At 51.1% G+C, this 104,013-nt stretch overlaps 7 protein-coding genes and 1 long non-coding RNA gene across 11 annotated transcripts; 5 read left to right on the forward strand and 3 right to left on the reverse strand.

The window, feature by feature from the left end:
- The first annotated feature begins 21,451 nt into the window (after positions 1 to 21,451).
- Positions 21,452 to 43,215, forward strand: Ctdsp2 (CTD small phosphatase 2). Of its 2 annotated transcripts, XM_087902072.1 has the most exons (8): positions 21,457 to 21,819; positions 34,086 to 34,231; positions 35,766 to 35,804; positions 36,173 to 36,274; positions 36,953 to 37,009; positions 39,079 to 39,171; positions 39,273 to 39,458; positions 39,600 to 43,215. In XM_087902072.1, exons 1-8 carry the CDS (start codon positions 21,756 to 21,758, stop codon positions 39,723 to 39,725), a joined length of 813 nt encoding a protein of 270 aa, XP_087758198.1. In that variant the 5' UTR covers positions 21,457 to 21,755; the 3' UTR covers positions 39,726 to 43,215. The 2 variants fall into 2 exon arrangements, with proteins under 2 accessions (XP_087758199.1, XP_087758198.1); XM_087902073.1 differs by lacking the exon at positions 35,766 to 35,804 and having other exon boundaries at positions 21,452 to 21,819.
- Positions 43,216 to 43,362: 147 nt separating this feature from the next.
- On the forward strand, positions 43,363 to 64,923 carry Avil (advillin). Of its 2 annotated transcripts, XM_087902070.1 has the most exons (20): positions 43,363 to 44,279; positions 46,618 to 46,700; positions 48,059 to 48,133; positions 49,228 to 49,424; positions 50,490 to 50,598; positions 50,677 to 50,787; positions 51,060 to 51,262; positions 51,699 to 51,777; positions 51,899 to 51,997; positions 52,894 to 53,047; positions 53,146 to 53,246; positions 53,663 to 53,800; positions 53,884 to 54,042; positions 54,674 to 54,853; positions 57,201 to 57,346; positions 57,823 to 57,967; positions 60,302 to 60,490; positions 60,989 to 61,057; positions 62,532 to 62,657; positions 64,380 to 64,923. In XM_087902070.1, exons 2-20 carry the CDS (start codon positions 46,635 to 46,637, stop codon positions 64,491 to 64,493), a joined length of 2,460 nt encoding a protein of 819 aa, XP_087758196.1. In that variant the 5' UTR covers positions 43,363 to 44,279; positions 46,618 to 46,634; the 3' UTR covers positions 64,494 to 64,923. The 2 variants fall into 2 exon arrangements, with proteins under 2 accessions (XP_087758196.1, XP_087758197.1); XM_087902071.1 differs by lacking the exon at positions 46,618 to 46,700.
- Positions 64,924 to 66,718: 1,795 nt separating this feature from the next.
- Positions 66,719 to 75,242, reverse strand: Tsfm (Ts translation elongation factor, mitochondrial). The gene is made up of 6 exons (XM_048418108.3): positions 75,109 to 75,242; positions 74,743 to 74,913; positions 73,750 to 73,878; positions 72,652 to 72,774; positions 70,107 to 70,194; positions 66,719 to 67,201 (listed from the first exon to the last, which is right to left on the reverse strand). Exons 1-6 carry the CDS (start codon positions 75,160 to 75,162, stop codon positions 66,795 to 66,797), a joined length of 972 nt encoding a protein of 323 aa, XP_048274065.1. The 5' UTR covers positions 75,163 to 75,242; the 3' UTR covers positions 66,719 to 66,794.
- Positions 72,846 to 75,411, forward strand: LOC125389563 (uncharacterized). The gene is made up of 3 exons (XR_007228490.3): positions 72,846 to 73,106; positions 73,383 to 73,473; positions 74,638 to 75,411. It is a non-coding gene; the product is annotated as an uncharacterized LOC125389563 (long non-coding RNA).
- Positions 75,410 to 84,877, reverse strand: Eef1akmt3 (EEF1A lysine methyltransferase 3). The gene is made up of 3 exons (XM_048418113.3): positions 84,405 to 84,877; positions 84,170 to 84,281; positions 75,410 to 77,545 (listed from the first exon to the last, which is right to left on the reverse strand). Exons 1-3 carry the CDS (start codon positions 84,783 to 84,785, stop codon positions 77,136 to 77,138), a joined length of 903 nt encoding a protein of 300 aa, XP_048274070.3. The 5' UTR covers positions 84,786 to 84,877; the 3' UTR covers positions 75,410 to 77,135.
- Positions 84,878 to 85,108: 231 nt separating this feature from the next.
- Positions 85,109 to 89,020, forward strand: Mettl1 (methyltransferase 1, tRNA methylguanosine). Of its 2 annotated transcripts, none has more exons than XM_048418114.3 (6): positions 85,109 to 85,266; positions 86,103 to 86,266; positions 87,493 to 87,677; positions 87,781 to 87,894; positions 88,106 to 88,207; positions 88,576 to 89,020. In XM_048418114.3, the coding sequence occupies exons 1-6, from the start codon at positions 85,178 to 85,180 to the stop codon at positions 88,729 to 88,731; spliced, it is 810 nt and encodes a 269-aa protein (XP_048274071.1). In that variant the 5' UTR covers positions 85,109 to 85,177; the 3' UTR covers positions 88,732 to 89,020. The 2 variants fall into 2 exon arrangements, with proteins under 2 accessions (XP_048274071.1, XP_048274072.1); XM_048418115.3 differs by having other exon boundaries at positions 87,823 to 87,894.
- Positions 89,021 to 91,261: 2,241 nt separating this feature from the next.
- Positions 91,262 to 95,981, forward strand: Cyp27b1 (cytochrome P450 family 27 subfamily B member 1). The gene is made up of 9 exons (XM_048418800.3): positions 91,262 to 91,508; positions 92,094 to 92,284; positions 92,717 to 92,919; positions 93,011 to 93,211; positions 93,320 to 93,492; positions 93,689 to 93,855; positions 94,039 to 94,117; positions 94,497 to 94,694; positions 94,989 to 95,981. The coding sequence occupies exons 1-9, from the start codon at positions 91,314 to 91,316 to the stop codon at positions 95,100 to 95,102; spliced, it is 1,521 nt and encodes a 506-aa protein (XP_048274757.2). The 5' UTR covers positions 91,262 to 91,313; the 3' UTR covers positions 95,103 to 95,981.
- A 2,739-nt stretch (positions 95,982 to 98,720) lies between these two features.
- On the reverse strand, positions 98,721 to 102,632 carry Marchf9 (membrane associated ring-CH-type finger 9). The gene is made up of 4 exons (XM_048418375.3): positions 101,699 to 102,632; positions 100,524 to 100,679; positions 99,819 to 100,011; positions 98,721 to 99,581 (listed from the first exon to the last, which is right to left on the reverse strand). The coding sequence occupies exons 1-4, from the start codon at positions 102,053 to 102,055 to the stop codon at positions 99,247 to 99,249; spliced, it is 1,041 nt and encodes a 346-aa protein (XP_048274332.2). The 5' UTR covers positions 102,056 to 102,632; the 3' UTR covers positions 98,721 to 99,246.
- Between the last annotated feature and the right edge of the window lie 1,381 nt (positions 102,633 to 104,013).

Consider the following 104,013-nt stretch of genomic DNA (forward strand, 5'->3'; position numbering starts at 1 on the left):
ATTGTGTGTGTGTGGAAGCCAGATGACGACATGCATGCCACTGTCAGAGGTGTGCACACACACACACACATGCCACTGTCAGAGGTGTGCACACACACACACGCATGCCACTGTCAGAGGTGTGCACACACACACACACACGCCACTGTCAGAGGTGCACGCGTGTGCATGCTCACACACATACACACACACTGAGTGAAAACTGAACTCAGGTTCTCAAGTTTTCCAGACAAGCACTTACCAACTGAACTATCTCCCTAGCCCCTCAGGGACAATTATTTATAAATGTTAACTTTTAAAAATTTCATTTTTTTATGTATGAGTGTTTTGTCTGTGTGTGTATCTGTGCACCACACATCCTGTGCATGCCTGGTGCCTCCAGAGGCCAGAAAAGAGCATAGGACCCCTTGAACTGGAATTACAAAACCACCATATGAATGCTTGAAATCGAACCCAGGTCCTTTGGAAGGGCAGCCAATGCTCTTAACCTCTGAGCCACCTCTCCATGGCTTCATTAAAACAGTATCTCTCCACTGAAACTAGAACTTACTGACTTGGCTGGATTGGCTAACCAGAGTTTCGGGGATCCCCAGTCTCTTCCTCCAAGGAGTGGGATTATAGGCACACAGCAGGGTCTCCAACTTTTCACATAGGTGCTGGAGACCTGAACTCACCTCCACCGCTGCCCAGCACTTGCTCACTGAGCCCTCCCACTCAGCCCCTTAGTGGATGTTTATAAACGTCAAGGAGATCCTCCCTAGGATCCTCCAAGGGGGTCATTATTACAACTGAAGAAACTGAGGTTTGGTAATTTGACAGAACCCGCTCAGTCTTTCTTTCTTGCTTGCTTGCTTTCTTTCTTTTTTCCTTTTTTTTTTCTTTTTTTCTTTTCTTTCTTTTTTTTTTTTTTGAGACAGGGTATTTCTCTGTGTAGCTTTGGAATTTGGAGACTGTCCTAGAATTCTAGAACTTGCTCTGTATACCAGGCTGGTCTCTAACTTCAATTCTCTAACAGACACTATAATTTCATACATGCCAGGTGCCTCGCACATCACAGCGACCTAAACAATGGGTTTGCTATTGCTCTCGCTTTCAGGAGAGAACGCCGAAGTCCCGGGCCCTGCAGCTGGTGACCTCACCCCCAGGTGACTCTGACCGCGGAGCCCATGCTTTGCCCCACTGCCCTGCACAACCTTTCTTGTGAAGGGCATCGGCCTGCCTGCACCCATAGGTGGAGCGGCATCAGGAGATGGGAACCAGCAAGCCAGCTTTCCTCACTGGCGTACAGGAGAGAGCTCTCAACAGGTCCAGGGCGGCCTACCCCTTACTGCCATGCGGTCCAACCAAACTCAACGTCTGTCCCCCACACACAGAGGCCATGCGGGGTAGCATGTTCTCTCAGGAAGCTCCTTTTCCTGCAACACTGCAACAAGCATCCAGGCGTCCACTCAAAGGGAAGACAGAGGCAACACTCCTCGTGAGCCACGGTTCCTCACTAGAGCCATGGGGACAATTGGAGAGAAAAACGGGGACATTTTCCCCCACTGGGATATCTTGTGTGTTCTGCACTGGCCGCGGCGTTCCGAACCTTCATCTAAAGGCTCTAAAATTTCAAATAAAACAGGTACAATGAAAGCAGCAGCAGCGGCAGCAGGATAAATAGCCGCAGTGATCCGCCGCGGCCCTGCGAGCTTTTATTCATAGCTTTAGAACTCCGAAGGCTTCTAGTAGCAGCTGCAGGCACAAAGCTTCACACTTTAATTCTAAGGCTTCCAGAAATAGGTCTGTCAGGCCCAAAATATCTCCGCATTCCATTACTCTTTACTGTGCCTTACCAACATGCCTTCGTTACCAGCTGGGGGTAGGGGGATCCTCTAGACCCCCCACCCCAGGAGCAGGCAGGAGCTGTTGCTTGGGAAGGAGGACAGGGGGTTGAGATAGGAGGCCTGGGGGGGGGGGGTGCAGACTGCTCACAGTGAGGCCATGAAAGCTGGAGGGTGTTGTCATTCGCAGCCGCGGAAAAGGCTGATGTCACCGAGAGTCGTGCTGAAGGCAAGAGGCATAGGAAGAAGGGACAGCACTGCCGGGGTGGGCCACGAGGGCAGTTGCCACATGAAGAATGAGGCCTAAGGACTCGCTGGGGAAAGGGTGCCAAGGCCTAGTGCCTAGCAGCGAGTAGGAGTCAATCAAAGGCAAACGAGGCCACAGAACCCCAGGAAATCACAGGGACAAAGCTGGAGGAGGTGCCCGCTCCTGGTTTGGAAGTTTGGAACCTGAAGCGATCTGCACCTGCGTGTTTATAACAGAACAACCGACACTGGGTCAGGCCCAGATAATTCAGTGGGCGCTGTGTTCTTCTCCTTACACCGCGCGTCCCTCGGGTACAAAGGGAAGGGAAGGGGCTGGCTCATCCCAGGCCTGCGCCTGCTGCCTGGCTCTATGAAAGGGCGTGACAGATGGGCCGATGCTGGCCACCACCCAGTCACGCTTCGCAAGCTGATTGGTTTTCAAAGGAGGACAGGGTTTGTGAATGGGGCCAGCTTGTTGCTTGCCGCCTTCAAATGGATGCTGCTGGTCGTGTGGCCCGCCAGGCTCCCTTGTGAATGGATAGCAACCGTGGGTGGCAAGGAAACCAGAGGTGACGCTCCCCTCTCTTCCCCTCCTCTATCAGGCTGAAGCTAAGGTGAAGCTGGGGCTGGAGTCCTGGTGGCCCTCCTCCTGGCTGGCGGCTGACCCTTCTCTTGGCTGGTGGCCTTCAGTCTTCCTTTGCTCTGCCTTGGCTCAGCATCTGCTAGGATTAAGTTCTGATGAGTGTAAATTTTAAAACGTAAAACAAGATGGGAGTTTCTTCCTCTGTCAGAAGGTTACCCGTACACAGCTAGTCCACTAGCTCTCACCGCCGTGAGCACCTAGGCTGCTTGCTGCTCTGCCATTCCCAGTTCCCAGCATCACCCCTCTTGATCCAACAAGGCTGCTCAAGCTCCGACATCATATCCACACTCCAGGCATCCACACGAGAAGGCCATGGGACAAAACTGTCTAGGTTCCATACCAGCCACTGAGATTTCCCCCAGAGCTTCCGTGTAAGGCAAGGCTGAAAGACGGTAGCCTGATTCCAGCGCCACACCCCGCTGAAGGAAGGTATGGAAATTCAATGTTGATTCCCTGGGGGGGTGGGAGGGGGACAAACAATTTTCCATGGTTTTCTTCCATTCTTCCACCTCCTCCAAGTGTCTTTTGCTCCAGATGATCATTTCCAGGATCTAACAAGCATAGCTAAGGAATACGCAAGGGGTGGGCACACTGCCCCGCTATGAAATAAGCACTTGTCCATCATAAATGTTTTGGGTTCCCCTTATGAGGGTTCCCCTTCTGAAATTAAATCCTTCCTGTGCCCAAGCATGACTTGGTCCTTCAGCAAAGCCCTGGAGGCCCTGGGGACCTGGACCTCCGACACCATTGCCCCTGCTTCTGCCGCTGCCATGAGCTGTAAACGGTCTTCATCCCTCGCTCAGCAGGCGTGGCTTTTACCAGCAGCCGTGATGCGGGTGGGCTGGTTTGTTAGCCTGTGTGTAGGGTACAGTCTCAGGCCCTTTGCAGCCCCCGACGGTATTCAGCAAAGAGCTGGACTTTCTGTGGAGGGGAGTTAGTAGACTTCCTCTCTTGGTCTCTTCCTGGCTCCCAAGCCACCCACACAGGTGTTTGCCAGTACTTGGACCCCTCCCGTATCAAACAACAGCCCCTCCGGGTGAGATTTCAGAGTTCTAGCAGGTCTAAAATGGCATTCTGGGCCTGCTCACCTCTGCGACCCTCAGAGTTCCCACAGAAATCCCATGATCTTCGCTGTTTACACCCAGGTGACAGAAGGATACTGAATTCTGCTCTGGCTTCTGCATCTGAGCTGATCTAATGCCTTCTCCTGATTCCCCCAGACCACACTGTGCTGCCTTCATCTTCAACCCCAGTGGCTCTCAGAGGCCCTTCCCTCCATGCACCATCCCACCCCCACCAGGATCTCAGGAACTACAGGCAAGTCTCCTTCACCACCCTGGCTGGGACCGACCCCCATGAGACGTGAAGGCAGAGTCCAGCCAGCCGAGTCCCTCCACAGCTCACTTCCACACCCACTCAAGACGCTTTTCTGGGTGGTGGCGAAAGACAATGCCACCCATTCCGCCTCTCCTTTGGTCTCTTTTCTCTGCCAGGCAAGCAGAACTTTGGAACCACGAAACTCCTTTCATCGCACCCACCCCAATCCCTTCTCTAAGCACAACCCCCTACAGTCCCTGAGGTCTGTCCCCCATGCCCAGCCCTACTGCTTTGGCCCAGGTCTCACGGTTGTTTCTCACTTAGATTTTTATGCAGATGCCCACCAGCTGCCCCCAGTCCCCAGTCACAACCCACAGGGCTTCCCCAAAGGGCCAAGCTAAGAATTGCAGGCTTCCGGCTGCTGCTGACCATTGTTTTCCTAAAGGTAGGACTGCCACTCTTCTCGGCACGGTCCTGCTTCCCCCATGCCGCTCTCAGAGACCCTTGCACCTTTGTACCTGCTGGTGGTGCTGCCAGGAGTGCCTTTCTCTCCCCTCTCCAACATCCACCCTTCAAGTTCAAGGCCGGCATGACTTCATCTGAGAAGCTGTCCCTGTGGTCCCTCACTGTCCCAGCATCAGGCTTTGTCTGTGGGCTGCCTGCCACACACACGCTTTTACTACATACCTGTGTTCACTCCAATAGGGCCCATCCCACAAGGCACACAATTATTCATTCTTGTCACTTGTCACTCTATGACAGGAGCTCCTGGGGAGCAGGGACCCTAGCTGCGCCTCTTTGCGACTGACTGAACTGTCTTTCATTCATCTGTAGTTGGAAGGCTAACTCACTTGGGAGGGCCTGGGCTCAGAAGATGCTCCTAAGACTGAGAAAAGGAGGGGTGAGGCTAAGAAGGGGTGGATGGGGGCTTGCCCCTCGTGAAGGCCAAGGACTGGGAGTCAAGTGACGACGCCCTGCGGATGAGCCAGGTCCAGCGGCAATGCTGGTGAGCTCGAATGGCGACTCTATCCTCCCAGGTGTGTATATATTTGGAGGGAAGGGACAGGGAGGCCTTGGGAATCTGGATCTGTACCAGGTGCTCTCAGAGCCAGTCACCCTTAATAGCACCGGTAGGAAATCCTGGGCTCAAGGTGTTTCCTAGGCCTCGGGACAGGGAGCTCAGTCTGTGCCAAGCATTCCACTTCCTGCCACGTCCCTGGGGACAAGGCCCCCACACAAGGAGAGTGGATTACATTACACAGTGAAAGGCTTACCTCCCTGAAGCAATGGTATCTCTGAAGGGACACACACGGGCACAGATGGGCAAATGTGAAATCCAAATAAAATCTGCAGTCTGGCTAGGAGTGTGGGAGCTATGTCAAGTTTCTCCATTTTGACAAATGTACCAGGGCTGGCTAGTGATGTTAACTTTGAGGAAACTGGCTTACAAGTTTGCATAAATTCCATATACTACCTTTGCTACAAAATCTACATTTTGTTCGTTAAAAGGAGAGGTTTGAATATAGTTTTGTTGGCAGAGTTCTTGTTAGCACATACAGAGCCCCGTGTTTGGTTCTTAGCACCACAGAAGTCCAGCGCGGCAATGCAGGCCTGTAATCCTAGCGCACAGACTGGAGGTGGTGGAGGTGGAGGATTGCCCTCACCTGCAGGGCAAGTTTGAGACCAAAGCATCTCAAAATAGCAATAACGTAATTAATCAATCATCTTATAAAAAAAAAAAAGACTTCAGGAACTGGAGAGGGTTGAGAGCACTGATTGTTCTTTCAGAGGACCCAGGTTTGGTTCCCAGTACCCACCCAGAGGCTCACAGTTGTGGATTAACACCAGTTCTGGGGGATCTGATGCCCTCTTCAGGTCTCCTGGGCACTGCATCATGTAGTGCATAGAGATGCATGCAAGCAAAACACACAGACACGTAAAAATAAAAAATATTTAAAAGAGTCCTGACAAACCCATCAGTGGTGGTGCGCATCTTTAATCCCAGCACTTGGGAGGCAGAGGCAGGGGGGTCTCTGTGAGGCCAGTCTGGTCTACAGAGTGAGTTCTAGGGCAGTCAGTGCTGATACACAGAGAAACCCTGTCTTGAAGAAAAAAAAAAAACTAAGCAAATAAATAATCAAATTAAACGTCACTGGGCAGTGGTGGCTCACATTTTTAACCCCAGCATTCAAAAGACAGAGGCAGGCCAATCTTTAAGTTCAAGACCAGCCAGGTCTCTAGAGTGAGTTCCAGGACAGCCAGCATTTCACAGAGAAACGCTGTCTCAAAACACCAAAATAAATAAATAAACAAATAAATACATAAATGGAAGGTCAAGAACAAAAATTTTATAGACCTAATTCTTTTCTTTTCAAAATATTTATTTTTATTTTATATGCCTGCATGTTTGCCTTCATGTATATATGTATATCACATGCATGCCGGTGCGGAAGGAGGCCAGGAGAGGGTGTCAGATCCCCTGGGACCGGAGTTATCAATAATTGTGAACCACCATGCAGGTGCTGAGAACCAAATCCAGGTCTTCTGTAAGAGCAGAAAGCTGTCTTATCCTCAGCGCCATCTCTCCAGCCCCATGGACTGAATTCTTAGGAATCTGAAGATCACTTCATAATCAATCATTCATTCTCTCAATAACTATTACCTAGCCCCCACCAGGTACCAAGCATTGTTTTAGGAGCCTTGAATACAGCGGCGAACCAGCCAAATGGTACCAACGTTAGCGGTTTATCTCACCCTATTCCACCCCAAAGACTCCACAGCCTGGCTCCTGGAGCTGAAAAAGGGGCGGGAGGCTTGATGAGGCTCCAGAGCTTGAACAGAGTGCACCTCTGAGTTCCCAGGGGTCTGTGCATCAGAGGGGGCTCATTTATAAAGAAAGCCAAGCAACTAAAAACCAACACTCTTCCAGAGATAGGCTGATGTTCTGTGAAAGTGAGTGCGTGCTCAAAGGACAACAGGGTTGTAGTCATGTGATTGGAGCTAACTTTTAGATTCAGATCAAGGACCGGGCTGGCAGCCCCTTCTGGCGTCACTACAAATCTTTTTCTGTTGACTGTCAAAGAGGACTAAAGGCAAAAACTGAGACAAATAAACAATCTGAGCTCACCCGGCACCCCAGTATGGGCTGACTTTAGCCTGGTCGCCAACTTAGAACAACTCCACGGTCAAGGTCAGGGTCAGACCCACACACCAACTGGTCAGGGCAGCCACCCTGCCAAAGCCACAGGAAGGAGAGGATGTCGTCATCCGTCCTCACTCCCCCCTATAGCCCCCCCCTCCCAAAACACACAGATACTGTGTGTCGCAGCAGGCAGGTTTTGGCTGGGGAGAATTGGCAACTGATACCAAGGCGCCCAAAACCAAGCATCCTGAGAGAGGCCCAGCACAAGGCTCCCCTGGCCTCCGCTTAGCGCCTTGGGAGGGAAAGTTGCTCAACCGTGAGGAATGCAGAGTCAAAGCTGAAACCAGAGGAAGCTGGGGAGATGACAACTGGGCCTCGGAGGGGACTACTCCGAGGGGCAGCGGGCTGCAGACCTGTCAGCTAATGGCAGCTCTTTGTGGGGAGGGGGGCAAGGGGCACACGCAGCATAAGATGCACACACAGCTTGTTGCTGCCACTAGAGCAGGACTTGGCTTGACCCGAACCCCAGGCAGGACTCCCTCCCACTGACAAGTCCAGTGCAGCAGAGATTTCTCTGGCACCTAGAGTGCTCTGAACACAGTAGGTGCACAATAAACCTTTCCCGTGACCTAATGGTTCTCAGCCTCGTGTACGGAAAGGGTTTGATCTCCGGGCTCCTAGCAACTCTGAAATTATGGGATGCTGCGATTAAATTCATGTGTAAGGCTGTGGTTTTGCTTTTAGTTTTTCAGGGACATTTTTAGTGCTACCCTTTATGATGTGCCAGGAGTGAATTTGACACCAGATGGCTTTTTTTTTTTAAATAAGAAAGAAGACAAAGGGAGGAGAAGACTATTTTCCAACTGGCAGCGCTGACAGCATTTTGGAAGAAAATCCAGAGATGCAAAGAGGAGCTGTTCTAGCCTGGTTCTTCCTCTTCCTGCACGCTGCTTCCTTGGTCTTCACCAGAAAAAGGATGGCTCATGCTGGCTTTTTATGGATGAGGTCCAGAGAACTCCACCCTAGCCATGTCCTCTGTCAGAGGGTGGCCTCTCAGCACAGGGTCATGGACTGCAGCTACAGGCAGGATTCTGGCTAAAGGCTGACTCTGCCGTTCATTGCAACAACCGACACCTGGCAAATTAAAGGCTGGAGCTCTCCTTCTGGGGAACATTCAAGAAAACCAGCCAAGGCGGCATATCTCTCCTGAAATTCCTCCCTCTCGTGGCAGGGAGCAGGGGTTGGTCCTCGCTCAATAGGGCCCCAAGCTCAGTTATTCATGTGTTGAAGCCCGGAGAAGGGAAATTCCTGGAATAAGCAATTTGGCAGTGTGCATGATGGATAGACAGAGGGTGGCAGCCGACATTCTGCTCTGGTTCCATCAGATCCTGGCTCCACCACTTGCTAGTTTGTTTGAGGAAGGTAAGAGATTTTTTTGCCTCTATGTGCCTGTCTTAGCCGGGGCTCCTATCACTGTGAGGAAGCATCACAGCCGAAGCAGGCTGGGAAGGAAAGGGTTGGTTTTGCTTACACTTCCACATGACTTCACTGAAGGACGTCAGGGCAGGAACCTGGAAGCAAGAGCTGATGCTGAGGCTGTGGATCTGCTCGCTGGCTTGTTGGCGGCTTCAGAGGGTTAGTCCATGGCTATCACGGTGTGATGACAGACAGGCAGGCAACGGTGCTGGAACAGCAGCTCAGAGCTCACATCTTGGCAGCACAGAAACTGTGGACTAGGCCTGGTAGGGGCTTTTGAAACCTCAAAGCCTAACCCCCAGTGAAGTACCTCCTCCAGCAAGGCCACATTCTTCCTAAACATACAATCCACCAACTGGGCACCAAACATTCAAATATATGAACCTATAGGGTCCATCCTCATCCAAACCACCCCAGTTCCTTAGCTGCCTCAACTATAAACGGAAACACCCCACCACAGAAAACTGGTGTGTGAATTGAGTGAGAGAGAACAAGTGTCGGTGGTGGGCCCAGCACAAGAGAAGCATTCTTCCTACGTGGTCAGCTACAGGAACATCCAAAATCTGGACCTTGTACTGGGAAGATCCTCAAACTGTTTGATTCTGATGAAGCCCACTAGGACACTATCACCTGTGAGAAAGAGTCTAGCCTAGTTGACTGGTCCCTCCACATCCCTAGGAGACAGGCGGGAAGACACAGGATGATCAGAAATTACATGCCAGATCGCCACGCCACCAAAGGGATCTGGCAGAAGGAAGGAATTGTGGGTGAGGAAGGAAGGGCTGTTGGCAGTTGGCTAGAAGGTTGAATCAACGCAGTAGACAGTAGACAAACACCAGACGCAACGTGTGACTGCTACCCACAGTCTACAGCTCTGCATAGGGTTTGTGTGCCCTTGAACAGATGTAGCTAGGATAACCTTGAACTGCTGACTCTCCTGCCTCCACCTCTTCAATGTTAGGGTTACAGGTGTACACCACCACACAGGGGTGACAAACAGTTTTCCGTTCGAGATGTGGTGTCATAGGATCTTGACTAGAAGGTTCGTGTGTGTGTGTGTGTGTGTGTGTGTGTGTTAGCATATGGAAGCCAGAGGTCAACACTTGCAGAGGTCAGTCCTCTATTTCTACCATGTGGGTCATGGGGCTGGAACTCACCTTCAGCCACGGAGCCATCTCATAGACTCTAGAAAACTCCTTGAAGCTAACTATTGGCTTTCTGTCATGGTGTCTGCACCACACAAACACCAGCAGAAACAGCTCAGGAAGAAACTGTAGCCGTCTCTGACAGCCCCATGGCATTCTTCTCTGACTCTGCCTCCTTTCTCCCAGCATGCCATTTAATTTTCCCCACCTACCTAAGTTCTGCCCTATCAACAAGCCAGGACAGTTTCTTTATTCATTAACCAATGAAAGCAACACACATAGACAGAAGGACCTCCCACACCAATGAAGTCCTGGGTTTCATTTTAAACACTGAATAAAACTGGATGTGGTGGCGTGTACCCATAATCCCAGCACTCAGCGAGCATAGGCAAAAGGAGCTGAGTCACCCTAAAATACACTGAAGAGTTGAGGCGAGCCAAGGCTACCCTGTTTCAAAAACAAGCTTGCATAGCAATTATACTTTAACATGTGGGAATCAGGATGATCATGTGTTCAAGACCAGCCTGGGCTACATAGCAAAACTCTATCTGAAATACAACAGAATGAGAAGAGAAGGAAGAAAGGAGAAGGAATAAATAAACACAAGCCACCTCCTAAAGTCGCCTTCCATCATCTTACCGTTATTTTCATGATGCGCTCACCATTGCAACCAGACTGAGTGTCCCTCCTCCGTCTGTTCATCGCTGTATCCTAGCCTATTTCAGAGTGTCCGCCTAGCAGTGTTTGCTTATTGAATGACACTGCCTCCTCCCTGGGTTAGCCCTCTCCTCTCTGACATGTTCAGACCACTCTCTTCCGGGTGGGGTGAGGCTCAAACATGGGGACTTCCTGAAGATCTGTTTAGAGAGTAGTTAGAGCGTCAGGAAATCCAGTCACAGCCAGCATAACCAGGGGGCCTCCTGGGTCCCTGCTCCCAGTCAGTATTCATAGGGGAGATAGGACAATCTGTTGGAGATGTGGAACCGGAGAAAAAGGAGTGGGACCGAAAACTGAAAGCGAGCATCCTGAACCACATCAGGTCCTAGGCACTGAAAGCGAGCATCCTGAACCACATCAGGTCCTAGGCACACACACAAGCCTGTTGTTCACATCCCTGCTCTAGGACTCTGAGCAAGGGTGTGTGTGTGTGTGTGTGTGTGTGTGTGTGTGTGTGTGTGTGTTTCAGGGTGAAACCCAGAGCCTTGAGCCTGTTGGGTAGGGCTCTACCATTGATCCCTGAGCTGGTGGATGACTTATAACTTGTAAGTAAGGGGAAGATGCTGACAGGTCTTCTGGGAAAAGCAAACTGTGCCAGAGAAAAGTGGGGCTTCCCAGGGAGAGTTCCCAAGCACTGGGCTGCTGGGCTGTGAACCTGCATGGATAGCTTCCACCTGGCTCGAGGTCTCCTCTAGGAGGTTAATGGGCAGCAAAGAGGTAGCAGGCTGCTGAGGAAAGTCATTTACGTGATAGAAATCAGAGAAACAGGAAACATGAAATCAAAGGAAAGAGGGACAATGACCAAAGGGGGAGTGGGGTGGGGGAGAGAGAGAGAGGGAGAGAGAGAGAGAGAGAGAGAGAGAGAGAGAGAGAGAGGAATGTAGCTAAAGAACATGAAACCGTTTTTTAAAAAGAAGAAAGAAAAATCTAACCAGTATGAAAACACGCAATAAGATTTAAAAGAAAAGAAAAAGGGTTCAAACAATACACTGAGTCAACAGATTGGGATAGTACATAGAAAATGTGTCCCAGGGAAGAGGACAAAGACACGGTTAACAAAAGAGAAAAAGAAAATTAGAGAATCCGTCTAAGAAAGCAGGATTCAAATAATAGAAGTTACAGAAAGAATGGGCAAAGCAGGGTATGGGGTACCTGTTCTCCAGCGCTGAGGAGGTGGAGGCAGGGTCTGGAGGCAGTGTCATCTGTGGTGCATGGAGAGTTCAGGAGACCCTCTTTCTTTCTTTCTTTCTTTCTTTCTCTCTCTCTCTCTCTCTCTCTCTCTCTAACAGGGTCTCTGTACATAACTCTAGCTGTCCTAGAACTTGAAGAGATCTCCCTGCCTCTGCCTCCTGAGTGCTGGAATTAAAGGTGTGTGCCACCATGTCCAACCTGAGACCCTGTTTTGAAAAAGAAAAGAACAGAGTGCCAATAAGACAGCTCCAAGAGAAAGAGTACATGTTGCCAAGCCCAGAGACAATAAATTTAAAAAAAATATGAAATTTAAAAGTAAAGGAACGAACAGAGAAAAACAGTAATGGGAGACATTTAAATAAATAAGAAATTCTTGGGACTGAGGAGCATAAACTGTGGCATAGAGGGTCTTCCACATCAGCGTGGGCCAGGAGGGAGTTTCTGTTAGGTAGGTGTGGGCTTTGGGCCAGAGTTGCTTTAATAAGCTGCATTAGGGGCAGGGTTTGGAGAAGGAATACTGCAGCTCACATGTGAGGATCAGAGACTCTCCTGCAGCCATGTGGGTCCTAGGATCAACATAGGTCATCAAACTTGGTAGTGAGTACTTCTACCTGTTGAGCTGTCTCCAGGCCTAGAATCTATTTCTGGCATGTTCCCACAGGACGTCTTGATGCTGTGGGCCTGAAGAGCACGGTTTGAGCATGGTTTAGATGGAAAAGAGCCTCCAAATGTCAAGACAGGTGAATGAAAAACTGGGCTGTGTCAGCAGCCTTCCAATATATTATAGCTGAAAGACAAAAATTCCAGCTAGGGACGGCGGTCACACCTTTAGTCTCAGCACTCGGGAGGCAGAGGCAGGTGGAGCTCTGTGAGTTCGAGCCCAGCCTGGTCTACAGAGCAAGTTCCAAAACAGTCAGGGCGACATAAAGAAACTGTCTCAAAAAAACAAAATAAATAACTAAGTAAAAGGAGGGATATTGATGAATTCAAAGTCTCAAAACTAAGGAAATAACAAGAACTTCTCAACTGTCAGAAACTGAAACATAAAGGAACAATGTCTTCAAAATTCTGAAGGAAAGTAATTTTCAACTTAAAATTCCTTACCCAGCCAAAACTATCAATCAATCAAGTACAAGAATGGAATTTTAAATATGCAAAAATAATATTTAAATATTTAAAATATGCAGAAGTCTTATTAAAAATTGTTACCTTTTAGGTAATCTTTCTCAGGGAGCTACTGGAGGATAGGCTTCATTAAGACAAGAGAGTAAAACAAGCAAGAAGAAAGCACTGAGTTCGAGAAAGAGAAGAAGAGACGTGAGTTTGGGAGGTAGCTCCCTGCAGAGAGCACCTGCCTAGTCTGTGTGAGGCCTATGTTTCATTCACAGCAGGAGGGAAAGAAAGTCGGGCTGTTGTAGGAGGCCGCTTGTTTGTTCCCAGCTGCTCAGCCCCGAAATAACCACACAGAAACCATATTATTTGCAATAGTGTCTCATGCTTTTAATCCCAGCACTTGGGAGGCAGAGGTAGACAGATCTCAGTAAGTTCCAGGCCAGCCTGGTCTACGAAGTGAGTTCCAGGACAGCTAGGGTTACACAGGGAAACCCTGTCTCAAAAAGCCTACAAGTGTACCATAGGCCTACTAAACACGTATAGAATGAAATTGCCAGGATGGAGTATCCCAGGACACGTGTCTGTGAGGGGAGGAAAACATGATAGAATTCCGACAGCTTTGGCCATATACGAAACTGACTGAGGGCATTCTTTGCAGAGTTGTTGAAGGGTGTGGGAAGACAGGGCCAGATAGTCAAAGAAACCAAGCAAATACAAAATGAGACAGCTGACAAAAAAAATAAATAAATAAAATTAAAACAGTTGTAATACAAAGGGGATGTGCACACAGCAAGCAACAAAAAGTCACAATAGAAAAGGAAATGTAAGCAGAAACTTGCATGGGGAACCAGCAATATTTACAAAGTTGATGAAGCAGTTCCAGTGGAAAAGCCAGCAGAGAAGCAAAACCCCTCTACCAAAACAAGGAGGGAACAGAAACAGGGAGGAGACAGCAGAAGAAAGGGCCAGGAAACGAAAGGGGTGGTCCCCAGGGACTCGGATCAGCGTTAGGAGAAAAGCCAGGGGGATTTCAGATCCTGTCGGAAGCCTTTTGGCACGGTTTGATTTTTAAGCCGTGAGCACGCTATTTTGATAAGATAAATATTAATTTTGTAAAGCCGCCACAGCGCTGAAATCACAGCCTCCCTGCCACATGCCTGCAGACAGAACTCAGTGGAGCTGGGACGACAGGACTCCTCAGCTTAACTCCTCTTTCTCCAGTGTAATTTTCCCATCTCCTCCTGTTCCAGTGGTGGTCATCAGCCAGCGGCAGAACTGTTTAAGTTCCCATGACCCTGGGCTTCTTAACCTGTTTCTCTTGTCTTCCCCAATCCACTCTCTCTCCAGCTGACGGACTCTGGCTTCTCTTTCACGCCTCAGGTAAAGTTCCTTCCTAACCATCGCCTTTTCCCCAGTCTCCTCTTCCTTCCCAGCCTCCAGCTGTAGCCTTTACCACACAACACAGTAACCGCGGTTTACACCTAGCACAGGACTCCGAGTATGGAAGGGCCTAGTGCACTGTGGAGTCCTGGATGAACGCATGTGTCATTTTTACTAAGGGCGCAATAAACATTCGAATGAGTGAATTAATGACTCACGAAGAAGTCACTCCCCTCTCATCATGAATATGAGAATCCTGATCTCCGTTCTGAGACCCACCGTGTCTGTCCCTCCTTCCCACAAGATCATACTTCCGAGGCAGGTTGGAGGTAGGGTATGGTCAACTCCCCAAGCCATTCCTGTCTAGCCTCGACCCTGAGAGGAAGCCAGGACCCCTTCCTGTGATCAGGGTCAATTCCAGGCCAGGGTTTTTCTAAGTTTACACTACATTCGAGTTACTTGCTTGGGAGCCTCTGCCCATTTTGGAAGGAAATCGATCAATCCTCTCAGAGTCCCTGGTCCCAAAAGACAGTTTTCAGAAACTTCAACCAGACTTAACAGAGGGTACCCATTTAGACTTTGCTTGACAAGGATAGATCATGGCCTTCGCCACGCGGCTGGTTTTATCCAATTTTCTCACTTCTCTGTCCATTTTGCAGGCCAGGGGCCTAGATTCCAGTCCCTCCGGTAGGTGGGCCCTCCTGACTCCCACCATGGTCCTGGATTGGGAAAGGTAGGCAGACCCCGAAAACAGACAGCAGGCTCAAGGAGGGTAAAAACCCCAATTTGTTCCCTTGACACGCCAGGGGCCACCAAAGCTGACCCTGGTAGGTCGGGAGGTCGAGGGAGGTAGGACGGATCAGAATCGGCGTCGCCGCCGTGTGGCGTCAAGGCCGCCTGCCAGGTCAGGGGCGTCCTGCCTTCCCACCCCCATTGTACCACGTGACCTCAAAGAGCCGCTGGGGCTTTGGAATGCAGCGACCAGAGCTGTGTTCCCAGAGAGGCCAGCGAGCAGCAGGGAGGGAGAGAGGGAGGGAGAGGCGCGCCTGTTTGGAAGGGAGGGGGATGGGGCGCAGAAGGGGCCCCTTCTATTCTTTCCCCCACTGGGCAAGCCGAGAGCAGCTAAGTAGAGAGAGGTTTGGTCTGGTCCAGGGAACCTGTAAATACTGGACTCCGGGAAACTTGATATGCATCTGTGGCTTCCTTATTTAGGATCAGGCTGGGTCCCCATTGCTGGGTCTCCCAGGACCTGGGAGGGGAAGAGGAGCCTTTGCTTCCAGATGGGTGCAGATCAGCTGAGGGGAGTTGGGTTCAGACCCCAAAATAGTTCAGCATTTAGTTCACATACTCCCTCCGCCCCCATACTGAATGAAGTGTCAGGGTGGCCGGTCGGCCCTGCCCTGGCTTTTGCGGCCTACGTGCCCTTTCTGAAAGCTTGGACCAAGCCTCAGCTGGCTTGAGTCTAAATACAGAAATTCCATGTAGGCCTAATTCTGGGGCCACTGGCATCTGCCTAGGTGGCCGGCAGGGTATTGGCATGCTCAGCTCTGGGGCGCTGAGTTTTTCTTGTCCAGGGTGGTGGGAAAGCAGCCTCCGTGCCAGTCTGAGAGGGGAGCATAGAAAACAAGACAATCTTTGAGCTTAGGCCGCTGCAGGCCAGTACCTAACTCACACACGGACCTGGGAGGATTTGAAGAGGAGCTGGATTTGAACCTCATCTACCATAAAGCGGCACCACGAAGCGAGGAGGGCCTCCAGGCAGGCAGAAAATCCCGAGCTAAAATATGGAGGCACAAGGTGTCCCAGGTCCCTGATGCTTCCTCACAGTGGCACAGAATGTAAGAAAGGGAAGGGGTGAGGTAGGGAAGCCACATGGGGGAAGGGGGGGGGCGCTTGTGTGCCCAGCCCAGCCTTTGGGCTTCATCCCAGAAGCCTTGGGTGAACTGCCTCGTCATTCCATGTAGACCGCATCAGACTCGCACCTGGGAGAGCAGGATGGATTTGGATTCTGGGCTTGGGAGTGAAAACGACCGATGAGGCACCTGCTGCCAGCCTCCCCTAACAACAGCAGTGTGAATGGAAAGGGAGGAGCCATCGGTGTTCAGGACTCATAGGAGGTGGATGTGAACGGGAGGGCTTGCTGGGAACGGTGACTTGCTGATGAACAGGTTGATGAAGTGGTTTTATTAGTGGTGTTTCAGGCCCCCACACCTCACCTTCCTTCCTTCTTTTCTGTTTTGGTTTTTGAGATAGGGTTTCTCTGAGGCTTTGGAGTCTGTCCTGGACGTTGCTCTGTAGGCCAGGCTGGCCTTGAACTCACAGAGATCTACCTGCCTCTGCCTCCCAAGTGCTGGGATTAAAAGGCAAGGCAGGCCCAGCTTTACCGGTTTCCTTTTTGAATCTTCACAACCAGCCTTGAGGGAGGCTGTTATCTTTCCTGAAAGAGGAAGGAGTGGGAAGACCTGGTGTGGCTGGGTAACAGGCCTCCAGCACTGTGCAGAAATATCCTTCAGAATCAGAAGGCCCTGGGCACTTCCCAGTCTGCACTGCAGGAAAGCTATGCTCCCTGCACCAGCTCCCCCCCAGCCCCGTGTCTGGGGGTCCCCACCTCAGTCACTGTCTCTGGTCTCCCTCCCACAGGACCACACCGGGCTGTGCACCCCTGGTGTTGAGAACAATCGGATGACAACCAAACGAAGCAAAAACAACAGCAAACTCCTGTGGACTGTTTCTGTTGCTAAAATAACAACAATGGTCAGTCCTGGTGAGGCACTAGGAGGCAGAGGCAGGTGAATCTTTGTGAATCTGAGGTTGGCCAGGGCTACACAGAGAGACCCTGTCTCCAAAAAGAACCAATAAATAAATAAGCAAAGTAATGATGAAAAACGGGACTAAGGCATAGATCAGTGGGTGAAGTGCTTGCCTTGTATGTCCTGGGTGTGAGCCCCAGCGACGCAGAAACTGCAAGCTGGCACGCACACATCTGGAACCCCAGGATCTGGAAGATGGAGATGGATCAGGGTCATCCATGGCCAGAGAGATGGTAAAGGACCTTCTGTGCGTATGAAGCCCTGAGCTCCTATTTCCAGCACTTGTGTAGACATCAGATGAGGTGGTGCACTGGCAGGGAGAAAGGGAGGAGAGCGCACCGGGTGCTACCCTAGCCCAACTGATTTGCTCCATATTCAATATAAGAACCCCGTCTCAGAAAATGTGATTGATTGAGAAAGACACCTGGGATCGGCTTTCTGGCCTCCACATGCACACATACAACGTGCACACACTCACAGGAACACACATGCACACACACACATACACACACATGCGCACATGCAAGAAGTTCAAGATCTTGAGCTACCCTTGTGAGTTTGAGGACAACCTGGGATACATAAGATCCTGTCTCGAGAAAAAAATTAATAATTTTTTAATATAGCATTTCTGGGCTGGGCTGGACTCAGTGGTTAAGGGTACTTGGCTGCTCTTCCAGAGGTCCTGAGTTCAACTTCCAGCTCACGATCCAGTGCCCTCCTATGGTGTTCAGGCATACGTACAAAGCACTTGTATACATAAATAAGTCTTTAAAATAAGTAAAACATTTCAGTGACTTCAGAGGGGGCCATGGAAGGTCTCTCTTGGCCTTCCCGCTTGCTTTTTTATAGAAGAGCATCATAAGTCTGCAGGTCCAGAGGAAGTTCTTCCACTTCCAGTTCTGCTTCCTTTGGTTCAGGCTTGGCCCAGGAACACCCATAGGATCTCAATCACCGGAGGAGACAAGGCAGCTGCTCCACTTAAGTCCTGTCCATCCTGTGTCCTGTCTCCCCTTGCTCCCCCCATCCCCCCGCATCTACCCACCCATCCCTCTGTTCCAGTACTGGGGGAAGTGCTGCTGTTTCCAATCAGCTTCTCAACAACATGCTGGTTACAGAGTCAGAGACAGAGAAAGGAGCAGGCAGGTGACCGGGAGAGAGTCAGGCCCCCTCTTGTGAGGGTACTTGGGCCTACAGAGCCCAGGTTTCACTTGGTACTTTGTTTTGGGGGGTGGGGAGAGTGTTTTGCCTGTATGTGTGCCTATACACCACTTGCACGCAGAGCCCTAGAGACCAGCAGAAGAGGCCATTGGAGGACCTGGAACTGGAGTTATGGATGGTTATGAACCCTCACGTGTGCTAGGAATCAAATCCTGGTCCTCTGCGAGAACAAGTGCTCTTATCGCCAAGCCGTCCCACCAGCCCCCACTCTTGAACTAAGTTAAAGTTACATCCTGGGTATCTGGTCCAGGATTTGTAGGCAGGAGATGATTTGTAAAGTTAGAAGAACCACTTGCCTCCCACCTCCCGGACCACGTTAACTGAGAAAAGGACCTATTACCGAAACCCCGGAGGAATTTCTGGGATGGAAATCTATGAATAGAAGGGTACCCAGAGTTTCTCTGTCCAAGTCTGGGGGTCCCAGTGACGCTAGCATGACCTTTCTAGACTCCATGGGCAGGAGTCCCCACAGGCCTCTCAGGGACCTTCCCCATCCACCTCCTCCCTTCCTGCTGTGTTCACACTGTCCGGGCCTTTCTTTTCACTAGTTACACAGGAACTTTCCTTGACTTCGGAGCAAGGAAAGCTTGGGGCCCTCTCCTCTGCATCTTTCCAAGAAGCCCAGAGCTCAATACATAGAGGACATGGATCACAGTCTTAAAGAGGTCACCTTTGGATCACCACCTTCAAAGAGGAAATAGAAGACACGAATGGAGACAGAGACGTACTTGTAATCTCATTACTCAGGGGCCTGAGGTAGGATGAGCAATGTAGGTTCAAGGCCAACATGGGCTAACATGGTAACACCCTCCTTTAAGAAACAAAACCCAAAGCAATGGAAGACAGCACATGCAATGGAAATATCAGACTGTACACATTCCAAGGACGAGGAGTCTCATGAAGCATTGTTCAACATTGTCTCACAATATGAAATGTACTTCCAGCTGTGAGTCGCTGTGCCCCTGGATACATGGAGTCAACACACGTGGGGCAAACGAGCCTCTTGTTCTGTCAGGTTATACACAAGACACAAGAGAGCCCATGAGAAACCTACAACTCCCAATCTCAAGGGAGGCAGTTCCGACTTAAGGTGTGTGGAAGGACTCATGACACCCCTGCCTCAGTTTCCCTGGTGCTGAGACTACTGGTGTATGCCACCCTGCCCCTACTGCTGCTGCTGCTTCATAAGCTATGAGACCTGAATCAATTAACCTTTCCAGACCATGTTTCTTCTTCATACGATGAACACATCCATTCTGCTAACCTTGAAATGAAAGATCAAATGAGGCAGACAATACCTATGGAAGTACTTTGTAAATATAAGAGGGGAGAGACTGTATCTATGAATGAGGAAATGAACACGGGAGGTTTCACCCAGCAGAACAGGAAAGCAGGTCTCCTCAGAACTCAGCCCTGCCTGTACTGATCGCTTCACTGAACTACCTTATAAGAGGGCTGGGCCAAAGTCTACCAAGGCCCCTTAGCAGCCCATTAAGATGAGCTTTACCAACCCTATTGTTTTCATGGTGGGAGGCAAATCTGTCAGAACTCCTCCGCCAGCTTCTTTCCCGTTATGAATTAGGATCTACCCGAACCCAGACGTTTAGAGTTACATAAGCATCATTCAGAGCTTCTCTAACAGTCGCTTTCATTTTGGAAAAAACAGCATTTTCATTAAAATAGTGTTATGTAAAAAAGTATTGTGTGTGTGTGTGTGTGTGTGTGTTTGTGTAGGAACAGGCAAGCATGCGCACTCTTAAGGAACACAAGTATATACATATCATGACGACATCACCTTGTAGGTTTTGATCTACTTGGATAAGATTAGAAGAGACAAATGTCAGGCTATGACAAGTAGAGTGGGGGGCCATACCTGCTGCCCCTCGTCTCCCGCGTAATAAGGTCTTGGCCTTCCTTAGCAGGGCATTCCACTCAACTTCATTTTGAAGTCATCCACTACAGTTTGACTGCTTTAACAAGTCTCATCAGCACCGACCTGGGCAAATCTCTTTCTCCCAAGGCAACTTATGGAGGACAGATCACCAAAAAACACTTGAAATGGGGCAACAAGATGGCTCAGACTGTAAGAGCGTTTCCCATGAAAGTGTTCATGACCTGAGTTTGATCCCCAGAGTTTTGATCCTTCCAGAGTGGAAGGACAGAAAAGACTCTGGAAAAATGTCCCCAGATCTCCTCCAGTGCAGTGGGACGCACACACAACACACAGTAATTTTTAAAATAACCTGACATGGAGTTGGAACCGCTACTTTGGAGCTGCTGCTCCCAGAAGACTAATGGAACCCCTTCCCGTGAAACCTTGAGCAGTTGGAGAGTTCAAGCCCGGGCTGAGGAAGGGCTGTCTGCGTCCACTAGGTACCTCCGTCCTCCTCAAAATGAGGATGGAACTATGGGATGGTGATGGGGACTTGGGCTAGGAGGATGGGATGCCTGATTTGGGAGTGGCTGGCACCTAAGGGGTCATTTTAGTGTGGAGGTCACCCAGTCCAGAGGTCAATTCCATTTCTTACACTCTGGGGTCCGAGTTCCGTCCCCCCTTCACACTCCTTTCCAGATTTATTAGCGATAGTCTTATATAAGGCGCTGGGTTCCAAGCAGGAAATGCCGTAATTGACTCGAACCCAGGATTGGCTTCTCCATTTGCCCAGGTTTCGTAGAGTAGAACCATTGAGCCTTCGCGAGTAAGGTACAGAAGCACAAACACCTGGGCCCCAAACAGGGACACCGAATCTTTGGAGTGGCATTTTAAGTAGTTGGGAAGGGGGTGTGGCCGAGAGGACTAGGAGGCGGCAGCCCAGCAAACGGGGAGTGGCCCGGGGGCGTGGCCGTGGCGACTGGAATGTTGTTGGGTCCTTGCACCGCATAGTAAGGAGGGGCCACGCCCCCTTTCTGCAAGAGGACCAATCGGAGTACCGGAGCGGTTTCAAGTCTCCCCCGCCAGCCTTGCCCGCCCGCCACCCCACCCCCCTCGGGGATTCGCTTTTTCCGTAACAAAATAGCAAACCTCTGCCAGGTCCGCAGCCCCTGCCGCTCGCTGGTGGAGGGTCCCGGGGCCTAGGACGCTGGCCCGGAGCGGAACGCGCCGGCAGGCCGTGGAGACGCCGGTTCAAGAGCGGGGAGGAGCGCGGGGGTGGGCGCTGCAGCCGCGGGTTGTTTATCTGGAGTACGGAGGGGAGGGGGGAGCCTGGAAACCGCCCCGTGTCCCATTTCCTCCTCTTGTTTTCGCTCCGGATTCTCCATGTTGGACCCAAACTGAGGAGACCGGAGCTGCCACGGGGGATCGGGGCTGGGGACACCGGGGAGCCGCTGCCTGGGCTGTCTGTCCTCTGTGCAGGCCTCCTCCCTTCCCGGCCCGGGGAGGAAACGCGAGGGGGGGATGTGAGCAGCTGTGGGAGTCGGAGTCTCGGGAGCCGGAGCCCGACGGGCCCCCGCCCAGGCCCCCCAGCCCGCCCGCGCGCCCGGCCGCCCGCCCGCGCGTCCTCCCGCCCAGCCAGCCCGGGCCCGCGGGATTGTTAGATGGAACACGGCTCCATCATCACCCAGGCGCGGAGAGAAGACGCCCTGGTGCTCACCAAGCAAGGTAGGGGCGCAACTTCCCAAAACTTTGCGTCGCCCCCGTGGCGAGGAGAGGCGGGAGAATCCGGCGGGACCCGGGGTCAGCCAGCCCCGGCGCACCCGTCGGCACTCCGACCCCCGTGGGGGGGCTCGAGCGAGGCCCGGGCTGCCAGCGCCCAGCGGGAGGGTGTCATCCGCGCAGCTGTCACCCGTCGGGCCACCCCTCCCCCCCGGGGACAGAGACTCCGGGGGCGCGCGGCGTGCCAGGCCACCCGCGCCGCCCCCACCCGAGCCGCGGCTCTGGAGTGGTCACTTTTCTTCTCCCCTCACCGCGGCGCGCCCGTCCGTCCGGGGGGCCGCGGGGAGGGGACGGGGTGGGGGTGGGGGTCCCGAGCTGGAACGCCGCCGCCAGCCGAGTTCTCACGCAGGCCCGCGAGCCCGGGCTGCCGGGGCGGTCGGCCGTGGCGGCGCGCGGGGACTCGGGGCGAAGTTCACCGGGCCGAGGCGGGGGCGGCGGTGGGGGAGGGGTCGGGCCGCGGTCACCGCTGGGCGCGGGACTCGGGCGATTCGGCGGAGCCCACGAGCCCGACTCGAGGCCCGGCCGGAGCCCCTCCCTGCCCGGTGCGCTCCCCCGGGGCCGCCGCTGCACGCAAACACAGAGCCGCGTTTGTTTAGCCCGGGAGCGGTGTCCGTGGTTACATAATTCGCCGGATGGCATCGGACCCGGCGTGTTTCTGAATCGCGCAGCAAAAAAGTGCGAGTTGTCTGTGGGCAGGGGCTTGCGACCCCCGCCTTTATGGGGGCTGAGAGGTGGGAGGGTCGAATTTGAGAAGACAGGGGTGTCGCAGGCCCACTCTGGGGTGTGCTTGGGGGACTGGAGCGAAGGCCTCGGCCTCCCGCGGGGGCGGGGAGGAGGTTGGGGCCGGGAAGATGGAATCGCTGGGTTTGATCACAGTGGGGTCCCCTGAAACTCTTACCCTTCCCCTCCGTTCATCTGAGAATTGTGTCCAAAATAGCTGGTAGAAATTTCCGCCGAGTGTAAGGTCTAGCGTTGTTGCCTTTTTTTTTTTTTTTTTAAATCCTACTGAACTCCCAGGACTGCGGTCACTTGGCTCCTTGGCTGAGTGAGAGCACGCTCTTGGGACCAAATCCCAAGCGCTGCTATCCTTTCTCTGTACTCTAATGGAGGCATAAAAAGCCCGTGCCACAGTTCAGTAGACTGAGGCCTAGACCCTGGAAGGCTGCCAGCTGTGGGGCCTGGGTGCAGGACCTCATCCCCCTATTGATTAATATTAATCAGCAGGTCACTTTTCCTTGGAGTTCACTTTTCCAAGGATTCTACCTAACTTGCCTAGCCTAGGGGCAAAGCCGCCGCCGTGGTATCCCAGCCTCTCTGGAATTCCTCAGTAGGATGGGGGAAGGGGAGCAGTTCGTCTTTCTCGGCCCTCTACAGCAGCGGCGAGTGCTGAGGAGGGGTGAAGCCCTGCTTGCTCAGATCTTCGCCCCAGGAAGACCCCCTCCTCCTTGCCAGGGTCCCTGTTCTGGACTGCATCGCTGACCCAGCTGTGTGATCCAGGCAGCAACTTTAGCTCTTCTGCTGGCCTGTGTGCGGTGCTGAGGACTGCAAAGGGAGGCTGCCTGTGTTTATTTATAATTGACTGCCAGAGTCTTCCAGCCCCTTTCACAACCTCACCCCAGGAAAAGGACCCAAGCTTCAGGCAGAGGTGAAGCAATCAGGATGGACAAGGACATAAGAGGAGGGGGGGTCGTGGGAAACCAGGAGAGCCTGAGTGTGTTTCCTTCCCACCCACGGTCCTCATCCTTCCCGCAGGGTCTCCTGGGGGTGGCAGGACCACAGCAGGGTAGACGGGAATCTGGACCGTGCCTTGGCGCAGAGCTGAGCAGCTGAGTTCCTGACTGTGTCAGGTTGCTGGCTTGGTTGATTTTCTTGGAGTTGTGTTTTTGTTTTCTTTCTGTCTTTTTTTTCTTTTTTTGTGTATGTGGTTTGTCCTTCAAACTTCTCCCTGGAGGAATCTGAATCCTCAAGCCAACAGCTTGCTTCTTGGTCGTCGTCGTCCCCCCCCCCCCTTGTAAATTTAATTGCATGGGGGGCATGCTTTCTTTTGGACTGCTTGGGCACCGACAACCAGCCAACTAGCTCAGTTGCACATCATTTACAAACAGAACCTGTATCTTAAAACGCACAGCAGCGGGAGGGAGCAAATCTTCTCTCAAGGAGTTCTGCCCCTCCCCTCTCTCACCACCTCCCCTACCCAGCCAGCCCTCATCTACCTTTGGAAGAGCGAGGGAGCACTGTGGAACAGTTTATTAAGGAGTTGATTTCAGAAAGAAGCAAGCTGCCTCTGGCTCAAGGGGCCTCTCAGTGAAGTTGTTTACCACTGCCGATTTTTTCCTTTTTTGCATTCTGTTCTCTGAGCTTAAAGACTGCCTGGTGTGTGCTGATGATTCAAAAGTAATTACAGTAGGGGAAGTGGAACAAAGTTGCTGAAGTCATTGATGATAAAAGCATCAAAATTGGATCATCTTTCCAGGCAGATGGGAGAAATGGCTCCCTGATACAGCAAGGAGCTGGTTGTGTATGACATCAAAAATATAAGTATCCGTTTGGCAAGAATGGGCACTTACTACAGCATCGTGTGAGGATGTCACCCAGATGCTGGGAGATTGTGCCCAGTTTTGGGCTTAGATGGGGGAAAGCAAAGGAAACAAGGCTCCACCCTGTCATAGGCCAATGTGAGATAGGGGTAAGGCCTCCTCAGTTCAGCAACATATGGGGGGGTCCAGAAACGACTTGTTAAGGGACGATCCTGTGCCCACTCTCGGAAGAGTGACCTAAGCTTTGGATTGCTGTGCTCACATCTGGAACTGGGCGGGGTCTGGAAGCTAGTTACACTGAGGGTTCTTCTCCAAGACTGCTATCCCTAAAAAGCAGAATGATGGAAAGTTTTTCTTAAATTTATTTTACGTGTATGAGTGTTTGGCCTGCGTGTATGTCTGTATGTGTGGGTGCCTAGTGCCCACAAAGGTCAGAAGATGGCGTCCCATCCCCTGCATCTAGAGTTAGGTGGTTGTGAGCCCTGTGTGTGTGCTGGGAATTGAACCCAGGTCCTCTGAAAGAGCAGCTAGTGCTTTAAACCTCTGAGCCATCTCTCCAGCCCCATGGTGACAAGTTTTTCTTCGTGCTCTCCACAGAAGGGGGAAAGTCTTCCTTTTCCCGTAAGAGGCCTGCAGATGCAGCTAAGCTTTTACCAGGAAAAGCTTTGAAACGTGTTTTGTCAGCATCTGTGTTGGGTAAGGTCTTCCTCAGCCAGTCTACAAGGATGGGATGTGACAGCGGTCCTGGTCGTGGAGGCACTCCTGGATCATCTTTGGATTTCCACTATCCTGGAATCTGGTTGAGGCCTTTTAAGCTAGTGTTTGTTTGCATGGTAAGAACCCAGGTAGTGCTTCTCCTAGGCAACAGAGTTTGTAAATGTGCTGGGCCTGCGGTTTGCCAGCTGACTTAGAGAGGTTTAAACTAAGCAAGACTTCAGAGTCTAGGTGAGAAGTCCCTGGGGGAGCGGAGAGATGGCTGAGAGGTTAAGAGCATGGGCTGCTCTTCCAGAGGACCTGAGTCCAATTCCCAGCAGCCACAGGGTGACTCACAACCATCTGTAATGAGATCTGGTGCCCTCTCCTGGTGTGCAGACAGAACACTATACATAGTAAATGAATCTTAGAAAAGAAAAGGGCCCTGAGGATAGAGAGGCAATGTGTGGGTAGGCCTGTGTCCTTCACATGCATCTAGAGAAGGTGGAGCAGTTAAACGAGGTGACAGCTGACTCTCTGGGAGGCCTTCCCAGTCAGTCCTTAGTGCATTTTATTGAAGGAAATAGTAGCTGGGCAGTGGGTGGCACATGCCTTTAATCCCAGCACTTGGGAGGCAGAGACAAGGGGGCCTCTGTGAGTTTGAGGACAGCCAGGATTGTTACAAGGAAAAACCCTACCTTGGGGGGAAAAAAAAAGGAGTGGGGGGGAGTAACTAGACAGACAAATTTCTAACAAGATTTGGTGCTCTCAACCTTTCTGTGGAGACTTAATAGAAATGTTTGTATGGGAAAGAGAGACAGTGTGTAAGTGTGTGCATCAGACAGCATCTCCTCCTTTACTCTTCCCTTATTTCTGTCTTGGGATGTTTGATTCTTGGATTGCTGAGGAAGTGAGACCAAGGGTTGTGTAGGGAAGTTAGTTGTTGGTGGTTATTGTTTCCTAAATGCGGCTTGACTGTTGTCTGCCCTCCTGCTTTATCCCCAAAGACGCACTGTATAAACAGTACCCAGTGTCTGGGTTTTCTGCTAAAGAAGGGTCTGAGGGGACATTGATGCGGAGGGCCTTGGCCTCTTGGAAGGGTTAGCCTCTGAGCCTTCCACAGACTTTTTGTAGACTGCTTCTTTGCCTGTGTGACTTGGTGGGGTGGGAGCTGGAATCTTGTGCCTCCTGAAGAGTCTCTAAACCATGGAAGAAGTTTGGCTTCTTAGAGATGGAACTACCAATAGCTGCCACTGTCTTCACTTGCCTTGGGAGTTAATGAGCTCCGCGAGATTCAGATTTCTTGTAGATACACTCATATAAATACACACACACACATACATACATATATAATTTGTTTTATGTGCATTGGTGTGAGGGTGTCAGATCTATTGGAACTTGAATTATAGACAGTTGTGAGCTGCCATGTGGTTGCTGGGAATTGAACCTGGTCCTCTGAAAGAGCAGCCAGTGCTCTTAACCACTGATAACCGCTGAGCCATCTTTTACATACTCTTAATAACAATGAGGAAGATAGGTTTTATTACGAGTACAGGGTCTCTCTCACTCTGTAGCTGTGACTGTCTTGGAACTTGCTTTGTAGGCCATGCTGGCTGGCCTTGAACTCACAGAGATCCACCTACCTCTGCCTCCTGAGTGTTGGGATTAAAGGTGTGCCATACCACTGCCAGACAAGTAGATATTCTTAATCTTGGCCTTTATGACTTTGGCCTGAGCGTAGGACACATTGAGAGAGCATTAAACTGCTTTTATCGTATCTTAAGCTGGCCGGCTCTGAGGTGCCTAGAAATGACTGAGAAAAGGTGTGGTTGGGGCTCTGATTATGTTTCTCTCACATGTTCATCACTGAAAGCTAGTTCCCAGCTGTGATGTAGATGAACATGCAACAGGCAGATGTTAGGAAGAAACCAGTAGACATCAAGGGGGAGACAAAGTAGAACGGGCTCCCGTCAGAGTATCCAGCCCTTCCGGCCAGAGTGAGCCTTCATGAGACCTTCTCCTGCAGTGTGGCTCCTGTGGACACCACAGCCTCTCTCTGGGCAGGAGTGGGTGTTCTCTTTTTATTGGTTAGTTTTCCTACCAATTAGCCTTGAACCTGATCTGAGTGGACTTGACATTTCCTTTCCCTTCTAGTGGTTCTTCTCATCCACATACCCCACTTTGTTTTGTTGTAGTGTTGAGACTGAGCCCATAAACTCCTGCCTGTGCTGGGGTCAGAGGGAGGCTGGCCACCTTGTCCGGCCTCTTAGAGAATTTGCTCTTACCCACCTGCACTGTTGCCAGGGAGCAAACATGGCTCCAGCTCAATGAGAAATAGACGTGTGTCTATGGGAAGGGACAGTGCGTCCACCTCTTATTTGCTCAGCAGCAGAAGGAGGCCCCTCCTCCCTAGTGACTGAGGGGAAGAGGGGTACTGCGAACTCAGACCTCTTGACTGGGGTTTGGTTTGGTTTTGTAATAAAACAAGTGACCTTTGAGGCAAACCAGACTCAAGTCCAACTCCTCCCAGACCTGAGGGTCTGAACCCATGGGGTCTGATGTGGAGAGGGCTGCTGGGGTTTTGGCTGAACTGACTTCTAATCCTGGAAGGGGTTTAGAATTCTCTGGCGCTCAGCCAGGGACATGCACGTCAGAGTCTCCTATGACACTTACTAAAAATACAGCCCTCCACCCCCAACACACACACCTGGGACCCACTGACTCAGAGCACAGCAGGTGGGCCAGGCATGTGTGTTCCAAATGCTCCCCCTGATCTTGACAGGTGTCCTGGGAGAAGAGCCAGGAAGCTCAGCAGAGAAGCCAACTGCCTGCTCAGCCCTGAGCAGATTCCCCTCAGGGTCCAGATTCACTCAGGAAGCCTGCGGTTCTTCTGGGAACTGGAGGAGTTTTCTGTGTGAATGGGCAGAGCAATTGTCCTTGCTTACTCAGGAATAGCCACAGCCAGTATTTACAGAGCACTCGCGTGGGTCTGGTGCTCTGACTAGGGTTTTGTCTCAGCAACCTTAGGAGATAGAAGTGATTCCCACTTGCCAGATGGAGGCGGAGTCTGCTGAGGGCTGAAGAGTCTTGCTTGGCCTGGCCTGTGGAAGCCACCCTTGCCCAGGCCCTGCAAGGGCCCTCTTGCTGGTGGTGGTGCTGTTACGCCGAGCTCTGAAGTCACTTCCCAGAGTGCTCTGCAGGGAGACTTTCCCTATTGGCCTGCAGATGAACCCAGAGCTACAGAGAACTGCTCAGGAATACAAAAGTGTGTTCTTGTTGGCTGGGTCTCATAGGGGAAACAGGGGCGAGTGGGGAGGAACAGGGGTCCTGAAAGTGGGCAGAAAGCCACTGTGGAGGCCCGAACCGAAAAGGGAACAGGTTGGCCAGCCTGTGAGGCAGAGACACGCAGACAAATCAGCTTTGTGGAGTTCCAGGAAAGGCCATTTCCCAGACCTGTCCCTGTCCCACTCGTTCTGCTGTGTAGCCTCTGAAATAAATCTCAGTGGTGTCATACTGTGAACCTTCTAAGACTGAGGCCCAAGACTGGCAGTGCTCTGATCTTAATGCCTGGGATTTTATGCCAGCGCGTTCAGAAGCCCTTAAAATTCTCTCTCTTTGATTTAGTGGTCCTCTTGCCATTTTACAGATGGAAAAAACTGAGGCTCCTGGCCACATGCAGTACTTGTGCCAAAGCCAGAATTAACTTATTTTAATTTTTACTGGTGGAGATTTAATCCACTGAACTTCACCCCTGCTCTCAGAGCCAGTAGCACCTTAGGTAGCCATTCTTCTGCTCACTGATCCAAGGGTCTGCTAGTTCCGTCCTGTGCCTCCTTGTCCTGGTTCTGCTTGCTCTCCTGCTATGTTTGACAACCTAAGGCAACAAAGGAAGCCTGAGAAGAGACTGGTTCTTCTTGGTTCTCCCCAAAGCCCTTGGGGCAGAGACCCAAGACCAGCACTGAACTGCCACCAAGGTAATGTTTGTGTCCTGCTTGTCAGGTTTCTCTTAGCCCACCCCGCGAGCCTATTGTCCTCCTCAGGAATGGGAGAGCTAATGCAGCTGCCTGCCATCCACTGCCATGTAGTACCCGGCAGTGTCCCTCTGCTCTAGCTGGCACAGTGTGCAGCAAGGTAGGCCCTAGCTCTTGACAATTTTTTGAATGGCATTTCAGATTTGTCCCTGCTGGCCCAGAACCTGCTATTTTGCGCCCCCCCCCCCAGCACACCTTTAAACTTTTTTTTTTTTAATATTGAAGCTGCCTATATTTCTTGCCAATAATTCAATTGGAGGCACCTTCTGAAATCAAGGTGCCTGGGAATCCTTGTTCCCAAAACTAAGATCTTCCTGAGGGAAGGTCCCTGAAATTGAGATCAGAGACCCCGAGAGGTCTGAGGGTGACTTGACTGTGAGGCTTGGTAGCATCAGACTGACCCCGCCCTAAGAGCGCTAGGCCCAGGCAGGCTTTTGAACTACCTGGGCTGCCTCAGGTACATACACAGGAAAGAAAGAGGAGCAGCGACCTCTTGCCCAGGGATGAGGAACCAAGACACTGTTGGATGGGGGACCACCAGTGTCCAACGTAGGTCACGTTGGCCGGTGTGAGCCGAGTCCTGTGCCGCAAACTCCATGCAGTGAAACTCACATTTTCTTTTTGCCCTGTCTACCTTGTTAGCAGAAGAACACATCTGTGGTTGGGCATTGTGGATCAAGAGGTGTACCTTCCCGCTGTTTGCAGTCTTCTGGGCCCGTGGAGCTGTCTCGGCATCTCTTACCCTCTTTTGTCTCCTTACCCACTTACTTGCTGGTCCAAGGGACCCTTCTATATATCTGGCACTTTGGAGCAAGTCCTTAGCCAAGACACAGATGCCTCTTGCTGACAACCTGGGAGGACTCCTCTCCACAGGGAACCCCAATCAGATGTGTCTTAGCTGCAGGGCCCAGGCAGCAGGCCAAGAAGGGCCGGAAATGCTCCAAATACTCTTCTTCCTCCAATAGCAAAGGGGAGGGAGGCCACTCAGAGAGGCCATTTTATAGTGGGAGTCAACCCTGCCCTTTGCTATGGGGGATGGGAACTGGGAGGTCCTTTGGGGGTGTTGGGGGGAGTGAACCGTCCTTGTACGGGAACGGTCTTGTTAAAGTCCCATAGCTCAAGGAGTTGCTTTCTGTCTAGTCCAAGGCTGTGTGGATTTCCTGTGAGGTATTCCTAGGATCCAAAGCTGTGTTGTTGGCAACCATGGTAGCTGGACCTGACCTTCAGAAGGTTAAAAATAATGTTATCCTGGTAAGGCCAGGGTTCATTTGTACATGTGCACACATATGTGCAAACACATGCTTCTTACAGGCAGAAGTTCTTACTGAGGCTGTGGGGGTGCACGGGGAGAGGGCAATGTTCACGGCAAGTGATGCTTGTCATGTCAGAGTACCATCTACAGTTTACGAGTTCTTTGGTGGATTGGGGAGTAGGTGGGGGGATTTCTCCCAGGCACTCTTCCCTTGTCTGACCTTGAACTTCAACCATATGGTGTGAGTAGGAAACCCTTAATCCCCTGTTGCTGGGCTTCTGGAATGAGACTCATGTCAACTCCGATTCATGTTGATGCCTGGAGTCGAGGCCCAGGCTGTTGCCAGTAAAAGTGTTGCTTTTACTCCGTTTTAGAGGCTGTCCAGGACCTTATCGTATGTCTCGGCTAACCTGAATGAGGTCTTGCTACTAACCCGGTTTATGGACAAGGAAACTAAGGGTGCATGGTTGAATCGGTAGCTGGCAGAGCCTGGACCCCAGCCAGACAGCCCCATAGAGAGGCACCTCCCTAGCTGCTTCTCTCTATAGGCTGCCTCAGTAGGAAGCCAGCAGTCTTGAGTTGGAGGGCTGGTAAGCAGGTGCTGACTTCTAGTCTCTTCTGCTCAGGGCTGGCTTCCCATTGTGCCTTTGCTGGCCTTTTCAGACATCCCAAGATTTAGGGCAAAAAGAGCAGGTACTAATCAGAGGCAGGATCATAGAGAGGATCGGGTGGGGAGGGGGCTGAGCAGCTTTCCAGGGACACTACCTCCTTGTCGGGGATACTGTGCACTGTAAAATCCCTTCATACCTGATCACTCTTGTGCCTGCCCCTGTTCCTCTTCGGGGGAGGTGGACTGGTTCTCCCCATGACAACTGTTCGGGGAACTAGCCTGCTCTTGGCTCTCAGGGATGCAGTACAGAGTGTGGACTATGAGGAGCTATTGAAAGGCTCTGCCCAAGCCTGGCAATAGTGCATGGACATGCACCAGTGTCCCTTTCAGAGGCTGATGGGAAATGCCTGAGAGTTGTGGCTCTGGGTTCAAATTCTGATTATGCCGTCATACCTCCGTATGGCACCCCCACCCCACAGACTGATGAACTGTCTCAGTTTCCCTCCTGCAAATCGGGGGCTGTGATGGCAGGGGTCTCAACGCAGGTCTGTAAACTTGTCTGTGGCCCAGAAAGCCACAGTCACCCAGCTACTTCAGTACCTCCTTTCTCTCACGTGAAGGTTTTTCTGTTCCCAGTTCTGGGAAATGACAGAAAAATGCAGGCTTCTCCAGGGCTTAGCTGGAGGCCCTATAGTCAGACAGTTGGTGAAATTATTAAACACCTGCCAGCCAGGGGCCAAAGGCTGTGGAATATAACAGGCAAAGCCTTTGTTATCCCTGAGGGGAAGCAGCCATGTTGGGGGAAGCTGAGTTCAGCCTTGATGACCCTCGAGGGTAGTGTTTGTAACGTAAGGATGCTGTGCAACAGGACCTGTAAGAGAACAGGGTCGGTAGACTAGCCCCCGACACAGTTGTGGGTGTGGGGTGTTTGCTCTGAGAGCCTGCCCTCAAGGTCAGTGTTTGTGTTTGTTATCTCTTGAAATGCAGCCGCTGTTGGTCACTTCAGGCTTTGCAGAAGCCCCTCACCCCTGCAGAGTTCAAGGTCTCTCTTAGGCCTGGGAAGCTGGTGCCTATTGGGCCTCTTTGTGACCCCATCCAGCTGCCTGTTTTACCCTTGCCTTTACAGTGCCTGTTACTACACTAAGGTATTGAGCACATGCCTGATGTGGCCTCTCTTTAGGAAAGGCCTGGGTTGTGTGCCCTTTTAAGAAAGACTGTACTGGGTTAAGCCTTCAGTTGTGATTATGCCTGAAGAAACCATGGAGCAAGGGGAAAGGCTCAGATTCGATCTTGGAGCTCTGTGTCAGCTTCTGTCCTGAGTCCCTGAAAGTAGAGTTCAACGTGGGCCCACGGGCAGACGGGGAAGCAGCCCCTTCCCTCTGGTTTCTGCAGAGATGACCAGGAAGTGTCTGAAGGCTGCTCCTTTCCAAGGGATAGACAGCTTCTTATCCCTCTGCTGTTAAGTACTGGGCCTAGCTTTGAATTTGGTCTTTGAGACTGCTTTGGCAGAAACACTTTATGACAAAATGCCCAAAGAAATCTTAGTTCCTCATTTGTAGCCAAGAGGTTAGAAGTGATGCCAAAGGGGCCAGCAAGGTGGTTCCAGGAGTAAAAGTGCTTACTGTCCTGCAGGCCTGACAGCCTGGAACCCACAGACAGGTGGGAGGAAATCATAAAAAACTGTCCTCTAGCTTCATGGTTTTTAAAGTGACGCCCAGATTTCCAGGCAGTTTCCTGGGACGGCTCAATTGCTTTTGGAGAGATCCCCAGTGGCCATAACCCAGAAGGGGAGAGAACTCGACATCCCCTATCGGGTGGTCGGCTCTTCTGATGTTGAGGGATCAAGAGATGCCCACAGGTGGCCTCCCCTAATAACATAGGGAAGCTCTGGGGGTTCATTCTGTTTTGCTTTCCCTCACAGAGGCATTTCTGGCACTTAACTTGCCTGCACAGTTGGTCCTCTGCTTCACTCTGGGACACTCAGCCGCCCAGAAGGGAAGCTGTGACTGGGGACCATTCCATAATTGGATTACAGTGCCACCTCCTGGCCACGATACTCTTTGCAGCGGCTCCTTGCTTGTATATCAGTTACCAGAACAGTTTCTGGAGTCCAGCAACTTGAAAAGGACAATCTGAAGCCCATTGCTGCTGGGCCTGTAATGATCTTTGCTTTGTATCAGTTTGGTCTTTCAGGAACTGCATTGGAAAACTTTGTTAAAGTGACTTTATATTTCCAAAGCTCAGGTGGCCAAGGTAGGGCAGAACAGCTTTGGTCTGAGAAGCAGACCTGAAGGCTGCAGGATGTGCACGACCTAGGGCCGTAACCATCTGTTTTCCAACAGACTCCCTGTAATAGGAGAGGAGAGTGGGTGGGCAGTGAAGTATTAGGAAAAAAATAGAAATCGTGAGAAAAAAAACTAACATGCCTCCTGTCTTGGAGCTGAGGCTTGGGGAGGGAATTATTTTGTTTGTTCAATTTGTGTGTGTGCGCACGGGCAAGCAGCATTAGAACAACTTGAAGGAGTTGTTCTTCTTTCCTACCATATGGTGGCGCTCAGGTGGCAAGTATGTTTCCCCACTGACATCTCAACCAGCCCATTGTGAGGAACTTCTGAGATTTTAGGCAACTCAGGCTCAGTTCTATTGCCACTGATCCAGGTTTTAGGGAAGCCATCGTGGAGCTGAATCATGGTTGATTTCTTTCCTAGAACTGGGAGTCTTCCTAGAGACTGGGTCAGGAGAACTTGGGGCCTTACAGGTTCATTTGGATGGTAGTGTACTGCCATAGAACACGAAATACCCAGCCCATTGTGATACCCTCTCGAGACCCACCAGAGTTTGAAGATCAGCCCTGTGCAGCCCAGGTCTCCCATTCTCAGACCAGAGAGTGGAGACCACTACTGTTTCCTCACTGAAGGGAGCATGCTAGGAAATGCACACACATTTTGTTGTTAGTATGTGGCATTTCAGTGAGCAGTGTAGACTACTCCAGCAGAGCCCAGACTACAGGGTGTATGTGCATTTGGTAGCTGCTGACAGGAACTAATATCCCTGTAGCTAATGACCTTTGTCATTCCTTGTTCTCTCAGGCCTAGTCTCCAAGTCTTCACCTAAGAAGCCCCGTGGCCGGAACATCTTCAAGGCCCTTTTCTGCTGTTTCCATACCCAGCATGTTGGCCAGTCAAGCTCTTCAACCGAGCTCACATACAAGGAGGAGACAAACACCATCGCTAAGGTAGCAGGCTGGGGTGGGCATTCTGACCTGGTCTGGGGCCATGAGGATCCCTGGTCTAAAGGCCCTTCCTCTCTTCCCTTAGTTGCCTGTCTTCCTTCTGATACTTCCCATCTCTGGGGTGGGCAGTTGAAATGGTGCAGATTCCAGGACCCCTGAATGATCGCTTGCAGATATGAAAGCTCAGGTCCAGGGATGTAATAAGTGTACCCAAATTAGCCACTGATAGTGATGGGATTGGAACGCAAATCTCTGGCTCTGAAGCCTGTGTTTATTATTGTCTAGTACTCAAAACTGCCTTCCAAGTGGATTTTTTTGTACGAACCAAGGAGTTAAAAAAGGCCCATGCTCTTAATAACCCTGATAGCACTCAGGAGGCAGAGTTAGGTGGATCCGAGTTCAAAGCCAGCTTGATCAACATAGCAAGTTTCAGGCCAGCTTGAGCTACATAGTGAGATTTTTTTCTCAAAACAAAAGCAGCAACCAACAAGCAAACCCTGCAGCAGATTGCAGCTATGCCACCATGAGTCACTTGGAAATGTGTGGCTGTTTTTACCTCAGTGACTAAACACCTCCTCTGAGCCCTAGTGATGACAATGACACAGCCATGTCTAGCTGTGTTCACAGAGCCAGGCTGTACACAGGAGCAGCTTGCAGAAAGCCCTTTGTCCAGTGGGGATGGCTGAGTAAATACAGCCTCACAGTGTTACTAAGCAGGTAATTTTTGTGGAGCATTCTTAGTAAGATTAAGAAATATTTATCTGGGGCTGGAGAGATGACTCAGAGGTTAAGAGCACTGACTACTCTTCCAGAGGTCCTGAGTTCAATTCCCAGCAACCACATGGTGACTCATATCCATCTATAATGAGATCTTGTGCCCTCTGCTGGCATAAAGGCTTAATGCAGTCAGAGTGCTCATACCTAAAAAAATAAAAATACATAATAAAGTTAAAGAAAGACTTATTTGCACAGTTAAATCAAAATGTAAAATCATATATTACTATAGAGAAATGCTAAGCTGTCCTTGAAAGAAACATGCCCAAATGACAATCTTAGGTTTTTCTAATTTCAGAATCTAGCTTTTTTTTTCCCCCAAGATTTGCATTAGGAACACTTGGTACACTGTGTAACCTTTGCAGTGCTGTCTTTGTGCTCTCTGTATTCAGTCTCCCTTCATATTCTCGGGCACCCCAGTAGTGTTTTATGCTGGTGTGCTCAGTATTTCAGTACCTACACACATGATGCATGCCCCAAGGAGGCAAGAGGAAGCATCCATTATCAGCAAGAAGCCAGGTTTAAAGGACTAAGCAGAGGTTAACCACAGAGAGTAGTTCAGATTTGAGTCCCTAAGTCCTGTCTGTGCTCACTTTATGGAGAGGAGGCCTTCCTTGTTTCTGCCCAGCTCCCCAGAAAACGGTCACTTTTATCACTGTGAGGAGCTGCTAGGTGACTGGGTCTTGGAGAGGCAGAAGCAATGGCTTGGTTAGGGCAGGCGGAGCTGACAGGTTGGCACTCAGCACCTCCTTTCTCTCCACAGTCGGATCTGTTGCAATGTCTCCAGTACCAGTTTTATCAGGTATGTCCTTCTGGCCGACCCTCCAGGCCCTAGCTGGCCTGGCATGTGGGGTGATCACCTGTACCCTGGGAAGCCATTTATGCTGAGTATTTGCTGAGGACCCCTGAAAAGCTATGAGAGAAGCACATACCCTCCTCTTGTCTCTGCTATCTCTCCCACACCAGCCCTGACCAGCACTCAAAGGTTCCACTGTTTTCAGCTTTCTACGGCTAACACTGACCTGCTGCCTCTTCCTCTGCCTTTATTAAGCAGGGTCTTCCTGGGTTGGTGACTGTCTCCATACAGCCTGACTCTTCTAGCCTTCTGCTGAGGTGGGAGTGGGTGTGCTTCTTGGTGGGCACATCTCAGCAGCCTGGCTCTGATTTTAGATACCTGGGACCTGCCTGCTCCCAGAGGTGACAGAGCAAGATCAAGGACGGATCTGTGTGGTCATTGACCTGGATGAGACCCTTGTGCACAGTTCCTTTAAGGTAAGGCAGCACATGGCCCCTCTTTCCTCAGGACCTGTCTGTGAGCTCTACAGCAGGTGCTGGGAGGTGCTCTGCAGGTGAAGACAAAAGTAATGGAGGGAAGGAGCCAGGCCACCCTGAAGTCACAGGTACCCAGAGGCCATACTGAAGAGTGTTAGGAACCTTCACACGCACGTGCACACACACACCCATCATAAATCACTACCTACATGCTGTGTCTGTCTCCACTTAGCATGGAAATAGTAGTTAAATCTGCTTTGACACTTTGGTTTTTCTTACCAGTATATTTCTTAACACAAGAAAGCCTTAAATTGGGTGCGGAGGCACTTCCACAATCCCAGTTCTTGGGAACCTGAGGCAGGAAGATCACAAGTTCTAGGATGCCCTGAGCTGCACAGTAAAAGCCTGTCTTGAAAAAGCTAGACATAAAATGGTGCAAGTCTTTGATGGGACCGTGAATTAGAGGCTAGCCTGGATTGTGTAGCAAGACCCTGTCAGAACCCTGGAATTCATCTCTGGTAGAATTCCACAGGTAGGACAGATGAGGAGGGAAAACCAGAATGCCATAGGGCTACTTGCCCTGTGTTGTCCAAGAACTGTTTAGCGGGCTGTCTCCAGGAGGATGGTAGGTATTTCCTGTCCACTGCCATGCTGACGCCATTAACTTCTGCTTTCCAGCCAATCAACAATGCTGACTTCATAGTGCCTGTAGAGATTGAGGGGACCACTCACCAGGTGAGCTATCTGCCAGGCAACACCAGCCTCATGGGAAATATGTCATTGTGACCTATTAACCATCCCTTTTCCTCAGCTTCTCCTGTTTTATTAATGATTCAACACTCCAGCTCTCATCCATATCTCCTTCTAGCCTGCCTGCATTCACGATCTGACTGAGATCTCTCTCGCACGCTCTCTCTCTCTCTCTCTCGCTCTCTCTCTCTCTCTCTCTCTCTCTCTCTCTCTCTCTCTCTCTCTTTGAGGAATAGTTTCTTTATTTAGTTCTGGCTGTCCTGGAACTTGCTGCATCGACCAGGCTGGTTTTAAATAATAGTCATAGCCATCATTTCTTTTTTTAATGTTTTTTTTTTTTTTTTGTAATATGCATTGGTGTTTTGCCTTCTCGTGTGTCTGTGTGAGGTAGTCAGATCCCCTAGGTCTGTCGTGTGGGTGCTGGGAACTGAGCCCCGACTTGTGGAATGGCAGCCAATGCTCTTAACTGCTGAGCCATCTCTGCAGCCCCTATAACTGTCATTTCTTAATCACCATCCCTGCCAAGTGAACAGGAGCCTCATTTTTTTTACAGCACTGTTAGGGTTTACTCCCTTTTTTTCCCCTTGGTAACAGTGTCTGCCTGTAAGAGGCAGGAAACAAAGAGCCTCTGTTCCCTGCCTGGGGAGCTCCTCCCCATGCCCACAGCCCAGACCTCTCCTATGCCCCCTTTCCTGACGTCCTATCCTCTGGGTTTTTACACTGGGTTCATTTAAGTGCTCAGTAGACATTGGCCATGCATACCCAGCTCTGTCTGGGACTGAGGGTCAGGGACCATTGCTGCAGATGTCATAGCAGGCATGATACCTGCTTTCATGGGCTGACCAGATAGATATTCATAGGGAAAGTATGGCTTGAGGCATTCATGGGTCTGTCACAATCCATCTCCCTTCACAAGCTATTTGCACCACAACTTCCTGGCTAGGCCTGTCATCCCTCACAGCCTAGTCAGCCATGGGACAAGGCCTTCGAATGGGCAAATCCATGCAGGGACTTCTGGTTACTAGAGGCTTGAATTAAAGACTAGTGAAATTGAAGAGGAGGAGGGCTGCCTGCGCAATGTGGGTCTGAAGAGAATGGGTAGAGAGGTCATGTTGGATATAATGGTTGAGGAGGGGGCTTGTGTGTGAAGTGGAGGAACAGCAGGGTGATTCGAGCAGTTTGTGGCTGCTGCTAAACCGGGAGGGCTCTCCTGAGGAATTGACGGCTAACCCAGGCTAGGAGGACATTGTGGCAAGCACACACTGTGTTAGGATGTAGTTAGACAGAGCTTTAAGAAATGGACGCGGGGCTGGAGAGATGGCTCAGCGGTTAAGAGCACTGGCAGTTCTTCCAGAGGTCCTAGGTTCCCAGCACCCACAGGGCAGCTCACAACCGCCTGTAACTCTACTTCCAGGGGATCTGACACCCTCACAAAATATCAATTCACATAAAGTACAAATAAATAAATCATTAAAAAAAGAAATGGACAGGAGGAGCACTTGTGTAGGCTGAAGGTGGAAAGCAGTAGATTGTAGACTGGGGTGGGGCATGAGCAACTGAAGAACCTGTAAGCAATGCAAGCAAAGTCCTCACAGGGGGTGAGCCCTTCTCTAGCATTCACAGAGGCCTTGTGGGGGCATGTGTCTGACGAGGTATTGAGGTCCTTGCCAGATGGGGGCCTACGCAGGCTGTCCTGCTGGGATCCAGCACAGGAGCTGCTGTGGAGGCTGTGGCTGGATTCAAGTAATCCAGGATAGGCTGTTTCCATCTGTGAGGCCTATTCTTGATTACTTGTTTCTGGAGGCAGCTAATGGTCCACCCCCGGAATGAAGATGGCTTCTGGGACATGGTGTGCCTTCCTTCCTCACAGTTTAGGATTGGGCCTGTTGAGCCAGCAGAAGCCTGGTTGGAGTCATCCTTGGTGGGGCAGAGGTTCCTAGGGTCTTGGCATGGATACCTAGGCCTGGTGGCTTCTCTGTGCCGGTGGGAAGGTGGACAGTGCTACCTCCTCATGGAGTATCTCCAACAGCCTATATCTATATCTACATCTCCAGGTATATGTGCTCAAGAGGCCTTACGTTGATGAGTTCCTGAGACGAATGGGGGAGCTCTTTGAATGTGTTCTCTTCACTGCCAGCCTAGCCAAGGTACCCGAGAGAGGACGGGAGGAAAGAAGAGGAGATGATGCAGCAGCCACAGGGGACCCAGCACGGCACCCAAGCTAAGACCTCTCTTCTTCTTCTTCCAGTATGCCGACCCTGTGACAGACCTCCTGGACCGGTGTGGGGTGTTCCGGGCCCGCCTGTTCCGGGAATCGTGTGTGTTCCACCAGGGCTGCTATGTCAAGGACCTCAGCCGCCTGGGAAGGGACCTGAGAAAAACCCTCATCTTGGACAACTCACCTGCATCTTACATCTTCCACCCAGAGAATGCAGTGAGTGGTCACAAGGCCTCAAGGCCTCGGGCTGGGACAGGGGCTTCACCAGAGGACACCACCCCAGTGTGGCCCAGCAGCCTCCAGTAGTACTGGCAAGGAAAGGAAAAATCAGATTAACATCACCTTTTCCTACCCCAGGTGCCTGTGCAGTCCTGGTTTGATGACATGGCAGACACAGAGTTGCTGAACCTAATCCCAGTCTTTGAGGAGCTGAGTGGAGCAGATGATGTCTACACCAGCCTTGGGCAGCTGCGGGCCCCTTAGCCTTCTTGCTTCCAAGAAACGGCCATCCCAGTAGGGGACTTTGCTACACTGTGCCTTTCTGATCAGCCTGACTGACTCAGCCGAGCAGAAGCTGGAGCACTTGCCCAGAGGGTCTGGAAGGAGCTGGAAAGTCATTGACTTTAGGGCAGGTTAGATGCAGAGCAGGCAAGTGAGACCTATCCAGAGCTGTCTGCACCCTATATTTGGTTTCCGGGGGGAGAGAGGGAGAGAGAGAGAGCGCTCATAAGTAAACTATGGCCTAGGGTGTCTATCCAGTGTTCCAGTAGGGGAAAAGCTGAAAGATCAAAGACTCAGTCCGAGTCATGTGTCTCCCTGCTGACCTGTGAGCTGTTCAGCTTTACAGTGATAGAAACTATTGCAGGCTTTCTTGCCAAACCGTGGCTTTTCCTCAGCTTCACAAGGCCTGTGCCAAGGAGAAAGGAGAGGCCAGAGGCTGCCTTGATGCCCCAGACACACACCTTTCTGAAAACATGAAATACTAGCCAGCAGCAGCAGACAAACCAGGGAGGATGAGAGCATGCAGAGCCAGAACTCAAACTCGCCTGGTCCTGTGGTCCCCAAGCTGCATCCGGCTCCAGCAGAGCGCCTGTCAATGGGTCCTGCTGTGTCTCTGCAGGCTCCAGCACCAAGCCAGCCTTCTCGTTCCCTAGCCATAGTCTTACTCCCTGGGGAAAGAGGTCTTCTACCTGCCCTGGAAGAGGACAGAGAACTGATTTCTGTTCTTTGAACCCTTTAAAATTCTTTCTAAACATGGAGTGGTGGGCCTGGTTTGTATCTGGCCAAGCTGCAGTCCTGGACCTGAGATGCATATGGGAGGTGCTAGGGTACAGGGGAAACAAATGTCCAAAGCAAAATGTGTGTCTCCTTGCTTGTAGATCCTGAAAGTGCTCTTCAGGGATTCTGTGCTGGTGCTGATGCAAGGACATTAGCTCCAAAGGACAGGAAGGGTTGCTAGGCTGCTGCAACCCTCCTGTTGCCCAGGCAGGACTCTGTATTTTGTCTCCCCTGGTGTCCTGTCCTAGTTGTCTGTCTGATCTAGCCTTTGTCCTTCCTGGCTGTTCTCTTCCTCTCCAGGGCCTTGGGAGAACTACTTTCCCGGAACTGAGGGGTCGCAGGGCTTGCTGTCATTTGTTTGCCAAATGCACAAATGCCTCCTGGTGGTAATAGGACCAAGTGAGGTCCTCACAGGCCTGCACTCTGGGCTCTCTAGGTTCTCCATCTTAAATGCTTTAGATGCAGAAAGGACGCTTCCAAGGGTTGAAAACGGAAGGGAGGTGCTGCTGTGTTCGGAGCACAAGGGGCCCCTGAGGTGCCACCTCAGCATCACTGCCTTAATCGAATCCTGCCCCAGGGTCTCTCTGAGCTGGGTGGAGTTCTTAGCTGCATGTCTGCTTTTCCTGGAGGCAGGTGCCAGCGTTTGTGAATTGTTTCAGGTGTGGTCACCGCCCACTCAGGAGCCATACAATATTTTTTAGTTTCCACCCTCTAGGTCCCGCCTCAGGAACCAACCATTTTGAGAAATCCTGGTGGTGGAGCTTGGTGGTGTGAGTGGAAGCTGACTGTCTGGTACCTTCTAGCATTATGCAGTCTTCCTTCCTTAGTCCAAGACTGTGGCGCCTTCTCTTTTGCTTTCGTGACACAGCAGAACAGACTCCCCAAGCTCATGCCATTTTCCCCGGAATCATTTGCTGGTGCCTGTGGGATCCTGCCAAGGTGGTGGAGAGGACTCCAGGTGCTAGCCAGGAGCACAGAAGCTTGGTTGTGGCTTCAGATCCAGGTCCTACTACAGGAGAGGGTTCTCTCACAAGGCCTGCTCTGAGGGCTAGTCCTGATTAAGCAATAAGAGCCTCAGAGTTGAATGTCAAGGTCCCTTTCTTCCCTCTTCTGTGTCTCCATGTTTTACCTTGGAGAGGAAGAAGAGCCTGCGCTCCACCACTTGCTGGTGGGCATATGCAAAGACTAGAGTCTGAGTCTTGACCAAAACCCAGTGCGGCTTCATGGAAGAGCCCTGCTGCTTCCACAAGGAGCCCTAGCTTTCTGGGCCTGTCTGTCATCAGAGCCCCTCCCACCTGTAGTCCTCTACCGTCAGGCCATCCTCTCTTTGCAAACCTAAGGACCTGCCCTGCTTGCTAGTTCCATGTCTTAGGGGCAAGTGATGGTTGGGAGGTGCTGCTCAGAGAACTCAGGCAGGCACAGAACAGGGCAAGGCTGGGGGGAGCCAGCTCATCCTGAAGTCTGTCGCCAGGCTTGCCACAGGCCTTCCCATTGCAAACGAGTCTTCAGGAGTCAGTAGACCACCTGGCCTGCTGTTAGCATCCACCCACTCAAGCCGTGCCAGGAATCCGCCCAGCTGTCAGGTTCAGCTCTTTAAGGTGCCTCTTCAGGGACACAGTGTGTCTCTCTGATTGGGCTTCTAAATCAAAAGCCTGATGTTCGTGTCCCTCTTATAGGGGGAGCTTTGGACACAGGACCAGTTTGTTAAAGGGCCAGGTAAGGGTTTCCACTCTGCACATTGTAGAGGGGACGCTGTAGGCCCATGGGTCCCTAATTAAAGAGGTTGAGTGAATTTGCCTTCATTTAACCAGGGACCTGTTTCACTCCCTCTTGCCTCCCAAAGATTTCTAGTAAATGTGTAGCCCCCTCTGTTAACAGTGGCTCAGAAAAGCTTCGTACTAAAAGCATGGGGCTTTCAAGACAGCCGTTCTCTGGGAAATGGATCCTCAGCTATTCCATGCCCTGCCCTGTTCAGAGGCCTCTTGGCAGTGCAGCCCGAGTGTGTCAGCCTGGCTAAGTGTGTGAACGGTTAGCCTGTTTTCCCTTTGGGCTACTTAACCATGGCTACTTCTCAGTTCCTTTTTTTATATATATACCTTAGCTTTGTCCTTTTTGTTTGTTTTTTGTTTTCTTTTTTTTTTTTTTCAGACAGGGTTTTATGAATCCAGGCAGGTGTTTGAACTCACTGTTTAGCCAGGGATGATCTTGAACTGAGTGCTGGGATTCTAGGTGTGGCCACATACTGGCTCATGTGGCGCTGGCTCAACCCAGGGCTGCATGCATGCTAGGCAGTCACCACCAACTGAGCTATACCCTAGGTCCCCTTTTGTCTCTTTAGAAAATACCTTAGTAAATACATATCCAGGGAGAAGAGATGACAGGTCTGGCCAGCTGTCCCACCCCACACCTTCAGTGCAGGGTCAGCTCCTGGGACAGCCCCTCCCAGACTGGTGATGTTCTTTGCCTGTAATTACCCCAGATTTGCCTATTTCTCCTTTCAGGATGCCATTTGGAGGGGAGGGGTCTGCTTCCCACTGTGACCGGGCTATGGGATCCTTGACCACCCTGCTTCATGATTTGATACATTTGTTGTATTCAAAAACTTGAAATGTAGGATGCCATTAAGAGTCTGTTTATATTTTTGGAATATTTGTATTACTTACAATTAGTTAATAAAGGCTGGTTTTAAAACCTGTGCAAGAATGGGAGCTGCCGTCCTTCCTTGCCTCCGCTGCTTCTGTCATCTGTGGGTACTGTCCTTCCCATATGACCTCACTCTGTGGGTACTGTCCTTCCCATATGACCTCACTCTGGGTACTGTCTTCCCATATGACCTCACTCTGTGGGTACTGTCCTTCCCATGTGACCTCTTTGGTCATGAAGCTGTAGCCCCCAGCAGAACACGCACTGGGTTTCTGATCAAGGTTACAGGGGTTAGACTACATTAGCTCTTCTCCAGCCCGATTTGGGGCCAACTCCTTCATCTCCGGGTGCTTAACAAGCATTTGCTTGGTGTCCTATTGACTGTGGGGTATAAACTGAAGCCCTAGGGGATTTAATGCTTGATGCTTCTGTGTTCATTCTTGATGGTGCCGAGCCAGGAGCCCTGAGATTCAGAGCCCATCATGGTTTCCTGGAGCATAGTAGGATGGCAAGTAAAGAAACCAAGAAATAAAGCCTTCCTGATACTGCAGAATCCCTGAAACATGACCAGAGCCGTCTCGGAGAGCCCCGCCACCCTGGAAGTCCAAGCATGCAGTGTGACGCTGAAGAATCCCTGAAAAACATCCAGAACAACTTCTGACAGGGCAGCCCGCCATCCTGAATGTCCAGGCACACAGTGGCCAACTCTAGCCAGTCTTCTGTCATCAGCATAATGCATTCATATCTACAATATGGCAGATTTCATATCCTCCCTTTCACTGAATTATTGATGGGCTGTGCACTTTAAAAAAATCAATAGAGCAGGGCGTGGAGCTTGAAGGTCTGCTCTTCTTTTCTCTGTTTTGAATAGGAGCAGAGAGATAAAGCTTCCCCTCTGGTTTGAATAAGTCAAGCCCAGGGCTAGGTTGGCTGTGATTGGCCAGAGCTAGGAAAATGTGGTTATGATGCAAACACAAGCAAATATACCCCGGCGTCTGTGCAGCCATTGCTGAACTGAGGACCGAGGCAGCAGGACCTGAAGCCTCCTGCTTTGGGAGGGTAGCTCATCAGTACTTCACCTGCTGCTTTGCCAGCAAACAGGACGGAGAGGGCGAGGTAAGTCTGTTGTCTTCATACTTTCTGTACTTCAGTCAGATGCTGAGTAGATAGGGCAGAAAGTGGAGGATTGGTGGACCTTTGCTTTTGTCTTCTGAAATGAAGTTGTTGAAAAGATCGGGCCAGGAGTTTGTGGCCAGCTTTGTAAACTTACTAGAGGAAGTACCTGTAGAGCCCACTGAGTAAGTTGAGCACATTCTCAAGGCAGGGGAGGTGGAGTGAGAGGGGAAGGAGAGAAAAAACTCCCCCCCCCCCATCTGTTCCTCTGTGGAGCAAGAGAAGTTTAAACCCCGGTAGGTTACAAGCTACTAGCTTTTAATTTGGAATCCCCAAACCACACCCTGTGCCCCTGATCTTCACAGCCCCCTGAGGATCCTAAAGGTCTGATGACTTGGAAGAAAGGGATCCAGCTTTGGGGGACTTGCTGTGGAGGGTGGATTTGATTGGCCTTCTGGGTGTGGCAGTACTGGGATCTTGTGTCCCTAATCAGCTCCTGGATTTTGAAGTTGGTGGGGGACATGGGGCTGTATTGGGGTTTCTGAGACTCACTGTGCTAATGCCAGTTAGTTAGGCTTTACTGGGTTAATTGGGAATATATTGGCTCTGGTTCCCTTTGCTGAGTGGGTCAAGCATTAGACTTAAAAATCTAGGGCCTGAAGAAAACCTGAGTATTTCCTGGTGATTCTGAGCCGTGCAGGGTGGGGCACCACAATTTATCAAATTAAATCCTCAAACACTGGCAGTTCTGCATCATGGCTCTGCCTTAGTCTGCTGCCAGCTGCACACAAAGGGAGCTGGTTCTTTGGTGGTAATGGCACAATCCTCCCCAAACCTGGTTTTATCCATCAAGGATCACGAAAAGAATGGTCACTTTTCTTTAAGGGGTGGGGTGACACTAGGGATGACAAATGGTCCTACCATTTGAACTACACCCCATCCCAGACATGCTACACTTGACCAGCCCAGTATACCACCAGATAGCAAACATCCACACAATCCCGCCCCTGGCAGTTAATTTTGCTTTTTAATCTCTTGTAAATCCACCCACCCCATCCCTACTTTGAGTTTCAGGAGAAAGCAACCTAGCAGTCATTTGGCAAACTGTCAGCCCAGTCTCCCTGAGAGCAGAACTTGAGGGCCGCACGTACACAGGTCCAGGGTAACTCTGTGTGTTAATAACCAAGCCACATCTGACCATAGAAAGGGTCCCCAAGGTCTCCAGAGCACTTCCTCCCAGCCTTCCTCAGTCCTGTAGGTGCTAGGCACCTCTAGGTTCACAGAGCACAGGTTGGAGAGAAGCTGGGGTAGGGGCAAGGAGGCCACGCCCACCTTCCCCCATTGGCACCCTGAGTCCTTTGTCCCAGGCTCTTATCCTACTTTCCCTATTTTTCTGCAAGACCAGCTAATACATTAGTCATAATAAAGGGATATAACTGTTGTAGACAGTTTACAAAATTAAAAACCAAGAGCAGGTGGGGTTACAAGATCTCACCAGGAACCTGGGAAGAGGAGTTCATGGACTACGAGGCTGTGGCTTAGTTCAGAAACAGTTTCTCCCTGGATCTCCTCTCTATGAGCCGCTGAACTTAGTTTGGGGGAAGGGTAGACGGCATGAAGAAATGTCTAAAAGAGGCTTTCACAATCATATTTGAAGATATGAAAATAAAAGGTATGGAGCTGGGTCCAGTGGTAGAAGTCCATAACTGAAGCAAGTCAGGAGACCAAGACAGACAGAGTCTGCAACCACCTGGGCTATGTGGAGAGACTCTATGAACGAAACAGATCTCATTCTAGTGTGTGCCCATAGACAAGTTAGTTGCTACCTCTTTAGACCTCATTTGTGCTAGGAGGTGACCGCGCCGCCGCCTAGGCATGACACAAGGTGTGCAAAATGAATGAAGGCAGGTTTGACATCACCCCTTGCCCCAACAGACAGCTGACGGTGCTGTTAGAGAGATGCTGCTCTTCCAGAGAACCTGACTTTGATTCCCAGCACCTGCTTAGGTGGCTCACAACCACCTGTAGCTCCAGCTTCAGGGACTCTAACACCTCTGCCTTCCAGGGGCACCCACAGCCCATGCACACACCCACCAACACACAGATCGCTATCAGCCAGAGCAGCAGGTGGAAACAAATCTTTGGGGGCAGGGCTGGTCCAGCCGGATCATCACTGATCTTGAACTACCGTCTACCGCGGTGAGATGGTATTGGGTGGGGGGGGGTGGACACGGACCAAAAGGGCATGCAGCTCGATGGTTGATGTGATGGAAGTCTTGGGAGAAGTGGCGGTTCCCTGTCCACTGTGAGGGGTGTCACCTCCGGCTTTGTGATATTTCAGTTCCAGGAAGATACACTATGTCCCTGAGCAGTGCTTTCAGGGCTGTGGGCAATGACCCTGGGATCATCACCTGGAGAATTGAGGTGAGCCGAATGGGAATCACACCCACCCTGACGACTGGGATTCGAGCCTGTGGCCACTGAGGGCCAGCATCAAGAGCAGGTTTTCCCAGCCTTGTGCTTAGTGCAGGTCCCCAAACAGAACCAAGCTTGTCCTTCATCCAGCCATCTGCTTGGTGAGTCGGCACTTCCAGTAAACACCTCCGAAAGATGTTTACCTTCCCCAGAGATTCTTGGCGGCTGATCAGAGAAACAGAACATAATCATCGTAGGAACACTGGTCCCTACCAGTTTAGGGGGTGGGGGAGACACGCTACACAGTTGGCCATTGCTCATCCCTTTACCCTATGGGTTTGGTCTCCTCTGGGTGGCTCTGAGCTCTGGTCTGGGTCACCTACTGGATACAGGACACACCCACGTCTGCCTAGTCAGTTGCTGCAGCTTGAACACCATAAGTAAACACGTCCCTACTCAATTCCAAAGGGAGTCACTGCTTTCTGGCCAGCCTCCAAGAGGCTTGTGGGAAGCCCAGCCTACTTCCAGTGTTTAAGGCTCCCCATTTACTTCAAAATGAATAGGAAGGGCTCGCCAGGTGGCTCAGTGGATATCGGTAGTGTGCAGCCAAGCCTGGACCTGAGTGTAAGCCCTGGGGCTCACGTAGTGGAGGAAGAGAACCAACTTCCTCAAGTGTCCCGACCTCCACATGTACAGTGTGGCTCTTGGGCACGCCCGATAAATGTAAAAAGGGGGGGGGGTATGCACTAAAATGGACTCATAAAAAGTTATATATCTAATCTTTTCACACTTAACATCCAGATTTTACATAGAACTTACACAAATAGGCTACAGGCTTGCCTTACTTGGGAAGTATTGTTTTCATGTGAGGCTGTATATATGGCCCTCCTAGGATGAGCAAACCAGGGAGGGCCCCAACTCGGGCTCTGAGTGCAAGACTCAGCCTCAGTACCACAAGCTGCTCGCTCTCTCCCTGCTGTTAGCCTCTGCTTTTGCCGAGCTTCCCAGACTTCCTTTGAGCAGCCTGGTGGCTCTAAGTCAGTGGGGGAGCTGAGGGTGGCCACACTGTCAGGATTGCCCAGAGGAGGGGCTTTTACTTCCCCTTCCATGGGCTTACCTGAGTGGGGGGGGGGGGGCTCACAGGCCTTTCCAGAGGACTAGGGGTGAACAAGCAGGACACGGGAAGGACACGGGGAGGACACCACAGCAGATTCGGAGCCAGAGTGATTGGGGCAAGCTCCTAGTCAGAGCAGCAGGCCTGTGCTGTGCTGGCCACCTGCCCCGCAAGGCTGTGCCCAGCAACAGAGAGGGAGGCTGCAGGGAGGGCTGGAGGTAGTACGGCTGCAATACTCTTCTAATCCTTCTAGAAAATGGAGCTGGTGCTGGTGCCTCAGAGTGCTCATGGCAACTTCTACGAGGGAGACTGCTACGTCATCCTTTCGGTGAGCAACGCCTTCCACATGCAACATTCCTTCCTCAGCAGGCAGTTCCCAGGCCGTAGAAATCCAACTGTGAGGAAAGCAGGCGCCTGTGTCTGTCTAGAATCTCCCTCAAGAGATCCTCTCTGGCACGCAGAGCCTCAAGCTGATTGAGAATGGCCACCATCAAGCCTGGGGTTGTGGTTGTGCGTTAGAGGGTAGGCACAAGCCCCTGCCCCCCGACACACACACACACACACACAGTGCCTCCCCCTTCCACGGTCAGCCACACACTGAAGTGTTCTGATTAAGGCTACACAAATACACAACCCATCTGTGGCCACAAAGTTCTCATTGTGAGCTAGGTAAGAGAATTTCTATTGCTGTGGTAAATGTCCTGACCAAAAGCAGCTTGGGGAGGAAAGGGTTTTGTTTCACATAGAGCGTGGCTTTTATTTTTATATATCCCAGGGCCACCTGCCTGGGGTTGGCACCACCTATATTGGGTGGGGCCCTCCACCTGTAGTGGGCGGGGCCCTCCCACATCAATCACCAGTCCAGAAGGACTAAGCAGGACAAGTGGTATAGGCCTATGAGCATAGCACTTGGGAAGCTAAGGCAGGAGGATTCCCAACTTCAAGGTTAGCCTGGGCTACCTAGTGAGTTCTTGACTAGCCTGAGATATTCTGTCTCCAAAAACCAAAACACTGGAGCATGGTGGCCCCCTCCTACAATCCTAACACTTGTGTGGGGGGTGTAAAACTGAAAGATTGTGAGTTTAGGGCCAGCTTCAGAGAGTTTGAGCTAGCTTGGGCTACACAATAACTTTTTAAAAAGTGTTCATTTTGGTGGAGGAAATAACACCTCGCATGGACAGTGCTGGCAGCTGTACGGTTGTTGAGTGCAGGGGACCTAAAGACTAAGCCTGCAGTACAACTGGGAACAAGTATAACTTGGGAACAAGCTGCCAACTTCCGCAAATGTGGGCAAGCAGGCCTGTAGATGGGTCGGACCAGTTCTAGTGCCCACTTACGGATAGCAGAGGGCTGCGTGTCGGGAAGTCGGCAGAACGGCGGACCGGAGTGTGGGCCTCACCCGCCTCTCTGGCTACCTCCTAGACCCGGAGAGTTGGCAGCCTCCTCTCCCAGGACATTCACTTTTGGATCGGGAAGGACTCCTCCCAGGATGAGCAGAGCTGTGCAGCCATCTACACCACACAGCTGGACGACTACCTGGGAGGCGGCCCCGTGCAGCACCGCGAGGTCCAGTACCACGAGTCGGACACCTTCCGGGGCTACTTCAAGCAGGGTATCATGTGAGTAGCTATGCGCGGAGAGACGGGCACAGCTGTTTCCGAGAGTGGAAACTAAAGGGTCAGTAGGTAGGCCTTGAAGAGACCTGAGAGACCAAAGCAAAGAGCAAAACAGCAGTCATCCGTGCCCATCAGGGTGGGGCGGGGCCAAGTGTTGGGTGGGCTGAGGACCCGCATTGCATGCTGGAGCATAACTAGGGCTGCTAAGGCAAATTCCATTTCTCAGAACTCTAAACCCCTCACACACCTAGGACCTGAGTGTGCGTGTATGTTTTTTTTGTTTGTTTGTTTTGGTTTTTTGGCTTGTTTTTTGTTTGTTTGTTTTGTTTGTTTGTTTTCCGAGACAGAGTCTCTCTGTGTAACAGTTCTTGCTGTCCCGGAACTCCCTTCATAGACCAGACTGGCCTTGAACACATAGATTCCTCCCAGGTGCTGGGATTAAAGGCCTGTGCCACCACCTCCCAGCTGTTCCAGAGCTGTGGTGGGAGGAGGCTGTGGTCAATGTAGGTGTGCATCACAGGGAGATGTGTGCATTGGCACAGCAGATTAAATACGCACCTAGCACACACACACAAAGACACAGGCTGAGATGTACCACAGAATGCCTACTTCTTTTTCTATTAAAAAATATCGTGCACACAGGCAATAGGACACATTTCACTAAGTGAAGAAGGGACATTAAGCTGCCAGAATATGAGAAGTGTCAGGGAGAGGTCTGGGAGGTTGCACGTGGGTGTGGGGATACATAGACTTAACATGGGTGTGGCACACGTCTATAATCCAAACTTGCGAGGTTCCCTCTGCCCAGAGCACTGCCATTCTGGTTCTTGGGACTTGGCATTATAATACCTCGGCTCAAATGTCCCTTCAGAAAGACAGCCCTGAGAGACACCGAAGAGACCCTCGGGAGAGCAGGTGTGGGTCTGCATTTACTAGGCACATTTGCAAAATAATCCATGTGGGTAGAAACTCACAACTGCGTGTCATTACTGCATTTAATTCACAACAGTCTCCTAGAACCTAGCAAGGATCTGGTGCCCAATGGTAACTGGATTGCTGTCCCCTCAGTTATAAAAAGGGGGGCGTGGCCTCTGGGATGAAACACGTGGAGACCAACACGTACGACGTGAAGCGGCTGCTACACGTGAAGGGGAAAAGGAACATCAGGGCCACTGAGGTGAGTCCCACCCTGTGACTGTCCTGCCCCTGACGCCTAGGACCAGCCCTCTAAACAGCACTGACCTTCCCCACACAGGTGGAAATGAGCTGGGACAGTTTTAACCGAGGTGACGTCTTCTTGCTGGACCTTGGAATGGTCATTATCCAGTGGAACGGCCCGGAGAGCAACAGTGGGGAGCGACTCAAGGTCTCACTTCTCTCCCATCTCCTCCAGGCCTAGAGCTGGGCTCCTTGGGTGCCTTTGCCCTCTGCCTTCTATGCTGGCTGACCTTCCGAGGTTCCAGGTGGACTCCTGCCTTAGAGCAGACCCTGGCTTACAGACAGACCGAGGGCAGGTCCACCCTGGGGCTCCTCAGCATCAGGGTAATTTGTCTGCAATCCTGGTGGCAGTCCCACTGAAACCCACCTGGAAGGAAGGGGTACTGGGTGAGTTGAGTCTTCTGTGGGCTTCTCTGGCAGGCCATGCTTCTGGCAAAGGACATTCGGGACAGGGAGCGAGGGGGTCGTGCTGAAATCGGAGTGGTTGAGGGAGACAAAGAGGCAGCCAGCCGGGAGCTGATGACGGTCCTCCAGGACACCCTTGGCCGGCGCTCCATTATCAAGCCTGCAGTTCCTGACGAGATCGTGGATCAGCAGCAGAAAGCAAACATCATGTTGTATCAGTGAGCACTCAATCCTGGCTGTGGGCTGGAGGCTGGGGGTGGGGAGACGGCCCCTAAAAGACCAGGCACTCAGCTTGGGCGGAGGCATCTACTTTTGCGCTTGGGCCAGCCTTCTTAAATGTATCTCCCACAAGCAGCTCAGAGACAGCCCCTCTCGAGGAGGTGGCTATCCTCTGTTCTTGTTAGAGTCTCCTGACCTCTGGGTGAGACTTCCTGTACTCTGGTATATCCAGGCCAGCGGATGCGGACGGGATAGAGTTTGGAAGGGACACACAATCGCCTCCAGAGAACAGAGTTTGTCCTCTCTGTTCTCAAGCTGTGTCTGTCTCTAAGAGCCAGACTCTGTACCCAGCAATGCTGCACTCCAGCATGCCTTTAGCTATCTATCGGATGCTCTGCAGAGAAAAGGTACAGGTTAATCTCCCTCCTTCACCAGTGTCTCGGATGCAGCTGGGCAGCTGGCAATCACAGAGGTGGCAACACAGCCTCTGGTCCAGGACCTACTGAACCACGATGTAAGTAGACCTGGAGGGGGCTTTGCTTGGGAAAGCCGGAGTGACTTCAAAGGCAGACCCCGGGCAGAGTCCTCCTTCTGGCTCATGTATCAGTAACCATATATATTCCTGGATGACTCAGGACTGCTACATCCTGGACCAAAGCGGAACCAAGATCTACGTGTGGAAAGGCAAAGGAGCCACAAAGGTTGAGAAACAGGCGGCCATGTCCAAAGCCCTGGTAGGAGCTGTAAATGTGTGATGCCACCCAAGCACTATGCCAGGGTCACCAGAGACATGCGCCCAGACACACCAGGCCCCGAGCACAGAACAAGTGACAAGAACTTCACAGCAAACAGAGCGAGTGGGATACAAAGGCAGGGTTTACCTTTTCCAGCTGAGTTCTGAGCAAGACCTCTGAGCTTCAGTTCCCGATATCTAACAGGGGTACCCCGTCTCCCAGAACCATGCCGGGAGGTAGTGACGCACGCCTTTAATTCCAGCACTCAGAAGGCAGAGGCAGGTGGATCTCTGTAAGTCCGAGGCCAGCCTGATCTACAGAGTGAGTTCCAGGATAGCCAAGGGCTTCACAGAGAACCCTGTCTCGAAAAACAAAACAAAACAAACAAACAAACAAAAAGTCGTAAACACTCAGAACCATTCTGGAACACGGAAGCTGCTTCTGGAAGGTGCTGCTGTTAGTGAAGGGGGTGTCACATGTCCACATTAAGGGACCAGTCTTCAAGGGGCATCTACTAAACTTTTCAGACCTAGCACATGACCCAGGTGTGACTCCTTAAAAGCAATAAATGCCTGTCTCAAAAAATTTTTTTAAGAAAAAGCAATAGATGAACAAATAACTATGATATAAAGTCAGTAGCGTTACATAGTAGGTCTTGCAAAATCAACCCATAATGGTCATAATCATGGCAGTCTAATGAGGGGACCCAAGCTGTTTGTATCTTTTGCTGGCAGGTTACACGGGACCATAGACAAAAGTGAAGTAGAAGTTGGCTATGATTCCTAAGGGCAGGGAAGGGAGGGTCCTACTGCCTGACTTCAGATGAATGAAGTACCAGATGAGCAAACACGCGGCATATGCCCTGGCTGACGTGCTTTTATATGGGGGTCCCGTAGGATTTCATCAAGGTGAAGGGTTATCCCAGCAGTACCAACGTGGAGACCATCAATGATGGCGCTGAGTCAGCCATGTTCAAACAGTTGTTCCAGAAATGGACCGTGAAGGACCAGACTACGGGCTTGGGCAAAATATTTAGCCTTGGCAAAATTGGTGAGATTTCCCTTCATGGGTGTTCTTGTATTTGGAACCCTAGGATGGGGCATGAGTGTGTCTTGCTCCCTGGGCTTTCTCCACCCCTTTCTCTGCAGCTAAAGTTTTCCAGGAGAAGTTCGACGTGAGTCTCCTGCACACCAAGCCAGAAGTGGCTGCCCAGGAGAGAATGGTGGATGATGGCAATGGCAAAGTCGAGGTGCGCCTGGCGAGGGCCCTGCTGCAGAGGAGGGCAGCCTGTTCTGCAGCCACTCCACATTTCTGTACTGTCAAGAGGCTTGGAGTTGGCTGGTTCCCCACAACATTCAGGAAAGTGAGAGACCCATCCCCACAATGGCCGTCACCTAGAAGACACATCTAAGCCATCACTCAGTCTACGAAGACCTAGGTTGTACTGGACCAGTGTGACCTGTGACCCCCACCCTCAGAATTCAATTCACATAATGTGATTGGCCTTCCAGGCAGAAAAGACACAGAGACGGAGGGGGTACTTGGGGTGGATGTTAGCACCATCTGCTCTTGGGTTCTGTGAAACATTGCCCAGTTCCCTTTAGGTGGAATCCTCTGAACAGGATGCCCCTCTCTGGGTAACCTAGTGTCTCCTCTTGTGCCCAGGTCTGGAGAATTGAAAACCTAGAGCTGGTTCCTGTAGAACATCAGTGGTATGGCTTCTTCTACGGGGGAGACTGCTATCTGGTGTTCTACACTTACGAAGTAAATGGGAAGCCCCATTACATCTTGTACATCTGGCAGGTAGGCCAGCCGGCTCTCAGTGTTGGATCCAGATGCCCCTGGCCGCGGGGCCGAGGTCCATCACTCCTCTCTCACCACTGCAGGGCCGCCACGCCTCACAGGATGAGCTGGCAGCCTCGGCCTACCAGGCCGTGGAGGTGGATCAGCAGTTTGATGGAGCCCCAGTGCAGGTTCGGGTGAGCATGGGGAAGGAGCCACGCCACTTCATGGCCATCTTTAAAGGAAAGCTGGTTATCTATGAGGTGAGGACCTGCAGACAAAACCACCTGTACAGGGATGCTCAGGGCTGAGGAGTCAGGATAGAGCAGGACAGGCCAGGGTTGGGTGAACGGGGGTGTGAGTCAGGGGGTTGACACAGGGGACAATGACAATGACAGTCAAGGGAATCTCTAATGCGTAGGCTCCGAGTCCAAGCCCCTGTCCAGTTGGTGCTCACGGTCTTTTGCAATCCAAGCCGTTACCCGTATAGGCGTAGCCGCCTCAGATACTCACCCTGCACCCTTCCAACACTGTTCTGGCCCTCCTCCCTCACTGCCCAGATGTCTAAGGCCCACTTCTGTGGAGCCCTGGCAGAGCATGGGCAGGCAATGCAGTGACATGGCAGTTGTCACATTGAGTCTCTTGCCATGTAGAAACCAAGTTTCCCAATCTGCTCCCTCGTGTGCACGGTGGAGTAACATCTGCTTCACAGAATTATACTGAGGTCGGTGAGCGGTGGCAGACACTGGCTTAAGGTGACAGTCCCACTTGGACCCTTTCCAGGTAGCCTAGGAGACCCTGAGGGGTAAAAGATGAAATCCAGTACATCTCGGTCCACGACAGCCACGTCACGTGGTGCTCCATAGATCTGGCCTCCCCTTTTCTTCTCTCTAGGGCGGGACTTCCAGGAAGGGAAATGCAGAACCTGACCCTCCAGTAAGACTCTTCCAGATCCAAGGAAATGACAAATCCAACACCAAAGCAGTGGAAGTCTCGGCCTTCGCCTCCTCGCTCAACTCTAACGATGTCTTCCTGCTGCGAACTCAGACAGAACACTACCTGTGGTATGGCAAGGTAAGATGGCTGGTGGGTCCTAGCCCCTCGGAGCTTGCCACGCTTGCCCTGGCTCCACCCTCAGCCCCGCCAGCACGGTGAAAGGTACTAAAGAGTAGGCTGGCGCCTCAAGCGGAGGGCCTGCCCACCCCGAGTCTTCAGAGGAAGCCTCCACATTCTGCAATCAGGCCCCCAGAGACATGGCGTGTGTTCCCATGCATGGACCCTGGGTCAGCGCTCGTCCTCTGTGGCAGGACAGGCTGACAAGGACAAAGCACAGAGGATGCCATCACTCCAGGCTGCACAGAGTTTTAAAAGAGAATTCAGGGTCCAGTGTGGCTTAACCAGCACTTGGGAAGCTGAGGCAGGAGGATCGTAAGTCCGAGGCCAGACTGTCTGGGCATAGTCAGAACCTATCTCAAAAAACCAAAAGGAAAAAAAAAAACCAAAAGAGTTTCTGGGGTAGGGTGAAGAGAGTGCCAGTGGCTTGGCTCAAGGGGCAAAGATTGTCAACAACATGACTTTGATCCCTGCATCCCACGGTGGAAAGAGGGATCTAACTCCCAAAAGTGGCCCTCTGACCTCCATACATGTACTCCAGCATGCGTGCCTCCATCATAAAAAACACATACAAGAATTTAGTTAGTCAATTAACTAAATTTTAAGATGAGAGGAAATGAATATGGTGGCACGAACCTGTATTTCTCGCTACTTGGGAGGTTGGTGTGGAAACATCCCAAGCTCAAGGAGAGCAAGCACAGCAAGACCCCGTGCCAAAAAAAGAGAAAAGAGACAAGCAAAAAATGGGGAACTATCTAAGAAAAACGCCAGATAGCACTGCTGGGGAATACCATAGTAAGGTGTCACTACACTTCTATCAGATGATAAAAACATAAATAATATAAAATATACAGACGCAGAAACTTCCTGCACTGTTTGTAGGGCTGCAAAATGGGGCATATTTTAGAAAAGAGCTTGACAGTTTCTAATAAAATTATACTCACATTTACCACACAATCCAGCAACACGACCCCTGCATATTTACAGCAATAGACTAAACCACCGTCTTCAGGGGCTGGGGAGATGGTGCACCTGGTACGGGGCTTTGCTGTTACAGCACAAGAACCCGGGTTCTGATCCCCAGCACCACGAAAGGCTGAGAGTAACCGGCACACACACATAGGCATGCACATACATACATATACACACACATATGTACACATATGTACACACACACACAAACACAGAGACATACACTCTTTAGGGGTTGGAGAAACGGCTCAGCAGAGGTGCCTCTTGCACAGGACCTGGATTCAGTTCCCACATGTGGCTCACAGCCATCTGTAACCCTTGTTCCAGGAGACCCAGTGCTCTCGCTGACCTCCACAGGCACTGTGCACATTTGGTGCATACACACACGGACAAAACACTCATACACATAAAATAAATCTTAAAAAAAAATACCCAGCAAACAACAACCCCTTACACAAAGAGTCGTACACACTTGTGTAGAGCACGTTATTCACAATCCTCTCAAATCAGCAGAAATCTGGAGAACAGATAGACACAAGTGTTCATACAATGGAGCTCTCGGCAGTCAAAATGAAAGTCACTCAGGCACTCAACGTGGAGGAGTCTTCAATTCGTGCTGACTCAAAGTATCCAAACGCTGAGGCTGAATGTCACTTCTTCCACTGAAGTGGAAACGGCGAGATCGTTCTAACAGAGAACAGCCTAGTTTGGCAGTTGTCGCGAGTTCACAACTCAGGGCTCCCCTCCAAAGGGGTGGGAAATGTCACCGTATCGGCACTGTGGCAACCGAGTTCTCTTTTTAAGCCTTGTGGAGCCCAACACAGTCAATTTTACTGTAATTTTAAAAAAACATTATGGCACAGAGACCAGGTGGTGGCGCACGCCTTTAATCCCAGCGCTCGGGAGGCAGAGGCAGGTGAATCTCTGTGAGTTCGAGGCCGGCCTGGTCTACAGAGTGAGTTCCAGGATAGCCAGGGCTGTTATACAGAGAAATCCTGTCTTGAAAACCCTTCCACCGAGAGAAAGAATGAAAAGTGCACGTTAGGCCTGGGGGGTTCTAGTGCTCGCTCCAGCGGCAAGGCATTTGCTATGCATGTGCACGGCCCTAGTGCCCCCATATTTACAACCAGGGAGCTCGTGCGCTGGGATTCTAGGTGAACCTAAACCAGCGGTGACTTCTGTCTGTGACCACTGCGGGCTCCAGAACAGTCCTACCCTTTGCCTGCACGTCCTGCCTTCCTCCCCTCCCATCCTTAGGCGGTGCCGCTCAGAGCTTACCCCATCCAGTTTCAGAAGTCTTGAGTCCCCTATCAAAGAGCCTCCCTCACCCACTCAGGGGTCCAGTGGGGACGAGCGCGCAATGGCTAAGGAGCTGGTCGAGCTTCTCTGTGATGGCAACGCGGACACTGTGGCTGAGGGCCAGGAGCCACCTGAGTTCTGGGGCCTTCTGGGAGGAAAAGCACCCTATGCTAATGACAAAAGGTACGTGAACACATCCGCCCTGTATCCTGGCTCCTCTGTCCTCTAGGCTTGTGGCCTGTACAGATCCTAAGATCCTTCACAGTGTTAAATATGATTTCTGGGCTGGGGACACAGCAAAGTCCTTGTGCAAGCGTCGGACCTGAGTTCCATCCCTCAGAATGTACATTACAAGACAGACAGACAAAAAATAGCTACAGCAACGCAGGACTGCAATCCTGCCGCGGGAGTGGGGGTGGAGACAAGAGGATCCCTTAGACTGATGGCCAGCTAGTCTGGCCAAATTGACACACTCCAGGCTCTGTGAGAGACCCTGTCTCAAAAACGAGGGTGGAGCACTATGGAGTAAAACACCCAAAGTCACCTCTGTCCTCATGTGTACATGCATGCACGTGCACACACGTGCACACACACACAGGCACCCACACAATGAACAGGATTCCTGTGCAGCTCTGCCCTTCCGCATGACTGTCCTGCAGGCTGCAGCAAGAAATCCCGGACGTCCAGGTCCGGCTCTTCGAATGTTCCAATAAGACTGGCCGGTTCCTTGTTACTGAGGTCACAGACTTCACCCAGGATGACCTAAACCCAGGTGATGTGATGCTCCTGGACACCTGGGACCAGGTAAGACACAGCCCCAGAGTTCAGGACAACTAGCAAAGATCATAGTTTGGGCCAGTTTATGTGTGGCGTCCCCACCCCGGATGAAAGCTAGTGCTGGACCAACTAAGTAAGACATCTTCAGTGGTTACTAGAGAGACTGCTTTATGCCACAGTCAGAACAGAATGATGTTTAAAACTCTCCAGCTAAGGATGGGCGTGGCGGCGCATGCCTTTAATCCCAGCCCTCAGGAGGCAAGGTCAGGCGGATCTCTGAGTTTGAGGCCAGCCTGGTCTATGGAGTGAGTTTCAGGACAGCTACATATAGAAACCCTGTCTCAAAACAACAACAACAACAATGAAACTCACCAACTATATTAGTTAGGGTTTCTATTGCTGTAACGAGATGCCATGACCACAGCAACTCTTATAAATGAAAAGATTTAATGAGGGTGGCTCAAAAGTTTAATCCATTGTCATCATGGCAGGAAGCAAGGCAGCATGCAGGCAGACATGGCTCTAAGAGAAGGAACTGAGAGTTCTTACATCTTGACTCACAGACAACAGGAAGTAGACTGTCACGTCGGGCATGGCTTGAGCATATAAGAGACCTCATAGCCAGCCTCCCCAGTGACACACTTCCTCCAACAAGGCCACACTTCCTGAGAGTGCCACTCACTTTTAGACCCATTTTCTTTCAAACCGCACTGGCACATGCCTGGAATCCAAGCAGCTAGCAGGTAGAGGCAGGAGGATCAAAGTTTAAGGCCAGCCAGGGTCCTTGTCTCAAAAAACCTAGAAAGTGGACCAGCAAGACAGCCCAGTGAGTAAGGTGCTTGCCACCAAAGCTGATGACCCGAGTTCAATCCCCAAGACCCACACAGTGGAAGGCGAGAACTCTGACTCCTCCTTTATACAGTTGCCCTCTGACCTCCACACCTACACTGTGGCACACACATGTATTAAATAAACAGATACAATAGAAAATTTAAACAAAACAAATTCCTCTCAGCACCCTGGGAACTTTCTCACCTTACTTTGGAAAGCGAAGCATAGCATATGTCCCACCCTTACTTGAGGATTGATGACACCAGATCCCAAAGCCTTCTAGGAAGTAGGAATGAGATATCTCCCTGAGTGTGTCGTTGCCTTCACATCAGCTTAGCGAGCTTCCTCCATGCTAATGGCTGTGCTAAGCAATGTCGCCGGGTGAAGAGCCCACCCGACGGTGTTTATAGGCTAGTGGGGAGGGGCAGGCAAAGAATCATCCGTGCTTTGTGAGGTATAGAAGACATTCAGTACGGTTCAGGGCTCTGAAAGGACTCTCCTGAAGGAGACGGCTCCCGAACGAATAGCAAAGGATGAGATGGGCTCGGGGCAAAGGAACGGGTACCTGGACAGCAAGACATGAAATCCTACCAGAGAATAAAATAAGCCTGGCGTGGTGGGTCACACTTGCAATCCCGGCACTTGGGAGGCCGAGGCAGGAGAATTTCTGTGAGTTCAAGGTTAGCCTTGGCTACAGAGGGCAAGAGTAAGCTTGAGGCCAGCCTGGGCTGTCGAGTGAGATACTGTCTCAAAACCAACCAAACAGGGGCTGGAGAGATGGCTCAGTGGTTAAGAGCATTGCCTGCTTCTCTGAAGGTCCTGAGTTCAATTCCCAGCAACCACATGGTGGCTCACAACCATCTGAAATGGGGTCTGGTGCCCTCTTCTGGCCAGCAGGCAGACACACAGACAGAATATTGTATACATAATAAATAAATAAATAAATATTTAAAAAAAAAAACCAACCAAACAAACAGAAAGACAGAGCTAAGATGCACCCTACTGAGAAGTAGCTGTGGACTGTGGACCTGACCCATCTATCACTGGAGAGCAGGATGGGGGCCCAGAAAGAGCTGTTGTTGGCTGCACGAAGGCAGTGACGGGAAGAGAGGGGTGGTCAAGCTGGCAAGTCCAGTGACTCACTGGATATGGACTATGGACCTGACTGTCCCGACGTTCTGGCCTAGGGTGACTGTCTGGATGGCTCAGGCAGACCAAGAATGGACATTTCAATAGGCACTTAGACAAGAAGGGCGACATTTGGCTCTGCTGAGGTTTGAGGTACACAGAGAAAGCATGAGTGGTTTGTAGGCTGTTAATTCAGGAAGCTTAGGTTTGGGAGTGAAGAGACACATGGTGATTTAAAAAAAAAAAATCACAAAATCAAGCTGCTTCTAGAACCTTCCTCATCAGAGCACACATGAGGCTGAGACACTTTCTGTGGCTCTGGCTGGCTGGGGGATGGGGCGGTGTGGACAGCAACACTTAGTCTTGCGTGACCACACTGACAAGATAAAACTGGTGCTACAGGTGTTCCTGTGGATAGGAGCGGAGGCCAATGCCACAGAGAAGGAAGGGGCCCTCTCGACTGCCCAAGAGTACCTGGTAACTCACCCCAGCGGCCGAGACCCCGACACACCGATCCTGATCATCAAGCAGGGCTTTGAACCTCCTACCTTCACCGGCTGGTTCCTGGCATGGGACCCTCACATGTGGAGTGTAAGAAATTGGGGGGGGGGTGCCGTTCTGACTGCCAGGGAGCTCAGAACCCGGGGGAGGGGGTTGGGTGCTGACTCAAGAGCCAAGTAAAACCAGGCCCTCACTCTCACTTCCCACTGAATTCCTTGCCTTGCTTTGCTTCTCTTGGGCTTCATTCCCAGGGCAGGGAGTCTAGTCAAATAGTTCCCAGCTGCATGGGAGGAGGCAATGAGGGACTGAGAGTACCTGACTCCCTCCACCATGTTCACGACCCTCACAGCCAATACAAAGTCACAGTGGGCTAGTAAGAGAAAGCCGAGCTCTGAGAGTCGGCCACCTGCTTCTTGCCACCAAAGAATTTTGATCATGCGTAAGGCCCTTTGGACCCTACATGGACCTCAAGCACACCAAAATGCTTTCAGATTCTATCACGTTTTCCTGAAAATACACACCGGGCCTCAGATACTTCGTCCCTGTTATCAGCAAATACCTCATCCTGTTTCCTCTGTCTCTTCGCAGGCCGGAAAATCATACGAGCAGTTAAAGAAAGAGCTGGGAGACGCCGCTGCTATCGTGCGCATCACCGCCGTAAGTGGGGTCTACCCTCAGACAAGGCTGCCACTGCTCTCGTGCGAATCACGGCCGAGGGGAGGGAAGGGGGTGCCATTTCCCTTGGACAAGGCTCTCCAGAATCACGGAGCGACAACATATGCCACAGATGCCACACGGGCAAACCCTCGGTGCCGTTAAGGACTCCCCCAGTTGTCTACTTGGATGCAAAGGGGTTGTTGTTTTGTTTGAGGTGCAGACTAGACTCTACTGTTGAATTACACCTATCCTCAGAGGTATTTTAAATCAGCAGAAAAGCAGGTCGCAGCACTTAAAAAGCAAACATGGGAGAATCCTGAGGTCTAGGCCAACCTAGTCTACACAGTAAGACCTTGGTCTCAAAGATAGTGGGGGGTGAAGAAGGGGGAGAAAAAGCAGGTCTCAGAGCCAAGCTCCTAATTTCCTGCCTTACAGAACACAGGGAGGGGCAGGGGTAGAGAGCTGGCTTAGTTGGGGGCCGAGGGGATAGGAGTGGAGAGCTGGCTCAGCAGAGAGAGCATGCGCTGTTCCTCCAGATTGCTGGCACCTGTGTTGGGTGGCTCACAAGAGACGGTAACTACAGCTCCAGAAGTATATATTCCTCTGGCTCCAGGAGCATCTGTACTTGTGTGCACATAGACGCCCCCACAGACATAACGTACAGAATCCACTCGAGTTTAAGGTCATCTTTGGTGACATATTGAGTGGAGGGCTAGCCTGGGATACATAAGACCCTGCGTCAAAAACCAAACTAAATAAGAAAGGAAGAATAAGAATAAAACCTACCTTATTATTAAGGTTCTCTGCCTCTCAGGAGAGATTAAGGTTATTGGCAGTATTTCTCAGGGACAAGCTTCTAACCCAAACGATACTTTACTAGTTTCCAACAATGAAATCCGCAGCAGTTCAGGCTGCTGACCCCTATTTCAGCAGCTGAAGGAGTGGAGCTTACAGCCAGCAGCCCTGGAGCGTCAGGTCAGGATGCATGGCACAGGGTGTTCCAGCACCGTGTTCTACGAAGTCAGATCCCAAAGCGAATGGGAGGCGGTTAGTGTGTTTAAACTGGACGGAAGCGTGCCTTCAGTCTCAAGGCATTTAGCCACTGGAAACATGGGACCTAAATAAAAATGCCAAGAAAAGGGATGTGATCAGAGTGTTCAGGGAAGACTGCGGCTGGAGGCAGGAGTCAGTGGCAGAGCACCTGCCTAGCCCACGAGCTCTGGGTTCAAATCTCAGCACTACATAAATAAATACAGTAAAGACCTAAGTGCGGTGTGTACGCCGTCCTGGCTCTAAGCACTCACATTAGGCCTGCTGAATCACCTTTCCAAGGTCATTCTGACATGCGCCCAGGTTTGGGGACCACCGTTCTGGAAGATGATCACGAAGAGTAAAGCAGCAGAAGCCAAAATGTAAACCTTCCACCCCGTAAGACACCAGTCTCTGCCCATGTCTGTACTTTTCCCTTACGTAGGATATGAAGAACGCAACCCTCTCCCTGAATTCTAATGAGAGTGAGCCAAAGTATCACCCTATAGAAGTCCTACGGAAAAGTCAGAACCAGGGGCTGCCTGAGGACGTGAACCCTGCCAAAAAGGAGGTATGCAGTGTGGGCTGAATGTGGGGGGTGGAGCTCCCCACAGGTTAAAGCACCAAGCTCGAGAAGTGGCTTAGGAGCTTGGACACACGGCAGGCACTCTTGGGGCATCTGCGCTACTGAGTCAATTAGAGGCTCCTCCTTGACTTCCTTCCTACTCCCAAAGGAATCCATCCGGCAGCCTCTCTGCTGCTAGTCCAGTCCAGCCACCACGCACACTGCGAACTAACCTGTTTGCTCACCATGCCCCAAATTCTTCCCTGGCATAATCATAATTAACAGTCAGGGATCGTTCAAAAGCAGCTGATGCGGCTCTATTTGAAACAGCTCACGGGCTGGCGAGACTGCTCAGAGGGTAAAGGCATCTCCCGCCCAACTTAATGACCTAAGTTCGGCACCCGGGACCCACATAGTGTGAGATGATTGTCCCACAAGTTGTCTCCTGATCTCTAAATGCATGCCCCTCACAAATGTAATAAAAAAACTTTAAACCGCTTCCAATGACTTCCCACTGAAATGACCCCAAAGCCCTCCAATCTGGTCCTGTTCTTGGGGTCTCAATACCCTCCTAGCCCTGCTTTTCTATCCCTTGAACATGTTCACCCCAGCCATGGCGTCAGTACACTTGCTGGTGCCCTGGGAGAGTTCTCTGTCCCTAAAATACCTCAGAGCCAGCCCCTTGCCGTTTAGAGTTCAGCTCTGGTTGGCCTTCCCTGACCTCCCCCTTCCTGCAGTGCACACGCCCCTTGGACTGTCAAGTCTTAGGTTTTAGTTAAATGAGTATATTCAGGCTGAATGGACAGATGATTGAATGGGGTTTTTCCCCTTGAAAGAGTTGATTAAAGGAATCTGGATGTTTTGTAACATCTTAAGATGTTATGACCGAGTCTTCAGCATCTAGACTACACTGTTCTTAGATACAGAGGCCCCAGGTCAGTTGGGCTTGGGGACCCATGACAGTAAACCTGGCACTAGGGTGACTAAGGCAGGGGAGTCACTATAGGTCCAAGCCGGCATGGCCTTGCAGTGAGTTCCATGACAGCCTGGGCTATGGAGACGCTCTTTCGGAAAACAATAGTAAATAAAGGTTGTAGCTTAATGACCTCAGCATGGGTACTGGATTGGTATGAGCTACTCAGCCTTGCATTTTAAGAATTCTGGGGTTTAGGGGTACAGTACATTCTCAGGTTCCTCAGACAGTAGTCCTAGGTCCATCCACTCTCTGGCACCAAATACGTGTTCAATAAGAATGGTAGCTAAGGGCACGAAGCAAAGAACACTCCATTCGATTCTCCATCCTTTCAAAATCAAATGTTTATAAACCATCCAGAACATAAAAAAAACCATTCACTGCCTATGGGGCAAGGAACCAGGACCGCGTTGTAAATCCAATCAGCTTCTCCCACTGGCCCAGTGGGACTCCATGGCCAATGAAGAACTTTGGCCTGTTACACTCTTCCTGGACATCCATCTGATGCTGCCCTTCCAGGGCCTGCCACTTTTTTAGGGTCTGTGGTGCAAGGGCTCAAAGCCAGGCGGGACCACTTGCATGCTAGGCACCCAGCTGCGCAGCTGCCTCACCAGCCACCTCCCTCGCCTGCTGGCACTGATACCCGCATGCTAGGCAAGCACCCTGCACAGCTGCCTCGCCAGCCCAACCCCTCACCTGCTGGCACTGATGCCCGCCCTGCCTTCCCTCTCACTAAAAGTTTTGTTTTCTCGCAGAATTACCTCTCGGAGCAAGACTTTGTGTCTGTGTTCGGCATGACAAGAGGGCAGTTCACTGCTCTGCCTGGCTGGAAACAGCTCCAGCTGAAGAAAGAAAGGGGGCTTTTCTAAAGCCAGGCGTCTGGTGTCCGACCACAGGCGAGAGCAAGCACACAGTGCCAACGTCAGCCAAGAAGTCACACACCAACTGAGCCTGCCATTCAGCGGCTTCAGATATGACAGATCTGAAAGTCCCAGCGTGCTTTCTCTTTCCCACTCATCCTTGCGTTCCTTGGTTGCCATACACTAGAAGGTTGCCTACTCATGGTTTGGCTTTTGTGGTCTCAGCAGAAAGCATGAATGTAGACAGGTTGAGAGAGAGAACCGGAAACTGAGCTTAAACTATTTAATGCCTCGGGGCCCACATTTGCTTTAAACTACATACACCCTGTACCCCCAAACACTGGTGTTACTGCACGACGTGAAAGCCAGACTCCAAAGGCCCAGGTCTACCACGTGCCAGAGCATGCTCAACTTTTCAAATAAAGAGGCCACATGAGCACATCGGCGTCCTTCCCAGTCTTCCTTCTTATGGGGACTTTAGTTAAGTAGCATTTCAGTGCTGAGAAAACACAGAGGCCATGCTGAAGCTGGGCCTGGTTCACAAACCTGTAATCCCAGCTACCAGCCCAGCTGGGGCAGGCACACAGTGAGGTCAAGGCCTGCCTGGACTACACGGTGAATTCAAGGCCAAGCTCAGTGACTTACAAATTCTTTTTGTGGGGGGAGAGGGTTCCAAGACAGGATTTCTCCTTGTAGCTTTGGAGCCTGCCCTGGAACTCGCTCTGTAGGCCAGGCTGGTCTCGAACTCACAGAGATCCACCTGCATCTGCCTCCCAAGTGCTGGGATTAAAGTTGTGTGCCACCACTGCCCAGTGTGGCTCAGAATTTTTTTTAAAGTGCACAGTGTAGGATGGGAGAGATGGCTCAGGGGTTGAACTTATTGTTCTTGCAGAGGACCCAGGGCCGGTCCCCAGCTTCCACATGGTTCACAAACATCTGAACTCTAGTTCCAGGGGCTCCAATGTCTTCTTTTGATCTCAAGCAGACACCAGGCATGGGCATGGTACATATGCACACATGCAGGCAAAACACTCATACACATAAAAGTAAATCTTTAAAAACAGAAAAGCACACCGCTTACCCACCAGTATGCCTGAGTTCAATCCCCAGCATCAAAAGCAAATAAATAAACAAACGACAACATTGAGACAGCCGTGTAGTTAACTGAACCACTATATTTTTGTCTCAGGCACAAGAATGTCAAAACCTGACTCATAGCTACCCAGGAAATCACACACATTTCACGAGCACACGCTAGTGTGTACACACTTCAGAGGGCACGCTGCAGTCAGGGGCACACGCTAGTGTGTACACACTTCAGAGGGCACGCTGCAGTCAGGGGCACACGCTAGTGTGTTTACACTTCAGAGGGCACACTACAGTCGTCAGGGGCACATGCTAGTGTGTACACACTTCAGAGGGCACGCGGCACACACTAGTGTGTCTGCACTTCAGAGGGCATGCTGCAGTCGTCAGGGGCACACACTAGTGTGTTTACACTTCAGAGGGCACGCTGCAGTCATTAGCAAACGAGCCCACATCTTCCAGACAACTCTAGCATATCAACAGTATGAAATCCTGATCACAGGGTAACACTGCAGGGGAAGCTCCAGGAAAGATGCACGGTCCAAACTGTCACAGAATGGACACAGAATCAGAGTTTTTTTTTTTTTTTCATAGAACAAGACAGTGTCTGCAAGAAACTTAAGGAACAATGTAATAGATTGATAATGGGGACTGGGTGCTGTAATTTAAAAAATGGTGAAAGAGAGAAAGACGCCTTGTGACAGGGCTCAAATGGAGGGTTTTTTATTGGGGAAAAGAGAGTGGGAAAGGGGGGAAGAGACCAGCCTCTGGGGACGGGAGCAGCAGAAGAGAAAAGGGGAGGGGAGTGGGCAAGGCCCACCTTCTAAAAGAGAACCTAGCCAATGTGCACGGGAGGTGCTCTTAGTGGCTGCAGCTGAGGATGTATCCTGTCAGGACCCCAAGGGCAGGCCAGTGCAAACGCCTGAATACTAACACTGGGGAGATGGCCTACTGGGTAAAAGTGCTTACCACACAAGCCCGGCATGGGTGCGCTCATACACTTACACAGTTTTTCAAAATTTCAAAAACAGTTAAATCCAGTATTATGCAAATGAGGAAAATTCTACTTTATTACATAACCATTTAACAACTTTACCCATAAGTATATAATTTCATTATAAACTAAAAAGAAAAAACAAATTCGAGGGTTGAAGAGGTTTAGAAAATAAATTTTAATAAGGAAATCCAGACTTAAAAATAAATATTTCCACCTGGGCCAAAGACCTATTCGGCCTCCGCTGCCTCTTCCATTTCTCCGCATTCGAAGCGCACGAAGTCCACCACAGACACGCCCTGGGGCTGCACGTACTGCCCCAGTGTGATGGAAGGGTCCAGCAGGTACGGCTGGGACAGCATTCTGGTCTCAGTCTCCCCTCCAGGCTCATCGTCCAGGGAGCCAACCGAGAGAGGGGCCATGCCCACCACATGCTGCCCCAGGCGGCGGCCCACATCCTGCAGGTTTGCGCTCTGTTCACAGATCTCGCAGACGACCAGGGCTGCATACTTCCCCAGGACCAGGTTGTGGAGGGAGGGGCTCTGGGTTACTCCGTGCACGTAAGAGCCAACATAGAACCCAGACGGTACCTTCACCCAGGCAGCTCGCTTAAGAATCATGTTTTCTCCCAGTTTCCCTATAAAAGAACAAAAACAAGAAACGACAACCACTGGATTGTGGTGACCAGGGTGGCATGAATGAGGCCAGGTGCACGTGGTGACCTTTCTGTCCATGCCGTAAATCTTCAATGAGACAGAAGATGTGAGCCTCATCTTGTATCCTAGGAGGACGGGGAGGGAGGAAAATGGCAGGGTCCCTACAGGATATTCTAGATGAGGCTGGCTGCCACAGACTCACCACGCGGTTCTGCCTCTTCCTGGCTCTGTGACCAGGCATTATCAACTGCCCGAGCCTTAGCTTCCTCACCTATACAATGGAAATACTACCTACCTTTCAGGGCTACTGCGAGAAATAAAGAAGCGACATACGCAAGAAGCATGTCTTCTGGTGTCTCGTGCATAGTGGGCACTTGGAACCTGGCTACTTCATCAGACTAAACTCAGGCTCAGAGAGGTCAAGCGATACACCCACCTCTACGTGACAGAGTTGGAATTACAACTCAGAGTGGACCCCGAAGCACTAACTGTATTTTCTCCCCACCACAGCACTCCTTTGAAAACACAACCACACAGAAACACACAACTCCCAAGTCCAACAGGGTCTGGGAAAGGTCTATAACCAAAAGCCCCTGACAGCTTCAACTTCTGCCCGTCAGAAGTACAAAGATAACACTCTCAAAATCTCATGAGAATCAAAAGCAGACTCTAGTTTTCTCCTTTTCCCCAGGATCCCTGTCCAAGAGAAGCCGGAACAAAGAATAGGGAGGGACAAAGGCCAAACAGCAGCGTCTGAGGAAGATGCAGTGACAGCCACACTACAGCTAGAGCTCACAAAGTGAGAAGGACCCAGAAATCAAGTAAATAGGAAAACAGATCAGAATTCTACCCAACAGACAACAACCAGAAGCTGCCATGGTGTGGGAGAATTGTCTGTATTCTGTTAATCATATTATAATAAAATGCTGATTGGCCAGGCAGGCAGTATAAGCCAGACAGGAAGTAGGGGTGGAGCAAAGAGACTGGGAGTATTCCGGGAAAACAGGAAGTTCCCTCCACCACTCCTGCGCAGACCACCAAAGAGACAGGATGTAACCTGCCCAGCTGAGAAAGTTACTGAGCCCTGTGGCTAACGTAGATAAGGATAATGGGGTTACAAAAGTTGTAAGAGCTAATAAGTAGCCTGACCTAATGGGCCAATCAGTTTATAACCTAATGTAGACTCCGTGTGTGATTTTCTTTGGGACTTGCCTGCTGTGGAGTACCTGGGTGGGACAGATACCCCAACAAGCCGGCCCTTCATGTTACACTGCCATGGTTAAAATCCCCATTTCTTTCAGGATTTCTTAACACAGCTGCTGGCCTGGCTGCTCACCCATGCTTGCTGGACAGCAGTATGAGGTCACCTTGCAAAAGCAGAACTGTATCTTGACTAGAAGCTGCAGACAGCAAGGAAACTCAAAGCAGTGAAAAGCCAGCTTGCTTCCCTCGCTCCATCAGAACACATGGAAAGGAGGCAGGCGGCCCTTCTGAAGCCCCGTGATCAGATGGGCTCCCCCACAATGGACATCTGCAGACAGACATCCTCATAGACTCACCAGCTAATTCCCAAAGCACATGAGCTTACATTTTCTTTAGGAAAAAAAAAAGATTTAGGGTGCTGGAGAGATGGCTCAGAGGTTAAGACCACTGATAGTTCTTCCAGAGGTCTTGAGTTCAATTCCCAGCAACCACATGGTGGCTCACAACCATCTGTAATGAAATCTGGTGCCCTCTTCTGGCCTGCATGCACACATGCAGACAGAACACTGTAAACAAAATAAATAAATAAATCTTTTTGAAAAAAAAAAAGAAAAAGAAAGAAAAAAAGATTTATTTTTATTTCATGTGTAGGGTGTTCTGACTGCATGGGTGTCTGTGAACCACATGCATATTGTACCACTGGAAGCCAGAATCCCTCAGAACTGGAGTTAGAGATGGTCGCTGGCCACCAAGCTGGTGTTAGGAATCAAACCAGGGTCCCCTGGGAAAACAGCCAGGGCTCTTCTGAGCCATCCTCCAACCCCTTAAATTTTCTATTTCACCTTTAGTGTGCTTTTCCCTACAACATACACAGAAGGGGTCACCTGGAAGCTAGAGTCACCTCATCTTTGCTTAGTCAGTAGTGAGAACCCCAGTTCCCTCACTATGCTAACCAGTTAGAGCTTGGGGAAGCTGCCTCCTTTGGCTCTTCAGGATGTCTGCTGCTTCCCGGAGGCCAACCCAGATTCACAAACTCCTGTCCTTAGAGGCACAGAACTCGTCATTCTTTTTTTATTAGTTATTACTGAGAATTTCATACATGGACGACACATTTCTATCATATTATTGAGAATGTCACACATGCACATGACATTTCTATCAATTTATTATTGAGAATGTCACACATATGTATGATACATTTCTATCATAGCATTATTTTTTTTAAAATATTTATTTATTTATTATGTATACAATATTCTTGTCTGTGTGTCTGCCTGCAGGCCAGAAGAGGGCATCAGATCTCATTTCAGATGGTTGTGAGCCACCATGTGGTTGCTGGGAATTGAACTCAGGACCTTTGGAAGAGCAGGCAATGCTCTTAACCACTGAGCCATCTCTCCAGCCTCCCCTATCATATCATTATTGAGAATGTCACACATGCATATGATACATTTCTATCATCATTATTGAAAATGCCACACACGTATGACACATTTCTATCATATTTAATATTGACAGTGCCACACATGCGTATGTATGACCTATTTCTATCATATTCATTCCTACCACCTGCCTCCAACTCCTGATCAGGGGTCACAATTACTGAATGAGATTTGGGGGGACACCAAAGAGACCAGGAAACCCAGATCTTAACTTCCACTTCCCAGACCCTCAGATACTCACCAATCGCTAAGGCCAAATGATCCTTGAGAGAGCCTTCTGTGCCAGGCCCAGCTGCAAGTTCAGAAAGCTCAGAGGAGTTCAGGAAGCCCTACGCACAGGAGACAAGCGTGAGTAGGCGCTGCACTGCCGGAATCAAAGAGCCTGGACCCGGGAAGATGGTTAAGATGACCATCTATAAACAGACGAGGCTTCTGCTAGGCCCAGGACATTAAAGATGGACAGCACTGCCACGCCTATAAACCTCACTCTCCTACTGCACCACCTCTTCTCCACTCGACCCTCGTCCTCAGCAACCTCCTTAGGGGTCCTAGAAACCGGGACCAGGATTTACACACTCACAGAGGATCACCACTCGTAGGTTTGGGGGTGTTGCCAGGATTTTACACACTCATAGAGGATCACCATTTGCGGGTTTGGGGGTGTTGCCAGGATTTTACACACTCATAGAGGATCAACCCTCATGGGTTTGGGGTGCTGCCAGGATTTTACACACTCATACAGGATCACTACTTGTGGGTTTGGGGGTGCTGCCAGGATTTTACACACTCATACAGGATCATCACTCGTGAGTTTGGGGGTGTTGCCAGGATTTTACACACTCAGAGGATCACCATTCATGGGTTTGGGGTGCTGCCAGGATTTTACACACTCATACAGGATCACTACTTGTGGGTTTGGGGGTGCTGCCAGGATTTTACACACTCATACAGGATCACTACTTGTGGGTTTGGGGGTGCTGCCAGGATTTTACACACTCATACAGGATCATCACTCGTGGGTTTGGGGGTGCTGCCAGGATTTTACACACTCACAGAGGGTCAACCCTCATGGGTTTGGGGTGCTGCCAGGAACTCGTGATGCTGCATGAGCAGAAGAGGACAGAGCGATTTACAGCTGAGCCTTTGACTCTGAGTCCCAGTGCGGGCATCTGAGGACACTCCTTTTTTATTTCTGTTTTCTGGGGACAGGGTCATATTCTGTAATCTTGAAAATCTTGGAACCCACATTGTAGCCCAGGCTGACCTCAAACTCCTGAAAACCTTCCTGCCTCTGCCTCCCAAGTGCTGGGTTACAGATACACATCACAACCAGCTGGATGATGGACTTTCAAAGATACAAAAGGATGAGTTTTTTAAAAGTGCAAATACGCAACATTATTCATTGAGCAATGAATTTTGATTTCTAATTGTTGAATTTTGGCAATAGCCTAAATACCCAAACACAGGAGACTGGCTGAGTAACCCACACAACAGAACACTGTGCAGGTAGGAAAAAAGACAAAGAAATAGTGAATGTAGTAGAACATGCCTTAATCCCAGCACTTGGGAGGGGGAGGCAGAAGGATGAGAAGTTGGTGACTAGCCAAGGCTACACAGTGTGGCTAGGACTGGCCAAGCCCACTCAAAACTCTGTCTCAAACAAAGGAAGGTCTTTATGAACTGCTGTGAACTGTTTCCATGATACACACAAGTGAAGAAACAAGTGTGCACGTCACCATCTGTACCGGAATCAAATGCACATTTACATGTTCTTCATAACAAGAAATACTTAAAAGTCAAACCATGAACTAATGAGCCCACTTATTTTCAAAAGTGGATGAGAATGGGGTTTCAAGAAACTGGAGAGATGGCTCAGAGGTTAAGAGCACATCAGGCGCTTTCAGAGGATCTGAGTTCAGTTCCCAGCACCCATACTGGGCAGCTGGCACCCACTATAACTCCTTCTCACCTACCTTTGTGGGCACCCAAGTGCATGCAAACAAATAAACATAAAATAAACTTTACACAAGGAAAAATAATGAGATTCAAAAGGGATTGAGGGGGGGCAGTGAGACGGCTCAGTGGGCAAAGGCGCGTGCTGCCAAGCCTGACCACCTGGGCAGCTGCGGAACCAGCATAAGGGAAGACAGAACTGAGTCCTGCCAAGCACCCATACACACACACACACACACACACACACACACACACATACACACAGACACACACAGACACACACACAGACACACACACACAGACACACACACACACACACACAGACACACACACACACATACACACACATACACACACACACACACACACAGACACACACACACACACAGACACACACACACACACACACATACACACCCCAGTAAGTAAGTATATCGTGATAAGAACAATGCAATAAAAAAAATCTTTAAAAGAGAAGGAATAAGATACCTCTCCTCTTTGCTTTGAGAGTTCTATTAGAGTTATTGATATGATATTCTGGATTAACAATCTGTGGTTTCTGATCAGCTGGCGCTGAAGAATCAGCTTGTGATTATCGAGAGACCAGAACACCGATGTGAATGCTTTGCTTTACGTGGACAGTCGATGCTGGCTGGCAGGGACTGAGAAACGAGCTGTGGTTAGTAAGAAATCAGCATCACTGAGGGGAAATCTGGGAAGGACAGGCAGAACTGGATCCCCAGCACTCACATAAAGAGATGGCCACCCCGAAAAGAACAGATCCCTAAGGTGTGGTGACAAATTCAGCAAGCAGAGACGCCCTTCAGACTCACCTTGGTGTAGGTGGACAGCTGGTCCTGCAGGCTCTGACAGTGAGACAGGGTCCCCAGGGCGACTTGCCGAACCAACTGCTGAAACTTTAAATTCCTAGAGACAAAATCCGTCTCACAGTTTACCTGTGGGAACAAATGGTACAGCTGCACAAGCTGCTTACGAACAGTCTCCAAACGTCCTGGAAGGTGGAGGCTAAGCCAAGATGTGGACAGAACAAGCTGCAGACCCCACAGAAGCAAAAGGCCCATTAAAGCTGCAGATCCAGAGTTCTGGTGAGGTGGGAACCAGGAAGTGACTGTTGCCATGGCAGGGAGTTGGCAACAACCTGCATACCCAGGAGGACCCCAGAACATCCTGAAGGACTCCCGAGTTCACCACTCGCCACAGTCACTTCGTCCATTAACCCCAAACCTTTTCTGTTTTGTGAAAGGGTCTCAGGCTGACCGTGAGTTGGGTGAGTAGCCGTGGATGACCCTGAACTGATCTTTCTGCCTCTACCTCTAAATGCTAGAATTATACCCGGGAACCACCATGCCCACTCTCCAAACCACTGTTACCATCACTTGTTGATCTCATTCCTTTATTGTTGCCTTCTCTGCATCTGCTGTCAGTCATGACCCTCCAGCCTCCTCTAAATCCGCTACTTACTGGTCCTCAATATGCAGAGTAACACTTTAACATAATTACTAACTTTAAAAATCTATTTTACTTTTTCTTATTTTTTTTTCAGGGATAAAGGGGTCAGGATTTCACTCTCGCCTAGCTGACCTCAAACCCACAGTAATCCTCCTGCCTCAGTCTCCCAAGTGTTGAGATCACAGGTGAGAGCTACCACACCCTTCTACTAGTTTCTAAACCTATCTGTTTCAGGTCACAAGATCTGCACTGGATCCATACCGAAGAGAAATGATCTAGGTTGCTAGGCCGTTTCCCATCAAGACGCCTGTGCATTTCCACACTTAAACCCAGGCCTTGAGAACCGAACTCTGACCACCACTGCAGTTCTCAACAGATCCCTTAAGCACGCCAAGGCCCTACCACGGGCCCTGTACTCCAAGACAAGCTGTTTCTAGTACACGGAATCCCCAAGGACTCACCTCTACTAACACAGCTGTGTTTCCCTTCTGCAGCAGTCCAATCAAGCCTTCTTTGGTCTTCCTCCCATGGAGCTTGGCTGCTTTGCTCCAGCCTTCCTTCTGGGCCTGCTTGTGCAGCCAGGCCTCTGCCTACAAATGGAAAAGAGGAAAATTTGAAATGAATGATGCTTTAAAGTATATCCAAACCAGCCCGGTGGTGGTGGTGGCGCAAACCTTTAATCCCAGCACTTGGGAGACAGAGGCAGGAAGATATCTGTGAGTTTGAGATCAGCCTGGTCTATAAAGTGAGTTCCAGAACGGCCAAGGCTACAAATAGAAATCCATCTTGAAAAACAAAACAAGGGGCTGGAGAGATGGCTCAGCATTTAAGAACATTGCCTGCTCTTCCAAAGGTCCTGAGTTCAATTCCCAGCAACCACATGGTGGCTCACAACCATCTGTAATGAGGTCCGGTGCTCTGTTCTGGCCTGTAGGCATACAGACAGAATATTGTATACATAATAAATAAATAAATCTTTAAAAAAAAAAAAAAATCATATCCAAACCAACCGATTGTTTCTGCACTCCCACATTCTGTAACAGAAACTAGTACCTAATAAATGCTCTACACGAGCACCGTAGGCAGCCGGTGTTTTAATCTTCACAACCCCACTACGGTGTAGTGTCTTCGTTACACAGACAACGCTGACATAGCTCTAAAGGATTAATTGCAACGTACAAAATTACGGTGCGCGAGGGCCTCTGGCGTCTAGCTTCAAAATTTACACAAACACTTATCACCAAGCAGTAGCAAATCCCACAGCCCCCTAACATAGGTTCAACTCTGGGATTCTGGGTCAATTGAAGATGAAATAGTTTAAGCCAAATTCTTTGCTTTTGGTTCCGTAGTTAAGGACGCTGGGCCGCAGGTCACGTCTATGTTCCCCAGAATGGCCCCGGAAGAAATGTATGATGTCGAGCCGCAGCACCAGGTCGGACAGCGCCTCCTCCCACCTGTTTGAGGTCACCGCCACAAGTCTCCAGGGCTTTCTTGCAGTTGACGAAGGAGTAGCCTGTTTTCCGCCGCAGCTTCATAAGGAGCTCCTTGCTGGAGGCAGATGCCAACGAGGGGCCCGCGTGAAACGTGTGCCATGGCTGGGACGACTGAAGCAGGACCGACCTCGCCTGAAGGGAGGAAGGAGAAAGGGATGAGCAGTCGGGAGCGCCCGGGGCTGGACAGAGGCGAGGGGACACTTCCTCAGGGTGAGCCCTCGGGGGCACTGTGGGCCGGCCGGGTGGAAAGGCGTGGATCGGGGAACGGGAAGGGCACGCTCACGGCGCCCGAGAGCGCAGGTTAGCCCCTGAGCCACGAGCCCTCACCGAGCGGCCGGTGCACGCGACCGGGAAGAAGCGCAGCGACCGCAGCACCGACATTCTCTCTAGCAGCCGGACACGCCCGCGCGCCGGCGCACAGGTAAGACGCCGGCCTACGGCGTAGTGCGAGGGCCAAAACTCTTCCCGGACCGTGTCGGGAGAGGATGCTGCCACCTGCAGACCGGAGGAATATAATCGCCTCTTCGGCTTGACTTTTTAAAACTGTATCAGAAAAGATTTAGACCTCAGTGGGTAAAACAGAAAGACGACACGATAACATTGTCACAAAATAACAACACAAAACATGTAGGCAATAGTTTATGTTTCTTTATTTCCAATTTTCATTTTCAGTATTCATTTATGACTCAGGACAAAGGGGAAGCAGGTAGGTGGGCTCAGGAAACTATCCAGTCACCTGAAGAGGTAGCGTGGAGTTCCTTCAACAAACCGAATATATAATTACTGAATCAGCAAACTATCTTCTGAACACCAATGTGCCTGGGGCTCTTGTCAGTTTCAGGGGATTAGTGATGAATAAATCACAGACAGCCCTGTGCCCCAAGGCATCTATTGGTGAGGAAATAGAATCAGGTAGGGCAAGATAAGGTCCCTAAACAGATAAAGATCTCTCAAGAAGGAAGTCACAGCCAAACTGAAGGACCAGGAAAAGGAGGGTGTTTTTGTTTTGTTTTTCCAGAAGCAAAGAGAGAGTTTTAACAGGAAGCAGTGGCCCTTCCTGTAAGAAGAGCGGAGAAGTAAGAAAATGCAGCCACAGAGCTAGGGAACCAAGAGTAGGACCTTTGCCATTTGGCTAAAAGTGCAATACAAAGGGGTAGGAAATGAAATACGAAGCAGTTTGGGTGCGCGCAGGTGTAGCCTGAGAACCAGGCAGAGACATTCGTTCTTGCAGTAGAAGCTAAATCCAGCAGAGTTTGGAAGGCTGCAAGAATCTGAAGAGTGGTTTGGAGGTTAAGAGAAAGGCAGTAGACACACCAGAGATAGCTGTGTGCCTAAACAGTAAGCAAAGAGACCTGTCCAGAGGGCTTCAAAGGGCAGAGACAAGACGTGAAGGGAAGACAAATTAGGAAGGAAAAGCTAGAGCTCAGAAGAACCAGAGCTGGATACGACCTGATAATCTGTGGGCAGGCCTTGAACTTTGCAAACGGTGAAGAAGTATAACCCAAGGGACAGCTCTGCAGCTTGTCCCACCCAGGCTCAGGGCTTAGTGAGAGCCGTATTATAGCAGGCAAGAAGCAGGTGTTCTGAGGTGTCTTGGTACCAGCTCCCCCTCAATATCTACATTTTGGGGGTGCAGAAGAGATGATTAATGCTCATTTTTCCCTTAAAGAATGTCAAAGAATGTTTTTTGTTTGTTTGTTTGTTTGTTTGTTTGAGACAGGATCTTGCTATATAGTTCTGGCTGGCCTCTAACTCACTCTGTAGACCTGGCGGGCCTCAGACTCACAGAGGTCCACCTGTTTCTGCTTCTGGAGTGCTGGAGGGTTAAAGGCGTGCGCCACCCCAAGCAAAGAATGTGCTTTTTTAAAAAGTCCTTTCTGAAGCTGGGCGGTGGTGGCACACACTTTTAATCTCAGCACTCAGGAGGCAGAGGCAGGTGAATCTCTGTGTTCGAGGCCAGCCTGGTCCATAGAGTTCTAAGACAGACAAGGCTACACAGAGAAACCCTGACTCAGAAAAGCAAGCAAAAAAGTCCATTCTGATGAAAGAGCTGGAAGAGATCGGTGCCGGTCTCTCTGCAGCCGCTATTCATACCCAGTTTGCCTCCCTTACCCCCCAAATCCTGCACACCGTCTCATCCTCCTCCACCGACGGCCCCTCTTTGTGCTTTAAATTCAATGCTTCTAGGGCTCTGCTATTTTTAACAAGCTGTCCTGCTCCTGCATCTCCCCAAGAATACCTCGGGGAGCAAACTGGAAGAGGGAAGAAAGAAGACAGGCAGTCCATCCTTCCCTCTTGTCCAGATGTTCATGGTTCTGGAGGTGTGCCGTCCTCTGCTGGGGCAGGGGCTGGGCTCAGCAGCAGGGGTGACGCCCAGCAGGTCTCACGTCCCTGTGCCTGGCCCTATAGATGTTGATATTCACATCCTCATCCCGCTGGGCCAGCTCCAGCTGGAAGTGCTGGGGCAGCAAGTGCCGAAAGAAGCTCTCAGTCCCGTGCTCCTCTCTCATCTTGCAGGCCAGGTAGATGGTACCATGGGGCCCGCACAGGTGCTGGAGGGTCCCCACCAGCAGTGGGAAGGTAGGTTCCAGGTACACGATATCTGCCCCCAGGACCAGGTCATAGTTTCCAGGAAAGCCGTGCTGGTCAATTCCCCAGGACAAGGCACACACCTTCACCCGGCCTCCAGATGGTACATTAGCGCGGACATTATACTGGATCTGCTCTAAGGCCAATGGTAGATCAGTGATGGTAACATCCCCCCCTGAGGGAGAGCAAGGAGGAGAAATCCAAGTCAGAGGGACCACAAAAGGGCTCATGATTCCTGCCCGGAGGGTCCAGAGACCTCAAGGCCTCATGCCTTGAAAGCCCGAAGTCCATACTTTGGCTTTTAGCTGCCCTAACCCCAGCCTCACCCACGCCAGTCTCGTTACTCTACATTCTACAACATCAACATTCTCTCTGAGCTAATCTTCAACCTCTCTGCCCAACACACAACAACCAGATGTCAGCAAAAGCCTGGGCAGGACTAAGCTGGCGAGGAGCTGTGCGCCCCCACCCGCCTACCCACCCAAACTCAGAAGACGTGACCTCAGCTGAGCCTCAGAGGACAAGCACAAGTTGGTCAGATGAAGCTTTCCAAGCACGAAATAGGACACAAGAGCCTGGAAGGCAAAGGGCACGGCATAATTTTAAAAAAGGCTACAGTCTAGAGGAGAGGTTCTCAACCTATGGGTCTTGACCCCCCCAAATGGCCATGCGGAAACACAGATATTTGCATTACGATTTAACAGTAGTAAAATTACAGGCGTGAAGTAACAACAAAAATAGTCTTATGGCTGAGGGTCACCACACCATGAGGAACGGAATTAAAGGGTTAAAGTGTTAGGAAGACTGAGAACCACTGATCTAAAATGTCAAGACCCTACCCAAGGCATGCTAAGGAGAGCCAGGCTTGAGAGTGTGTTCACATGCTGAGCAAGCACTCTGCCGCTATACTCCCGGTCCAAGAAAGAGGTTTGTAGAGCAGAATCTGGGGTAAAGACGATCAGATCAGTATTACAGAATACTTTACACACACAACAAATGGGGACTGAGTTCTTGCTAAATGCTAGGGATACAACAGGGAGCAAAACCAAACTACAGCCTCCCTAAAGTTTCACTCTAGACATGGAAACACTCACACACAAATCACAAAAGTAACTACTTAATCGGAAGCAGGATTAACAGTATAGAAAGCAGAATCAATAAGATCTTGCTCATCCATCCTTATCACGGGTCCTCTGTGCCAGGTGTCTGGAATACAGCAGCGAACAAGACAGATAAGAATCCACCCCTCATGCCGGGCAATGGTGGTGCATGCATGCCTTTAACCCCAGCACTCACAAGGCAGAGGCAGGCGGATCTCTGTGAGTTCGAGGCCAGCCTGGTCTACACAGTGAGTTCCAGGACAGGCTCCAAAGCTATACAGAGAAACCCTGTCTTGATAAAACAAAGCACTACTACTACTACTAATAGTAAGAATAATGTTTCAAAATAAATTAGTTTTAAAAAGGGAGCAGGCTGGGGTTGTAGCTCAGTTGGTAGAATACATAAAGCCCTTGGTTTTATTCCACCAAATAAATTAAGTAATTAATTTTTAGACCAAAAGTGATAGTACATGCCTGTAATCCCAACACTAGAGAGGAATAGGCAGCCAAATCAGAAGTTCAAGGTCATCCTTGGCTACATACTTTGAGGCCAGCCTAGACTCCAAGAGACTCTGTTTCAAAAATAGGGAGATGGGGCAATATGGTAACTTAGCGGATAAAGATGCTTGCCACCAAGCCTTACAATCTGAGTTTGACTTTTGAGCCCCATATGGCGGAGAGAACTGACTCCCACAAATGTTCTTTTGACCTCCACACATGTGCCATGACAAGTACTTGCCCCTCAATGAAACAAATGTAACGTTTTTTCAATTAAACAAAGAACAGCGGTGCCAGACAGTGGTGGCACAGGCCTTTAATCCCAGCACGTGGGAGGCAGAGACAGGCTGATCTGAGTTTGAGGCCAGCCTGGTCTACGGAGTGAGTTCCAGGACAGTCAGGACTACACAGAGAAACCCTGTCTCGAAAACACCAACAACAACAAGCAGTGGCAGGAAAAGAAGATATGAACAAAAGAAACGAAATTCCCAAGCCTAGTGGTACCCACCTGTCTGTCATCGTAGCACTTGGGAGGCTGAGGCAGGAGGACTGTTAGTCTTAGACCATCTGGGGCTACATGGCAAGACACATTGTCAACAAACCAAAACTAAACAGGGCCTGGTGGCTCACACCTATAATCCCAGCACTTGGGAAACAGAGGCCAGAAGATGAGCAGTTTAAGGCCAACCAGGGTTACATTGGACCTTATCTAAAAGAACAATGCAAAAAACAAATAAGACACACAATACATCAAATAGTAATACATGCTACAGTGAGGCACCAAGCAGGGAAGAGGCATGACTCCTTTGAGGACAGCCGGCTTGGGAAATCCTCCCTAAGCATTCTTGGGAAAGACCTAAAGATAAGCAGGGCTGGAGCAAACCACGTGGCTCTCCCTGGCTAAAGTCTACCAAACAGCTGATCAGCAAGCACGCACAGAGAGCCTGAGGCAGGATTGTGCCTGGCAGGTGTGAAGATGGAGCAGGAGGACAAACAGCAGCAGGAGCCGAGGGAGGGGGGACAGGGGCCAGCTCTTGTGATGAGAGAAGGTGGGGCAGTTTTAAGTAGGACTTTCTACACTGACTCAGGGTTTACTAGGTGTACTTTGATTGCTGTGATTAAAAAACAAAAAACAAAACAAAAAAACCACAAGCGGACTGGAGAGACAGCTCAGCAGTTAAGAGCACGTGTTGCTCTTGCAGAGGACCCCGGCTTGACTCCCATCATGTGACCCACATGGTGGCTCACAACCATCTGCAACTCCAGTTCCAGGTGATCCAGTGCTTTCTTCGGACGTCTTCAGGCACCAGGATTGCATGTGGTAGACACATGCAGGCAGAACACACGCACACACAAATAAATAAATCTTTAAAAAACACATACACACACAAGCAAAGGACTGCAGCAGAGCAAGGACAGAGGCAGGGGGATTTAGTTAGGAGGCAACTGCAAAGGTACTTGTCACGGGGAGAGATGATCTTGGTTGGAAATCGGGTGACAAAGACGAAGAAGCAGTCAGATTCTGAATATATTCTGAAGGTGCTGCCAGTGTCAATGAGCTGATATTCCCTCTCTCTCTCTCTCTCTCTCTCTCTCTCTCTCTCTCTCTCTCAGATTTTTATTAAGGATTTTTATTCTGATTAAAGATTTTTGTTTGTTTGTTTGTTTCGAGACAGGGTTTCTCTGTAGCTTTGGAGCCTATCCTGGAACTTGCTCTTGTAGACCAGGCTGGCCTCAAACTCACAGAGATCTGCCTACCTCTGCCTCCCAAGTGCTAGGATTAAAAGCGTGAGCCACCACTGACTGAGGATGTTTTTTGAACATTTGGCTTAACTCAGACCAAATTGCCCATGATGTAAATGAAGAGGGCTTCTTCAGGAGAGGAGGCAGACTTGGAAACAGGAGAGCAATTTCATTTGTGAGCAAAGTCTGAAATGTCTATCAAACAATCCCGTGAAGATACTGAGTAGTGTAATGAGCATGGAACCAGATTCTGGTTCCATTACAAGTAGGCTGCGGGTTATGTAAACAAGTCTGAATATAGAAGTGAGAGAATCCTGGTCCTCGCCATAAAAAGGACACTCAAAGCCACAAAATCATGTGACTTCTCAGGAGGGAGCATAGCCAGAAAAAAATAAAAGGTCAAAAGGGCTACTCCTGAGCTCTGGGGTGCTCAAAGTTTCTGTTGTAAGGATGAAAAGAAATTAATAAAAAAAGAATGGGAAAGTATGCCAGCAGTGTAGGTGGAAGCCAGAAGTGCACTGGCCCAGAAAGCAAAGGACTTTTCAAGGAGAGAAGAGTATCATGTCAGTGCTGAGTCAACTGGAGTGCGCTAGAAACTGGTTCTGAGTTCAAAACACGGGGTTAAAAGTGAAGCTCAGAACCCCGGCTAGAGACCCGAAGGGAGTGACTAACTGGGGTGGACTGAGGAAAGGACAGGAGAGGACTACAGCGACGTGAACATTTGGATTTATTCTCTCCGGAGCAGAGAAATGGCTCGAGGGATGTAAGGGATGTAGTGGGTGTAGGGGATGTAGGATCGGCCGCTGACCTCCCCACAATAGAAATCCAGCATAGCTATGTACATATATATCAATCATATACACAAGCATACACACAGCCAGATTAGAGATACTACTCTGTGTGTAAAGAATAGATAGAGAGATAGAGAGATAGATAGATAGATAGATAATAGATGATAGAGAGATAGATAGATGACTGATAAATAGATGATAGATAGATGATAGACAGGCAGACAGACAGATAGATGATAGATAGATAGATAGATAGATAGATAGATAGATAGATAGATAGATAGATGATAGATAGACAGACAGGTGATAGATTAGATAGATAGATAGATAGATAGATAGATAGATAGATAGATATAGATGATAGATAGATATAGATGATAGATAGGTAGAGTCACAGATAAGGGTGGTAATTGCAGAGGAGGCATTCACAGTTTGAACAATAAGAAGGTTAGGAAATAGATGTCTAAGAGTGTGGAAGAATAAGCAGGCAAAGGAAATTTGACAAGCTAGCTGGGTAGCACAAGGACCCACCTGAGCTCAGTGAAAACCAGCTTAAAGTGAGTCTATGAGCACAGTTGTGTGAGTGCTAAGAGATCCAAGCCAGCCTGGGCTGGGGGTGGTAGGGAGGAAGGAAGGGCTGTTTGAGCCTAGCAATGAAAAATACATTTGCATTAGCCAAGCAGTAAAACTGTTTCAAGCAGAAAGTGCAGCCCCTCCTCACAAGTCCCTAAGGAAGGAGACATCAAAGCAGTTTGTAGAAGGGACAGAAAGGTAATAGATACAGGTCAGGGAGCAGAACAGAAAGAGGTCACAGAGGGAGGCACGACTTGGACGGCGGTGGGGTGGGGTGTGGGAATGATACCTACATTTTGAAAAAGCCACTCTGATTACAGGGTGGTGTGAGTGAGCCAGGATGTAGGTGGGGGCCAGAACTCAAAGCAAGAAGACCAACCAGTTTAACTCCTTATTATGGTCTGAGCAGATGATGGTGGTGGCTCAGGCTGTGGAGCCAGGAGGGGAGTTGAGAAAACACAAGAAAATCCAAGACATTTTTAGGAGTTGAAATCCACAGGACATGAAGGGTATGAGGAAGAAAAGCAGGGACAGGACAAAGGTGACGTCAAGGTTCCGCACTGGGTGGGTGGTGGCTTCACGATGGGAGAGCCTGAGGGAGGAACAGGTCTGGTGTGGGAAGATCACAGGGTCAGTGATCTTCAGGAAGCATGAAGACACTGTGAAAATTGGGGCAAGAAGTGGTGGTGGAGAGCCGGGCGGTGGTGGCGCACGCCTTTAATCCCAGCACTCGGGAGAACAGACAGTTGTGTGTGTGTTAAGAATACAGGACTGGCTGATTTCTGGGACACAAAGTGAAAGAATAGGAGATCACACCCAGATTTCAGACTTGGCAACTAATCAGGGTACAAAAAGGCCCCCCTGGCCTGACAGTGCGCTCTCTCCCTTTCTCTCTCATACAAACACACACACACACACACACACACACACACACGCACACATTTCCCCTTTCTTCCTTCCCTCCCTTCCTATCTGAGACAGGGTCTTATGCTATAGCCCAGGTTGACCATTGATCTTATACCAGTCTTCCTACCTCTGCCTCCTGAGTGCTGGGATTCCAGGCATGAACCCCTAGATTTACCTTCTCTCCTCCTAATGTCACTTTCTAACTCTCATCCACCCACCCTCCTCAACCCCTCATCTGTCAGCCTCCCCTTGATGGACTCTTCAGCAGTCAAGGTAACTCCGACAAGAGCCCAGCCACCGAGTATGTGCCATAGCATCTTCTCACACTGCCCCTCCCTAGACCACGAGTTCTTGGAGAGAGGAAAACCTTGTTATCCATGTCAGCGCCCCCAGCACGACTCTTGGCACACAGAGGACTTAGAATATATGGTTGACTGAATGAACAGAAGAATGAATGTCTGTGTCTGCAAAGCCTTCCCTCAACGTGACCCAGTTATGTTCCCTATGACAAGAACATCCTTTTTTGTATGACTTAGACAACAGGAAAGCAACTTTTTTAGTTTCTGACTCTTTATTAATTACCCCCTACATCTAAAATGAATATCTATAACTAACACACCACCTACATCTAAATGAATATATATATATAAATAACCATTGCACCCTAGCCCTCCAAAATTCACACCCTTGTTTCTTCTAGCAATAAAAACCTAAAGCTGTATTTGGTATGGTGGTATGCACCCGTAATTTCAGCACTTGGAAAATTAAGGCATGAGGACAATTTTAGGCAACAAGTGACTTTTCTCGACTAGACCACACCCCATCCCAGATCCCAGAGAGAAAGAGATTAAAGGAGAAAAAAATTCAAAAGACTCTAACATAACGAAGCTATAACGCTTTGATGAGGTTTAACGCCCTAGGTCTCTTCTCCCTTCCGAATACCCACCCACGCATGCATTTTAACGCAAGAGTATCTCGAGCATTTTTCATGGTTTGTTTTGTCCACCCTTGTCCCAACTAGCCTGGGTGTTCTGAACTCCAATTAGCGCTGTCTACCTCACAGTAAAGTAGGGGTTTGTTAAAACGAAAGAACTGAGTTGAGTTCAAATGTCCTGCCCACCCCAAGGAATCCACGTATTAACTTCCCACACTCGGCTCCCCTTCCTCCCGCGATGCCAGCTCACGGACCCTGAAGCGCCGCCAAGATTCCCACGATGCCCGTCCCAGCGCCCAGTTCGATCACCTTCTTGCCTCGAAAATCCACATTCTGACTCTCGAAATAGTTACACAGGCTCAGAGCCTACAAGGGGTTGGAAAGAAAAAGAAAGAGGGGCATTGTCACGACCGTGGTTCCATATGGAAGAGGCGGGGTCCGGGAACTGGATCTCTCAGGGACCCTCACTGAGGGCAGCCCCTTCCTCACCGCATCCCACACACGTGCCGCCACCCCAAGGCGCGACCCAAAGTTCTGCGTGATGCTCAGCTCGTGCCCACAGAAGCAGAACCGGCTGCTCTCCGAGTAAGAGTCGGTGAAGAGCCGGACCTCCCGTGGGAACACGGATTCGGGCTCGGGTTCAGGATCCGGGTGGGAGCTGGCCATCAGGCAGAGAGTGTACCGGAGCACGTCAGCCGACGCTCGGATCCCACTCGGTGGCTGGGTTGAGGCTGGGGACTGCCAGCCATCTGGGCTGCTCCCAGGCACCGGGCCCCGCCTCCCCAGTTCGCCCTCCTCCCTCCAGCTGGACTTCCTGGAGATGGATGGGGACGACCCCTTGAGCTCGGGTCCCTGGCGCACACAGACCATGACCCACGCAACACCACACAGGTCGGACCCGGCTGACTTGGTTTGAGACCAGCAGGAGGGAGAAGAAATAACGTTTGATGCGACTATCAGAGGCGGGTTCCTCATAGCCCGCTCACCTGTGGGGCGCACAGGTGCATGGAGGCATCTGGGAGTCCAGACTAGGCAGAAGCAAGCCAACAGAAAAGGCAGGGTGCCTGGAGCTGGCCATCCCGGGAGCTCAGGCCAGCAGCGCGCTTGCTCTCCCCTGCTCGCCCCTTCAGGGTCTGTCCTCCCCTCACGTCCAGCAGAATTCGCCCTTGGTTCTTTAAGGGGCGGGGCCTACTGGCAGCCCGCGGTCTGCGTCATCAACCTGCGCCCGAAGCCACGGCTCTCCACGTGGATTCTGTGGCATCATGGCGGGAACGGAGGCCCCCCAGCCGCAGAAGCGCTATTACCGGCAGCGCGCCCACTCCAACCCCATGGCGGACCACACGCTGCGCTAGTGAGCGAGCCGGGCGGGATCTGGGAGGGAGGCAGGGCGCTTCAAGCAGCCTGGCACGTGCTGGCCCCAGAGCTAGGGCCTGAGAAGGACCCGGGAGGGTTGTCCGGGTGACACGTCAGCTGGGGACGAGCTAGGGAGACGGAGCAGAAGGCGGAGTTGACCGGCTGGCGGCTGGGAGGGGTCCTGATGTTGTAGACCAGGTCTGGGAGGACTTGCCAACCAGATCTGGGAAGAGAAAAACACTATTGCTGGAACTAAAGTGAAGAAGCGAAGCAAGTTGATTTTTCGAGACAGGTTTTCTCTGGGCAGCCCTGGCTGTCCAGGAACTCGCTCTGTAGACCAGGCTGGCCTCGAACTCACAGAGATCCACCTCCCTCAGCCTCCTGAGTACTGAGATTAAAGGCGTGTGCCACCATACCGAGCTCCGATTTACTTTTATTTTTTTAGTTTATAAAAAAGATAAACATATACACACTCCTGGCCACTCCTTGCTTCATCCTCTGCACAGAAACACATACATAAATAGATTAGTATCCCAATGCCTCAGGTAGTCAGTGTCTGGGAGAAAGAACTTCTTGAGTTCCAGAGAGGAGAGCTCCCTGGCCTGGCACATTAATACCCAGAAGTAGAGATTGGCAGCTCAGCAATCATAGCCTCATGAAGGGTTGTGATCCACACCCTAGGAGCCAGGGGACTTTCCGTCGTGCCCTCTAGATACCATATGGCTCACAGACTGTGGATTTTTTGAGAAATCTACCATCCCCCCTCCCACCCCTACTCAAGCATGTCACAGTGACATGCCCTACAGTCTCACGTGTCTGTCTTCTTTCCAATAGCCCTGTGAAGCCAGAAGAGATGGACTGGTCTGAGCTTTACCCAGAGTTCTTTGCCCCGCTTACTCAAAACAAGAGCCATGATGATGCAAAGGATGAGAAAGAGAAGCAAGCTGGGGCCCAAGTGGAGTTTGCAGACATAGGGTGTGGCTACGGTGGTTTGTTAGGTAAGGTACCAGCTGTCTCCCTGGGACAAGGAGAGGCCTGGGATCTGCAGTCTCAGCAGGTCAGACGCAGGGTTAGTTGACCTTTCCTCCTGTGACCAGACGCAGTGACATCAGTGTGGGAGCCTCCACCTTTCTTCTACCCTGGGTCTGTAGCCTTTGCCCTGGAGAAGGGAGGGGGCTGCCTGAAATGTATCTTAGAACCTGGGCCATTCTGTCTGGCTCCAGTCCCTAACACAAGCCATGTCACCTGCCCTGTGCTGGGTCAGTGAGCCGGTCAGCACAAGCGTCAGAGATCAGCTACCATGGGCACTGATCCTGAACCGTCTTTCTTGGGGATTCCACCAGCTTCTCCCTTCTACCCGCTTTCTCACCAGAACACATTCTGCCCTACTCCTTAGGATTTGGGGTTCCTGTTGTATTGTCTTGACTTTCGAGAGTGTGCATGCCAAACTACTTGCCCATCTCTCACCCTTCCCCTATAGAGAGAGAACACGGTCGAGACTGGAAATGTTGCCTCCCGTCAGAGCTCGCCTCTGTTAGTTCTGTGATCGTGAGCATTTCCGACCCCCAGTTTCCCCACTTTCACAGTCTGCCACAGAGCATGAATAGGATCAAATGAGACTTCGTCATGAAAAACGCTCGGGCAGCGGTTCTCAACCTGTGGGTCAACACCCTTTGGCGTGACATCAGATAGTTACAACTCGTAACAGTAGCAAAACCACGATTATGAGTAGCAGTGAAATAATTGTGTGGTTGGGTTGGCACAGCATGAGGAGCCGGAGTTCCTGCGCAGCATCAGGAAGCTGACACGCTGCTCTGAAACAAACGCAGCTATGCTTGTAGTCCCTGCGCTTTTGCTCTAGTCTATGACAGATCTTTTTGTTGGTTTTATTTTTTGAGACCGGATCTTGCCATGTAGCCCTGTCTGATCTGGAACTTGCTATATGGAGCAAGCTGGCTTTGAACTCACAGAGATCCTGCCTGCCTCTGTCCCCCTTCGCCTATTTCCAATGCTTAGGATTAAAGGCATGAACCACCACACTGCTCCTGTGACGTATGACAGCTAAGTGTCTTTTCTGTCTCCTGCCAGAGAACTCTGTGGGTGTGGTATCTGCCCCGCCCATGGCTTAGATATCTACAGACAGAAACCTTCTTTCCTGTGTTAAACCTCTTAGTTCTTCCTTGCACGATGACACTGGTGACCCCATTGCCGTTTCTGTCCCCAGTGGCGCTGTCACCGCTCTTTCCAGATACCCTGATTCTGGGTCTGGAGATCCGGGTGAAGGTGTCAGACTATGTACAAGACAGGATTCGGGCCCTCCGTGCCGCTCCTGGAGGCGGATTCCAGAACATTGCCTGCCTCCGCAGTAACGCCATGAAACACCTGCCTAACTTCTTCCGCAAGGGCCAGGTGCAGCCTGGGGAGCAGCCCGGGTGGGGTGGGCTGGTCGGCTGGTGGAGCGGGGAAGCCAGGTACTCACAAGCCATCCTGTTGGTGCACATCTGTCCCACAGCTGACAAAGATGTTCTTCCTCTTTCCCGACCCACATTTTAAGCGAACGAAGCATAAATGGCGAATCATCAGTCCCACGCTCCTGGCGGAATATGCCTATGTGCTGAGCATCGGGGTGAGCGGGGAGGGTGTCAATGGCCTGCCTGGTGCTCTCCACCAAGAAGTCATCTGAGAGTTGGGGTGAGCTGGGAGGGAAGATGATGTCAGTGGCCTACTCAGGGCTCTCCACCAAGAATTAATTGGGACATTTAAGCCGTTATACTATCACGCCCATCTTGTTGCTCAGTTGCGCTCAGCCCATAACTAGAATGATGTTGTCTCTCCAGGGCCTGGTCTACACCATCACTGATGTACTGGAACTGCACCAGTGGATGTGCACCCATTTTGAAGAGCACCCGCTGTTTGAGCGCGTGCCTCTGGAAGAGCTAGTAAGTAAGATGCCTGGGGGAAATTGCAAGAATCCAGCTCTATTCAAAGTGGTTGAATAGTGGTTCTCTAGTCCTTGAACTTAGCATAGGGCCAGGAAAATGGGAGTCTAGTCAGTCAGGCCAATTTAAAAGGTGAGTAGGGGGGGCTGGAGAGATGGCTCAGTGGTTAAGAGCATTGCCTGCTCTTCCAAAGGTCTTGAGTTCAATTCCCAGCAACCATATGGTGGCTCACAACCATCTGTAATGAGATCTGGTGCCCTCTCTGGCCTGCAGGCACACGTGTAGGCAGATATTGAATGCATAATAAATGAATAAATATTTAAAAAAAAGAAAGGTGGGTAGGGACATGCCAGACCCTCTTTCTGCAGAGTGAAGATCCCATTGTGGAACATCTAGGCACTTCAACTGAGGAAGGAAAGAAAGTTCTACGCAATGGAGGAAAGAATTTCCCGGCCATCTTCCGAAGGATACAGGATCCCGTCCTCCAGACAGTGACCCCCAATCCCACCCTGCCTGACCACTGACTTCTAACCCTGCCTTAGCTGAACTTGTCTAGTAACTAGAAAAAAGATCAACTCCCATTCCAGGCCTGCTCAGACTGCTGGGACAGGGCCATGATCTCTCCGAGAAGCTGGGTGTGGCCTGTGTTCTCACCCATCACTGACTCTGTGTTCTTGCCCCTCCGCTGTCAGAAGAAAGCAGAAGAAGCTGACCGAGAAGGTCAAAGGACCTTGGACCAGAGGGTGTATTTGGAGGGGTGTGGGGTTTTGTTCTCCTCAACTGGAATGAAGAGGGCAGTGCCCTGCTGTCTAAGCTGTGTGTTTGGCTCAGGTTGCCCACCCCCCGTTGTGTTTACTCTGCAGTCCTGAGGATAGTGTGTGTGCCCACATGCCGATGCTGCTGTTTCCCAGGAATGCTGGGTGTGTGTCACGTGCCTCCTCCCATCTCCTGGCTTACAGTCTGACCTGGCCGTTTGTGCTGCCGTTATTGTTGCCGTCTCTGGTTCGGGGAGGCCAGAGGGATACCATGGTGACCTTTGATTCCAGACTTTCCCAGCCAACTGACTGGCATACTACCTGATGGGATGAGGGAGGGAAGACAGAGGAAAAGAGACTGAGGAGCAGGGAGCTAAACCGGAATATCATTTTTTAAGATGTATGTGTGTAAGTATTTGCCTGCGTGTAGGTATGTGCACCATACTCACGCCTGGGCCCTTGGGGGCCAGAAAAGGGAGCTGGTTCCCCTGGAGCTACAGACGGTTGTGAGAGACGATGTGGGTGCTGGGAACCAAGTCGGGTTCATCTGTAAGAGCAGCCAATGCTTTTAATGCTGAACCATCTCTCCAGCCCTGAACGGGGGGATTCTGTGGCTCAAAGTAGTATGTGGCTGCTGACCACAAAGATACCCAAAAGAGGTTGAGTGACCTTAGCCTTCATCCTATCCAAAGACAGAATCTCCAAACTTACATACTTTCAAAAACAAAAACAAACTCCTTTATATCGGTTTTTCAAGACATCATGTCTCTGTGTAGCCCTGGCTGTCCTGGAACTCACTCTATAGACCAGGCTGGCCTCTTGAGCTCACAGAGATCCACCTGCCTCTGCCTCCCGAGTGCTGGGATAAAGGTGTGCGTCACTGCCTGACGTGTATTATTTACGTTTTTGTGTGTGTGGAGGTGAGGGTATGCACAGGCCCATGTGTGATGGTAGAGGACAACCCGATGGAGTCAGTTCTGGTCTTTTACTCTATGGGTCCCTGGAATCGAACTCAGATCATCAGGCTTGGCGTCAAGTTCACTTACTTGCTGAGCCTTCTCGCTGGCCCTAGGACACTCTTTATTTCCCTTCCTCAAACCCTACTCACCATGTCTGAAAGGAAGGGACTTGTTGAGCTAAGACACTCCCTCTCCCAAGAAACAAAGATGGAGTCTGGAGAAATGACTCAGTGGATAAGAGCACTCAGTCTTCTTCCAGAGGCCCTGAAATTGATTCCCGGCACCCAAGGTGAGTGGCTCTCAACAGGTTGTAACTCCTGTTCCAGGAGACCCGATGTCCTCTCCTGGATTCTGGGCATGCATCTATATGCCTGCGTGTGCGCATGTGCACACACGCAAACCAACATGCATTTGCATAGATTAAAATCTTTTTTTAAAAAAAGGGATTAGAGGGGGCTGGAGAGATGGCTCAGTGGTTAAGAGCACTGCTTGATCTTCCAGAGGTCCTGAGTTCAATTCCCAGCAACCACATGGTGACTCACAAACATCTACAGTGATATCTGGTGCCCTCTTCTGGCCTGCTAGCATAATGCAGGCAGAGCACTGTATAAATAAATGAATAAAATAAAAACCTTAAATAAAAATAAATTAAAAAAGGGATTAGAGCTATGGCTCCGTGGTTAAGAGCACTTGTTGCTCTTGTAGAAAACATGGATTCAGTTCCCAGCACTCACAGGTGGCTCAGCCATCTTTAAAGCTCAGGGTATCTAACTCCTCCTGACTCCCACTGTCACCAGGCATATGTCACACGTGGATTAAGGCAAATCATACACATAAAAAACACCGAAATACCAAAACAGAGAAGGTATTTTAACCCATTAATCTACATGTGGTGTTGTCTGTGTGGCATAGGAGGAGAGTTGTGGCTAGGCTATTGCAGGAAAATCCCTGCAGCAGAGAAGGGGCGATCCTAGAATATGGGGATGCCTGAAACTGCCTTTACCTTGTTTCCATTCAGGGTGATAGAGAAGAGAGAACTGGGCCTGAAGAGACTTGGCTCCCCAGGGAGTAGTGGGATTATGAGGTGCTGGCTTCCAAAATCCATGCTCAGTAACCTTTCCCAGGAAGAGACCTTTCGGCTGCTGCCGCTGGACCAAAGCATACAAGGGGAGCACTGAGGGAGCCCTAATGGCAATCATTACCACAGGAGACCCAAACGAGCCCCGCCTACTGCTCCTGGGTGCTGTGCTCTGCACAGGCCACCCTGCAAAAGGGATTGGCTGAAGGGCTGGAGGGGGGCGTCTTCACCCCCAGGGCCAAGGGTTATAAAAGGGTTCAGGCAAGCACAAAAGATGCGCTGGAGGAGTGGCGGACTCTCGCTGCACGTAAAACATGACCCAGGCTGTCAACCTCGCCTCCAGAGTGCTCCATCGAGTGCACCTGCCTCCACAGCTGGACGCCTCACTGGCCTCCAGAAGCTCTGACTTAGCTTTCCAGAGCTTGGCTGACATCCCTGGGCCCTCTATGCCAAGATTCCTGGCAGAACTTTTCTGCAAAGGGGGCCTGTCCAGGCTCCATGAACTGCAGGTAAGAGGGACAGTCCCTGCCACTGGTGGAACTGAGCTGGGAGAACTGGCTTTAATGGCAGAAAGGACCATGGTGAAGAACACAAGAAGGAGGGCCAGTGAGAATGGGTACCTGTGGGGAATGAACTAGAGACCGTTCTATTGCCCCACAGTCTACACCTACATCTGGCAAAGGGGTGTGCGCTCACTTTACGATAGGAGACCCTGCAGATCTAGGACAAGGGTACAGGAGGGGTGAGAGCATTGTGCTATCCTTCCGATCTGGCTTAAAGCTGCACGTTCCTTTTCTTTTCCTGGAGGCTCTTCTTGAGGTGCAATCTAGCCGAGGAGTCTTGAAGAAACTGCTTCCCCTAGGCTAGAGCCAGATGACTAAAAAGAAGCCCTAAACGTCTGCTTTATGCAAAGTTTCTCTATTTTGCCATTCCCGCCGAAACTTTCGTGGGATGAAAGAAAAAGTTTGCCGCATCTGAGCCGGCACTGGAAAAGCTCTCCTTAACCAAGCCTAGCCAACGCCCTTGGCCTTGGCACAAGCCAAACTAAGAGTCACCCACCCAAGTGTTCAAACGTCCTCTGCACGGGTTCTCAGGTTCAGGGAGCTGCGCGCTACGGGCCAATGTGGTCCGGTAGCTTCGGGACACTTCGCACTGTGTATGTGGCCTCCCCTGCACTTGTGGAGCAGCTGCTGCGACAAGAGAGTTCCTGTCCAGAGCGCTGCAGCTTCTCATCTTGGGCAGAGCACCGTCGCCGCTACCAACGGGCTTGCGGATTGCTAACAGCGTGAGTGATCCCTTGACCTCCCAATCCTCCATCCCTGCCCTTCTCTTGTATCCAGCCAAGTTGGGCTTGGAGAGAAGTCGGCAGTTTCCACCAATCTCTGGCATCTCTGAGTCCAAACTCAGGCAGAGTAGAGCGAGTCCTTGCCTTCCCCGCCCCCCCCGCCCCCCCCCCCCCCCCGCTTTTGAGGCCAGGATCCTAAGAATCCGTGGTACCACCATCTGGACGGAATGTAGTCTGTGACTCAGCTTACCCTAGAACCCACTCCCATCCTCCCATCCCTGGGCAGGAAATGAGTGAAGAAGGGAGATGAAAGATGGGTTAGGTCAGGGGCAGGTTCTTACACTCGGAGGGAACAGGCACAATACTTCCGGTCACCCTAGCCTTCTCCACACACGCTCACCTGCCTGATGCGCGCTCTCTGCACCCGGGCAGGGATGGTGAAGAATGGCAGAGACTCCGAAGTCTCCTGGCCCCGCTACTCCTCCGGCCTCAAGCAGCGGCTGGCTATGCAGGAACTCTAGACAACGTGGTCCGTGACCTTGTGCGACGACTAAGGCGCCAGCGGGGTCGTGGCTCTGGGCTACCCAACCTCGTTCAGGATGTGGCGGGAGAGTTTTACAAATTTGGCCTAGAAGGTGAATCCTAAAATAGCAGTTAGGGACAGGTGTAGGTGGCTCTGGGACCTAGCCGCCTGGTGTCTGACTGCGCCCCCTTCCGGCCGGTCAGGCATAGGTGCGGTGCTGCTGGGTTCGCGCCTGGGCTGCCTGGAGGCTGAAGTCCCTCCGGACACAGAGACCTTCATCCATGCGGTGGGCTCGGTGTTTGTGTCCACACTCTTGACCATGGCAATGCCCAGTTGGATGCACCGCCTTGTACCCGGACCCTGGGCCCGCCTTTGCCGAGACTGGAACCAAATGTTCGCCTTTGGTAAGGCCCAGAAATGTGTGTTGTCTGGGGGCGGGGTGCGGGGGAGGGGAGGCGTGTTGGAGTATCTAAAGCTGTACCGGCATAGAGGCATCAGTCTGCCTTTCTCAGCCCAGAAGCACGTGGAGCAGCGAGAAGGCGAAGCAGCCGTGAGAAAACAGGGAAAACTTGGAGAGGACGTGCCGTCTGGGCATCACTTAACCCACTTCCTTTTTCGGGAAAAGTTGCCTGTCCAGTCCATCGTGGGGAACGTGACAGAGCTACTACTGGCTGGAGTGGACACGGTGAGGATTCTCTATAGTCCCATTTCCAGAGCGCGGTTTCCCCTGGCTCCAGGGTCACTATTCAGGGCATCCACTCTGATCGTGTATACAGGCTTGACCTTAGTAATTGTTTGGTTCCTGACCGCCCCCTCCCTCTGCTACCCACTTCACCAGGATTCCCATGTCTAACACCAGATGGTCTGACCTGTTCCTCCAGGTATCCAATACGCTCTCCTGGACGCTCTATGAACTGTCCCGGCACCCCGAAGTCCAGTCCGCACTTCACTGTGAGATCAAAGCTGCTGTGGGTCCTGGCTCCCGTGCCCAGCCCCAAGCTCTGTCCCAGCTACGCCTGTTGAAGGCTGTGATCAAGGAAGTGTTAAGGTGAGGGGGGAGAAAAGTAGGAACCAGAGAAAATGCTGGAAGAGAAAATGCTGAGGAAGCTGACAGTGGATGGAAGCCTAGAGTGGGAGCAGGGAAAACTGGCTCTCTACTCCGGAGAAGGAGGAGGAGGAGCTGGGTCCCCAGCCGCACCTTGCTGAATCCATCTTTTGTTTTGTGACCTAGATTGTACCCTGTGGTACCTGGGAATTCCCGTGTCCCAGACAGAGATATCTGTGTGGGTGACTATATTATCCCCCAAAATGTGAGTAGATCCTTCTGCTAAGCCATTCCTTACCCCTGTGGGCCCAAGCCATCCTCAGACACTCCCCCAAACCTTCCAGATCCCCCCCCCTTTATCATACCTTTTTCTAAGATATAACGGAGCAATAAAGAAAGTTCCTCGCCATCAACCAAGGCCTGCTTTTACACTAGTCCATGAATCTTCTTCTTCAGAATCCCCCATCCCGCACTCTCAGGCTCAAACTGTTAGCTTTGGGGGGAGGAGGAGGAGTGTTGGAATGGGATCTTGCTATGTGGCCTCAGTGGCCTTGAACTCACCATCCTCCTGCTTGTTTTCTGAGGACTAGTGTGGACACAAAACCCAGCTACCGAACTGACAAGTTTGCATTTACCCCCTTCAGACGCTGGTCTCTCTGTGTCACTATGCCACTTCAAGGGACCCTGCCCAGTTTCCAGAGCCAAATTCTTTTAATCCAGCTCGCTGGCTGGGGGGTGGTCCAGCCCCCCACCCATTTGCATCTCTTCCTTTTGGCTTTGGCAAACGCAGCTGCATAGGGAGGCGCCTGGCGGAGCTTGAACTACAAATGGCTTTGGTTCAGGTAAGTGATCTAGAACTTATACTAGCCCCTGACTGGAAAGGCCCAATCAACATGGGTGTTCTTGTTCTCTGACAAACACAGAGAAATATGTAAGACTCAGCCAATTCCCATTATAGGTCTGGAGTATAAGCAAAGATATACGAACTCATGTTCCCTTCCCTAATCTCCTGCCCTCCTTGACCAAGAAGTCCCTTCCTGGCCACAGATGCCATCCCAACAGTGGCCACTCTGACGCTAAAAATGTTCTTTGCCAATCAAGGCTCACCCATAGTGATAATCTTCTTCCCTTTTTAGATCTTGACCCATTTTGAGGTGCTGCCTGAGCCGGGTGCTCTGCCAGTCAGACCCATGACCCGGACTGTCCTGGTACCTGAGAGGAGTATCAACCTGCAGTTTGTAGACAGATAGCCCTGCGGAAGGAAGCTGGAGTCACCTGCCCTCTCTTAGGCACAGGAGGCACACCTTCCCTCGAGGCCTGTCTGTCTGAGCAAACTTCAGGAAGCAGGACCTGACCTACGTGTGAGGCGTGTGCACGGCCTGACTCAGCCGGCCCTCACGCCCTCAGGGAACCACAACCCTTTCTCTCGCTCGGTACTTCTCCTAGTCACTCCTCAAGGACCAAAGCCATCAGATTTTAACACATCCTTAAAGAGTCAACTCGGATGATAATTAATAACCCTGGGTGGCTTGCAGAGGGATTCAGCCCGTTCCTCCCGTGCTTACAGCGTTCACTGACATGCTGTCTAAGCCTTTACCATGGCATGAGCTAAGTGATTGTGCACCTGGTGTACACCTGGTGGGTCCCTGTCTGAGCACGTGAGCTCTTTGAGAAGAGTGATGAGGTCTTATTGGTCTGTTAGGCTTTTTTTTTTGAGTCAGACACTTGTGCGATTCATGCTGTCTTTGAACTCACAACCCTCTTTATCTCACCTTCCCAAGGGTTGGGATTGCAGACAGGAACTACCACTCACTTAGAGTTTTAGCAGTCTTTAAACCTGCCAGGGTCCAACTCTGGCTACCTAACACCATGTGCATTCTCAGATCGAATCTGGGCCTGTGGCAGAAGGGATGAACACTCACCAGGCTCCGCCTGCCCCTTTTCTCTAGGAAAGCAAGTCTGTCCTAGCCTTGTTTACAGTATCCTTGGCTCTTCGGCCACTCTAAAGTGGGTCTGCTCCACTTCTTACTTCACGTCGTTTGGCTTGTCCCTATCCCCCAGCCTGTCTTCTTTTTTATATTGAAAATAATTTATATTATCAAGTGTTAAAATAAAATGTTTACTCTTTGGTTTTGGGTCTACTTTTCTCGCACGCTGGCAAGATCTGACCCCCGTCTCCCACCTTGGTTGCTCAGGCTCTGGGAGTAACTCCCTTAACCCTGGGCGATCTGGATGATCTGTCTGGAAGAGTATGTTGTGACAAACCCAGACAAGTTTCTGTCTATAGTGGGAACAGCCAAGCCTAGTCTGGCTTCCTGGAGGTAAACAGTAACCACAGGAGCCGATGGACAGTGGGTCTGGGTGCGAATGGTTCTGCCGAGATGGCTTAGAGGCGGCTCGACTCTTGGAGACAAAGGAGTTTTCAGAGCCTGGACCACCAGAATCGAAGGCCATCCTATACTGACCACTCTACCCTCCTTCAAAGGAAGACAGGGAACAGGCAGGGAAATGGAGTCAATCAGGCGGGAAGAAAGCAGAATGGAGGTGGGCAGGAACCCTGGAGCCCCGAGGCAGGAGAAGGGGCCGGGCCAAGAGAACTTCTGTTTGCCTAAGTCAGCATTCTCTGGCCACCCTCAGAGGCTGCACACAGTATTCCCCTTATGATGTATCCAGAATCACTCATCCTCCATCCAAATGATCTCTCGGCACTCTGTACCACTCCCTCTGTAGCCCAGATTACTCTCCCCATGTCAGGACTTGCCTCTTTCTCCTTCCTTCCCTCCCACTCCAATTAACTGGGTGTAGGTTCTGCTTCACACTTCCTCTGGCCCATCAGAGACATGGCCCCCTAACCACAGAAGCTGCCAGGCAGTGAACTTCCCATGGAGAGCCAATCAGACATGATCGAGAGAAGTAGGGCATGCCTGGAAGCCTTGCACAGAGACCAAGGTTTTTGGACATTCCTTACTTCTCTCGTCTCTACCGTATGTTCAGTATCTGCTTCTACTCACCTACCACCAAGTTCAACCTGGATGTAAAATACCTGAGCTTTAGATCTGAGCTGGAGGGGAGAGTACAGCCTAAGCTATGAGACCTGTCTCCCCGAACTCAGTAGAGGGTCTACCTGCCGGTGCCACCCAGTGACTATACAGAAATGCAGAATGCCACGCTGAAGAGACAACAGTGGCTACGATCCCTTTCCTGGACAAGGGTCTGTAAATTCGGAAACAGGCCACAGATTCTATAGATGGCTGCACTGGGGCCCCATCCCAAGACCTCCATTGGTGCTGGTGGGGAAAGCGGGCCTTGGGGACTCAGACTGCGCATGGATACGTGTGTGTGAGTGTGTGTGTGTGTAAGTATGCCCTAGCTTCTATGAAGGGCCACCATAAACATCCTTGGCTCAGCCCAGAAGTCCCATGTTTGTCTTATCTGAGTTCCTTTGGCCAGCACAGACATTAGTAATCACTGATTTTCTGCCCCCCATCCGATCGCCACTAGCTCTTCTGTTAACATCAAAAAAGTCCAAGCCCTCTGTCTTCTGGTGGGAGGAAGCAGAGGGGTGTGTCTCTGGTAAAATTTCCTGTTGGAGAGCTGGAGAGCTCTGCCTTGGTCCCCTCTTCAGCCTATCCTCTCAAAACACTTGGAAGCCAGTCAGACCTCCAGCGCTGCTTCGGTTCCTACACCCACAAGCCAAACTGATGCCAGCACCATGGACAGCAGCCAAAGGTCACCTCACCCCCACCCTGCTTCTGGAGAGGCATAAACGAGGTTCCCTGTGCTCCGGGAAAGGTGGGCTGATAGAAGACAAACACTTTCTTCCAAGCTTTCCCAAGAGGAAGCAGAGCAGAACCTTCTATTAGAGGACCAATAATAAAAAATGCCTCTGGATCTGACTTTAGCAATGTATGAAGGAATTTTTTAATTGCTCATGAATGGTTCACTGAAAAGACACCATCATTCATATAATACCCAGCCACCAGGCTTCAGGAGAAAGGGACCAAGCTTCAAGCTGACCCACATAGTTTTTTTTTTTGGTGGTTTGGGGGTCAAACCCAGGACCTCATGCACACCAGCAAGCACTCCTACCACGGACCCGCACCCCCAGCCCTCGCACCCACATTTCCCAAACCGTTTCTCTAATAAACAACAGCTCTCCTTTGCTTCTACCTTCCAGTAATACCACTAACTGGGCACACCTGGATCAAGCCTGTGACCCTGAACTGCCAGTTTCAACTGGGATTAAAGACCTAACCGTGAGGGAAGAGGCTCCTTCCCTGTCACTCTGAATGAGTCCATGTTCATCACACACTATGTTTGGGGGGATGCAGTCCCTGGAAAGGACTGAACACAGGTGTTCTCAGAACAGGCTGAGTAGCTCCAGCGTTGCCCCAAGTCCAGTGTTTGGGGGAGGCAAAGTGTTCTCATTCCTACAATAACCACTGTCCTGCAGTCGCTGTAACTATCACTTGGAATGCTAAAGTTCTGTGCCCTTCCGGCAATATGCCACCTACCGCCTGGAATCAGTGAATGGCGGCGAGTCCAGAACCCTTTTCCACCACTACCAATTTTCTTTGTACTGGCATTTAATCCATCCCTCATTTAGCCTCATTCCAAGTCTATGAGGTAGATGAGGAAAAAAGATCAGATTTTTTTCTAAGTCATATAACTCACAGGTGTCAAGTCCACCTTCCTCCACTACCTCGAGCACTGCCACCTAGCAGCCAGCGTGAACTATTCGCCAGCAAGCAGGGGTTCCTTCTCCAGCTACCAATGTGTAGCCACACTTGGACTCCGAACCTGTGCTGAGGAGCCTCCCCACACCCTCCAGCCTTCAGAAAAGCCCCCACGAGAAAGGAGTCTCCACGTGCGTATAAATGATTCTTTATGCCCTTCCCCCATGCAATGGGGGGGTGGGGCAGGGGGAAGTCCCCCGCCCTCATGCAGGGAACGGGAGGTCAATGTTTACTAGTCTTATTGCCAGATGCCCTGTGGCCGTGGGGTGGGGAATGGGGGTCTACAGCCCCTTGTGTTCTGGCATTGGTCTCCCTTTACCAAGTCACCATGGTGGAGCCAGGGGACTGGAGGCCCTAGAGCTGAGGTAAAGATGGTTCTCTCCAAGAAGAAAAGCTGCTTGCCCGCCTGCCTGCTGGCTGGCCATCCTCAAGATGAGCACGAGGTGGTGTCGGTGGGAGCTGGAATGTCATCCAGGTGTCTCTACTCTGTGGGCAGTAGAGGCCAGACAATTTCTCCAAGCTTGAGGCTGTCCACAGAGATCCTCAGTGGTGGGGCCGCTGTGCCCCAAACACCTTGTTTAGGTCGTACCTTCAGCAGCCAGGAGAGCTCATCTCTGGCTGCCACTCTGAGTTGCGATCCCTGCCCCTGGAGTCCAGGTCAAACTGTAGTGACCCTCATGACAACCTCTCGACCAGAATGAGAGCTGGAACGGGCATCCGGTGGCCGCAGCTGTCCAAGGAGATGCAGGATTGTATAACCACAGCGCTGAGGCAAGAGCGTCCGCATGCGCTGGGCAGCTGGGGGCCGGCTGGGAGTCCCAGCCGGGGGGCTGGTCCGTGAGGTCCTGGGGCCTGGTTTCCCTGCTGTCCCTCCCCCTGCATCTCCTCCTATGTCCTTGGTCTTGTCGTAATTCAGGACCTTCCACTGTTGGTTCACTGCTTGCCAGCGCTTGAAGATGCGGTAGACGGAAGAGCCTTCGTGAACGATGAGGCCTGAACAGGAAGGATGAGAAAACCAGGGTGAACCGCTGCCCACATACAGGCCACGGGTCCATGAGCATTCATGTCTGCAGACTGAGAAGACAGAGCCGCAGAGGACGGCCCCAGGATAGCCCCGACAGTCTCCAGGGGTGGGGTTAGGACTATGAAACTGAAAGATGGGCAGGGAGTCAGGTGAGTGAGTAAAGGCGATGCTAAGCGGGTAGGGGGCGAGCTGGGAGGTGTCCTCACCTATGCAGACGACATCCATGAAGCCGTACATGCCGTAGCAGATCTGGAAGAGAAGATCCTGGCGCTGCCACTTGGCTGAAGGACTGAGCGAGGACCAGATGAGCCAGGAGATGCTGGCGACGAGGAACAGTGAGCCCAGAACTATGGCCGCAATCTGGACCTTCTCGATGACAGTCAGGGAGATGGCCTGCCACTGTTAGGGAGAAAATGCTCCAAAAAGTCACAGGAAGGGATAGGCAGCAGGGCAAAGAGAAGACTCCAGAAGCTTCCCTAAACCCCAGGCAGGATTAACAATCTGTCTTCTCCATACGGCGGTCTAACGTAAGCTGAGACAACTAGTCTAGCTTATTCTAGAAAGGCACGATTGGACAAGAGCTTTGAAACCCAAACATATACATTGGCACTCCAATCTTAATTCCATCTCTTACTAGTTGAGTAATAATTCTAAGTGAGTCAGTGCCTGTGTTTCTAAAGACAGACATAATCATGGTACCCAGTTAAAAGAGTTAATATACAACAAACAGCACACAGGAAACAGAGTACATCCACTATCATCGCCAACATTATCTTTTCCCTCCCTGTCGCTCTAAGGTCCTTAGAATAGCGCCAGAACAGTATCTTGGAAGGCCATAACGGTGGAGGGAGAAGGCTTTGGGAAAACAGCAAATAAGATGAACCATTCTGAGTCCTCTCCGAGCACCTCACCTGCAATGGGTTCTTGGTGCTGATCGCCAGGACCTGGTACTTGAAGTAGCAGAGTTCACAGCTCCAAGAGCCCCTCTCACTGATCCAGCGGATGAGGCAGGGCTGGTGTGTACAACGCACTGAGCCGTCACAGCGGCAAGGACTCAGGAGCTCCCCCTGGAGGAAGAGAGGGGAGGGCCCCAGTCAGCCATCATCACCCGGACCCCTTCTGCTGCACTCCTGGAGAGGAAACCGCTTGCTTACACTACTACATTTAAGTGCTCCGGCTTTTAACCCAAAGCAGGGTTAAGAAAGAAGCAAAGAAGCTATGGCTGCAGTGCAAAAGTAAGAAGTCAGAGCTCAAGAAAAAACTTCTGCAACCAAAAGGATTCAATTTGGGGTGGGAAGGAAGCCCATTCTCCCCTTGCCTAGAAACTGCAAAGGTGATTATGATAGCCTAAAGAGACGAGACGACCTGTCCCTAAGGATCTGGAGGGAGGGGAGAGTCAGCGGCTGAGCTATGCCTTCCTTCACCCACTCCACTTCCAGTATATAGGCCTGGTGCCAACTGGGATGGATAAACCGATCGTAGCTTCCACACTACAATGAGGAGACGTTCTGCGGTCAAGAGTGGGACATGGTCCCTTTTAGTCAAGCAGTCATTTCTCACTGCACAGGGACGCCCTCCGGTACTATCCCGGGACAACTTTACCTATAAATTTAAACAAAGAAGGCTCTTTAGAATGAAGTGGAAAGTTGCAGGATGGGAGCAAAAAGTGCCTCACCAGAGGAGAGACTGAGTGAGGCAGGGTCCTGGCAGGCCCCTCCTCTCAAGATGCGAACGAATGTACTCTCCTCTCGGCCTACCTCGGAAAAAATGGGCTCCCTCAGCTAATGGCGACGACCCTAAGGTGAGGTGAGCAGGTGCTAACAGCTGTTCCTGATAATGGGTGACAGAGATCCTGAGCCCTCCTAGGAGAAAGCCCCACCCCATCCTGGGAGCCCCCGACTCCCCCTGCCCCAATCTTGACACACTCCAGCAGTCTCCAGACAGGCCAAGCTCACCCCACTCCCACTCGGGGTCCTGGGTCCCGCCCAGCTGCCCCAGGCCCCGCCCCCTGCTCCGGTCTCCGCGGACACCCCAGGTGCGCGCCCCCACCCCTCCCCGCCCAGCCAGGTGCTCGGGCGAGCCTGACCTGCTCCGGGCCTTGGAAGCAGATCCTGCACTGGGGGGTTCGGAGCCCACTGTCCAGGCTGCTGCTGAGCGACAGGGCGTCCAGCGCGCCTGGGGGCGGCGGCGGCGGCGCGGGCGGCGGCGGGGGTCCGGCCCGCGGTTCCTTGTCGCCGGCCAGGCCCCGGGCCCGCGGCTCCGACCCGTAGTACTCCTCCTCGTCGCCGTCACCGTCCCGGGCGGAGCAGCCAGCGAAGGGCGCCCAGCCGCAGCCGCCTCCCCCGCCCCCCCGGGGCTGCGGCTCGGCCCGGGGCCGCCCCCCGCCCGTCAGCACCAGCAGCTTCAGCTCGTTCAGGAACATGCGGAGCCGAGACTTGAGCATCGTCCGGGCACCGGGGGGCGGGAGGCGGCGAGCGAGGGGGGCTCCCGGGCGGCGGGGGGAGGGGCGAGGACAAGGCCGGGAAGGGGGCGCGCGCGGGAGCGCCGGACCGGGCCGGGGTCTCCGCGGCCTGCAAGCGCCGTTCACTGCTGCCACCGCCGGGGCTCCAGGGCTCGCGGGGCCGAGAGGGCCATCAGCCCGGGGATGGCAGGGTGGACAGGCATGGCCCGAGCAGGGGCAGGGGGCGGGGAAGGGGCTCAGGGTGCCGCGCCCCGCGGGTCTGGGTCCGGAGCCGGCCGGGCGCCGGGGCTTACGCGCCCCGGTCCTCCTGCGGCGGGGCCGCCCCCCATCGCCGTCCTCCCAGCCCCAGTCCCGCTCCGACTCCCGGATCCGGCTCGGCTCGGCCCGTGCGCTCGGCGGTGGCAAATGGCGGCTCCTTCCGGCGGCGGCGGCGGCGGAGACCCCCCCGGAGCGGCGGGCGGGCGGGGCGGGAGCCGGGGAGCCGGTGAGGGATGGAGGGAGGGGTGGGGCGGGGAGGGGGAGCGGAGGAGAAGGGGCCGCGGCTGCGCATCCCCGCCCTGCCCAGCACGAGCAGGTGTCCCCAGGGGCGGGGCGAGTGTGCGAGACAAGGAAGGAGGGGAGTGGCTAAGGAAGGGGAGTGTGTACCCTGGTAGAAGAATAGGTGTGTGCGCGCGCGGGTGGGCGTGAGGATGGAAGGTGAGTCGTCGGAGGCTGCAGGTGTAGCGAGGCCCAGAGGTGTGTGCACAATGGGAGTGTGCAGAGAAAGAGCTCCGCAAGGGGTTAGAGGTGTGCGGGCGTTGAGTGGGCAGGAGATGGCCCCTAGTAGCACACAAGATGGTAGAGGGTGCCGGGTACGGGACCGTAATATGGTGATGTGCAGGAATGGAATCAGAGTGTGTGAGACACGAGCGATTGATTCTAATGTGTGAAGGTGGTGAGTGAGCAGAAAAAGGAATGCCAAACGGATGGGCGTGTCTTGCTTGATGCCCCCCTGCCCTCAGCTCCACTACTCTAGAGTGAGTACCACACATACACGCGCAAATCTTTGTTTCAAGTTGACCCCTAGAGCTACTACCAGCCTATCATTTTTTTCTCCCGGCTTTATGTTTACACCTTCCCTCTCAGCCTCTTTGTGAAGCTGAAGGAAAAAGGATTCCCCGGGAACCCACTGGGTCAAAGACACAGAAGAAAATTAATTAGTAAAAGAGTAATTAACAGAGAAAGGAGGGAATGAGCAAGTAGAACCAGGGACAGATTGCCACGTTAAGACTCCTCAATGGAAAGTGGTAGCGAAGACAGTCATGTTTGTGCAAAACATCCAAGTGCTTTGGGTGGACCAATGAATGATGCAGAGGGAAAGTCTGTGAGTTAAAGACAAAGAAGACAGTTTTTCCTGTAAGCACAGTAAGCTGCAGTGTGCTCGTATGAGCGGCAAGATGAAGCAGGTAATACCTGTACTGGGAAAACCAAACCAACCAACCAACAAAAGTAAATAAAGTCGGTCAGTGATGGTCTTTAATTCCAGCATTCAGAAGTCAGAGGCAGGCGCTCTCTGTCAGTTGGAGGCCAACCTGGTCTACCAATTTCCAGGACAACCAGGGCTACACAGTGAGACCCTGTCTCAGGAAAACCAAAACTGTGTTAGGAGTTTAATAAACTCACAGACACGTAGCCTTTCAGAAAGCTAAAAACCCCAAACAGCCCTAGGAATGTAGCCAATGAAACACCCACCTCTCCAGCCCCTTAGCCCTGATCTTTTTCTTACATTCTTCTTGGCGCAAGAAGCATCAGCCACAGGAGAGGAAATCTGCCCGATGTGCCTTCCATTTTGTCCTCGATTATCCTCGATTATGAGTTACATTAATATTGAGCCAATGCTGTTACATTGATGCGTGCGTGTGTGTGTGTGTGTGTGTGTGTGTGTGTGTGTGTGTGTGTGT

This window comes from Myodes glareolus, chromosome 26, assembly GCF_982192425.1.
Source record: "Myodes glareolus chromosome 26, mMyoGla1.1, whole genome shotgun sequence".
NCBI classification, from domain to species: Eukaryota; Metazoa; Chordata; class Mammalia; order Rodentia; family Cricetidae; genus Myodes; species Myodes glareolus.

Excerpts from the sequence above, each read along its gene's own strand:
- Ctdsp2 (XM_087902072.1), top strand. The coding sequence starts at position 21,756 with ATGGAACACGGCTCCATCATCACCCAGGCGCGGAGAGAAGACGCCCTG. Across the intron at positions 34,232-35,765 it reads AGACAAACACCATCGCTAAG|TCGGATCTGTTGCAATGTCT; the intron begins GTAGCAGGCTGG and ends TTCTCTCCACAG. Across the intron at positions 39,172-39,272 it reads TCACTGCCAGCCTAGCCAAG|TATGCCGACCCTGTGACAGA; the intron begins GTACCCGAGAGA and ends TTCTTCTTCCAG.
- Avil (XM_087902070.1), top strand. The coding sequence starts at position 46,635 with ATGTCCCTGAGCAGTGCTTTCAGGGCTGTGGGCAATGACCCTGGGATC. Across the intron at positions 46,701-48,058 it reads TCATCACCTGGAGAATTGAG|AAAATGGAGCTGGTGCTGGT; the intron begins GTGAGCCGAATG and ends TAATCCTTCTAG. Across the intron at positions 57,347-57,822 it reads CCCTATGCTAATGACAAAAG|GCTGCAGCAAGAAATCCCGG; the intron begins GTACGTGAACAC and ends ACTGTCCTGCAG.
- Tsfm (XM_048418108.3), bottom strand. The coding sequence starts at position 75,162 with ATGTCGGTGCTGCGGTCGCTGCGCTTCTTCCCGGTCGCGTGCACCGGC. Across the intron at positions 74,914-75,108 it reads TCGCGTGCACCGGCCGCTCG|GCGAGGTCGGTCCTGCTTCA; the intron begins GTGAGGGCTCGT and ends TCCTCCCTTCAG. Across the intron at positions 70,195-72,651 it reads AGCTGTCCACCTACACCAAG|GGCTTCCTGAACTCCTCTGA; the intron begins GTGAGTCTGAAG and ends TCCTGTGCGTAG.
- Eef1akmt3 (XM_048418113.3), bottom strand. The coding sequence starts at position 84,785 with ATGGTCTGTGTGCGCCAGGGACCCGAGCTCAAGGGGTCGTCCCCATCC. Across the intron at positions 84,282-84,404 it reads CGGCACGTGTGTGGGATGCG|GCTCTGAGCCTGTGTAACTA; the intron begins GTGAGGAAGGGG and ends AACCCCTTGTAG. Across the intron at positions 77,546-84,169 it reads AATCTTGGCGGCGCTTCAGG|GGGGGGATGTTACCATCACT; the intron begins GTCCGTGAGCTG and ends GCTCTCCCTCAG.
- Mettl1 (XM_048418114.3), top strand. The coding sequence starts at position 85,178 with ATGGCGGGAACGGAGGCCCCCCAGCCGCAGAAGCGCTATTACCGGCAG. Across the intron at positions 85,267-86,102 it reads GCGGACCACACGCTGCGCTA|CCCTGTGAAGCCAGAAGAGA; the intron begins GTGAGCGAGCCG and ends TCTTTCCAATAG. Across the intron at positions 88,208-88,575 it reads GCGTGCCTCTGGAAGAGCTA|AGTGAAGATCCCATTGTGGA; the intron begins GTAAGTAAGATG and ends CTCTTTCTGCAG.
- Cyp27b1 (XM_048418800.3), top strand. The coding sequence starts at position 91,314 with ATGACCCAGGCTGTCAACCTCGCCTCCAGAGTGCTCCATCGAGTGCAC. Across the intron at positions 92,920-93,010 it reads TTACAAATTTGGCCTAGAAG|GCATAGGTGCGGTGCTGCTG; the intron begins GTGAATCCTAAA and ends CCGGCCGGTCAG. Across the intron at positions 94,695-94,988 it reads TACAAATGGCTTTGGTTCAG|ATCTTGACCCATTTTGAGGT; the intron begins GTAAGTGATCTA and ends TTCCCTTTTTAG.
- Marchf9 (XM_048418375.3), bottom strand. The coding sequence starts at position 102,055 with ATGCTCAAGTCTCGGCTCCGCATGTTCCTGAACGAGCTGAAGCTGCTG. Across the intron at positions 100,680-101,698 it reads GCTTCCAAGGCCCGGAGCAG|GGGGAGCTCCTGAGTCCTTG; the intron begins GTCAGGCTCGCC and ends CTCTTCCTCCAG. Across the intron at positions 99,582-99,818 it reads CATGGATGTCGTCTGCATAG|GCCTCATCGTTCACGAAGGC; the intron begins GTGAGGACACCT and ends CTTCCTGTTCAG.